General features: G+C 45.7%; 5 protein-coding genes across 17 annotated transcripts; 4 read left to right on the top strand and 1 right to left on the bottom strand.

Moving 5' to 3' along the window:
* Positions 1 to 6,111: 6,111 nt before the first annotated feature.
* On the top strand, positions 6,112 to 48,350 carry LOC105027348 (BCL-6 corepressor). 5 transcript variants are annotated; one of them, XM_013137881.4, is made up of 16 exons: positions 6,112 to 6,432; positions 6,720 to 6,828; positions 17,268 to 17,401; positions 21,887 to 21,962; positions 22,313 to 25,816; positions 29,415 to 29,471; positions 30,058 to 30,199; positions 31,407 to 31,796; positions 32,767 to 33,123; positions 35,393 to 35,727; positions 37,408 to 37,671; positions 43,893 to 44,059; positions 44,730 to 44,875; positions 46,708 to 46,785; positions 46,913 to 47,063; positions 47,147 to 48,350. In XM_013137881.4, the coding sequence occupies exons 3-16, from the start codon at positions 17,313 to 17,315 to the stop codon at positions 47,631 to 47,633; spliced, it is 6,243 nt and encodes a 2,080-aa protein (XP_012993335.3). In that variant the 5' UTR covers positions 6,112 to 6,432; positions 6,720 to 6,828; positions 17,268 to 17,312; the 3' UTR covers positions 47,634 to 48,350. The 5 variants fall into 5 exon arrangements, with proteins under 5 accessions (XP_012993335.3, XP_034142628.1, XP_034142630.1 ...); XM_034286737.1 differs by having other exon boundaries at positions 6,112 to 6,828; XM_034286739.1 differs by lacking the exon at positions 17,268 to 17,401 and having other exon boundaries at positions 6,112 to 6,828.
* A 1,026-nt stretch (positions 48,351 to 49,376) lies between these two features.
* Positions 49,377 to 55,465, top strand: atp6ap2 (ATPase H+ transporting accessory protein 2). The gene is made up of 9 exons (XM_010899419.4): positions 49,377 to 49,507; positions 52,692 to 52,822; positions 52,933 to 53,061; positions 53,189 to 53,284; positions 53,437 to 53,574; positions 53,695 to 53,748; positions 53,844 to 53,993; positions 54,176 to 54,295; positions 54,414 to 55,465. The coding sequence occupies exons 1-9, from the start codon at positions 49,453 to 49,455 to the stop codon at positions 54,606 to 54,608; spliced, it is 1,068 nt and encodes a 355-aa protein (XP_010897721.1). The 5' UTR covers positions 49,377 to 49,452; the 3' UTR covers positions 54,609 to 55,465.
* A 7,788-nt stretch (positions 55,466 to 63,253) lies between these two features.
* Positions 63,254 to 80,082, top strand: senp7 (SUMO specific peptidase 7). Of its 3 annotated transcripts, none has more exons than XM_013137988.3 (23): positions 63,254 to 63,438; positions 63,945 to 64,073; positions 64,245 to 64,313; positions 64,506 to 64,606; positions 67,893 to 68,099; positions 68,745 to 68,833; positions 69,023 to 69,156; positions 69,425 to 69,779; positions 70,084 to 70,223; positions 70,715 to 70,843; positions 71,155 to 71,188; positions 71,458 to 71,685; positions 72,166 to 72,596; positions 73,476 to 73,606; positions 73,765 to 73,881; positions 75,185 to 75,304; positions 75,395 to 75,487; positions 75,980 to 76,197; positions 76,792 to 76,850; positions 77,127 to 77,170; positions 77,249 to 77,317; positions 77,914 to 78,064; positions 79,607 to 80,082. In XM_013137988.3, the coding sequence occupies exons 2-23, from the start codon at positions 64,026 to 64,028 to the stop codon at positions 79,769 to 79,771; spliced, it is 3,132 nt and encodes a 1,043-aa protein (XP_012993442.2). In that variant the 5' UTR covers positions 63,254 to 63,438; positions 63,945 to 64,025; the 3' UTR covers positions 79,772 to 80,082. The 3 variants fall into 3 exon arrangements, with proteins under 3 accessions (XP_012993442.2, XP_012993441.2, XP_012993440.2); XM_013137987.3 differs by having other exon boundaries at positions 63,945 to 64,088; positions 67,896 to 68,099; XM_013137986.3 differs by having other exon boundaries at positions 63,945 to 64,088.
* On the bottom strand, positions 64,622 to 66,454 carry LOC117592814. Its single transcript, XM_034286736.1, has 2 exons — positions 65,199 to 66,454; positions 64,622 to 65,108 (listed from the first exon to the last, which is right to left on the bottom strand). The coding sequence occupies exons 1-2, from the start codon at positions 66,165 to 66,167 to the stop codon at positions 65,016 to 65,018; spliced, it is 1,062 nt and encodes a 353-aa protein (XP_034142627.1). The 5' UTR covers positions 66,168 to 66,454; the 3' UTR covers positions 64,622 to 65,015.
* A 2,447-nt stretch (positions 80,083 to 82,529) lies between the features above and the next one.
* Positions 82,530 to 113,731, top strand: impg2a (interphotoreceptor matrix proteoglycan 2a). Of its 7 annotated transcripts, none has more exons than XM_034286734.1 (20): positions 82,533 to 83,068; positions 83,156 to 83,386; positions 87,213 to 87,379; positions 87,554 to 87,579; positions 87,696 to 87,728; positions 87,879 to 87,916; positions 88,701 to 88,867; positions 90,245 to 90,303; positions 92,255 to 92,275; positions 93,526 to 93,734; positions 96,705 to 96,760; positions 97,929 to 98,960; positions 99,934 to 100,188; positions 100,361 to 100,580; positions 100,777 to 100,987; positions 102,093 to 102,281; positions 105,128 to 105,329; positions 105,475 to 105,554; positions 105,971 to 106,052; positions 113,639 to 113,731. In XM_034286734.1, exons 1-19 carry the CDS (start codon positions 82,990 to 82,992, stop codon positions 106,005 to 106,007), a joined length of 3,312 nt encoding a protein of 1,103 aa, XP_034142625.1. In that variant the 5' UTR covers positions 82,533 to 82,989; the 3' UTR covers positions 106,008 to 106,052; positions 113,639 to 113,731. The 7 variants fall into 7 exon arrangements, 6 of the variants coding, with proteins under 6 accessions (XP_028969323.2, XP_034142625.1, XP_028969320.2 ...); XM_029113487.2 differs by lacking the exon at positions 113,639 to 113,731 and adding an exon at positions 107,445 to 109,252; XM_029113488.2 differs by lacking the exon at positions 113,639 to 113,731 and having other exon boundaries at positions 83,246 to 83,386; positions 105,971 to 109,252.
* The last annotated feature ends 3,983 nt before the right edge of the window (positions 113,732 to 117,714 follow it).

Here is a 117,714-nt window from a genome sequence, read left to right as displayed (position 1 = left end):
TTATTTTCTGGCAGTGTGAGTGGATGGAGGTGGGTGTTTATTTGTATGGTTAGCCTATGTTTGTCTTGCATCACCAGTTTCTGTAGCGTGTATACGACTTGGCTGTATTAACGGCTGGTCTGGTGTCTGATATAGCCGGTATAGTCAAATATGAACTGTAGAGGACCATTAACTTCACAAAGCCTGTAAAACAAGCTCACATCTCTAAACAAAGACAGACAGACAGACACACACACACAGATACCGTACATGTTTCCCTCGTCTGCTGACCGCCGACACCGCCCCAGTCCGAAGATAACTGCTGCCGCCTCTCCAGCCGCGGGCATTTATCTGCAGCGGTGGAGTCTGAATGGAATGGAGGGGGAGGGGGAGGCATTGAGCCAGCAGTGGGGGACAGAAGGGTGCAGCTCGGTGTTATCCCGTGAATCTCCAGCGCCTTGCCCCTACCAACTTGCGCCGAGTGTCCTCTATTTTCACGTGTTGCTTACAAAACTCAAAGGGTGACATTAGAGATGGCGAGGGGATCAATAAACCCGTACGCTTTGGGACAGACTCGTGACTTCTTTATTTTTCCTGTGGCAACAGGTCACATATTTCTCTGCTGTGTTTGCACAGTGGTGGTCAGATAACATTCCTATTTGCTGTTTTTGTCGATTCTTCCAATGTCAGGCACATAGTTGTTATTGTGTTTTTCATAATTGTTTTGCTGTATCTTTGTTGCTGTCCTGGAGTTGCAGTAATTTCAATTATTGCCATGAAATTGATTGTTTTACATTGTCAAGCAAGTGGGAAAAGAAAACATCGAATTATAATCAACAAATGGAATAAACAATCAGACATTCAAAATCAACATTACACGTAAAGACATATCAAATGTTCTCTCGCGTCCTCACGTCTTCTCTGTCCGTCTGCCACGGCAGTAGCACATGGAGAGAAGGAAGAAAAGAGTAGAGGGGAGGACGCGAAGCGCCAGCGTCCTCTCGGAGATCCGCTGCGCCGAGGTGTTTATGCGTGTTTCTGTGTGTGTGTGTGTGTGTGTGTGTTTATCTGAGGGAGGGAGGAAGGGACGGCTTCGGTGCGCTGGATCAGCCAAGGCGGGGAGAGTGGAGGAATTGGCAGAAGGGGGAGGGGAATGAGGGAGTTTCAGAGTAAGGGGGGGGTTACGAGCGGAACTCGACGGAGGGACGGGGTGGTTGAATGCCAGGCAATTGTTTTGCCTTTTCAAAGGGATCACCGCTAGTTTTTTTTTTTTATTTCTCCCATATATTTTAGATCCTTGATTTTTCCTTTACTATACATTATACTTCTTGTGCCTTTCTTTTTATCTCCCCTCCTTTCTCTCGTGGTATCACCGAGTTGCGTTGGCACTGGGCCAGGCTCGACGCGCGGGTCTGTAATTATCCCCGGTGAGGCCGCGCTAACGCGGCTTGGCGCGCCTGTGGGAAACCGGTTAGCCCGGCACGGTGGCAGGAGGGAGGGAGGGAGGGAGGGAGGGGGTTGTACACGCGATATTGCGCGTGTGTGTTTGAAAAATTACGTGAATGTAAACGGCAATGTGTGTGTGTTTGCCCGTAGGTGGATTCCCGCTGATTAGCCGAGTGAGAGCACAGCGTGGCAGAACACAGCGTGACTGAGAGTGAAATGTCCTTGTTTTAGAGTTGTGTATGTATCATATATATATATATATATATATATATATATATATATATATATATATATATATATATATATATCGGTAAGCGATCCATAACGATCTGCAGGTGTATTGTGCTGATTAGTACCGGCTGCTGCTGTCTGTGCTGCGTGCGAAGAGCTTCCTGCAACCCGAGCCTCCCCTGCGTTCGTGCGTGTACAGTACATACGCGTGTGTGACACTTTTGGTGTGGGAACAGGCATTTCTGTGTGTCAGTGATGACACTGTCCGTGTGTACGCGACACGGGGCTTGTTTGCATGTTGGCTGCTTTAAGAGAACGCGTGTCAACGAACCGTGTGTGTGTGTGTTTAGGTGTTTTCATCTGTGTGTGTGTGTGTGTGTGTGTGTGTGTGTGTGTGTGTGTGCGGCTCTAACTGTTCGCATGTGTCTCTGGCAGTGTTTGTGTGTGTGTGTGTGCCAGCGTTGCTCCAGTGTCTGATTGCAGGAACAGATGGCTGGATCACTGTGACCTCCCAGTGTTGCTCCACTAGTGACTGTGTGTGTGTTAGACATACGCATGCACACACACACACAGAAACATTTATACAATATAAGTCATGACTTCTATTTTAAAAAACAAGGAGGGGCAATCACACTACTCCAACCTCCCTCAAACTGGACCACAATTGAATTTGAGCACAACCTTTTGCACTTGCACGACGCATGTATGCAAACGCAAAATCACACACCTCCGATTTTTTTACTATAAAGTATTTCAGCTTTCAACGGGTTACTAGTTTTTCTCATTCCTCAGTTGACGTGTGTGTTGTAACATCTGAACGTGTGAGTGGGTATAGTCAAGAGAGAGAGAGATTGAGAGAGGAAAGAGAGGGCATAAAGAGAGAGGAGAGGAAAGAGAGGGCATAAAGAGAGAGGAGAGGAAAGAGAGGGCAGAAAGAGAGAGGAGAGGAAAGAGAGGGCAGAAAGAGAGAGGAGAGGAAAGTAAATGCGGTGCAATGAATGATGTGGGACTGGCTGGTGACTCAGCGTATGCTGTTGATGTATGCGTGCGTGTGCGTGAATGCGTACGTGTGTGTATGTGAGTGTGTGTGTGCGTGCTTTAGGGAGCCCATGGTGAGCTGAAAGGGGATGTGTGCATCCGACCTTTGACCTCCTGACAAGGTTAGTGATCACCAGCAGTGTTCGTCCCACATGCTCACACAGATACACTTACTCAGTAACAATCACTGTCAGCAAAATATTATTTGTGTTGGATACAAAATGTTGTTTTCTCTTCGCCATGATTTCAAGAATCAGGTGGTTTGGTGAAATGCAATTCTATGAAATTGAATATAAAAAAAAAGGATTTGCATTTGTTTCGTTTGAACCTTTCAGTGAGACTATATATATATATATATATATATATATATATATATATATATATATATATAAAAATTGAAGGAACACGTATTCATCACAGTATAACACCAAGTCAATAAACTTTCAGGGATATCAATCTGTCCAGTTAGGAAGCAAAACGATTGTGAGTCAATGCCACCTGTTTTGGTGCAAATGAAAGCGACAACAGGTGCACTGGAGAGGCAACAGCAAGACAACCCCCAAAAAGGGAATGGTTTTTGCAGGTGGTAGCCACAGACAATTGCTCTCTCCTTGTCCTTCCTGATTGATTCTTCTCTAGTTTTGTGTTTTGCTGGTGTCCTTGTCAATACTGGTAGCATGAGGCGGTACCTGCAGCCCATGCAGATAGTCCAGCTCCGCCAGGATGACACATCCATACGTGCCGTCACAAGGTTTGCTGTGTCTCCCAGTACAGTCTCAAGAGCATGGAGGAGATACCAGGATACGGGCTGTTACACGAAGAAGGCAGGATAGGGCCATAGAGGGGTTGGCGAATGCCAATCAAGCTGCACGGGGCTGGGCTGTGAGCACAAGTGCCACCAGAGGATGTTGGGCCGTCATGCCACCCTGTTTCTGACAGATTGGTCGTTTCTGACAGTAGCTCATTTTGTATGGCTCTGTCAGTGCTCCTCCTGTTTCTCCTTGCATAAAGGAGCAGATAGTGGAGGAGGAGCATGGACAAGATACCAGGATACGTGTTATATGGATGTGAAGGGCATCAACCCAGCAGCAGGACCAGTATCTGCTCCTCCTATGATGTTCATCCCTTCTCTCTTCTTTTTGTCTTTTATGTTCCCTCTCTCTCCACACATCTTTTATGTTCCCTCTCTCTCCACACATCTTTTATGTTCCCTCTCTCTCCACACATCTTTTATGTTCCCTCTCTCTCCACACATCTTTTATGTTCCCTCTCTCTCCACACATCTTTTATGTTCCCTCTCTCTCCACACATCTTTTATCTTCCCTCTCCACACATCTTTTATGTTCCCTCTCTCCACACATCTTTTATGTTCCCTCTCTCTCCAAACATCTTTTATGTTCCCTCTCTCTCCACACATCTTTTATCTTCCCTCTCCACGCATCTTTTATGTTCTCTCTCTCCACACATCTTTTATGTTCTCTCTCTCCACACATCTTTTATGTTCCCTCTCTCCACACATCTTTTATGTTCTCTCTCTCCAAACATCTTTTATGTTCCCTCTCTCTCCACACATCTTTTATCTTCCCTCTCCACACATCTTTTATGTTCTCTCTCTCCACACATCTTTTATGTTCCCTCTCTCTCCACACATCTTTTATATTCCCTCTGTCCACACATCTTTTATCTTCCCTCTCCACACATCTTTTATGTTCCCTCTCTCTCCACACATCTTTTATATTCCCTCTCTCTCCACACATCTTTTATGTTCCCTCTCTCTCCACACATCTTTTATGTTCCCTCTCTCCACACATCTTTTATGTTCTCTCTCTCCACACATCTTTTATATTCCCTCTCAGTCCACACATCTTTTATGTTCCCTCTCTCTCCACACATCTTTTATGTTCCCTCTCTCTCCACACATCTTTAATGTTCCCTCTCTCCACACATCTTTTATGTTCCCTCTCTCCACACATCTTTTATGTTCCCTCTCTCCACACATCTTTTATGTTCTCTCTCTCCACACATCTTTTATATTCCCTCTCTCTCCACACATCTTTTATGTTCCCTCTCTCTCCACACATCTTTTATGTTCCCTCTCTCCACACATCTTTTATGTTCCCTCTCTCTCCACACATCTTTTATGTTCCCTCTCTCCACACATCGTCTATGTTCCCTCTCTCTCCACACATCGTTTATGTTCCCTCTCTCCACACATCTTTTATGTTCCCTCTCTCTCCACACATCGTTTATGTTCCCTCTCTCTCCACACATCTTTCTGTATGCAGTGGACGACATGTAAGTACATTCAGACTCGACTTGCCTAACCTGAGTTATTAACCTTCACAGACAAACTTGTAAGTTGTTAACGTGAACGTGATACAGAAAAAGAGATGTGTGTGTGTGGGAGGGGGTTGCTTTCCGAACTCCTATTCTCAACAGCTGCAAAAAATATACCCAAGTGGGCTGCCACTGCCAACTCTTCTCTCAACCCTCCCTGTTCCTCTTTTCCTTTCTTACATTGTATCTCTCTCACATGTGCCTCAGGTTGCCACCTCTGCACTGTACTTGACAGAAACCTAACAGATGAGTCTTTGCCTTGAGAAACCAACATCTGCCTTCTTCCATCCTCCCGTTCCATTCGGTCTCTTTTTGGGTCACTCTCTTCCTCCCCTCTCTTCCACTCCTCCTCTCCTCTTTTCCTCTTCGTGCTTCTCCAAGTCTACATGGCATGACTTTGCAAAATGCGACATTAAGCCCATTTTGAGACAGAACAGCTAAGTCTATGTCCTTGGTCTTTGCCAGTCAATATGTTTTGGTGGTATTACAAAAATGGAATTTATTAGCTATTAAGTTTTTTCAGCTGTAAAGGACAGTGTACGAGTCAATTATTAGACCTGTATACATATTGGGTTAGAATGTCTGCCCATCTGGGGTGTTTAGTGTTACAGCACAGCAGGCTTTACTGTCTAGATCAACTACTTTTATTCGGGTGCCAGCATTTCACCTCTTGAACTTGGACAAGCAGGTAACTCTCTCCTGTTTTCTTTACTCCACCTTCCCCTCTTCCGTCATAATCCCACTTTACCTCTACACAATTCTTATCTCAGACCCTCTACCTGTGTCTCCTATTATGATTCTACACCCTCAACCTCATTGCATTGTTACCCTACAATGTATTTCTTCCCTTTTACCGTTCTCTGTTGCCCTCCCCCTCTCCTCTCACTTGTGTTTTGTTTTACACGGCCGCCCCAGTGCGCGGTGCGTGTTTGTATCTCTCTCTTTGTGTGTGTGTGTGTGTGTGTGTGTGTGTAGGTGCGTGTATGCGAGCGTGCGAGCGCGCGCTGGAGGTTTATGGTAATTGCGGTCTCCCGACTGGCCTTCTGGGTAGAGTCTGCGCGAGTGGGAGATTCGCTCGCGGTACAACACTCCAGTCATTCCGCTCCGCGCACCCGCGAGTCCCGTTCGGTGTTCCCAGCAAATCGGCACTAACGGAGCTACCAGGAGCTTTCAGACAAAAAACCACGGGAAAATAAACATTCCAGACCGTTCTCTCAATAGCGCGGCAGATACATAATATTGTTGCTGAATATACCGGGAATGACTAGGGTGGAAGTGAGCTTTGAAACGGCGTGCTCAGACAGAACCCAACATGGCGCTGCGAGATACGACCAAGCTGAATTAATTTCTGGAGTCCGCGGTGCGGACCTCGCCACCTGTATCCTTGCGCACTGCTAAACGGTACGTTACCACGCCAACGGGACGTTCTATAGGTCAAACGGATAACTGGAAACCGTGTTTCTAGCGATTTTTCAAACAAAGTCGAATTGAACAACATTTTCTTGTGTGGAAACCTAGTGACATTTCACTCTGAAAAAGTATTCTGAAAATAACACGCTGAGTGTTAAGGAACCACTATCATTAAGTTTAATTGAATGAGAAGTAAATAACCATCAAACAACTATTCTGCTTATTTACATCCAACTGTTTGAATATTCACCGGCCCGGGATGTCTATATATTTTTAAGGAAAATCGTAGTCTACTGCACGGATATTTGCTCAAAGCCTGAAAGAACTTGGAAAAACAGGAAAAGGGCGTCAAGTTGCAGGCGTTTGGAAATAGCGGTTGTTGACCAGGTAAGGCAATTATGGGTAATAAAGACATTTTTGTTGGGTCTTTTATTTTGTCTGCCACTGTTGAATAGTTATAACCCGTGTCCCCTCCCATTGTGGTAGCTTATCCACGACTGCGACATGAATGCATTATCTCCAAACTGACTATCTGTCATACGGAGAAGTGTAAGCATAAGAATCCTGGAAGAGAGTCAAGTTCGGAGTGATCTTATCTAGGTCTATACGCGTGGGTGAGAGAGGAACGGCAACTTCTAAGAATAGCGCATAGGGTGGTCTTTGTGTGTTTCGGCGGGGTAGTGGCATGTGGTTGATAAATAACATGGGTTTAGTCATTCGGCCCTGGGCTTTGTGACCGGGGATGTCCTGTCAATCGGCAGACTGGTGATTCGTAGCACAGGCTATATTACAGACAGTGAACGTTTCCGAGAGCGGTTGAATGAAAAGTGACTGAAAAGACTTGCTCTTTGTGAAGTGGGCTCGTAAATCTATCGCCAGATCGAAGCCTCTTGTGAGAATTTTAAATCTAGTGTTCTTAATCGGTGTGCGTGTGAGTTGGCGCGTGCGCGCGCGCTCTAAACAAGGTTACGGAATCCAGCCTCGCCCTGCCAAGAGCAGCGGATTGTTCCGTTTCCTCTCGGTTCAACACAATTGGAAGAGTGCGTGCGCGCGCGTGTGTGTTTATCCTGAGTGTTTGTAGAGGTGTGTGTGAGGTAGGCTACGAGAGTTGGGCCTTCTCGGCCCTAAGGGGCAGAGTGCGAAATGTGCGGGGCAGATAGAAACTCTATCGGCTATGTACACAGAAATGCCTATAGGCACACTTAGCGTCGTTTATCTACCACACGCATAAAACGCTTCCCTCTACGGGACCTTGATCTCGTTCTCTCTAGTGTGAATCCGCAGGGATTTCGATTTCTGGGCTTTTTGTTGGTCTTTCTTGGTCCCAAATCCCCACATTACACACCTAAGTAAATTCCTTTATTCTATTTCTTTGTAGTTATGTTGTCACTTTTATTTTTATACAGTGCACGCGCAGACCCATGCTAGGGTCCTGGCCGCGCACGCAGTGTCTTCCGGACAGTAATTGAACACTAATTGGGGAAGGCTCGCGAAATCGATGCCTCCCAGCTCATTGGTTCCAGCTCATTGGTAGGGTTGGTTACGGTTCTAGAATATTGCTGTCCACGAAATCGTCTCTCTAGTACAAACAATCCTGTGAAACCCCCAATATGGTTGTCTACACAACACAAACACCCACAACCTACTGCGTGTTACCTTGTATATTATACACTTTCAGGACATAACATGCCTCTGTTGCTTGAGCTTGGAGCATAATATGCCACATTTGCATGAGCTGCCTATATGTGCCGGGCAATTGCGCGGGCCAAGGCCTATAGCCTACTCTTATTCAAAACGCCTTGTACTGGGTAAGGAAAGCACGAATTCTGACAGTCAACTGATCATTGCAGGCAGAAGGCCAAAGTCAGAAAGTCAAAGTGAGAGCTAGCGTTAATACTGTTCCATGCCATGACTCAGCGATGCCAGTGGTAATGACTTCCCAGAAAAGGTGCCCTGTTCAGCTAGGGGGAGATGGAGAGGTGGTTTATTAGGACAGAAGTTTTGGGTAGGTGCGAAATGAATCATATATTAGAATTATGAGACTGTGCTTTCTAATAGGAATGTTACCTTCGAGACAGTTAGAGGACATCAAATGACCACTGGTTTGATTATTTCCATGTTGACAGTCAGAATCACTTGTTAAAGCTGGATGTTTATAGTTACAGTATGTTGAAGGATACGCGTGTAGCTGTTCATTATTTCATCCTGAACAGAAAAAGGATGCAGAAAGTGCCCCCACGGAACACGAACCTCGGTTCGGTATTATACGTGCCATGCAGGGTTTTGCTAGATTGCTAGATTATGATAAAATCACGCAATTTCCCAATAATACATTTATTTTTATTCCAACCAAACGGCGTTCAACGCTCAACGCTGTTCAGTTGGAATAAAAAGAAATGTATTATTGGGAAATTGCGTGGTTTTATCATAATTTGTGTGATTACTGAAAGTCTCAATATGAGTGTATGACAGTCAGTACATAATGAGCAGACCTACCGACATGGACTCCGTTTTTACTCGGTTGATTATTAGGTTAGGCTAAATTTATAAAGCTTAAAACAGCTGCTTAAAATTTTGTTCCGGCTGTAGTTTATTTTTAGCGCATCCCACCAGACTGTGTTGCGCGTCATTTTCCTCTATGCTCACGCGATGAGGTCAGCTACGCTGATCCATTCTCCAGGTGTCCGTTCACGCGCAGAGGTCAACTTTACGCACGACCGGAGAGAGAGGAGGGGTAAGCGAGGCATGCTACTAGGTAAGCTGGTGGAGGCACTGTTTTACCGGAGCATTTGAAGTTATTTTCTGAGTCTGTTTAATTGATTCTTTGGGATTTCTTAAAAAATAGCAAATGTGGTCTGCCATATATGGTTTAGGTGGTCAACAACGTTTATGTATAGCATCAACGTACACGAAAGGGGCACGTTTTCCGAGCTCCGGTGAGCCTTTTAAAAGTAATGTCGTTGGCTCTCATTGCGCTGGGGGCTGATCTCTGCGCTCCGCACACCATTAACAACATGTCGGCCGAGGGGCTGGAGCGGGATGAAGTTTGGTTTGAATGGGGGAGAGTATGGATCCAACCTTGATTCTCCATATATGCCACAGGGGAGGTTCTACCCAGAGCCTGATTGACTATTGTCCTGCCTTTTGATGGGTCTCCTATTTGTGACAGCCGGTGATCATACCAGGTCCACTGGTGAGCGTCCATGTGTAGTTCTATACGGCTCCCCGTGGATCTGCGTGGACATGATAATCTGCAGCGCACAGCGACAATCCTGCCGCCTCCATTCTAAACCCATTAACCGCACTTGGGCCGCTTTGTAATCGTCTGCAATCAATGAATCTGCAAGGGGGAATCCATGCCCTTATTATGTCAATATAATCCTCTGTGACCATGCGAGTCTGTCACCTGATTTTGTTTCATTACGGTGCTTTGAAGAGATTAACAGACAACCTTCTGTATTTTTAAATCTGGGATTGAAAAACGACACAATGTGTCAGAGAGTAGCCTAGCCATACAAAAAATAACCAAAATGTGTTATGGTTGTCTGTAGCTCATTTGGTAAAACCTGACGGTTGCATATATTTGGCATATATTAAATCTTTATCATATGTTAATCACTGTTTTATTGTTCTTGGGGTGACTGTGGCCCACAGAAGTGTTGTAGAGACAAAGCTTCAGTCATCCCATTATAGGCTGTTGTCATTCATGCGGGATGTTGTTTTGTGTTGTAGTTTCCATGAAAAAAACAATCATTACGGCACGGCTGCGCACTTTGCTGTTCCTGCGAGGTCCGTGTGAACAAAAGCGAACGCGAGGCAGAGAGAGAGAGAGAGATTGGGTTTCCGCGCACTGCACGGCTCCCCGGGGAGACGTCATGGTTTGATTGAAGCTGTGCCTCAGTCCAGGGCTCCCGGGACCTCGCGCTGAAACGGGAGAACCCTTTTTTCTCTCCGCTTCAGAGAGCTTTTAGTTCCGTCGAGGCCCGGAGGGCACGGATCGCTTCCCCGCAGAGAGACGTGTCATTGTCCCCTTATAACCCCCACAGCGCTGGGAGAAACCTGTAGCACTCAAATGCAGAAAGACCGACTGTTTATATGCTATATAGTCTAGGTATGATGAACAGTAATTTCAATTCACATAATTTTCTTCATAAATAAACATTTTAAGTTTCTTGATATTTTCGTTCTAATAAAGTTACATTATTTATGTGGACTAGCCTAGATACATTGTATTGGATGATGATGATGACACCTCGCTACCACCTTGCGGTCCTCTTGTCTCAGCAGGCCTCTTCTTGATTGAAGCGCCCCTTTTGTTTTTAGATTTTTTTGCCCAGGGCGTCTACAGCTGATGAAATCTTACAGACATCTTGAGGTGCGTGTACACGTCATAAGAAGAGAGGCTACCATTACTTTCCACATAACCCTCAACTTCAATGTGGAGCACTGATTTAAAGTCGATAAGTGGGCCATGATTAGGGACTATGCCCTTCACTCTCTTTAGGTAGACATTAGTGTATAGATCTTGAATAAAACATTGTGTTGCCCGGACACAGCAGTTTTGTTTCATGTTAACTTAATTAATTAATACTAGATGTATTTCTACGCCAAAGACTTTCTACGCCAAAATCGAAATTTCCTAAAGAAAAGAAAGCTGGTATAACGGGATGCGGCTAATATCCCCATCCTTGTTAATACCGCATCGGAACATAAAAGCCCCATTTAGTCTTAATTTGGCCCGGGTTGAATGGCCTGGTTCAGCGGCTGTCGTCGGTTCTCTAGTGACAGCACGGGCCACACAATGTCGCCGTTGTTGGCGGTCATGCTGCCCGCACCGACTTGCATGCGCCTGTGTGGCTGGAGGGCGCGAGGCCCTGTTTACAGCCCGCGCGCAAATAATACGACAGCTGTTTGGAACCATCGTCTCTCTCTCTCTCTCTCTCTCTCTCTCTGTCTCTCTCTGTGTGTGTGGTCTCATGCTGTATTGGGGCGCTATCTCTCGTTCGTACCTTTTTCAATCTACCCACTCCGTCACGGGACCGAGTGGACACAACGTCCCTTTTGTAATAAGAAGTCTCCCACATTGGTCATATGTGTAATATGTAAATTACAGTAGGTGACCCCTGATGATCGTTTGGCAAAATTGTTTGTCGAGATTACATCATTAAGAGTGATTCATTAGTAACTTAATGGTGGAGTTTTCTACTGCTTCAGTTTTTGTTCCCATTTTTGAATCCTTGTTCCCTTCATATATGCTAGAAAATTATAATTGTATTATTCCCCCCATTTCTAGCAGCAACTTAAAAAGATCCCCTTATTTCCTCATTGTGACATATTTTTACCCTACCGTTAACTAATAACACACTCTTAATGTAATGCCTTATACAGGAAGTTGGCTTGTTTCATATTGCCTTTGTGTGTGGAATCTGTCTTTGTGAAATCTGTCTTTTCCATTGAAAAGCGAAAGCTCTCCTCTGTGCAGTTTATTTAGAGATACTTTGCATGTCGCGCGGCTCTGGTATTCCGTGCAGAGAAGTGTTGGAGGCATGCCTGCGTCTTGCTTTCTGTGTGTCTACGAGGAGCTGCCGAACTGTCTCGGAGTTTCCCTGCCCCGGTTTCACTTTTTCTCTCCAGCTCTCTCCCGGACACACTCTGCAAACCAAACACACATACACACTTTCTTCGGCACCTGCGTCTCTCTTTCGACTGTGTAGAAAACCTGGGAACTGGAGAATGAGTTACTGGTTAAGACTGCTTATCTGGTACTTATTTTTTATAGGGACTGAATATGGATGAACGCCAGATGAATAAAATAGAGGATTTATATTGTTGTAGAAAATACACTATTGAATAACTTCATTACTTTCAACTATTGTCTAGTCATTGTATAACTTTAAACAAGAAACGTAATTGGCAAATCTGAGATTTTTAAACGCTTAATATGTTAGTAAACATGGGCTACTTTAAAGTCATTTGGTAGTAAACAGACTTTTTAGGACTTTCTGAGGTTTGTTTTCATTGGTTCATTTTCTCTAAGCGCGAGTGGTAGTCTATATATGCACAGAATTATTTTCGTTTCGGCAACACATGCACTCACGCACACACTCACACCGAGCCCTGTTTAGTGGTGTGTGCATTAATCCGTGTTTATCCCCGCTCCCCGCCCCCGTCGCTGCGGAGATTATCCTGCGTCACACGGCATTTTTTTCCCGGAGCTCAAGCCTCGGCACTCTAGACAGAACTGGCAGAACGCCAGGGACAAAGAGCGCGAGGGCGCCAACACTCCGCTCTGTTAGCGGGCCACTCCTCGTCCTTGTTCGCTCGAGCCTGCTGGTCGATATGGAGGGGACTTGCACAGCGGTAACGGAAGAAATTGACACTTTTCCAGAAGTATACTACAACGCTTAACCTAACACCGAACTCATTTCAAATGAGTTTAATCTAAAAAAAAAATGTTTTTAAAATTAGGCGGTCGTGAGCAATAGGAAATCATTATTTCCCAGATGTTGAATTTTATGGATTATTGAAGACCCGACAGTAACAAACGCACACTCACTTCTCTTCTGATAACTGAAACAACTTGGGGAGTTCTTGGCAAGGAAATTGTCTGCCCCGCGGGGGTTTGTTCCTCCCCATATGACAGGTCAGGTAGAGTTCAAGTCGAGATAGTAACAGGAAACAAGATCGGACTGGAGCTGAGGTCTTTCTGTCACCCTCTCATTCTCTCTGCTCAGCCCCCCCTCCAGAAAACGCATTAATGACTGGGCTGCTGCTTACGAGTCTTGCTAAAACACCCGGTGCTTTTCAGTTTAATGGTGCGAATCGGGCTCCGCTCCAGCGGTCTGTTTCATAAACGCAGAGCTGCCGCCCCCTCCCTCTCCCGGTTTTCCTGCCTGGCCGCCGCCTGTGATGGATTGCGGTCCGGAGTTGTTTGTTGCGCCAACTATTCTTAGAACAAGTAATGGGCGTCGTCTTGCTGTGGATTTCCACATACTACCGGCTCTTTCAAAAGCGTTTTTTCATTCACCTGTAAAGAGACGTCTCCCGGAATCAGACAGCAGGCAGTGGACGCAGAGGCCTGTAACCGCTTTCCCGTACAGGACATACCACACTTATATGACACATTATCAAGGAAATATTTTTTTAAAAATCCATTATGAATTTGCTTGATTTGATCCTAGAAAAGCTTTCAATATCCGACCGTGTAGTAAAACCGTTTTAATTACAATTGGTTACCAGTTTATAATTGCAGTAAGGCACCCCTCAGGGTTTTGTAGGGCATGTCCAATGTGCTATGGCTAAGGATTATATAGGCTTATATTTGCAAGCATGTCATATATTTATTATTCACATAAAACCATATTGAACATTTTTATCTTAAAAATCCACTCAGATTGACAATATTTACTTTATTCACAAATGTGTGTTCAGTGAAGGTTCATAAAGACAATAGGCAATTGAACATTACACAGTGAATTGGCTACGCTACTCAGAACAAACCTTGTTTGCCCTAATCGATCCACACTCATGAGGGTAAAGCCTAATGTTGCTGTTCCCTTGTATGGAGGACCAAACCTGCCATCATTTAATAATAAATGTATCAATAAATATATTTATACAAAAATATAACAAAATAGAATTATACATTTTTCAATCAATATTTCCCTATTATTTTCCTTGATCATTAATTTCTGTATATACAAACCCGATTCCAAAGAAGTTGGGACACTGTACAATTGTGAATTAAAACAGAATGCAATGATGTGGAAGTTTCATATTTCAATATTTTATTCAGAATACAACATAGATGACATCAAGTGTTTAAACTGAGAACATTTATCACTTTAAGGGAAAAATAAGTTGATTTTAAATTCCATGGCATCAACACATCTCAAAAAAGTTGGGACAAGGCCATGTTTACCACTGTGTGGCATCCCCTCTTCTTTTTATAACAGACTGCAAACGTCTGGGGACTGAGGTGACAAGTTGCTCAAGTTAATGAAAAGCAATGTTGTCCCATTCTTGTCTAATACAGGCTTCTAGTTGCTCAACTGTCTTAGGTCTTCTTTGTCGCACCTTCCTCTTTATGATGCGCCAAAGATCTGGACTGCAGGCTGGCCATTTCAGTACCCGGATCCTTCTTCTATGCAGCCATGACATTGTAATTGATGCAGTATGTGGTCTGCAAGGTCTTCCCTGAAAGAGACGACGTCTGGATGGGAGCATATGTTGTTCTAGAACTTGGATATAACTGTCAGTATTGATGGTGCCTTTCCAGATGTGTAGGCTGCCCATGCCACACGCACTCATGCAACCCCATACCATCAGAGATGCAGGCTTCTGAACTGAGCGCTGATAACAACTTGGGTTGTCCTTGTCCTCTTTAGTCCGGATGACATGGCGTCCCAGTTTACCAAAATGAATTTCAAATTTTGATTTGTCTGACCACAGAACACTTTTCCACTTTGCCGCAGTCCATTTTAAATTATTCTGGCCCAGAGAAAACGCCTGCGCTTCTGGATCCTGTTTAGATACGGCTTCTTTTTTGACCTATCGAGTTTTAGCCGGCAACGGCGAATGGCACAGTGGATTGTGTTCGCCGACAATGTTTTCTGGAAGTATTCCTGAGCCCATGTTGTGATTTCCATTACAGTATCATTCCTGTATGTGATGCAGCACCATCTGAGGGCCCGAAGATCACGGGCATCCAGTATGGTTTTCCGGCCTTGACCATTACGCACAGAGATTGTTCCAGATTCTATGAATCACGCTGGTGGCAGACGCTTTTACAAAACTGCTGCAGAGTATCTTTCCACAGCCACTGTCCCCCAGCTCTTCACCCGCCTGCTGCCAAGAATAAACAGTAAAAAATAAAACTACAGCGCCTGCCGGCACTTATTGTTCATAACCAATTCGTGGTTTGTCCCCTTTTTGAAAAGGGGATGAACCAAGGATGACTGTGATTAAAAAAATCTATCGAAAGAACTCCATCAAATTATATTTCTTTAAATTGACTAGTTTTGAAAATAAGTGATATTTTAAAGTAAAGTGAAAGTAAAGTTGCAAATCGAAAGTAAACAAAATCTGGATAAACATGGTCTGTTAGAAAAACAGTGAAAAATTATAAGAGTATAATAATCGTCCTACAGTCTAATAACACAACTGCAGAGTTGTGTTCGATTTAAGTGTATACACTTAACTCAACACCAACACATTTAAAACAGCCTACATAACCCCTCCATCCTGATTAAAAGGTATACATAATTTCATTATTAACTGCTGGCTATAATACCACATCAACTGACTCAACATTACCGTGGTTAGAAGGCTTGGTAGGCTGCTGCGGTTTGACTTGACGTCAAAAATAACTTGTTTTAATCTTGTTGCTGAGCTAGTGTCTAACAGCTAAATTCATGTTAGGTGTTTAAATGAAGCCACGTAGAAGGGACCTCAGCCAAAACCAAATGTTAAATCACTGAGCTGTGAGACAGGCATGAAGTTAAGACACCCCCCCCCCCCCCCCAATATATAGATCTATATTTGTTAGAACATCTAAATCACACCATTGAAATCATGGAACACTCTTTTAGGTCTCCCCTTTAGAATAAGACCATCCCCAAGGTTGTGTGATGGATGGTTGATAGTTTTGAGAGTGGATACTACTTTGACCAGTGCAATGGATGCCAATTAGCCTATAGACAAACCCAGAGGAATCACTTATTGTTTGTGGGACTCTCATGGGGGTTCTGATAACGATGAGTTGATTTCAACGCCAGTGTGTAGGTCCAAACCTAGAGGAGTTTTGGGTAAATACGATTGCTTAAACTATGAGTCTGGTCTTATGCACTGTCACTATTAACCCATTTCAAAGCCAGGACTCCCAGGACAGACTCGCAAAGACGAGTCTTTCTCGTAGCCTATTCACTTGGCAAAAATGACACTGTGTTTTTCAGAAAGCTCCTCTAGGTTGTTTCTTTTGTCACCTATACACAAACGATGCATGTCCTTAAACTAGGAATAGTAATCGGCATCAGGGATCTAAAACAGAACTCACCATCTTCAGGCTATATGCTGCTCTGGGCTTGATTGCTAAGTCTGACTTTTAAAGCCCCAACCCTTCATTAGCTTAAGGACAAGGTAATACAGAAATAAATACAGACATTTAAGATTAATGAAATAAATAAATACACAAATAAAAGATTACTTAAATAAATACAGAAACAAATGTGGAAATAAATGAATTTATAGGTAAATAGAGACTGAAAATAAAATAAGTACAAATTCATGTCTTGTTTTACTAATGTCACTAATATTTATCTATGTGTACATTTATATTTGCATATATATCATTATATTTTATTTATATATATTTTATAAATAGATGTATTTATTGAGGCATTTCTTTTTAATTATGGCAGGTTTGGTCCTCCATATCCTTGAGCCACATGTTATGAACAACCCAAAACTGCTCTTGCTGGGGTCTGACTCGGTCACATGGCGCGCTGAACCATTTCTTTTGCGAAGTCAAACGGGATGTGTTAACACATTTTAAATATTTTGCTTCGGGAAGAAGTTGAGTGGCGGGGTATATTACCCAGGCACCAAGGAAGTAGCACAAACTTCTCACCAGTCACAGTGTGCGAACTTAAGCTAAATTATAGAAAGCTTGAAATTAAATAATGTGCGTGAACTGCCGAAATCCCCCTGTCAACATTCCACCATAAAATACAGTGAACGCATGTTGACCATGCACTGTCAAGGGAAGAATGTTTTATGGTGGTTTACTGTAAGCATCATGGCACCATTTGGTTTTGAATGTCTTACAGAGTGGTGGTCGGTTGGAGGTGTTGTAGGACAGATGAGGGAATGACATGCTCTCCGCTACACCAATGTACGGAACGGTTCCCCCATGGATGAGTCGCGAGAGGGCCCAAATGTGCGGCTTGGTCATGGAAGAGAGGTCAGTTTACCTTTCCACCCCTCTGTTCTCACCGCTTAACATCTTTATGCTACTCAGACCTACACCATGGCCAACCTCCACTCTTTTCCCAATATTCATTTTGTATTTATTACACTCTTTTTCCCCCCCGAAACAGTTTCAATCCCCATGACATGTTTTCCTGTGAGCCCGTGCAGAAAAAAAGCAGTGCGTAAATTATGGTAGCAGGGCGGGGAAAAAAGAAAAATCTTGTGCCGATTAGACACACACACACACACATGCACACACACACACACATGCACACACACACATGCACACACACACATGCACGCACACACATGCACGCACACACACACACATGCAGGCACACACGCACACACACGTTACATGCAGGGCGTAAGGGTTCTCATTCGTCTCACATGGATGTTGTTCGGGCAGGCAAGGTAGGCAGGATTCAGTTGTGTTTGAGCCTCCAGGCGAGGAGGAGAAGGGGGGAGGGAGGAGCAGTGGGAGTGAGAGGGTGATTAATGAGTTCGAGGTCGCTGTAATAAAAGCGGAATGCCGGTGGCGCGTCAGTTCGAGCTGCAGATGCTTTTCTTTCCGATGATGGAGGAGCAGAGTTCCTCCTGCTCTCGTGCTTCCTCACTCACTTGGTTGTATAGCATCTCGCATTTGTCATGAACTGGTAACCAGTAACATTGGTAGAATGTTTCACTATTAAAGGGGCTTAATGTACAATTTATTTACTATAATAACATATCCATAATATATCTGCACTCAGTAACATTTGTTCAGCAGAAATATTTTGGGAGCGAACAAAAGCGTTGGTCAACAAAAGGTGCACGTTCCCTCTTCTATAGGCTATCAATGAGCTGGAAAATAACTATGTTATACTATAGGCCATAAAGATATTTAATTTAGCAGTAGCTTGCCTATATTACTGTGCAATGTTGCCTTTCTATTTTTTGTCAAAAGTGTAGTGACAATCGGTTGTACATATTTCAACCTCTGTGTTGAGAAATTAATGTCTTACCATCAGTTTTATGTTTAAAAGACAAAACAACAACTACAATAACAAGCCTTATCAATAGGCTACTGACTCAATGAACAGTTCCTGGGCTACAGTTTATGTAGTTGATAAGGCTGCTAGCGACAAATAATGTAGCTGATAATGCTGCTAGCTACAGTTAATGTAACGGATAATGCTGCTAGCTACAGTTAATGCAACAGGCTAACTTGACCACTATGCCCATATAATGAAAATGAGCAGTGAAGCATTATTGAATTGTGTTGAGTAATGTTTGTAACTAGTTATATCTAGCTTTAACATTATAGGTGGGTAGCATATACATAATTCATGTATTCATATCTGATTTACCAGATACTATTGCACACACACGCTGATACAATCCTAAACCAATATAAAGTTGAGCTAGCTATGTTTGATCTAAAAAAAAAAGTCAACGTGGCATTAGCGGCTTGCACAATAAAAATAAGATACAATCTAGCTGATTTGGGCAATAAGATGCTCCGGCTAATCCACTGGATTCATATTACAATAAGCAAATGTGAAGCAGCATCCTTGCTATTAAAGTATCTGTATATGCAATGTGGTGGTGAGTGAAGGGGCGGGGCTTGGTGTGGGAAGAAGAGACATGTGACTCGAGCTGTGAACTTTGAGTTAGTACCAAAGTTGCGTATCATGTATAACAAAGCAAATGTTAAAATATCATTATAAAGGCTAAATTAAAAACCCAAACTGGACTGCACATCAAGAACAGTATATTATAAAATATACTGTCCAGTATATTTTATACTGTCGACTCTGTGTGTGTGTTTTAGGTCTTTCTATACTCATGGGGACCAAATGTCTTTTTCAGGTCCCCATGAGGCAAAAGGAAATTTCCGGCTCAGGGTTTAGGTTTAGGGTCAAACCTACGATAAATTTTTGAGTTAGAATTGGGCTTTCTTTAAGGTCCAGGCATTGTTGGTTATGTTTAGAGTTAAGGTTAGGCAGTACATCTAGGTAAAGTTTAGACATAAATGTTTCTTTTTTTGGGGTAAGGTTAGGTTTAGATTTAGGTTTAGATAGGGTCTGGTTAAGGTTAGGGTTAGGCTTAGAGTTAAGATTAGGGCCAGGGAGCATGCAATTTTATTGCAATTTATTTTCAGGTCCCCATGAGGATAGCCATACAAAGTTGTGTGTGTGTGTGATTTGTTACTCCGTAGGAAATGTTGAATGGCCCCCCATGGCAGTGGTCTGTGAAGTGTAATCTTCCCTTGCTTAGTTGGCCATCAGTACGGAGCAAGGATGAGAGACGGTCCAAGAGGCCAAAAAAGTAAACATGAGTATGTGGAGACAAGATTGAATGGCCCTCTGGGGGGTGTTAGCGGGGCCTGAATGGGAGGATGGGTGATACTTCATGAACGGGGTGTATGAGGGAATACATAAATGTTACTATAGCAGAGGAACCCCCCCCAGCACTTACCACCAACTCCACCTCACAAACATTTCTGTTATGCCAGGGCCGTGTGATAGTGATTAGGACAGTTAGTGATGTGTTTAGTCTCTCCAGGAGAGAACCTGTTAGTGATGTGTTTGTCTCTCCGGGAGAGAACCTGTTAGTGATGTGTTTTGTCTCTCCGGGAGAGAACCTGTTAGTGATGTGTTTGTCTCTCCGGGAGAGAACCTGTTAGTGATGTGTTTAGTCTCTCCAGGAGAGAACCTGTTAGTGATGTGTTTAGTCTCTCCAGGAGAGAACCTGTTAGTGATGTGTTTAGTCTCTCCAGGAGAGAACCTGTTAGTGATGTGTTTAGTCTCTCCAGGACAGAACCTGTTAGTGATGTGTTTAGTCTCTCCAGGAGAGAACCTGTTAGTGATGTGTTTAGTCTCTCCAGGAGAGAACCTGTTAGTGATGTGTTTAGTCTCTCCAGGAGAGAACCTGTTAGTGATGTGTTTAGTCTCTCCAGGAGAGAACCTGTTAGTGATGTGTTTAGTCTCTCCAGGAGAGAACCTGTTAGTGATGTGTTTTCTCTCCAGGAGAGAACTTGTTAGTGATGTGTTTTGTCTCTCCAGGAGAGAACCTGTTAGTGATGTGTTTAGTCTCTCCAGGAGAGAACCTGTTAGTGATGTGTTTAGTCTCTCCAGGAGAGAACCTGTTAGTGATGTGTTTAGTCTCTCCAGGAGAGAACCTGTTAGTGATGTGTTTAGTCTCTCCAGGAGAGAACCTGTTAGTGATGTGTTTGTCTCTCTAGGAGAGAACCTGTTAGTGATGTGTTTGTCTCTCCAGGAGAGAACCTGTTAGTGATGTGTTTAGTCTCTCCAGGAGAGAACCTGTTAGTGATGTGTTTTCTCTCCAGGAGAGAACTTGTTAGTGATGTGTTTTGTCTCTCCAGAAGTGAACCTGTTAGTGATGTGTTTTGTCTCTCCAGGAGAGAACCTGTTAGTGATGTGTTTTGTCTCTCCAGGAGAGAACCTGTTAGTGATGTGTTTTGTCTCTCCAGGAGAGAACTTGTTAGTGATGTGTTTTGTCTCTGCAGGAGAGAACCTGTTAGTGATATGTTTTGTCTCTCCGGGAGAGAACCTGTTAGTGATGTGTTTTGTCTCTCCGGGAGAGAACCTGTTAGTGATGTGTTTTGTCTCTCCAGGAGAGAACTTGTTAGTGATGTGTTTTGTCTCTCCAGAAGTGAACCTGTTAGTGATGTGTTTTGTCTCTCCAGGAGAGAACCTGTTAGTGATGTGTTTTGTCTCTCCATGAGAGAACCTGTTAGTGATGTGTTTAGTCTCTCCAGGAGAGAACCTGTTAGTGATGTGTTTTGTCTCTGCAGGAGAGAACCTGTTAGTGATGTGTTTTGTCTCTCCAGGAGAGAACCTGTTAGTGATGTGTTTTGTCTCTCCAGGAGAGAACCTGTTAGTGATGTGTTTAGTCTCTCCAGGAGAGAACTTGTTAGTGATGTGTTTTGTCTCTGCGGGAGAGAACCTGTTAGGGATGTTTTGTCTCTCCGGGAGAGAACCTGTTAGTGATGTGTTTTGTCTCCCCAGGAGAGAATTTGTTAGTGATGTGTTTAGTCCCTCCAGGAGAGAACTTGTTAGTGATGTGTTTAGTCCCTCCAGGAGAGAACTTGTTAGTGATGTGTTTTGTCTCTGCAGGAGAGAACCTGTTAGGGATGTTTTGTCTCTCTGGGAGAGAACCTGTTAGTGATGTGTTTTGTCTCTCCAGGAGAGAATTTGTTAGTGATGTGTTTAGTCCCTCCAGGAGAGAACTTGTTAGTGATGTGTTTAGTCCCTCCAGGAGAGAACTTGTTAGTGATGTGTTTTGTCTCTGCAGGAGAGAACCTGTTAGGGATGTTTTGTCTCTCTGGGAGAGAACCTGTTAGTGATGTGTTTTGTCTCTCCGGGAGAGAACCTGTTAGTGATGTGTTTAGTCTCTCTAGGAGAGAACCTGTTAGTGATGTGTTTTGTCTCTCCAGGAGAGAACCTGTTAGTGATGTGTTTTGTCTCTGCAGGAGAGAACCTGTTAGTGATGCAGAAACCCAGAGAAACCAGGATTTAAGGGAAGCGAATCACATCACACAAAGCATGGTATGTCAAATTGTATAAAGTGTGTATCAAAGTCACTGTTAATAACAAGTTAAAGCGAGGTGCCTCAGGGGCGTGGTTAATGCCCAATATACCACAGCTAAGAGCTCTTATCACAACCAATCATGGAAGCCATGGATACAGACTTAGCCATGGTATATTGTGAATATACCAAAGAGATGCCTTATTGTTCTTATGAACTGGTTACCCACACTATTAGAAAGTGAGAAGCAATGTTTTGTCATAAATATGGTATACCGTATCTCAGCATTCAGAGTTTGAACCAAACGTTTTTTGTAATAGTCAGCATTTCTAACGGTTTTAAACCCTTTTTATAACATTACCCCTTGTAGGTGGATGCTAGGTTAACTTCTCTGGCTGCCGTCGGACTGGACCGGAACACACTCCTGCGAGACGGCCGCCTGCATGGCGGAGTGGTTTACCCAGGGATCCGAGCATTATCGACAGAGAAGTCCCGCGAAAGGGCCCTCCCTCTGAGCTATGGCCGAGAGGGCCTTCCAGACCTCCTCTACAAGCCAGAGGTCTCGATGGACAGGAGCAAAGCCGCCAACGGCTATATGGGCCTGTACAAGAGCCCTCCACCGGGACTCCAGAGGGGGCCAGAGGCGCTGGGGCTGGACAGGAGAAGTGTAGCTGGGGAGAAGCCATCAGAACTGGGCTTGGGGGGTGCTAGTGTGGGAGCAGGTGGTTTCTTGCATCTGCCCTGGGGGCTGGGTCCGGGGCTGTACCCCGAAGCAGGCCTGTACCCCTTCATGGAGTCCTCCAAGTACCTCAGCATGTACAAGGCCCAATACCTCAGCCAAACCGGACCCTACCTGCCACAGCACCTGGCCTACCAGTCTCTCTGTGCCCCCCAGGGGGCTTCCTCCGCCGCCGAGAGGCTCTACTACATGGGCCCCTACCCCCCCTCCCCCATGGCCTCCCCCTTGGTGGGCTCTCCCATGAGGATCCCGGCTGTATCCGTGGCCCCCACCTCCATGGTACACTGCCAGGAGAAGGGGCTGAGTGGCAGCTCTCGAATCCAACATGAAGGCACTCCTTTCGGACAACAGCTCCACCAGCCTCCCCCTCTTCCGGCCCAGCACATTCAGCCCCCCCACACAGAGCGAGACTGCCTTCCCAGTGGGAGCAGTAAGCCCACTGGACCCCCGTCCAACAAAGGAGCCAGTAACAGCAGTGTTAGCAGCAGTGGTGGGGGGAGGAGTAGTGGGAGCCTTCCCATTGATTCCTCCCCTCACGCCTCCTCTCGCCTCCCCCAGCCTGCTCCTCACCAGGCTCCGCCTCTCGTTGAAAGCACCTTAGACCTACAGAGGCCAGTCCCTCGAATAGCAACTTCCTCCACCTCATCTTCTCCTTCCTCTTCTTCTCCGTCCTCCTCTTCTTCCCAGTCGATGCCCCACCCATTCTATGCGAGCAGCCTGGCCCCAGAGCACCCATCCCCTGCCCGTCCCAGCCCCCACAAACCTAGAGCCAGACCTGGGAGCTGTGAGAGGAGACCCAGTCAGTCCCCTTCCAAACTGTCCTCTGAGCAACCACCCCTGCAAAACCAGCCTTCAACTACCAAAGACCCAGCTGACCCAAAGCCCCTCGACCTCTCTGGAAGGCTGCTGGAGTTTGGCTTACCTCCCAATGGCTTTCCTGTTAAGATGGAGGCTCTGGGATCTCCAGGGCCTCGGTATGGACATCTCCCCTGCAGGGAGCTCCTGAAGGAGACCCTCTCACCTCCCTCCCACTCTCCATCAGGGGTCAGCAGCACTTCCTCCAAGGCCCAAGAGAGGCCAGAGATGATCAGCACTTTGCACTCCTCCTGGATGGTGCCCTCCCCAACAAACACCTCCTCCCTGGGGTCCAGCCATGCACATCCCCGCCCCACAGCCCAGTCCCCATCCTCTAGGGCTGGCCCAGGTGCCCAGGGGAAAGGCTCTCCTTCTGTCATCAAACACAAGGCTCTGGAAAGAGTAATTTCCCAGGCCCCACCTCAGGCCTTGCCCCAGCAACGCAACCCATCTTGTCCTAAGGTGGTAGAGCCCAATACTACCCCGATACCTTCCAATCACAATCATGCCTCCACAATGCCCCCATCCCCAAAACACAATAATGAGTGGCCGAAACACAGCCCTAGCCAAGCAGAAGGGTCCCCCATGACTGGCCATCTCAGGAGCTCCACTGAGAAACCCCTCAAAGCCCAGAAAAGGGCTGAGGCATCTCAGGAGGTTTCTCCATTTAACAAACGTCCCTGTCTGGAAAGTGCTAATGGGCACCCGCCAAGCCACATCTACCTGCCCCAGAGCGAGGGCTATCTACCTCCTGGCCTGGCCTATGCCAGCCGATACTACTCTGTACCAGACAGCATGGCCCTCCACTCTCTCCCTCTGCCAGGCAAGGGCCCTACCTACCCTCACCCAGTCCTGCTGGGCAGTAGCAGTCTGTACCCCTCTCTTCCCGCAGCCAAACACCCCACGCCATACCAGAGCCATGTAGAGGAGTATCTCACCTACAACTCCCAGGAAATGGTCCACCCTCTGATGCAAACAAGCTCAGAGTCCCAGACCCAGGAGCGGACAGAGTCCCAGACCCAGGAGCGGACAGAGTCCCAGACCCAGGAGCGGACAGAGTCCCAGACCCACGAGCGGTCAGAGAAATGGCCCAAGTCCCACACAAAGCTTGATAAAGAGACATTGGAGCCGGGAGGGAGCCAGCCCAGGATCCCCTCCAAGGACAGGATTGTTTGCATTGATCTAGTCCACTCCGACACAGATGGGGAGTCCACTCCGACCAGCAACAAGATGCCACACCCCATCGTCATCCCAGTCACCAGGGGCAACCAACAGAAGGTTGGCCATGGCGAACAAAACACAAGGGACTTAGAACACGAGCCAAAACACCAACTGCACCGTCACCCCCGCCATCATCACCACCCCAGCCCAACTTCCATCCTCAGAAACATCCACTCAGACAGACTCCCAGACACCCCCTGTCTGAAAGTCTGGACTCTCCAGGAGACAAGCTGTTTGGAACGCCAGGGCCCCATGGGGCAGCCGGAACGCCAGGGCCCCACGGGGCAGCCGGAACGCCAGGGCCCCACGGGGAAGATGGAATGCCAGGGCCCCACGGGGAAGATGGAATGCCAGGGCCCCACGGGGAAGATGGAATGCCAGGGCCCCACGGGGCAGATGGAACGTCAGGGCCCCACGAGGCAGATTAGTCAGATCAAGGAGGGCCCTGAGGACCAAAGCCCTTCTTCAGACCCAGGGGACCTGGGGGAGCAGGACCAGAGTACCCTGCGCTGTGCCCGAACGTCTGGCGACCGCACGTCTGGCAACCCCGCATCTGGCAACTCCACATGTGGAAACCCCAATTCTGACAACTTCACATCTGGCAACTCCGCATCTGGCAACCCCAAATCTGCCACCCTCCAGCCTGTTGACCGCAGGTCTGGAGAACGTACATCCGGAGTTTGTAGCCATATTTCTGTAGACCACACTGCTCTAAATCGTGAACGCATGGGAAGGGATTGCACAGCTTCTTGCGACAACGTGTCCGGTGAGGGGAGAGTGGAGCTGGACAGACGAACTGTCCCCCACTCCATTCATCACTACATGGACTTGGGAAAAGAGAGAGAGAATGAAAGAGAAGGAGGGAGCATTGGGGATACGGAGGAGTCCCATGGAGAGGGGGATGAGGAAGAAGAGGGTGGAAGGAGAGGGTCACGAAGGACAAGTCTGACCAAAAGGATTGCAAACTCCTCAGGTTACGTGGGTGACCGCATCAAATGTGTCACCACTGAGCTGTATGCAGACTCCAGCAAGCTGAGCCGGGAGCAGCGCGCCCTGCAGGTGAGTTGGCAGAACTGCGTCTGTGTATGTGTTGGGGGGCAGATGGTCATGTGGTAATAACACGGCTCATTGATCCAAAGACGTTCACATGTTTGTCCATGTGGTCCATGCACTACTCTGGTCAGCTCTGCCCTCAGGGTCATATCCAGGTTAGGGTTAAGGGTCAGCTCTGCCCTCTGGGTCAGATCGGGTAAGGGTTAAGGGTCAGCTCTGCCCTCAGGGTCATATCGGGTTAGGGTTAAAGGTCAGCTCTGCCCTCTGGGTCATATCCAGGTTAGGGTTAAGGGTCAGCTCTGCCCTCAGGGTCATATCGGGTAAGGGTTAAGGGTCAGCTCTGCCCTCAGGGTCATATCCAGGTTAGGGTTAAGGGTCAGCTCTGCCCTCTGGGTCATATCGGGTAAGGGTTAAGGGTCAGCTCTGCCCTCAGGGTCATATCGGGTTAGGGTTAAAGGTCAGCTCTGCCCTCAGGGTCATATCGGGTTAGGGTTAAGGGTTAGTTCTGCTTTACATTCTGATGGGTCGTAATGGGTTCCTGTAGTATGAGGAGTTTGGAAAGACCACAGTCATCAATCAATGTACCAGATACTGGCTCCTTATGAAGGTCCAGGGTTACTCCAGGGTTACAGAAGTCCACCTAGTAAAAGGACGGTTCAGAGGTCAACTTAGTAAAATGGTGGTGCGCATCTGCGTGCTCTGTGTCTAGCTCAGGGAAAGATAAAGCGAGGGAGTGATGAGTGAAAGTGAGGGATGGAGGGGGAGAGAAACAGTGAGGGATGGAGGGGGAGAGAAACAGTGAGGGATGGAGGGGAGAGAAACAGTGAGGGATGGAGGGGAGAGAAACAGTGAGGGATGGAGGGGAGAGAAACAGTGAGGGATGGAGGGGAGAGAAACAGTGAGGGATGGAGGGGAGAGATACAGACATTGGATATCTGGCTAGGGGCTGAGCGACACGTCTCCACATGGTGAGTGCTCTGATTCACCCTGGCTCTGATTCACCCTGGCTCTGATTCACCCTGGCTCTGTCTCTGATTCCCCCTGGCTCGGATTCACCATGGCTCGGATTCACCCTGCCTCTGGCTCTGAATCACCCTGCCTCTGAATCACGCTGCCTCTGGCTCTGATACACCCTGCCTCTGATTCACCTGGCCTCTGACTTTATTCACAGTGCCTCCGGCTCTGATTCACCCTGGCTTTGGCTCTGATTCACCCTGATTCACCTGGCTTCTGGCTCTGATTCACCTGCCTCTGGCTCTGCATCACCCTGGCTTTGGTTCTGAATTACCCTGCCTCTGGCTCTGATTCCCCCTTCCTCTGATTCACCCTGCCTCTAGCTTGATTCACCCTGCCTCTAGCTTGATTCACCCTGCCTCTAGCTTGATTCACCCTGCCTCTGGCTCTGATTCACCCTGCCTCTGGCTCTGATTCACCCTGCCTCTGGGTCTGATTCACCTTGGCTCTGATTCACCCGGCCTCTGGCTCTGATTCACCCGGCCTCTGGCTCTGATTCACCCGGCCTCTGGCTCTGATTCACCCTGCCTCTGGCTCTGATTCACCCTGCCTCTGGCTCTGATTCACCCTGCCTCTAGCGCTGATTCACCCTGCCTCTAGCGCTGATTCACCCTGCCTCTAGCTCTGATTCTCCCTGGCTCTGATTCACCCTGCCTCCGGCTTTGATTCACCCTGACTCTGATTCACCCTGCCTCCGGTTCTGATTCACCCCTGCCTCCGGCTCTTGTTTAACCCAAAGGTGGACCAGTGATGCTAGAGGGAGGATGGATTGTCTTCCTTGTTTATAAAGCAGCCCCCACTAACACTAAAACAATCCACAGCCCCACCCATCCCTGGCCTTGTTCAAGGTCACACTCCCCAGCCCCTCTAAAATTAGTGCCTCACAAACACAGACACACACAAACACACACACGAGACAACACATACCATTTACACAGATTAATTGCTACACATTTTTTAATTTAGGTTTGATTTTACCCCAATTTGGTCATGGAGTGATTGGAAGCCATTCTCCCTGCATTTAGTGATTAGATGGCCTTCACTGCATGTACCTTTCTTCTACCAGACCAACATGAGTGATTGTGGTTAGATCAGATTAATTAGATCAGATTAATTACACTGTAGTTTAGGTTCAGGCTTAGACATAAACACATACCTCTGATGTCTGTGAATGAGTGGGCCAGAGGCACATGTATGTTAGCGCCCAGCCATCATGTATGTTAGCACTTGGTTCCAGCTATCATGTATGTTAGCACTTGGTTCCAGCCATCATGTATGTTAGCGCTTGGTTCCAGCCATCATGAATGTTGGTGCTTGGTTCCAGCCATCATGAATGTTGGTGCTTGGTTCCAGCCATCATGAATGTTAGCGCTTGGTTCCAGCCATCATGTATGTTAGCGCTTGGTTCCAGCCATCATGTATGTTAGCGCTTGGTTCCAGCCATCATGTATGTTAGCGCTTGGTTCCAGCCATCATGTATGTTAGCGCTTGGTTCCAGCCATCATGAATGTTGGCGCTTGGTTCCAGCCATCATGAATGTTGGCGCTTGGTTCCAGCCATCATGAATGTTGGCGCTTGGTTCCAGCCATCATGAATGTTAGCGCTTGGTTCCAGCCATCATGAATGTTAGCGCTTGGTTCCAGCCATCATGTATGTTAGCGCTTGGTTCCAGCCATCATGTATGTTAGTGCTTGGTTCCAGCCATCATGTATGTTAGCGCTTGGTTCCAGCCATCATGTATGTTAGCGCTTGGTTCCAGCCATCATGTATGTTAGCGCTTGGTTCCAGCCATCATGTATGTTAGCGCTTGGTTCCAGCCATCATGTATGTTAGCGCTTGGTTCCAGCTATCATGTATGTTAGCGCTTGGTTCTAACTATATCCACCTGTTGTCAGTGTCACTCCACAGTGTTGTTGTGCTTGCTGATACACAGCTGGAACACAAAGCTATCAAACACTATTTTCTGGACGTTAACTATCATTCATTTAATTATTACTGAATTAATACATAACATAAAAAAGGTATAATATTCTGCATTTTACCTCCGTATATTTGTCTACTTATATTGTCTAATAATACCATTGTATAATCTTCCAATATTATATTTCACACAAAATGAACAGTTGTCTAGTTTAGAAAACAAGGGTTTGATAGTTTTTTGTTATGGTTTTTCAATTTGATATGTGTGTGTGTGCTTGTTTGGACTGTGGCTGCTGTTTGTTTTGTGACAGGGGTACATGCTCCAATCCAGGTGCCAGGTGTGCAGAACTACTGGTTTTCCTTAAAAGTAGTTAATTAGTTAATTGGTCATTGCAACTGGTAGGCCAATCTTTGATTAGCGGGAAATAATGGAAACCACCAGTTCTGTAGCTCCCATGGCCTGGGGTTGAGAAAGCGGGTTGTAAAGATATGTGGAGAAAGACGTTTTAACATCGAATACCTACATGAAATGATGGAAAGATATATATTGAAATGATTAAAATGATGGACAGAATATGAAATGATGGACAGATATACTGAAATGATGAAAATGATGGACAGAATATGAAATGATGGACAGATATATTGAGCCCCCATTCTAATTACTTAGATGGAAGTCATATCACGAGAGGAGGGTAATATAAGCCGACCTGCAGCTAACTGGGAGGTCAGTTCTTTACATTTCTTTATCACACTCTACCCCTTAGACAGTCTTACTCTTCCTTTGTCATTTTCTCAGCACTCTTTTCCTCTCTGTCTTTCCCTCAATTGCTCTGCACCTTATTGTCCCTGACTCCTCTCCAACTCCCTCTCTCCTTCTCCTTCTCCCTCTCTCCTTCTCCCTCTCTCTTTCTGCCTCTCTTCCTTTCCCTCCCCTTTCTCTCTGTGAGCCTGAGGGCTGGTCGTATGTGTTGATGTTCCGGGAAGGGAGATGGCAGGATCTAGGGCCCCAGAGTGACTGCATGGACTCAGCCTGGCTGACTGCACTAGGCTAACGCTAGCTCTGCTGCTGGATGTGTCAAGCCTGTTCATATATCTCTCTTTCTCTTTGTCCTGTTTTGTTTTGCCCTCCTTTTTTGACAAGATGTGATTTCCTGATGCAATGTTGTGTGCTTTGGTAGTCGTTCAGCTCAGATTGAGGTTTAGAGAGGTGTGTGTGTGTGTGTGTGGCGCTGGCTAGACTGTTAGTGGGTTTCATGGCTGTTTTCTCTGTATGTGTGTTTCTGTGTGTGTGTGCGTGTGTGTGCGTTTAGCGGGCAATGATGCGGTTCTCCGAGCTGGAGCTGAAGGAGTGTGGGGGTGTGTGTGTGTCTGCATCAGTGGCAGGACAGGAGTTGGCAGACTGCCAGCAAAGAGAGAGAGATTGGGAACACTGCCAACTCTCCGCCAGGGAGGGTGAGTAATCCAACACACACACACTCACACAAACACACACACGTGCGCACACGCATAGACACACAACAAACACACACACACACAGCAAACACTAAGCTAGGCAGGGTTTGGTAACACACAGACAGCGAAAGACAGGAAGAGAGAGATGTGAGGAGAGATGTAAATAAAGAAATGAGGAGAGAGGGAGATGCGGGGAGAGAGGGAGAGGGATGCGGGGAGAGAGGGAGAGGGATGCGGGGAGAGAGGGAGAGGGATGCGGGGAGAGGGATGCGGGGAGAGGGGGAGGGATGCGGGGAGGGGGGGAGGGATGCGGGGAGAGGGGGAGGGGGGAGGGATGCGGGGAGAGGGGGAGGGATGCGGGGAGGGGGAGATGTGGAGAGGGAGGGAGGGATGCGGGGAGGGGGGAGGGATGCGGGGAGAGGGGGAGGGATGCGGGGAGAGGGGGAGGGATGCGGGGAGAGGGGGAGGGATGCGGGGAGGGGGGGGAGGGGGAGATGTGGAGAGGGAGGGTTGTGAGGAGAGGGACATTCTTTTTCATTAAGCTTTTTCTACTCATCTGTGTGGAGAGAAGGAATGGGAAGAGGAAGATGTGAGAGCAGGAACAGGTGGAGAGAAAGGAGAGGAAGAGGAGGTGGAGAGCTGAGCTGGAGTGTAATAGTGAATACAGGAGGAGGAGAGTGTGTGAGTGGAGGCGACTGCAGGAGAGGCATTGGGAGAAGGAGAGGGAGAGGGAGTGAGGGGGGAGAACTGGTGTTGGCAGAGAGCCCAGCGGTATTGATGTGAGGCCTGGACTGACGAGGGAGCCTAATTATGGCACACAGAGAGAGAGAGAGCATTCTACTGTGTGTGGGAGGGGTGTGGCAGGTCATGTCAGGGGGACGATGGGGGGGGGTGTTTTAGTCCTACAACAATTGTCCTGGCTTTCTCCTCCTCTTGCCCACCACTTTCTCCCCCCCCCCCACACACACACAACTCCCTCTACCCCTACCTCTCCACACACACCTCTCCCCCCACAACTCTCTCTACCCCCCCCCCCCCCCCACACACACACACACACACCTCTTTCATAGTGGGAGTGTGAATGGTTCAAGCTCTGATTAAAGAGTCTTTAGCCCATTAAAGTTTAACTGCCTGTTTTTAGAGGAGAATCAGGGTTGGCTGCTGTATTTACAGTCTCTGTTCAGCTTTCCCTTTTCCCTTGGATTAGGTGGAAGGCCGACCTATGGGAACAACAGAGTCCCAGTCCTCCAGAGGTGTGGGGCCCAGAGGGAGGGCCGGTCCCCGGGACAGGAGCCCAGAGAGGGGGCTAGAAGTTGTGTCAGAGAGGGTGAGGTTGGGCAATGTCCCGCCCCTCTCTTGGCATCGGCAGACAGGCACTCGAAGGAGGAGGAAGCGAAAGGCATTGCAGCCGCTAGGAAACACACACACACACACACAGACACACACACACACACAGACAGACGCACACACACACACACAGACAGACGCACACACACACACACAGACAGACGCACACACATACACAGCTTCCCAGACAAAGAGGACAACCAGAAGGATGGACAGAAAGGCCCAGACAAGACAGTCAGGAGCATGTCAGGTGAGTGCAGGGATGTAGGACATGGAGTTTCCTCAACCAAATGTCCTCTCTTCCATCTCTCTGTTGTCTCTCATCCCTCTGTCCCTCCTCTCATCCCTCTATCCCTCCTCTCATCCCTCTCTATCCCTCCTCTCATCCCTCTCTCTGTCCCTCCTCTCATCCCTCTCTCTGTCCCTCCTCTCATCCCTCTCTATCCCTCCTCTCATCCCTCTCTATCCCTCCTCTCATCCCTCTCTATCCCTCCTCTCATCCTTCTCTCATTCTTCTCTATCCCTCCTCTCATCCCTCTCTATCCCTCCTCTCATCCCTCCTCTCATCCCTCTCTATCCCTCCTCTCATCCCTCTCTATCCCTCCTCTCATCCTTCTCTCATTCTTCTCTATCCCTCCTCTCATCCCTCTCTATCCCTCCTCTCATCCCTCCTCTCATCCCTCTCTCATCCTCTCTCTATCCCTCCTCTCATCCCTCTCTATCCCTCCTCTCATCCCTCTCTCATTCTTCTCTATCCCTCCTCTCATCCCTCTCTATCCTTCCTCTCATCCCTCCTATCATCCCTCTCTATCCCTCCTCTCATCCCTCTCTGGGTGTTAACCAGCTGAGCAGAGACTAAAAGAAAGAGGGAATGCACCAGAGAGGAGAGGAGGCGTGAACAGTGTTTAATCCTATCTTTGTGTGAAGAAAGAAAAAGGCAGAAAGAGAAATAAAGACAGAAAGAACACAGAGTTGAACAGTTATCCTCTGAAAACCTGCTCTTTTCTTCTCTTTTCAGCTGCTTTCTACCTTCTTGTTTCAGTTTATTTTCTTGTGGTTCCCGTCTCTTACACACACACACTCACACACACACACATGCACACTGACAGACACACACAAACACACACAGGGTTTGGGATTCTTCTTCTGTTCAATACTTCTCATTGAGGAGGATTTGTAATTAGAATGCCCTCTTCTAACGTTGCCCTCTGGGTCTTCAGATGTTTGTGTGCTGCGGAGTGGTGACCAACCAAAGACTCCTACACTGAATGAGAATGATGATGATGAAGATGTAAGGAAACTGAAGGTGTGTATCGAGCTGAAGGGACTGTGCCTTCGTAAGCCCACTGCCACCTCCCCTGAGAGGCCAGAGGTCAAAGAGGAGAGGACATGGTCATCACATCACAGCCCCTCCCCACTGCCCCGGCCACCTCCCCCGGCCCGGACCGTAGCCCAAGCCCCGCCCACACGAGACAGGGTGTTCAAGGTGGAACCGGAAATGAAACCACTGGTACAGAAGCCAGAGATCACCAAGAGCTGGGCCAGGGAGATGCTGGCTAACGGCGATGCAAAACGAGGTAGATACACTAAATGTTGTTGTCTGTCTGTTCATCTGACCATGTGTCCATCTAGGAGGTTGTGGCCAGGAGTAGCTCTGACTGTTGCCATACAGGGAGTTTGTCTGTGGTCAGGCTCCTCTCTTTGACTCCTTCATATCTCCTCACTGTCTCATCCATATCTCCTGTCTATCTCTTGTCTGTCTCCTTCATATCTCTTGTCTGTCTCCTTCATATCTCTTGTCTGTCTCCTTCATATCTCTTGTCTGTCTCCTTCATATCTCTTGTCTGTCTCCTTCATATCTCTTGTCTGTCTCCTTCATATCTCCTGTCGGTCTCCTTCATATCTCCTCCCTGCCTCCTTCATATCTCCTCCCTGCCTCCTTCATATCTCCTCCCTGCCTCCTTCATATCTCCTCCCTGCCTCCTTCATATCTCCTCCATGCCTCCTTCATATCTCCTCCATGCCTCCTTCATATCTCTTGTCTGCCTCCTTCATATCTCTTGTCTGTCTCCTTCATATCTCTTGTCTGTCTCCTACATATCTCCTTACTGACTGCGCATGCTAAACATGCCACAGACACAAGATACACCTGAGACACCTTCTGCATCCCTGTGGGAGCGTATGTTTGTAGAGTGTGTGCTGTTTTATCCTGTTAGTGTGTCTGTGCACGGCCCTGGTGTGAACGTATACTTGGCGGCTAAAGATATGGGGGCAGGTGTAATGAGACTAATGTGTGATGAATGACTGATATCCCTTAAGACCAGGAGAGAGAGAGAGAGAGAGAGAGAGGGAGGGAGGGAGGCAGAGAGACAGAAGGGGTGGGAGAGAGGGACATAAGGAGAGGGAGGGAGAGAGAGAGACAAATGTCAGAGAGGAGATATGAAAGGGATATCAGAGCATGTCCGACTCATGTAAGACAGTTTCTGTCATTTCTGCCTACATGCTCTACCTGTCTTCAACACACTGATCTGAACCAGAGATCTCCCCATGTCATGTTTCTACCGCACGGTTATATCTAGATATGAGTAAAACTGAACAATAAGAAAGGGGTATTACCTGCCTTCTTGATGTTCCCGTGGTTACCACTGAGGGCCCCCCCCCCATCCCAAAGACCACTGTTCTGAGACATCCTACCTCTCTGTTTCTCTGGGTTTGTTCTGTAGTATTGTGACATCCTACCTCTCTGTTTCTCTGGGTTTGTTCTGTAGTATTGTGACATCCTACCTCTCTGTTTCTCTGGGTTTGTTCTGTAGTATTGTGACATCCTACCTCTCTGTTTCTCTGGGTGTGTTCTGTAGTATTGTGACATCCTACCTCTCTGTTTGTCTGGGTTTGTTCTGTAGTAATGAGACATTCTACCTCTGTTTCTCTGGGTTTGTTCTGTAGTAATGAGACATTCTACCTCTGTTTCTCTGGGTTTGAGGTTTTAAAAACATTAAAATGATTGGTGTTTATCCATTGGTCATGTTGATAAAGCAACAGCTGTGTGTGTTTGAGTGTGTGAGCTTTTTTAGCTGGTTGTCACTAGGAGAAAGGCTATTTCTGGCTTAGGGTTGAAGATTGTGGTAAAACTATTGTGCTTAGTGTTAGAATTGGGATTAGTGTTAGAATTGGGATTAGTTTTAGAATTGGGATTAGTTTTAGAATTGGGATTAGTTTTAGGTTTTCACATTACAGGTGAGGTATAGGGTTTGGGTTAGGAATTAGGTCTGGGTTAAGTTTGTGCGTAAAGGGTAGGCGATATACAGGTATAACGAGACTTGAGGGGACAATAAAGCAGGCAAGGAGAGTAAAACATAAAAAAGTGCAGCTTGGTGGGCATTTCTGGTCCCTGGGCACATATTCTGTCCAAAGCTATGCTCACCAAATCTGTACAGTAAATACGTCTCTTAATTGGCGGTCTTTTGATGGTGAAGAAGGCCTTTTGTGCTTTTATGTCAGATAATTCCCAGCATTGTTGAAGTTACCTGTGGTGTTAATGTTTACGCTGAGGTAGGTGTAATTATTTACTTGCTCCAGGGCAACAGAGTTTACATAGAATTTTAGTTTGTGGTCATGGCAACTGGACCTTTCTGGAACACTTGTCTTCCTGACCTTTACTGTAGTTACTGTCAGAGTCTGGGCAGAAGAGCCAGGTGCTGGTTGAGAACAGACACATCATCTGTATCTCTCTCTTTCTCTTCCTATCGTTCAATATTTTTTCTTTCTGTCCCTGTCTCGGTCTTTCTTTAAAATACATATTTTTTTCTGGTTCTCAGTTCTGTCCCTCTGTCCCTGTCTCTGTAGTCGGTCTGCTCCCGTCAGCCCAGCCGAGGCCCCACCTCATGGGGTCACACTTTGACCGGGGGTCCAAGGAGCCCAGGAGAGGAGGAGGACTGGGGCCAGGGTCAGGGGTGGAGACTGAGGGGCACTGCCCCGCCCCCATCGATTCCCCCGCCGGAGATGCCCCTCCTCTCAAGCTCCGTCGCCATGGTGACCCAGACAAGCCCAAGGGCAAGCGGCCATGTAAAACCAAACACACCAGCCAGAGGGAGAAGGAGAGGGAGTGGAGGAGGGAACAGCTGAACAGTAGAAACAACCAGCGTGGAACCACAGGTCTGGGATCAGCTCTGGAGGACAAGGTGAGGGCGGTGGAGTCACGGTGGTGTCAACTTCCACAGGTCTGGGATCAGAATTAACAGACTGGAAGGTCCCTGGGAGAGGGGAGAGAAATGTAACATGGGGGTGGAGGTGACAGGAGGTGACAGGAGGCAGTGGATTGAGTGAAAGAGAGGAAGACAGACAGAGGGAAAAAAGAGAGGGAGAGAATAGTCTTTGTGAAATGGAGAGATAAAGAGAATGGAAAGATAGAGAGAAAGAACAGGGAGAGAATAGAGATGTTTAGCCTGCTACTCTAACCTGTTGTTGCCCTGCCTGGAAGACTGTCTCTGCCTGTGTGTATCTCTGCCTGTGTGTATCTCTGCCTGTGTGTATCTCTGCCTGTGTGTATCTCTGCCTGTGTGTCTCTGCCTGTGTGTCTCTGCCTGTGTGTGTCTCTGCCTGTGTGTGTCTCTGCCTGTGTGTGTCTCTGCCTGTGTGTGTCTCTGCCTGTGTATGTCTCTGCCTGGAAGACTGTGTCTATGCCTGTGTGTGTCTCTGCCTGAAAGACTGTGTCTCTGCCTGTGTGTGTCTCTGCCTGTGTGTGTCTCTGCCTGGAAGACTGTCTCTGCCTGTGTGTGTCTCTGCCTGGAAGACTGTCTCTGCCTGTGTGTGTCTCTGCCTGTGTGTGTCTCTGCCTGTGTGTGTGTCTCTGCCTGGAAGACTGTGTCTCTGCCTGGAAGACTGTGTCTCTGCCTGTGTGTGTCTCTGCCTGGAAGACTGTGTCTCTGCCTGTGTGTGTCTCTGCCTGGAAGACTGTGTTTCTGCCTGTGTGTGTCTCTGCCTGGAAGACTGTGTCTCTGCCTGTGTGTGTCTGCCTGTGTGTGTCTCTGCCTGTGTGTCTCTGCCTGGAAGACTGTGTGTCTGCCTGTGTGTCCAGCTTTAAGTGTTGGGAGTTTGTATTATTGTGTTGGTCAGTGCCAAAACTGTTTGTGTATATTACATTTTTTTACATACAGAGAAAAACCCTGGAGCATTAGACCTGGTGGTCAATTACACGCTCACACAGACACACACACACACACACACACTCTCACACATGCAGCTCTTTTGAACAGGATCGGGGCAACAGTGTTTGAGTGAAGCTGAAGCGTCTGAGTTCAAAGAGAAAAAATGAGAGAAAAAGAGACTTGTTGTTTTCTGCCCACATCGTCCCCCTCCCTTCTACTCCCTCCCCCTCCCTTCTCCTCCCTCCCCCTTCCCTTCTCCTCCCACCTCCCTCCCCCCTCCCTTCTCCTCCCTCCCCCTCCCTTCTCCCCCCCCTCTTCTCTCTCCCACCTCCCTCCCCCTCCCACCTCCTCCCTTCTCCTCTCTCCCTCCCCCCTCCCTTCTTCTCTCCCCCCCCCCCCTCTTCTCTCTCCCACCTCCCTCCCCCTCCCTTCTCCTCCCTCCCTCCCTTCTCTCCCCCACCACGCCCCCTTGCTTTGGGTTCCATCAGCTGCTCAAACACAGAATTCCACTGGGGGGGCAACACACTTGGTCACGTACACACACTCTCCCTCTCTGTGTCATGCTTGCATGTAGATATTGTGTGCTGGTTAGGTGTGTGTCCAAGGTAACATCAGCGTTGTGTGATGCTACAGCTCTGTGTGTGTGTGTGTGTTAATGTATATTTAATTGATGTGTGTATTCTCTAAACCCTCTCCTTCTGTCTCACTCTTCAGATCAGTGAGCAACGACCCTCATCTCCCCTACAACACACTGGCGCTCCGGTCAAGCCCTGTTCCCCCGCCAAACGGCCGCCCCCCCTGGCCTCCCAGGTGACGGGCGGTGGGACTATCCACCCGGAGGGAGGGGGGGTGAGGAGACCCCCACCTGCTGCGGAGCCTCCCGTAGTTCGGCCCATCCCCCCCGAGGCACGGAGACTCATCGTGAACAAGAATGCCGGGGAGACTCTGTTACAGCGAGCGGCGCGGCTCGGCTATGAGGTAACACACGTGTCTCTCCTCACACTCGGTTTCCGTTTTCACCTCCCCCTTCTTCCTCCCAGGGCGCTCTTCTCTTCCTCCCTCTTTGTGACTCACATTGTTATTGGCACGTATACACACACAGACACACACACAAACACAGACCCACACGCGCGCACACACAGACCCAGACACACAAACACGCTTTCCCATTCCCTCACTCCGTTATCTCTAGCATCTCATACATTTTCTGTGAAGGAAAGTGTGACCCATACACACGCACTCTCACACACGCACTCTCACACACGCACTCTCACACACGCATTCACACAGACACAATCACACACACATGCATTTACACACACACGCGTTTACACACATGCCTTTACACACACACACACACAGTAGGGATTGTCTGGCTCACCACCAGACTGAATGTTGCATTTCTCTCACACACACACACACACACACACACACGCTGTTCTCGCTGTCAATTAAATTATCTCTAGGTCTCCCTCTCTCTCTAATACTTTTTTGCTTCTGTGATTTGAGAGGTTTTAACTCTTTTCTCGCTGACTCCTGGTGTTTCCCACAGTGACTTGTGGGAATGTTGTAATTCATGTAGGAAACAATGTATGTAGAAGGCTAACAAGGAGAAGGAAGGGATGAGTGTGGAAGGCTAACGAGGAGAAGGAAGGGATGAGTGTGGAAGACTAACGAGGAGAAGGAAGGGATGAGTGTGGAAGACTAACGAGGAGAAGGAAGGGATGAGTGTGGAAGACTAACGAGGAGAAGGAAGGGATGAGTGTGGAAGACTAACGAGGAGAAGGAAGGGATGAGTGTGGAAGGCTAACGAGGAGAAGGAAGGGATGAGTGTGGAAGACTAACGAGGAGAAGGAAGGGATGAGTGTGGAAGACTAACGAGGAGAAGGAAGGGATGAGTGTGGAAGACTAACGAGGAGAAGGAAGGGATGAGTGTGGAAGACTAACGAGGAGAAGGAAGGGATGAGTGTAGAAGGCTAACGAGGAGAAGGAAGGGATGAGTGTGGAAGGCTAACGAGGAGAAGGAAGGGATGAGTGTGGAAGGCTAACGAGGAGAAGGAAGGGATGAGTGTGGAAGACTAACGAGGAGAAGGTAGGGATGAGTGTGGAAGTCTAACGAGGAGAAGGAAGGGATGAGTGTGGAAGGCTAACGAGGAGAAGGAAGGGATGAGTGTGGAAGGCTAACGAGGAGAAGGAAGGGATGAGTGTGGAAGGCTAACGAGGAGAAGGAAGGGATGAGTGTGGAAGGCTAACGAGGAGAAGGAAGGGATGAGTGTGGAAGACTAATGAGGCAGAGGGAGGGATGAGTGTAGAATTCTAATGAGGAGAAGGAAGGGATGAGTGTAGAAGTCTAATGAGGCAGAGGGAGGGAAGAGTGTGGCAGACTAACAAGAGAATGGATGAGTGTGGCTGAGACTAACAAGGGTAAGAAAGGGATGATTGTGACGGAGACTAACAAGATTGAGGAATGGATGAGTGTGGCAGACTAACAAAGAAGAGAAAGGGATGAATGTGGCAAACTACTATAACAAAGATGAGAACATGGTTCATTTGGTGTGTGGATGTTGTAGTACTTGATAGTACCTGCTTGTCCTTCAATATAAAAGTGTCCTTTGTCGTCCTCTCAGCCTTTCAACATAATCAAAAATTGCATGTGTGGCTGTTTTTCTGTATGTCTTATCCAGTATCTCACCTTTCTCTAATGTGTATCTATACTTTGTGTCAATTAATCTAGCTCTGTGTGCCTGGATGCGTGTGAGTGTGTCCTGTGTGTCTATTTGTGTGCGTCTGTCTATTTGTGTGCGTGTGTGTCTGTGTGAGTGTGTGTGTGTGAGTGTGCGTGTGTGTCTGTCTGTGTGTGTGTCTGTGTGCGTGTGTGTCTGAGAGGTAAGCCCTGGCAGTATAATCGTGTTCTAATGGCCCTCTAATGTGCTGTAGTGACTGTGGTTAGGGGGTGGCGGCTAGTTTTCACACACACACACACACACACACACACACACAGCAGTGGGTCCAGTCAGCTCGTCTCTGATTTATGCGTCTCTCTCCGAGCGTTTTTTGTCCTCCTTTTTTCCTTCTTTCTTCTTTCCTCCTCCGTGCGTCGAGGGGAGTAAAGAGGAGGCGGGGGTGTTGTTTGCGCAGCGGTCAGTGCCGTGTTTGTGGAGTCTCAGGTTCTCTCCTCCCCCACCCTGACTCTGTTTTTTTCTCTCTTTCTCCGTCGCTCCCTCTCTCTCTCAGGAAGCACGTCTCTCACTGCCTGTGTGCGATAAGCCTGGGGCATACCCCCAGGGCATACACACACAGCGTACACACACACCATACACTAGTGCGCACACACACAGACAGACACACACTCTGGGCCTCTCACTGGTGTTTTAGCTCCAGGCTTATCACACGCAACCAGAAAGATACGAGAACTGAGACACGCACACAGACAGACAGACAGACAGATAGACACACACACACAGGCTAAGACAGACAGACAGACACGCACACAGACAGACAGACAGATAGACACACACACACAGGCTAAGACAGACAGACAGACACACACACAGAGAGACAGACAGATACAGACACACGGACAGACGCACAGACAGACACACACACACATACAGACACACACTCACACACACACACGGAGAGACACACGGAGAGACAGACACACGGAGAGACACAAGGACAGACACACACACGGAGAGACACACGGACAGACAGACACACGGACAGACACACACACATACAGACAGACACACACACATACAGACACACACACACACGGAGAGACACACAGAGAGACAGACACACAGAGAGACACACGGACAGACAGACACACGGAGAGACACACGGACAGACAGACACACACACACAGACAGGCAGACAGAACGACAGACACCCCCCTCCTGACACTGGATTCTGCATATTTCATGTTGGTTTAGTTTTGTCCTCCTGCTTCACAGGAAATCCCACTCATTCCCTCCCTCCCTTCCCTCCCTCCCTTCTCTCCCTTCCTTCTCTCCCTCCTTCTCTCCCTCCCTTCACTCCCTCCTTCTCTCCCTCCCTCCTTCTCTCCCTCCCTCCTTCTCTCCCTCCTTCTCTCCCTCCTTCTCTCCCTCCTTCTCTCCCTCCCTCCTTCTCTCCCTCCTTCTCTCCCTCCCTCCTTCTCTCCCTCCTTCTGTCTCTCCTTCTCTCCCTCCTTCTCTCTCTTTATATCTCTTTCTCTCTGCCTTTAAATGAAAATGAGAACAGACTGGATGGTCGCCTTCATCTCTTTATATCTTCATTGTTACATCTCTCAATCTCTTCCTCCCTTCCCCTTTATCTCCCACCCTTCCTTTCCTTCATCCCTCTCTTTTTCTCTCCCACCCCTTCTTTCTTTCTTTCCTTCCTTTAATCTTTATCTTCCACCCTCCTCCCCTTGCTCCGTCTCTTTATCTCTTTGACTATCTATATCTTTATTTTTCTCTGTCTCTCCATCCTACCCAGGTCAAATTTAGCTCAGATGTTAAATACAATATTACGCACGTCTTATTCATCCATCCATTTACATGGTAGTGACCACTACATGGTGTGTGTATGTATAGGGCGTAGTGACCACTACATGGTGTGTGTATGTATAGGGGGTAGTGACCACTACATGGTGTGTGTATGTATAGGGTGTAGTGACCACTACATGGTGTGTGTGTGTATAGGGCGTAGTGACCACTACATGGTGTGTGTATGTATAAGGCGTGGTGACCACTACATGGTGTGTGTGTGTATGTATAGGGGGTAGTGTCCACTACATGGTGTGTGTGTGTATGTATAGGGGGTAGTGACCACTACATGGTGTGTGTGTATGTATAGGGGGTAGTGACCACTACATGGTGTGTGTATGTATAGGGGGTAGTGACCACTACATGGTGTGTGTATGTATAGGGGGTAGTGACCACTACATGGTGTGTGTGTGTATGTATAGGGGGTAGTGACCACTACATGGTGTGTGTATGTATAGGGGGTAGTGACAACTACATGGTGTGTGTGTGTATGTATAGGGGGTAGTGACCACTACATGGTAGTTACCACTACATGGTGCGTGTGTGTATAGTGCGTAGTGACCACTACATGGTGTGTGTATGTATAGGGGGTAGTGACCACTACATGGTGTGTGTGTGTATGTGTAGGGCGTAGTGACCACTACATGGTGTGTGTATGTATAGGGCATAGTGACCACTACATGGTGTGTGTATGTATAGGGCGTAGTGACCACTACATGGTGTGTGTATGTATAGGGCGTAGTGACCACTACATGGTGTGTGTATGTATAGGGCGTAGTGACCACTACATGGTATGTGTATTTATAGAGGGAAGTGAACACTTATTTTCAACTATTGTTCAATGAAAATACTTTTCAAATGCACACGCGTGCGTGCATACGTGTGTGTGTGTGTAAGATACATGGCTGTCCTTTTCTGTTTATCAGATTTCTCTGCCTTTCCTGTTGACTCGCCAAGCTTGGCAATTGATCGCTCTCTGTGTTCCAGGCACTTTCCACACACACACACACACACACACACACACACCCTTGATGATGGTTATGTGTAAGAGGTTAAATGTCTGAGGGATGCATTGATTGCAGTTAAGCACAAGGAAGCGTTCTAGAGAGAGTGGGATTTAAGGAGCAAGGTGCAGGAGAGAGGTGCAGGAGAGAGGTGGAGGAGAGAGGTGGGGGAGAGAGGTGGAGGGTGGGGGAGAGTGGTGGAGGAGAGAGTGAGCCCGAGAGGGTGAGGGAGCGAATGTCTCATTTTACTGCGGAGGAGGGAGTTTGCGTGTGTGTCTGTCTGTCTGTGTGTGTCTGGCTCTCTGTGTGTGTCTGGCTCTCTGTGTGTGTCTGTCTGTGTGTGTCTGGCTCTCTGTGTGTGTCTGTCTGTGTCTGTCTGTGTGTGTCTGGCTCTCTGTGTGTGTCTGTCTATCTGTCTGGCTATCTGTCTGTCTATCTGTCTGTCTATCTGTCTGTGTGTGTGTCTGTGTGTGTGTCTGGCTGTGAGATGAGGATCTCGTGCTAAGCTCTTCGCTCTTCACAGCAATATTAAACACGGCTCCAGAGGTTTAGCGATACACACACAAACACACACAAACAAATACAGAAAGAGGAATTCCTCCTCCAGTTGGCAGAGCTTAGAGTTAGCGTACTAATATCTTTCTTCTTCTTCCTGTCTCCTCTCACCATCCTCCTTTTCTCCTCCTCCTGTCTCCCCTCACCATCCTCCTCTTCTCCTCCTCCTCCTGTCTCCCCTCACCATCCTCCCGTTCTCCTCCTCCTCCTGTCTCCCGTCACCATCCTCCCGTTCTCCTCCTCCTCCTGTCTCCTCTCACCATCCTCCTCTTCTCCTCCTCCTCCTGTCACTTCTCACCATCCTCCTCTTCTCCTGCTCTGGGAGAAATGGCATGATAAACACTCAGTCTTCAACGGTCTAGAATTAGCATAGAAATGGAAGTTTGGAACTGTTCCCTAGGTTCTGATGAGACAGAAATAAAACACTACTTTGTGTGTGTCTCTGTGAGTGTGTGTGTGTGTGTTTGTGAGGAGATCTTTTGTAGAATGAGCACCACCATAGGCACAAACACACACAGTACCAGAACAAAGCAGTCCAATCATTCCACTCCAGACTAGGTTTCCACACACTGTTTGTGCTGTTTATATAAAACATAACGTATTAACTCACTAAGGTTAGTTAGTTAGGGGAGAGCATGGAACCCAGCCCAGCGTTTCTGTGTTTCATCTCTCCTTGTCAGAAATCATCAACGGTTCCAACCGCCTTGTTCCATTCTGCTTTATCTGTGGGTGTGAGTGTTCTATCTCTGTGTGAGTGTTCTATCTCTGTGTGATTGTTCTATATCTGTGTGAGTGTTCTATCTCTGTGTGAGTGTTCTATCTCTGTGTGAGTGTTCTATCTCTGTGTGAGTGTTCTATCTCTGTGTGAGTGTTCTATCTCTGTGTGAGTGTTCTATCTGTGTGTGTGTGTTCTGTGTGTGTTCTTTTCATTAGTTAGTACTGTAACATAGTTTTCTGGTTCTGGCCATGACAGACAGCGGAGTAGTGCATGCAAAGAGGAACACTGCTGTGCTTGGATTCTTGTGTGTGTGTGTGTGTGTGCGTTCTCTGTTTATCCAACTGGTTGTGGTGTGTGGGTATAAACATTTGCCCCCACTGCCCCCTGCAGGAGGTGGTGTTGTACTGCCTGGAGAACCGTGTGTGTGAGGTGAACCACCGAGACTACGCTGGTTACTGTGCCCTCCACGAGGCCTGCGCCCGCGGCTGGATCACCATAGTTTCACACCTGCTGGAACACGGCGCCGACATCAACTGCAGTGCCCAGGACGGAACAAGGTATACACACGCGCACTGTGGTTCACACTCACACCATGTTATCTAATGATGTGTTTTGACTTCACACTCACACCATGTTATCTAATGATGTGTTTTGACTTCACACTCACACCATGTTATCTAATGATGTGTTTTGACTTCACACTCACACCATGTTATCTAATGATGTGTTTTGACTTCACACTCACACCATGTTATCTAATGATGTGTTTTGACTTCACACTCACACCATGTTATCTAATGATGTGTTTTAACTTCACACTCACACCATGTTATCTAATGATGTGTTTTGACTTCACACTCACACCATGTTATCTAATGATGTGTTTTGACTTGATGTTCATGTGTTTGTGTCCAGGCCTCTGCACGATGTTCACACTCACACCATGTTATCTAATGATGTGTTTTGACTTCACACTCACACCATGTTATCTAATGATGTGTTTTGACTTCACACTCACACCATGTTATCTAATGATGTGTTTTGACTTCACACTCACACCATGTTATCTAATGATGTGTTTTGACTTCTCACTCACACCATGTTATCTATTGATGTGTTTTGACTTCACACTCACACCATGTTATCTAATGATGTGTTTTGACTTCACACTCACACCATGTTATCTATTGATGTGTTTTGACTTGATGTCCATGTGTTTGTGTCCAGGCCTCTGCACGATGCGGTGGAAAATGACCACCTGGATGTAGTGCGTGTGTTGCTGTCCTATGGAGCGGACCCCACCCTGGCCACCTACTCTGGCCGCAGCCTGCTCAAGATGACCCACAGCAACAGCATGGAGAGATTTCTCAATGGTCAGTCTGATATACCTCTCTTATACCCTTCTCTACCTCTCCTAAACCCTACACTTGGACTCCTATACCCTACTCTACCTCTCCTATACCCAACTCTACCCCTCCTATACCCAACTCTACCCCTCCTATACCCTACTCTACCTCTCCTATACCCAACTCTACCCCTCCTATACCCTTCTCTACCTCTCCTAAAACCTACACTTGGACTCCTATACCCTACTCTACCCCTCCTATACCAAACTCTACCCCTCCTATACCAAACTCTACCCCTCCTATACCCTACTCTACCCCTCCTATACCCAACTCTACCCCTCCTATACCCAACTCTACCCCTCCTATACCCAACTCTACCCCTCCTATACCCAACTCTACCCCTCCTATACCCAACTCTACCCCTCCTATACCCTACTCTACCCCTCCTATACCCTACTCTACCCCTCCTATACCCTACTCTACCCCTCCTATACCCTACTCTACCCCTCCTATACCCAACTCGACCTCTCCTATACCTTAGTATACCTCTCCCATTCTCTATTCTACCTCTTCTTTTCCCTATTATATATATCTCTATTTCCTACCTCTATTTTCTCTCTCCTTTTCTTTCTTTTATCACGAACATGTATATCCCCAAATGCTGAAAACTGTCCATTCCCCCAATCCCCCCTCCCCCCTCCCAGACCACCTGTGTGAGGAGATCCAGTTGGCTGAGCTGCGTGCTCTCTCACCTATCTGGTTACTTAGCAACGGCCACTCTGTTTGCTTATAGTGTATGTGTGCAGAAATGGGCTTCTCTGAGACACACACTGTTGGGGCTGGAGACTTTGTGTGGGTGTGTGTCTGTGTGACAATTGGGCTCTGTGCTACATTGGAGAAAAAGAAAAAAACACACACGAACACTTAGTCAGTGACGTCCATCTCTTTCTATCCTAACAAGTAGAACCCAATTACCTCAGAGACAGACAGCAGACCTTGAGAGAGAAGAGAAAGAAAGGCAGGAATGGAGGGGGGGTGTCGTGGGGGTTTTGGCATGAAAGAGGAAGTCCTAGTGATACAGATTGAGTTCTCAATACAGGTGGAGATAGATTGAGCACTGCAATGGAAAGGGGGTTAGAGACAGAGCGACAGAAGTGTGTGTGTGTGTGTGTGTGTGTGAACACGCCTCCCTCCACCTGGTCCCACTCATCTGGAGGCCGTTAATCCCTCCAAGCACACGCCAGACGCCTCAGCCCTGGCATTCAGCCACGCTCTCACTGGTTTGGCGTGTGTGTCTGTGTGTGTGTTCGTACTCCAATGTGTTTATGTCGGGATCCGTGAGGGAGAGAATGTGCGCGTGGTTCCAATTTCATTTCTAGCAGTTTCCTGTAGCCTTGGTCTGAACCAAGCCAGCTATGTTGCAGTATCCCCAGTAAAGTGTGTTCTGCTGGAGCTGGGACCATGAACCCAAAATGACCCAAATAGATAGCGTTCATTACGTTAATTGGCCTTTTCTGATGAAATGTTTGTTAACGTGGGATTGATGGCTAGAGGAGTCCATCTGGTGGTGTTACTTCAGAGGATGATGGAAAACATGGTGAGGCAGAAGAGTGGAATAAACCGTTCTGTTTCTGTTATCACACTAATTCAGTTTTTGGGTTCTGGGCTCTATCGTTCAGCTCTACACCTCCTCTACACCTCATCTTCTCTCCTCTCTTACTCAGCTCTAGACCTCATCCTCTCTCCTCTCTCGCTCAGCTCTAGACCTCGTCTCTCTTCTCATTCAGCCCGAAACCCCTCACTAATGTAAGCCTTTTCTCCTCACTAATGTTCTGTATGTCCTTCTTGCCTCCCTGTAGATTATTTTGCTGATTTGCGTGGCCGCTCTGATGATGACCCAGAGATCTCCTGGGATTTCCACGGCAGCGCTGTGTGTGGTGAGTTAATCTGTGTTTATACATATGGCAGATGTTGGTGTGTGTTAATCTATGTACTGTATTTCTTCCTCAGAGTGTTTGGAGGATGTTGGTGTGTGTTAATCTATGTGCTGTATTTCTTCCTCAGAGTGTATGGAGGATGTTGGTGTGTGTGACATTTTGGCAGACCCCCCAGGACCAGAGGAGGATGACGAGGACAGGAGGGAGCTCTTTGAGTTTGAGTTCTCTGACCGACCCCTCCTCCCCTGTTACAACATCCAGGTGTCCCTCTCACAGGGGTGAGTACACACACACACACACACACACACACACAAGTGTGAATCTCTGTGGGGACAATATTCACTTTTGACCTCCTCCACAGGCCCAGGAACTGGCTGCTCCTCTCAGATGTCCTCCGGCGGCTGAGGATGTCAGCCCGTTCCTTCCGCTCCTCCTTTCCCCGCATGGAGATTGTGACGATGGCTGAGGCAGAGTTCTACCACCAGGCGTCTCTTTCCCAACTGTTCTCCAGCCCAGACGAGCTGGAGGCCTTCCATCCAGACAGCAAGGAGCTGCTGGACTTAGTGGAGGGCAACGCTGAGCTCGCAGCCCTGCTGGGCTCAACCCTGGAGTGCCTAGACGATCGCTGGGAAGACCCACCAGAGGCTAGCGCTAACGTTAACACAAAGGCTAATGTAAATGGGAACATTAGGGCTATGGGTAATGCTAATGTTAATGCTAAGGCTAATGTAAATGGGAACCTTAGGGATTTCGCTAATGCTAAAAGTAATGCTACCGCTAAGACTAATGGTAGTGCTAATGTTAAAGCTAAGTCTAATTCTAAAATCAACGCTAACAGAAGGTCGTGACCCCAGATCCTGAACTTTGACCCCACCCTGGGATCTGCGATGGAACTCCTGCTCTGGACCGTTGAATAGATAGAGCAGCAGAGACTGAATGTGTCTGTCAATCAAGCCAAGATAGAGAGGCAACTGTAACTTAACAATGGTCTTATTTTTTTATAAATGTATTAATATATGTATAAATATAAAATATATAAGGAAACATTTTCTCAATTTCTCTCCGGCCGTTGTCCAAGAGAGTGTGTGTGGTTGTTGTCAATGAATGGATGGTTGTGTGTTAGGAAGTATGTCATAAGTTCATGCCGTAGTGTATAGATGCAGTCTGAGCACTGAGGCTGCAGTTTTGAATGTGACTTTGAAACTCGAGATGATAGGAAGCACATGACGATCTATTTAACAGACTGACATAGGTGCTCTGTTCACCCTCAGGGGCTGTTTTGTACCTGTGTTGTCAATCTTCTAATTTAGTCTCTAATTTCCCTTGCTAAACTGCAGAGAGATGTTTTTGTAAAATATGAAAGTTTTAAAGATGAAGAGAAATATTTGACCTTCGGCACAGAGCTTGTACATAACAGGGTGGCTATCACGGTACAGTAACAGTTTTACTGTTTGGTGTTCTTTGTTTTAACTTTGTAATTAAAATATTTCATCATTTGTATTTATATTTTACAAAAAATGCTTTAAAATAAATCTGAAATTCTGCAGGATAGAAGTCTGCGTGTTTTACCCTACAATTTGTGGTGATTATTGATCGGCTGGCAAGGACCTACCTGAGCTCTGAACAGACCTACTACGTTTCTCTGGCATTCATTCCAATCTGATTGGCAGGGAACATTCAGGTCTGTTCATATACTTTACATATCTCTATGGAAACCTTAAGGTTTGTTAACGGATCTTACTGGCAACTACATTGAATCAGTGTCTGTCAACACATCTGAAACACTCATTTAAATGCTAACTGTATGCCTAACGTACATTTGTCCTATGTAACTGCGGTCCTTCGGATGCTGGAATTTTTCCTCTTTCATGAAAAAGTATAAAATGCCAAAAATAATCTTTAAATATGAGATATTTATAAAAGAATTGCTAGCGCACAAATTAGATTAGATTCAACTTTATTGTCATTGAACAAGTACAAGTACAGTACAACAAAATGCAGTAACATTGAAGATCTGTAATGTTCACACAAGACCACATGGACTGCTGGTAAATGTGGAGAGAATGAAATGGAAGGGAGAACCAGCAATTTAGTCAAATAAAAAAAAAAAGTAGACTTAAGCCCAGTGAAGTAAACAAAGAAAACAAATAATCAAAGATACATAAACATTTTGTTGTCTACTGGTAATCAAACAGCCATTTCCTTGTTCATCAACCAGAGGGCATGAATTGAAGAGCAATGAGAGGATATTCAACTCTAGCAGCATAATGGAAGTAAATACAAATATCAAAGAACTAAAGACATTTATTTATAATCCATAATAAAGCCTTGACATCCACAAATCCTAGGCGTTTTTGCATCCCGAGAAGCGCCCTGATTGGTTAATTTATGAACCTATGTCTCCACCTAGTGGTTACACGACTGATGAAGAGACATATACGTTGGTGTTTTGTATTACGGCATATCGAATAGCCTCTGATTCTGGTATTGATTTTCATTTCCTGAACATGCCAAAGATGAACTACGCATATAAAAAAATACATCTAACCGAAGTGAAGCAATTACTTTCCCGACCAATGCATACCCATCATGCATTGCTACCATCTTCGTGACGAGTCAGCTGATCTAACCCGAACAAGGAAAAAGGTGTCGTAGGAAGATCTGTGGATGATGGACGCTTTAATTACTGTAGCGTTTATATTTTGCTCGGCTTTTACGGCAGGTAAGAAACAGCAATAGTCAACATTATTTATAAGCTACTGATTCTAGGTTGTTTTCTGGAAATGATCTCATGCCGGTAACGTTGGTGAGTCCTCTTCATTAAAATGCTAACTAGCTAGTAACGCTAAGGGAACTACACATCTACTAGTTAAATGCTAAAGTGAGAATCTGTCATAAATAACACTATCTTGTGTATAAAAATATATTTGGGATATTTTGTGACACGCAATCTTTTACCTAAATGTTGATATAACGATGAAATACTGCTTGTTTGGGGCAAGGTAATGTCCCAAGAGGCAGTGCTGTAGTGTTAGGTGACATGACAGCCCCTCTGGCCACCAGCAACCGCAGCTACGTTTAGCAATTTTCCGCATTTTGATAACTTTTTTTGTATGTAACTACATAACCGTTTCTTCGTTAGACGTCTAATTCATAGGATAGGGACTGACTAGGATAGTAAGTTGTATCATGTGAGATATCCCGCATGATTGACTTGACTTCCTCAATTTCATTCTTCTGCTTTTCCAATCACGAGACTCCGGCTAACGTAGCTTCTGTATTTTAGCCCGCTATAGCTCGCTATACCATATTATGTGATTAGCTTTTTGTAATTGACAGTAAAGTGGGAGCAAATAGCTACACTATACTGACAGAACAAACCTAGACTGACCTAGACAGTCATAATAAAGCAGTATGTGGACGCGGTGTCCTCATACCATAATCATATTAAATGACCTAGATTTGACCGCAACTACGGAATTGTCTCCATATTTTTTGTCGGACATTGACTTGTCAACAATGAACAGTAGTTGCGAAACATTCCATGGGCTCTCACTATAATTATTTTTCCATTTATTTGCAAAAATAATTCAATTAGAATATTAATCAGCAACACCGATCAATAGATCATATACATGTCGTACACTGGTCACTTTCTATGTACAATATAATGTATCCATCTATAGCCACTACAACACTTACATTTATAATCTTTAGGATTTCTATTCATACTGTCCATATTTCCGTTTCTACATTATTTGAAATTGCTTCTAGTCACTATTATGTATATTTAGTTTTCTGTAATTTTTTTTTGCTTCATATATTTCTCAATTACTACGCAGATGTTGCATGCCATGTCACAATAATTTAATTGTTCAGAATGACATGTTCTTTGGTGCACTTGACAAATAAAGGCTGACTTTAATATACAATGTTTAATATACACATATTACACAATTTTAGATTTGAGCTGCGTTATGTAGTGACAGTACTTGGAGAAAAAAGACTTCTAACAACTTTGTTGATATGGAGGAGAAATGGGATAGTTCAGCCCAGATTCATATTTGGGTAAATGACTACTTACCCTGAGTTACTCCTGAAGGACAAAACAGTCCGTTATTCAGCTCTGTCCCAGTCTGTGATTAGCATTATTAGCGCTGTCCAAATTCATGAATGTAAGTGGTGCATCCCTCTTTACAAAAGCTGCATTGCAAGTGGAAAACTGCTCCAAAACACTCCAAATTAAGCCTAATGGTGTTGTTTACCTAAAATAACCTGACAATATTGTATTCCTTTAAATAAAGTTTTAACTTTCGCAACATAAATCTAATTTTCAAATAAACTGGTACTTCCTGTATTTACCGGTCAGTTTTGTTCACAATTTTAGCAATCCCTGTGTTCTTTTGTGAAGAGGAAACGGTGTGTGTCAGTCGGTCACAGTAAACAAAAGTTAGCATTCGCGAGCTAGAAAGCGAGTTACCTGTTTTGTTGTAGATATTCACCTCGAACAGTGAAACTTTATTTGCTAGAGAGAAAGAAAAATACACATGTATCATGTCTGACTCTGAATATGACCAGGAAAGCAACATTTTGGGGGGGATAGAGCCTTACTTGTTCGAACCAGAATACACAGAAGACGAATTGACCGAACTAGAGGCTTGGACAGCAACTGAAGAGGGGGGTAATAGTTAGCCAGTTAATCCTCATCCCTTGCCAAGAATATCCAGATATAGGTGGTGTGGTTGTGGATCATGAAATATGTGGAAACTATTAATGCCAATTAATCGAGCATGAACTGAACTCGTTCCAAGAAGTGTGATTGATCATATGGATTTAACTCCCCTCGCAACTCCTGGGGTGCTGGAGACTTTTTAGATTCCAAAATTAAACTGGAAAAGACATTCTAGGTCCGAGGGACCCAGTGGCCAGCTCTCAAAAGAGTAAGTAGCTACCTAATATTAGCAGAAAGTGTGTAAGGCCAGTTTATTTGTACCGCACGTCATACGCACTGTGCAAATTCAAAGTGTTGGGTCAAAAGGGGGCGGGGAGAAATGTGAGGAAGTTTTAGAATGTCTCATAATTTTTATCTTTTCAAGTCCCTGCCCAATGTCTTGTCAGATCTGTTTATAGTAAAAAGTGCTACATTTCTGCTTTGATTCAAGCAGCAAGCTAGATTGCTATTTTGCTGAACATAGCCAATCAGGCAGGCATTTATCTGATTACGTTAAGAAACGATTGAAACCTTAAATATCTCCCCCGTCCCTTGTATTTTTGCAAACAAACATGACTGCAACATTTTCGTCAATGATAAAAACAATGCTGAAGTCCACCGATGAAAATGGGCCAGCTAGCGAAGCTACCTGTCTTCACGTACATTGTTGAGGTTAAAGATCAAGCCCACCTTGTTGACATCACTGCCGAAGGCCAGAGGCTGTATGGTGGCTACAGGAAATAGTTTGCTAGTGCCAGTTTGAAGTCAACAAATTCCACAAGTTCTTCCCTCAGTATACAGATTACCGAATGTAGTTTGAAGTGTTTTGGAGTCGTTTTCCGATTGTAATGCATCTTTTGTAAATCGGGACGCACCGATTCCATTCCTGAATTTGGGTGATGCTAATAATGCTAATTATAGACTGGGACAGAGCTGAATAATATGTTGTTTTGAAAAATGACTGTGCCTTCAGGAATAACTCTGGGTTAGTGGACTTTTACCCAAATATGAATCTGAGCCTAACTGTCCCTTTAATACCCCAGCATTGTTTAGAGATTGTCCACATGCCTTTGTTAAGTAGTAATGCATCATTTTTTAATTATGATTATTTTCAGTCCCAGGCTATGGAACTTTTCACAACTGTGTAAAGGATTATATTAATTTAATCAGACCAGTTCATTCTGCTTTCCCTCAGGTGTTCAGGGGGATAGCCTCACTATATTGCAGGCCCCTGAGTATGTTTCCTTCCAAAAGGGAGACTGGCCCATCTCTGGGGAGAAGATCCCTGACATGGTGGCTCTCACAATGGGCTTCTCTGTCCAGGAGGTACAAACATCCCACTGATTTACTTCTAAGAACTATGAGTAAATGTTTGGACTTGGTCTGTTTGGGTTTATATTACTGTTCAGTGTACTAGCATGTTATCTGTTTTGTAGGACCTCTCCTGGCCAGGCCTACAGGCCGGTCCATTGTTCCAGCGTCCCAAGGCCAATGTGTTGGTGGTAGTGAGAGGGGTGGACAACCTGGCGCTGCCCCAGAGCGTGGCCTCCTACCCCCTGGAGAATGTGAGTGAGACCTGGTTCCTGATAAGGGGCGACGGTTGAGGGGCAACACAATGTTTCCTGAGATTCACCACCAGTGGTCATTTATTAATACATCCCTCCCTGGTTCCCTGTCGTCCCCCCCCACCAGCCGGTGCCGTTCACCCTCGACAGTGTAGCTGAGACGGTCCACTCTTTGTTTGCTGAGGACACCCCCGTGGTTCTCCAGCTGGCCCCCAGTGAGGAGGTACTGTATGTTTGTTACTGGATGTCAAGATGTTTATTCATTTCTGTGTGACTGCGAGGCAGTGTCCTGGTCTGCTGTGACACCAGGAGGGGAGTGGCCCGTGGTCTTCATATGTTTAGTGTGGTGATGTCGTCCTGGGTGTCTGTCCACAGAGGCTGTACATGCTGGGGAAGGCCAACGCTGTTTTTGAGGACCTTCCCGTAACCCTGCAGCAGATCCGTGCTCGTCTGTCCCAGGATGGCTCCGTGCTCGCTGCCCTGCCGCTGAACGCCCTCAGTCGAAACGCTGAGGTAACATGCATTACTGGAGTTGCTTCTGTCAACGCCCCTTTGGAAATTGAACAAAACAGGTTATATTTGCCTTGAAATCTTGCCCCCACCCCCCAATCTGATTTTCCATTTCTCCTGTAGGCTGATTTGCTCTTCCTGTCTGAGGTCCAGGTGTTGCATGACATCACTGCCCTGGTAAGACTGAATGTGCCATTTGAATGTGAGCACTACTAAGTATTCTCCCAGAGAACCCTTAAGGACCACCACTATGTCCTCTGTCCTCCATATAGCTACAGAGACATCGGCATCTAGCCAAGGACCATTCCCCAGACCTGTACTCCCTGGAGCTATCTGGCTTGGAGGAGCTGGGTCGTCGATACGGACAGGACTCACCTCAGTACAGAGATGCCACCAGTATTCTGGCTAACGTCCTGCAGAAGGTTGGCACTAAGGACAAATGCTTGAACTCTGTATTCCAAAATGGTGTTGGTTTATGGCAGTTAAAGTAACTTTTTAACTAGAAAAACAGCCTTGTTATGTTTGTATAGGCCAAAACTGTAGTGTTGTTTCTGTTTGCCTTGACTACCATTCATTGGTTGTACCATTGTCTCCTGGGCTGTAGTTTGGTCAGGACGTGTTTGGTCTCTATGGTGACAGTGCGGTGGTGGAGGTTGTCACGGTGAAGAACTTTGAGGCGCCACTGACCAGGAAGTCTCGCTCAATCCTTGAGTCCAAACAAATTGTGAGTTTATTTTATTTAATTTTTTGTTCAGTGCTTTTAGGTTTTTAAGTAGATCATAACTCAGTTTATATTTTCCATCCATTGACACCATTTGTCTCTCTGTCTCTCCATTCTGCAGAGCAACCCTGGCAGCCCCTATAACCTGGCTTATAAATATAACTTTAACTATGCAGTCATCTTCAACATCGTTCTGTGGCTGATGATCCTGCTGGCCCTTGCTGTCATTATCATCTCATACAACTTGTGGAACATGGATCCAGGATATGACAGCATCATCTACAGGATGACCAATCAGAAAATTAGGTTGGACTGAAGTCTGCCTAGCAACACTCCATCCCTCCAATAAGACCTCTCATACTGAAACTATCATTTTTGTGGTTTCCTTGTATTTCTGTTTGTTTGGTTTTTGTGAAAAATCAATGTGGTGCTGAAAGCTGTAGGCCTAATTCTAATCTGTAATCTAAGGAAAGAAATACATTTTGGTACCAAGAAGAGAGAGGGGAAGTGGGAGGTTGGGTTGGGTAGGTGTAAGAAACAGGGTGAACATTATTCCACCTAGTGTAAATATGACCCATGGTTTTACCTGTTAAACCAGATAGTCTATTGTCATCCATCCACTCCACTGTACATCAGGTTCCCATGGTTGTCTACGGACTGAGTAAACATTGCTCAGGAGGACGTAAATGTTTTATACAAAATGTATAAAATCTCGTAGATGCAGTTCACTGTAATATCACTGGATAATTCCTTTGACAAACAAAGGTTGGCTTGATAGTCGTTTTCTTGGTTAATGCTAAATTTCAACACTGAAGCATTGTCTAGCTTTACATTCCGTGTGAGTATCCCTTATGTTGTCCTGTTACTTCCCTTGTGATGTGTCCATTTTTGTTTTCATTGTAAAAAGATATTTCTAGTGTTCTGAAAGACTGAATTATATATTGTGTGTGATGTAAATGCTTGTCTTGTGGTATGGAACTGTTTTAATTTAAACTGTTGTCTGTGTATATATTGAAGTTAGAAATAGAAATGTTCAGAAGGAATCTGTGTTGCAGGAACTAAAATCTGTAATATTTCGGGGCAGGTTGCAAATGCGCCTTGCATGAATTTGTGTCATTTTGACATGAAACCTTGAAAATTCGTCAAATATGCACAATAAATAAATAACTATCAGATGTTTGTGTGCTTTCGTCAGGAAATGAAACATTTACGCTATTAAATCCCCATTGAAGACGTATCAGTTGTAAAATCGTCACCATGACCAAAACCTTGGACAAAATGTTCCTAATTTTGTATCTCGTCTGGTGCGGTTTCTAATAATTACCTTCCGCATGTTTGCCAAACACCAACCCACGTTACCAATACCCATGAGACCTACTGAGTTACATAGCAGTAGCCAATCATTGAAGCCGTCGAGCGGTCTGCACCGATAGAAAAACAAGTTCTCGAGGCCCCACCTCTTAAATCCGTAATACTCTACTGGCTGTTGTTCCTGTAATAGCTGTTGTGCTACGGAAACTCAACTAAACATTCTATCTGGCGAGAAAACTGTTTGTTTTTGGTAGAAGGAGCGGACTGTCGCACTATGGTCTGACTGCTGATCAAAGGTAAGCGCTGCTGTCTTAATTGTAGTTTTTAAACTAACATTTTTCAGTTATGAAATTAGTATATTGCGTCATAGAGATTATATCATCGTTACTTGTTATTTCAAGATTTTCTTGGCAAAACATATATTTTTAAGACCCTGTTTGATAGGCTTGTTAATTGTCTTCTCGTAGTGTCTTAATGTGTTCTTATTCTGCCTCTCAGCCAGCATTTGGACGGTGAGGAAGATTCGGGCTAGCATTGCTGAGAGAGAGCAAAAGCAAGAGCCCATCTTCACACCATGTTCTGCTGTTGGTTAGTATAATTAAATTAAACACTACTGTTGTTTGCTCCTTGGGGTTTAAGGCCGGTTGTCTCTGTTAAAGCACTTTGTGACAACTGCTGTTGTAAAAAGGCCTTCATAAATAAAATTGATTGATTGAATGAATATGGCCCAATGACACCTTATGCAACAATGATGATTGCAAGTAGATTCCATCATGTAAGCCCTGGATGTACTTTTTTTTTTATTAAAATGTATTTGGAGATAGGTTGCCTTTAACTGTCAGTAATGTTGTCTAAGTTAATAAATGACACTGAAAAATTATACTTTGCAAACATTTATATATGAAAAATCAACAGAAGTGCCTTTTTATAGTGCAGGAAAAAAGAACACCCCTAGCTTTAACTGCTGGTATTGACCCCTTTGGCTGAAATAACTTTATGTAGCCCTTTCTTGTTACTTGTCTATCAGTCTCTTTCATCAACTGGGAGACATTTTTGCCCACTCTTCTTTACATTTTATCTTTAACAGTGTCATGTTTGAGGGCTTTCTTGCATGCACAGCCCTCTTCAAGTACCCCCAAAGCATTTCGGCAGAATTGACATCTGAGCTTTGACTCGGCCATGCCATTTCCTCTTTGAGCTATGCAGCAAAGCAGCCACAAACCTTAATGCCTCCATGCTTAAAAGTTGGTATGAGCTTCTTCTGTTCAAAGGCAGTGTTTCTTTTTTGTGAAACGTGGCATCTGGCATTGTGGCCAATTCATCCAACCAGAGCACATAGTTGCAATTGGTTTGGACTTGATCAAGTATAATTTGGAAAATGTCAGTTGTCCTACAAAGATTTCACACACATTTTGAAAAACAATTAAATCATATGGTCTATATCACAATAATAGGCACAACTAATAGTGATCAGATGGTCTTAATTGGATTAGGAAAACTACATGTTAATACAAGGTGTACACATCTTTATTTATTTCCTTCTCAGGCATTAAGAAAGAGCAGATGACAACTGCGGCCATACTGACCCCTGACTTTGAGGATGACATTGCTTCTGGTGGTCCAATGTCACAATCAGGGACAACAGTGCAAAAGTGCGGTTCCTGAGGTTAAAGGTCACACTGGGTAACTGGCTGGGACTAATGAACATGAAACATAAAGCAATTATTCAATCTAAATACATAAACAATACATTTTAAATGATAAATGATATAAGCCAAGTTTCAGAACACAGGTGTTCTGGTATTCTCTTAAGAAAAGGTATATATTAAGTATTTTATATCAAAACATTATTACAGGCCTCCAATGCAGTATGTTCCTTTCATGCAGTTCCAGCCCATCCAGTGGGCCCAGACACAGTGGTTAAACTATTAAGCGGAAAAACCTGCTGTAACTGCCATTCACACAAGTCTCTGTCCCTGTGAGGATCATGTGAAGTGAGTCTTCTCAGACTAGTGTTGAATCCAGTGGGTCCAATTGACCTCGGATCCCAGATGATCCTTGTGGCTTCAGGCCTTATGAAGGCCTTCTCACTAACCCCTCTGACCAGGGATTGGGATGGCCCGATGCCCCTCCTGTTGTTACACTATTTGAACAGAAAAGTGTCAATAAATGCAGAAAACTGATTGACATCTGTCTTTTATTGTGATCAATGATTATCTTTATTGTTCCAGTTGAGAAATGTGTACTGCATAACTTGTTCAACAATAAAAAGAAAGTAACAGACATCCAAACAACATACACACAAAGGACACAAATAATGAACTGAGTAAAAATAATGCAACATGTGAAATGCTGGTCTCATGTTTTATGAGCAGTAATAAATGAACCCAGAAATATTCCATATTCACAAAAAGGTTTTTCCCAGTCTTGATTAAACTATGGATTAGGGAAAATCAAAAAATCTGTTTAATTGATTTTCTTATGAACTGTTACTCATTAAAATTGTTGAAATATTTATTACATTCATATTTTTGTTCAGTATATCTTTGGTTGCAGTCTTAGAAGGTAAGAATAAAATTGTGCGTTTTCTTAGCAAATATAACTTTTTAGTTGATAGCTTTTCAAAACTGACATTAGGTTGTGACGTTTGTTATTTTTTGAAATTCTCCGCAAAGTTGCAACTGTCAAGCAAACAACTTCAATCTAACCATATAAAGGATTCAACTAAACCTACTGTAGTTATAAATACATTAAGAAATACTCTGCCTAGTAGTTAGGAATATACTTCATGCACAGGGAATCTTGTGAAAATTTATGGCAAGATGAATGCAGCATGTTTCCAGAAAATACTAGCAGACAATTTGCATTCTTCTGCACAAAAGCTGGGACACTCTTGGACTTTCCAGCATGACAATGACCCCAAGCACAAGTCTACAATTCCTCACCCCTTAAGGAAGAGGAAATAGAGGGTGAGACAGGGTACAAGTCCTCCCCCCTGAAGGATGAGGAAATAGAGGGTGAGACAGGGTACAAGTCCTCCCCCCTGAAGGATGAGGAAATAGAGGGTGAGACAGGTTACACGTCCTCCCCCCTGAAGGATGAGGAAATAAAGGGTGAGACAGGTTACACGTCCTCCCCCCTGAAGGATGAGGAAATAGAGGGTGAGACCGCATACAAGTCCTCCCCCTGAAGGATGAGGAAATAGAGGGTGAGACAGGGTACAAGTCCTCCCCCCTGAAGGAAGAGGAAATAGAGGGTGAGACAGGTTACACGTCCTCCCCCCTGAAGGATGAGGAAATAGAGGGTGAGACAGGTTACACGTCCTCCCCCCTGAAGGATGAGGATGCTGTGAAGATGCTTAGAGAGGCATCAACTCTAGAGGAAGAACAAAAATCTCTCTGCCCATTCAGTTGTTTTATTTAATAATTTTGAATACACTAAAATATTCATGGATGAAATGGATAAAAGAGGACTTAGTGTTAATACTGAGCTTCTCTGTTAATCATTTTTGTTGATGAGGCTACCTATTAGCTGTCATTAGCTTATCCGGGTGGATAAATATATCTGAGCGAAAATAATTGGAACGTCTGAGAAGGGAATCGAACTGGGGTCAAAACATTGAAGGTCAGAGACGGTCCCACAAGAACACAAGGGCTGCTGGTAGTCAGTGCACCTCTGTCTCCAAATGCAGCTTTCATCCCAGCTATTACGTTTTTGTTAAAATCCACTGCAAAAAAATCCCTTCCACTGCATGGTACTGGCTCAACTGGCTCAACTGGCTCAACTGGCTCACCTCGCCTCTATTCTACCTGGGGAGCTTTTCCACCACTATGTACCGGCTCAACTCGGTTCTACATGCCCCGTCTTGGGTCATTTCCCACTGCACATAGTACCCGTCCATAGTGACATCACAGGAAAACTGCTGTGACATCACCTTCAAGGTGACACATGGGAACAACAATGGAGGATATCCTACAACTACACCCGATAACTGCGACAAGCCGGCATTTGCCAACTAACGTAAACCCTGCAGTGAACAGAAAAATCATTTGAATGAACTCCATCAATTTTCCTTTAAATTGAAAGCTTTGGAAGTAAAGTGGCAAATCAAAAGTTAACTAAATCTGGATAACATGGTCACAGACCCTGTTTGAAAAACTGTGAAAATGTATAAAAATAAAATGATTGCCCTGGAGTATAAAAGATGACATAACTGCAATGTTCTGTTTGATTTAAGTGTATACACTTAACAACTCAACTCCAACACATTTAAAACAACCCCTCCATCCCGATTAAAAGGTATTATTGCTTTATTAATTGCTGGCTATAATACCATGTGGACTGACTCAAGAGTGGCCTACCATACACAAGGCAGTGTTTATACTGGTAGTAGCCTACCATACACAAGGCAGTGTTTATACTGGTAGTAGCCTACTGTACACAAGGCAGTGTTTATACTGGTAGTAGCCTACCATACACAAGGCAGTGTTTATACTGGTAGTAGCCTACTGTACACAAGGCAGTGTTTATACTGGTAGTAGCCTACTGTACACAAGGCAGTGTTTATACTGGTAGTAGCCTACTGTACACAAGGCAGTGTTTATACTGGTAGTAGCCTACTGTACACAAGGCAGTGTTTATACTGGTAGTAGCCTACCATACACAAGGCAGTGTTTATACTGGTAGTAGCCTACTGTACACAAGGCAGTGTTTATACTGGTAGTAGCCTACCATACACAAGGCAGTGTTTATACTGGTAGTAGCCTACTGTACACAAGGCAGTGTTTATACTGGTAGTAGCCTACTGTACACAAGGCAGTGTTTATACTGGTAGTAGCCTACTGTACACAAGGCAGTGTTTATACTGGTAGTAGCCTACTGTACACAAGGCAGTGTTTATACTGGTAGTAGCAGTAACTAGTCTAACATTGCAAATTGCAAAAATGGTTAGAAATGTTGGTAGGTTAATTCTGATTGACTAGACATTAAAAAATAACTCGTAACTTGGTGCTGAGCCTGTGTCCAACAGCTTACTGTAGAAGGCATGACTATAAGGCAAACCCTGAATATATAGATCTATATTTGTTGGAACATCTAAATCACACCATTGAAATCATGGAACACTCTTTTAGGTCTCCCCTTTAGAATAAGACCATCCCCAAGGTTGTGTGATGGATGGTTGATATTTGAGAGTGGATACTACTCTGACCAGTGCAATGTATGCCAGTTAGCCTATAGACAAACCCAGAGGAGGGAAAAGACAAGGACATTTTGTCCAAGTGAATAGGCTACAAAAACGGCATGTCTTTGCGGGTCTCTCACAAAGGATGTGATGGGGATAACAAGTTGATTTCAACACAAATTTTACTGATTAATACGAAAATACGATAGTGTAATTACGAGTCTGGTCCTATACACTGGCACTGAAATGAACCCATTTCGATGCAAGGACAGTTTTATTTTAGGCTTACTATAACGTAGCTACTGAAGCTTGTAGCCAGCAACATTTTTGTTTATCCTGAACAAATGGTAAAGCATACTGTGTTCCGTCCCTGGCGAGGATCGAACACTGGTCTCCCACATCTCTAACAACTACGCAATTTAACAAGGAGTACTCACTAACTCACTCAGTTGTAAGAGACATTCGCTCTTCTTGGCCGGCTCCGCTTACATGCTATGGCAAAAAAGGGAACAGTTATTTATTACATTTTTGTAATCAAAGGATCAAAGGATCAAATGTGGAAAACAGGCAATTCTTTGGTTTTCTAATAATATATTTTTACAGTTATTTTATATGACAACTATTAAGTGGTAGTTCATCTTTACAATTTAAGCAGCATCCTACCATTATTCTGAAATACAGAAATGACTCGTCCATCACCCGGGCTGAAGTCACAGAGGTGGTCAAGAAACTCCTCGGTGGCAAGGCACCGGGGGTGGATGAGATCCGCCCTGAGTACCTCAAGTCTCTGGGTGTTGTGGGGCTGTCTTGGTTGACACGCCTGTGCAACATCACGTGGCGGTCGGGGACAGTGCCTCTGGGATGGCAGACCGGGGTGGTGGTCCCTCTTTTTAAGAAGGGGGACCGGAGGGTGTGTTCCAACTATAGGGGGATCACACTTCTCAGCCTCCCCGGGAAAGTCTATGCCAGGGTTCTGGAGAGGAGAATACGGCCGATAGTAGAACCTCGGATTCAGGAGGAACAGTGTGGTTTTCGTCCGGGCTGTGGAACACTGGACCAGCTCTATACCCTCTACGGGGTGTTGGAGGGTTCATGGGAGTTTGCCTAACCAATCCACATGTGTTTTGTGGATTTGGAGAAGTCATTCGACTGTGTCCCTCGCGGCATCCTGTGGAGAGTGCTTCTGGAATATGGGGTCCTGGCTCCTTTGCTAAGGGCTGTCAGGTCCCTGTACGACCGAAGCAGGAGCTTGGTTCGCATTGCCGGCAGTAAGCCAGACATGTTCCCAGTGCATGTTGGACTCCGGCAGGGCTGCCCTTTGTTGCCGGTTCTGTATGTAATTTTTATGGAGAGAATTTCTAGGCGCAGCCAGGGGCCGGAGGGTGTCAGGTTTGGGGACCACACAATTTCGTCTCTGCTCTTTGCGGATGATGTTGTCGTGTTGGCCCCTTCAAACCAGGACCTTCAGCATGCACTGGGACAGTTTGCAGCCGAGTGTGAAGCGGTGGGGATGAAAATCAGTACCTCCAAATCCGAGGCCATGGTCCTCAGTCGGAAAAGGGTGGCTTTCCCACTTCAGGTTGGTGGAGAGTGCCTGCCTCAAGTGGAGGAGTTTACGTATCTAGGGGTCTTGTTCACGAGTGAGGGAAGGATGGAACGGGAGATTGACAGACAGATCGGTGCAGCTTCTGCAGTTATGCGGTCGATGTATCGGTCTGTCGTGGTGAAGAAAGAGCTGAGTCGCAAGGCGATGCTCTCGATTTACCAGTCAATCTACGTTCCTACTCTCACCTATGGTCATGAGCTTTGGGTTATGACCGAAAGGACAAGATCCCGGATACAGGCGGCCGAAATGAGCTTTCTCCGCAGGGTGGCTGGGCGATCCCTTAGAGATAGGGTGAGAAGCTCGGTCACCCGGGAGGAGCTCAGAGTAGAGCCGCTGCTCCTCCACTTCGAGAGGGGTCAGCTGAGGTGGCTTGGGCATCTGTTCCGGATGCCTCCTGAACGCCTTCCCGGGAAGGTGTTCCGGGCCCGTCCCACCGGGAGGAGACCCCGGGGAAGACCTAGGACACGCTGGAGGGACTATGTCTCCCGGCTTGCCTGGGAACGCCTCGGTGTCCCCCCAGAGGAGCTAGAGGAAGTGTCTAGGGAGAAGGAAGTCTGGGCATCTCTGCTTAGACTGCTGCCCCCGCGACCCGGCCCCGGAAGAAGATAGATGGATAGATACAGAAATGAACATGGAAAATTTAAAGCAAATTACTATAACGTTTTTTTTTTTTTACAATAAATTAATTATACAGCGCATATGTGCAATATTTAGTGCATACGTTTTAATCTTATATGCCAATAATCGTTGTTTGAGCTTAAACACTTAATGAACGGCTCCTCTCATCAATGCGATTCGGTTTCTATCCTTTACCCAAACAGCGGTTCAAAGACCTACTTAGTTACATCCTCTACTTCCGGAAACAACCGGATATTCTTGTGAATCAGGAAGAACTTGAAAACATCGGCAATCAGAGCCAACAACGTGTATTTAAGAATTAATGGACCAGTGATTTGGAGAGTAACGTTGTAGTCGCTGTGTTTACGTCCCTTCTCCTCGCTATTTGATCACGTGTGTCTATGTTGCGCTAACTCGCTTCATTACCAAGTGAGTATGCTAACTGTGGACATAAGTTGATAACTGCTAGCTAACGTTAGCTACCTAGCAAATGTGTTAGCTAGCTTGCTAAATCAGCTTATTAGCTACTTGTTTCAAATGTTACAGGCAGACTGTTGCCGGGTTTTGTTGGCTATTAATGTGTCAGTGCATCGCTGAATAGATTTATTGGAGAACAAGGGTCACAGACCAAGGGAACCGTTGCGCGGATAATTACTAACGTTAGTGACCTGAGGAATAGCTGGCGATTGCTGGCATCGCTATTTTGCAAATAAAGAATGAACAGATGTGCACCAGGAGTTCTATACAGTAACGTGTCAGTATGTTCTTGTTGTTCTGCTATTAAAAGGCTATGAACAATGTTTTTGTCTTTCCTGGTAAAAATATTTAGTTGTGGTTCCAAATGCAGACTTAACCGACCTGTTGCATGTAGCCTTTCATTCCAAAACGTACACTCCCAAGGATGGCCAGTAAAACATCAATTGTGTCTGCTGCAGAATTTGCTTGCTGTGTTGGTTGGTGGCTGGAGGCTCTGGAGAAACAGTGGCCATCAAGCCCTGAATGACCAAGGCTTGGTCATGATGGACCATAGGAGAGCCCTAACTATTTCACTAGCCGTTGACAAGGTGGATAACTCAAAAGTATGTCTGTTCTGCATCTTCATCTTTTGTGACATAATTCCACCTAGTCAGACCTTTGTGATGTAACATTCATCATATATTATTCCCTGCGTTTATTATGCATGAACTGGAATTGATCACCCAAACAGTAAAATGCCCCTTTCTGCTTTTTAAAAGGGAAGTCCACTCAAAATTCCCAAGACCCTCCGTTCTTCAGAGACAGGATGTGGGAATGAAGAGTCACAGGTAGATGATATTCATGTCCAGTCTCCTTACTCTTAAATGTGCTACCTGTTACTTTTAACTCTTGTGCTTTCCATAATAAATGTACAACACTTAAAATGACAGAAAATAACAGACTGATCCCTTTGCCTTGTTATGCGAGGTTTGTTATTATGAGTGTATCTGTAGGTCAATAATTCTCCCTTCCTTCATTAGATTCACTGGACCCAAATTGCTGGAAACAGAATCAAGCTCCAAGATTCTTGTCAGCATAATGGATCCATCTCTTTGGATCCTGGCCTGGTGGCAACAAACTGGTGAGGGGTTGGGCTGTCAAATGAGAAAAAAATATAAACTGTTTTTCATCTGTAAAATTCTATAGTTAATCATGATTCATTGCACATTTTGAATTTGCTGATATTTGAACCGAAAGGAGTTGTTTCTATTTTTAAAGTCAGTGAGTTGCATTGATCAATCAATGCTAACTAGTTCTTTGTTATCAAAGCCCTCGACAAAAGCTTTTGATATTCTGTGTTGGAATTGTGATTTATTTTAGATGCTCTTTAAAATGTGGGGTTTCTGAAAATGTGCATGACTCTGCCCTCCTGTCTTCAATGGGAAGCAGGTCCCATAATGTATTACACAGTATTTATTTTAAATCTTGAGTAAATCTTAGGTCATTGTACACACAGGATTCATTCAAGATCAATGAAATGCAGTTTATATTCATGTTTGAGAAACACAAAGCCCCCAGTCAGCTTCCCTATAGTACACCTCCCTCCACTGGGTTTGGACTAGTGAGACTTCCCAGTTGTACACCTCCCTCCACTGGGTTTGGACTAGAGAGACTTCCCAGTTCTACACCTCCCTCCACTGGGTTTGGACTAGTGAGACTTCCCTATAGTACACCTCCCTCCACTGGGTTTGGACTAGAGCGACTTCCCAGTTGTACACCTCCTTCCACTGGGTTTGGACTAGAGAGACTTCCCAGTTGTACACCTCCCTCCACTGGGTTTGGACTAGTGAGACTTCCCAGTTGTACACCTCCCTCCACTGGGTTTGGACTAGTGAGACTTCCCAGTTGTACACCTCCCTCCACTGGGTTTGGACTAGAGAGACTTCCCAGTTGTACACCTCCCTCCACTGGGTTTGGACTAGAGAGACTTCCCAGTTGTACACCTCCCTCCACTGGGTTTGGACTTGAGAGACTTCCCAGTTGTACACCTCCCTCCACTGGGTTTGGACTAGAGCGACTTCCCAGTTGTACACCTCCTTCCACTGGGTTTGGACTAGAGAGACTTCCCAGTTGTACACCTCCCTCCACTGGGTTTGGACTAGTGAGACTTCCCTATAGTACACCTCCCTCCACTGGGTTTGGACTAGAGCGACTTCCCAGTTGTACACCTCCTTCCACTGGGTTTGGACTAGTGAGACTTCCCAGTTGTACACCTCCCTCCACTGGGTTTGGACTAGTGAGACTTCCCAGTTGTACACCTCCCTCCACTGGGTTTGGACTAGAGAGACTTCCCAGTTGTACACCTCCCTCCACTGGGTTTGGACTAGAGCGACTTCCCAGTTGTACACCTCCTTCCACTGGGTTTGGACTAGTGAGACTTCCCAGTTGTACACCTCCCTCCACTGGGTTTGGACTAGAGCGACTTCCCAGTTGTACACCTCCTTCCACTGGGTTTGGACTAGAGAGACTTCCCAGTTGTACACCTCCCTCCACTGGGTTTGGACTAGTGAGACTTCCCAGTTGTACACCTCCCTCCACTGGGTTTGGACTAGTGAGACTTCCCAGTTGTACACCTCCCTCCACTGGGTTTGGACTAGAGAGGCGTCTATTAATGAAGCTCTGTTCAGGAGATGTAAAGCCATAGTACTTTTTCTTATTTCAACTCCAACTTGTGATAAATAATATGAAAAGCTCTGCTGAAGTCTTGCATGATCTCTCTTTCTGACACATACCACCAGGTGCAGCCTTTGACTTCCCCTTATCCTGCTGAAACATACAGTTAGGTCAGGAAACAATTCATGAAAATTGTGACACGGACACAATTTTCATAAATTTGTCTCTGAATGCCACCATAACGATTTGAAATGAAACAACCTAAATGCAATTGAAGTGCAGACTTTAAGCTTCAATTCAAGGGGTTGAACAAAAATATCAGACATCACCAAACGCTCGGTTTCCTCCTTTTTGATGCTTTGCCAGGCTTTTACTGCAGCTGTCAACAGTTGCTGTTTGTTCGAGGGAGTTTCTGCCTTAAGTTTGTCTTCAGCAAGTAAAATGCATGTTCGATAGGGTTGAGATCAGGTAATTGACTCTGCCATTCCAGAATATTCCACCTCTTTTTTTTTTTTTTTTAAGGCTTTCGCAGTATGTTTTGGGTCATTGTACATCTGTAAAGTGAAGCGCTGTCTAATCAACTTCGCTGCCTTTGGCTGAATTTGAGCAGACAATATATTCCTATACACTTCAGAAATAATCTGTCTGTTTCTGTCTTCTGTCACATCATCAATAAACTCTAGTGACCTAGTGCCTTTGGAAGCCATGCATGCACGTGCCATCACACTACCTCCACTGTGTTTTACAGATTGTGGTATGCTTCTGATAATGCTTCTGATAATTTATATTTGCTTTCGTGAAGTCTTCTCTTCATGGTAGACTTGGATTATGATATGCCTACCTCTTGGAGAGTGTTATTCACTTGGCTGGATGTTGTGAAGGGGTTTTACTTTACCATAGAAAGGATCCTACGATCATCCACCACTGTTGTCTTCTGTGGACGTCCAGACCTTTTTGTGTTGCAGAGCTCACCAGTGTGTTTTTTTTCTTCTCAGAATGTACCAAACTGTTGATTTGGCCATTTCTAATGTTCCTGCTATCTCTCTGATGGATTAATTTTTTTGCAGCCTAAGAACAGTCTATTTCGCTCTTTTGATGGCATGTTGTGTGTTCACAGCCACCTGGAATCAGCTCCAGACCTTTTATCTGCTTAAATGATGAGGAAATTATGAAGGAACGCCCACACTTGTCCACGAAACTACTTTTAGTCCCTTGAAAAAGGGGGGGCTACATATTAAAGAGCTGTTATTCCTAAACCCGTTTTCTGATTTGGATGTGAATACCCTTAAATTAAAGCTGAGAGCCTGCATATGTTTTGGTAAACAGCCAAAATAACAAAACTTGTGTCAGTGTCCAATTATTTCTGGGCCTAAGTGTAATTTATCCATGAACTTAAAGGGCTCATCTACTCCACTTTGTTATTAAGTGCAGATCTCTAGGTGTTCAGCAGATGGCGCTCTGGCCCGTCTATTTTCAGAGTTGTCCTAGTGAACATTATCTCTACCTAAAATGTGGAGATGGAGGCCTAGTGGCAACAGCCTTGCTTATCTATACTGAACCAGACGCACTGATCTGTCATATCAAGCCGGTTACACCTGTTAGTTCCTCCCCTTTTATTGGTGTTCACAGCATGTATACCAGAGATGACCTAGAATAGCAGTGAACACATGGGCTGGAATATAATAGTGTGTCGGAAGTAGACATAAAGGTTGTATGGTTCTAATGGTTCAGACCGGTTCTGTTTCTTCTTTCAGCAGGCAGTTTCATTTGGTGCTCACAGATGTTCTGAAGACGGAACAAGGACAGGCCTACCTAGACAGGAAGAGGCGTAGCCAGATGGCAGGAAATGGAGAAAGGAGGAGAGAATCCCGTCTGGGGACTGGACAAAGGAGGATTCCTCAGAGCAGCAAAGAGGCCAAGGAGGATGGTTCTACACCCGTCTCCACCCGCAGGGAGAGGAGGTGAGGCAGGTTTAGGTGGAGTTTCTGGAACGTGATGAACATCTCTCTCTCAGGGATCAACGTTAATAGCCCGTTTGGGCCCGTTAGCTGGATGACTGCTAGCCCTAAATGAAATTCTGCTTTTAAATGGAAGGTGCCTGTTTCTCATCTGTCTACCGCCGAGGTGAAAGCTCGGTACTTTTGTCCCTAAAAATATGTTTGTAGCTTAAATTTTGTTATTATGATTATTAAAAAGCTGTGTAATAATATTTAGCAATATGACTCATTAATGCCTTAATCAATCAACATTTGAGACTAGATCATTTGGAGTTAAAATGTAGGCTGAGACCTACCGCTTTGAAATAAGAAAAATCTATAATAATATAATGCTATTAAGTTTGAGCGTAAGCTAAAAGCCAATTACGAATTGAGAAAGTAGGGAAGTAAGGCTTTATTATTATAGTTTTTTTTACATGTTTTGACTGGACCCTGGCCGTCAGTAATGTGGGCCAGAAAGACAGACCACACACATTGGGGTCACGTCACAAAACTCCCTAATTAGATGATTCCTGTATTCAGGACGTCAGCTAGAAAATGAATTTCTCAAAAGATTTCTGCAAACCCCATCAACTGAATTTTGACACACTCTTCCGACTTCTTGTTTAGGTCCCATCACACGAAGAGGTCTGAGGATGAAGCAGAGAAGGAACTGATAATAGGAGAGGAGACCAGTGACCACCTGAGATCCAGTGAAGGTAACTCACACACACATCCACACGCACACCCTCCTAAAGATTCAGCTGATTCTGCACTATTTATGTTCCTCTCTCAAGCACAGACACAGACAGACACATCAGACCCTTGATTTTCTTCTTTTTATTTCCTACTTTAGAGTAGAAACACCTCAGATTTGGATCCTGTGTTCACTGCTCTTTCCTCTGCAGATGTTGTTATTTCCCAGAGACGTAGGTCCGAGCTGACCTTCACTAAGGCCGACTGGCACCAGGAGAAGCCTTACCCACTATTCACACGGACCAGGAAGTCCAATTCAGATTCATGTGAATCCACACACGCTGAGGTAGGCCCTCTGGATATTAATGAATACTAACATTTAGGTTTTGATGCCTAAAGACCAAACCTTTAGATCCTCTGCAACCATCTGCTGGGTATCAAGACATTTTTAAATTAGATTTATTCTTATTCTCATTGAACAAGTACAAGCACAGTACAACGAAATGCAGTTAGCATCTAACCAGAATGTATTTTATATTTTGTTGCAGTTTGTGAAAAACAATGAACAAGTGGAATGTGCTATTCTTGTTTTCTCCATATCTCCCTTTATCCAGAGGGAGGATCGGGGGCAGGAGCTGGGGTTCTTCTGTAATGGATGGATGAAGGATGGATTATCGGAGGGCCTGACCACAGCCACTACCAGGAACCCCAGAGGGAGTGTGCTGCGCCTGTCCAGGGAGTCCCCAGATGACGGAGGACAGTTCTCAAAACGCCTCCGTCAGGAGGGGGCGGGGCACAGAGACAGTGTAGCGTCCGTGGAGGTGGAGCCGGTTGACGTTGATGAGACATTGATGGTAGTCTCTGTTGGGGAGGACGGGGACATTGGTGGGAGGGAGAGGGGAGGAACCATCCAGTTGAACCTCTGCTCCTCCGGCCGGGAAACGAGCAAACTCAGCCCTGCTGAACCCAGTGAGTTAGAGAGAGATCCTGGCTTCCTGCTGGGTCTCTCTGTGTGTGTGACACTAGTGTTTGTCTACTGTGCTAGTGTGTTTCAGTGTGTGTGTTTGTCGTGTGTGTTTGTCAACTGTGTTGGTGTGTTTCAGTGTGTCTGTTAATTCTGTGTGTCTCTGTGCCTGCAATAGAACTAGAGAAACCTTATATCATAACCCTACCCCTGGTCTGTCCTTCAGAGCATTACATCACTGTGTCTATGTGTGTGTGTGTTTTTGTGAGACATTATTTGACTGCAACAGATTTTGTGTGTATGTTCTAGTTGTTCTCTCCAGTGATGAGGAGGAGGTCGTGAACCCGATCCGCAGTTCAGTCCTACGGCCACAGAGTGGCGCTAGTGAGTGTGATCCCCAGAGAAGCCATGCCCAGGAAGAAAACATGGAGGCAGAGAGGGACTCTCAGGTGGGCAAAAACTGCTTTTGAAATCACACTTATGACATCACAGAGGGCAGAATAGTAAGAGTCATAGTGAGTAACTATAGGCTGGATATGGGCTGGTGCAGAAACAGGGGGAGGGAGGGCTTTGCGTGACTGGCCCTGAGTGGCAGATCACCTCCTGCTGGCAGGCTTTAGAGGCCAGAGTAGGAGACTTTAGTCGGCTGAACGGCAGGAGATGGAGCCAAACCAACGCCCTCGTCGGAACCACATTCAGCTGAACACAGTTGAAACCATCTGTTGATCTTCTGTTTCATAAACTCCTTCTTTGCATCGTTACTCATCCGGATTCTGTTGTGCTCTTGTAATGAGATAGCGTGTGTGTGTGTGTGTGTGTGTGTGTGTGGGGTCTTTCACTCCCGTGTGTGGTGTTTCCTCTGTGTTTGTGTGTGTGTGTTGTATTTCACTCCTCTGTGTGTGGGAGGGTGTTTCATTGTGTTTGTGTGTGTGTGTACTAGGTGGTACCAGTGATGGTGACAGGGTTTGGAGTGGCCCAGTTCTCCAGCTCAGAGGACTCCCAGATGGGCTTGTCTTTCTCCAACCTGCACTGTGGAGGCATCTGGAGAGAGTCTGGTGGGAACCTCAGTGTAAGGTCACACTGCTCCCCCTGCAGGCTGACACATTCATTCCATATGTAGAGGCTGTTACTGTAGAGGCTGTTACTGTAGAGGCTGTTACTGTAGAGGCTGTTACTGTAGAGGCTGTTACTGTAGAGGCTGTTACTGTAGAGGCTGTTACTGTAGAGGCTGTTACTGTAGAGGCTGTTACTGTAGAGGCTGTTACTGTAGAGGCTGTTACTGTAGAGGCTGTTACTGTAGAGGCTGTTACTGTAGAGGCTGTTACTGTAGAGGCTGTTACTGTGGCCTAATGTGACAAAGGGCTCTTTCTGTCTCTGCAGATCACAAACCAAAGAATCATCCTACCAGTTAAAGGTAACTACCTGCTGGCACGTATGGTGTGTGTGTGTCTGTGCACATGTCTGCGCGTGTCTGTGGTGTGTCAGATTCAGACTTACAAGAAACGTTGTAAAGACAAGATGTGTCTTATATGATGTCCTTTTTATATTCCTGCTGATTTAATCTTTGTATTTGCAGTTCTAAAGGCTTTGCTGCTAAGAGACAAATAAGACCTTTGACCCCTGTCTCCAGAGTAAACCCCCTGTTTCGATGACCTGGTTGTTGACCTCTCTCCCCATCTCTAGAGCCCAGGAGCCAGGTGGAGGTGCTGGTGACAGTTGAGCGTTGTCAGCTGTGGAGGTACAGCATCTGGGACAAGGAGGATCTCCAGGAGAGAGGACTGGGGTGGGAGTCGGAGGTTGGGGGGGCTCCTTGTGCCTTCCTCCTGCTGTACGTCTCTGATGTCCAGGCGGTGGCTGTTCAGGAAGACCTGCATGAGCCGTCAATCAAACAGGCCTTAGACCCTCCCACTGGTGAGAACCAGGCCTGGGGAAATCATTGTCAATAACCATTGCAATGAATGTTATTTTGACACTTTAGACCAGACCTGGGCAACCTACGGCCCGCGGGCCACATCCGGCCCTTTGTACGTCCCGGTCCGGCCCGCGTGAGGCCAATCATAAATTATAGGAATGCACCGAATAATTGGCACAATCTTTTCTTTCGATGTTTCGATTTTTGGTTCTCTGCCTTTTATTTTGGAAATTTTATTTTGAAAAGCGTTACATTTGTATTACTTACGTATGGACGTATATGCGTGCGTGAGCTGGGAGTGAAGGTGAACAGCGACAAGTGACGCTAGCCAGGTTACCCTCAAGCTCACGCTAAGAAAATAAAAGTTGATAACAAATGCTGTGTTTTCAACAAGACATGGACTGCCAAGTATTTCTGAAGGCTGCTGTACTGAATGATTTCCTCAACAGCAAGTGGATGTGTTGTTTTTTGTTTTGCAGGGCAGGCCAGCCCCTTCCTCCTGTTGACTCTGAGTGCCCCCCTGGAGGGGGTGGAGGGAGCCCTCCTCCGATCCGTTCTCGACATCATCTGTCTCAACAACACCCCGCATGTCAACGCCGCACGTCTCCGTGGCAACGCTCCCATCAACGGGGCAGTGGACCTCCACAACCCCCTCCTGTCACTGGATGACAGTCTGGTGCTGATCAGAAGAACCGGACTGGACCCTCAGCTACTCTCCCTCCTGGGCCAGAACTGGGCTGGGACTGACCAGGACCAAGAACCTGGAGTAGAGGACCAAGACAATACTGGGCCAGAGTTAGAAACTGTAGACAGGATGGGGGAGTCACTAATATCTACAGAGACTGACCCACAGACCGACCCACAGACCGAGGAGGGGCACATGGCGGCAGAGATTCTACCCCTCCCTGAGGTCTGTGTGTGTTTCTGTTTGTGTGTGTGCTTTTTCTATGGATTAGAGGTAGGAGGTAGTTTATTATAGTTAGGTTAGAGGTAGGAGGTCGTTTATTATAGTTAGGTTAGAGGTAGGAGGTTGTTTATTATAGTTAGGTTAGAGGTAGGAGGTAGTTTATTATAGTTAGGTTAGAGGTAGGAGGTAGTTTATTATAGTTAGGTTAGAGGTAGGAGGTAGTTTATTATAGTTAGTTTAGAGGTAGGAGGTAGTTTATTATAGTTAGGTTAGAGGTAGGAGGTAGTTTATTATAGTTAGGTTAGAGGTAGGAGGTCGTTTATTATAGTTAGGTTAGAGGTAGGAGGTAGTTTATTATAGTTAGGTTAGAGGTAGGAGGTAGTTTATTATAGTTAGGTTAGAGGTAGGAGGTAGTTTATTATAGTTAGGTAGGAGGTAGTTTATTATAGTTAGGTTAGAGGTAGGAGGTTGTTTATTATAGTTAGGTTAGAGGTAGGAGGTAGTTTATTATAGTTAGGTTAGAGGTAGGAGGTAGTTTATTATAGTTAGGTTAGAGGTAGGAGGTAGTTTATTATAGTTAGGTTAGAGGTAGGAGGTCGTTTATTATAGTTAGGTTAGAGGTAGGAGGTAGTTTATTATAGTTAGGTTAGAGGTAGGAGGTAGTTTATTATAGTTAGGTTAGAGGTAGGAGGTTGTTTATTATAGTTAGGTTAGAGGTAGGAGGTCGTTTTCTCAAAGTGGATGGCATTTAACTATGATTAAATGGATTAAATTTAACAATGATGAAGTGGATGACATTTAACACAATGATGAAATGTATTACATTTAACCGTGATGAAATGGATGGCATTTAACACAATTAGCCCCTCATTCCCCCTCCAGGACAGTCCATCCCATCCCAGAGCTGTGTACACTGTGTGTCATCGCAGAACCAAAGACTCCTACTTCGTGTCCCTGGGCCCCAGGCCGGGCTCAACCTGGACCCGCTACACACACCAGGGCCCCCCCCGCAGGCAAGCCACCCAGCTCATGATCTGTTGAAAAGGGCGTATTAGGTTTTGAACAAAAGCCTGCAGCCCCAGTCCTTCCAGGGGGCCTGATGTAGATGCTTGCTGTGGAGAAGAGCTGAAATGTTGATATTTAGTGTAGCTTACTTTTCCTTCCTCCTTAGATTGATTCAGTTTCCTCCACCGCCTTCCAAAGGAGGGATCACCGTGACAACAGAAGACCTGGAGTGCCTTGACAACGGCCAATTCCTAAATGATGTCATCATCGACTTCTACCTCAAGTGAGTGACCGTCTGTCATCAGTGATTGTTTTCCTGTATCTCCCCTAACGTCGACTAGCCTGACTGTTCAAACTGATATCTCCCCTAACCTCCACTAGCCTGACTGTTCAAACTGATATCTCCCCTAACGTCCACTAGCCTGACTGTTCAAACTGATATCTCCCCTAACATCCACTGGCCTGACTGTTCAAACTGATATCTCCCCTAACGTCGACTAGCCTGACTGTTCAAACTGATATCTCCCCTAACGTCGACTAGCCTGACTGTTCAAACTGATATCTCCCCTAACATCCACTAGCCTGACTGTTCAAACTGATATCTCCCCTAACATCCACTGGCCTGACTGTTCAAACTGATATCTCCCCTAACGTCGACTAGCCTGACTGTTCAAACTGATATCTCCCCTAACGTCGACTAGCCTGACTGTTCAAACTGATATCTCCCCTAACCTCCACTAGCCTGACTGTTCAAACTGATATCTCCCCTAACGTCCACCAGCCTGACTGTTCAAACTGATATCTCCCCTAACATCCACTGGCCTGACTGTTCAAACTGATATCTCCCCTAACGTCCACTAGCCTGACTGTTCAAACTGATATCTCCCCTAACCTCCACTAGCCTGACTGTTCAAACTGATATCTCCCCTAACGTCCACTAGCCTGACTGTTCAAACTGATATCTCCCCTAACATCCACTGGCCTGACTGTTCAAACTGATATCTCCCCTAACGTCCACTAGCCTGACTGTTCAAACTGATATCTCCCCTAACCTCCACTAGCCTGACTGTTCAAACTGATATCTCCCCTAACGTCCACTAGCCTGACTGTTCAAACTGATATCTCCCCTAACATCCACTGGCCTGACTGTTCAAACTGATATCTCCCCTAACGTCGACTAGCCTGACTGTTCAAACTGATATCTCCCCTAACGTCGACTAGCCTGACTGTTCAAACTGATATCTCCCCTAACATCCACTAGCCTGACTGTTCAAACTGATATCTCCCCTAACGTCCACTAGCCTGACTGTTCAAACTGATATCTCCCCTAACGTCCACTAGCCTGACTGTTCAAACTGATATCTCCCCTAACGTCCACTAGCCTGACTACCAGAATTGATATCTTCCCTCGTTCACTACGTATTTCAGTTGGAAGCATCTTTGACAAAATTGACGCTGAATCACATGTAACCAATCAGATTTAGCGTTTTTTGAATGTCGGGGCGTCCTCTGGGAGGTGTTCAGATAGGGTTAGGATGAAGTTCACGTTTCTGTTTCCAGTTGTGCGCGGCTCTCTGTCTCCACAGGTATCTACTTCTGGAGAAGGCTCCAAAGAGCGTAGCTGAACGCTCTCACGTCTTCAGCAGCTTCTTCTATAAGCAGCTCACGCGCAGAGACAACGCCAGCGAGGACAGCACCAGCATCTCGTAAGTGTCTGGGGATGTGGTGCTTGATTGATAATGCCTTTGACTTTCGGTTGGCATACTACCTAGTGCTTGTTTCTTGTCTGTTCTCAGTGCTCAGCAGAGGCGACACCAGAGGGTGAAGAACTGGACACGACATGTGGACATCTTCAAGAAGGACTTCCTGTTTGTGCCTGTCAATCAGGAGTGAGTGCCTGGAACACCTTTGACATTTTCCTCTCCTCTCGGACTCATGACTCTAATGTTACCTGAACCCTAAGAACCCAACCCAAACACACGCTCTCAAAACAGTCATTTTAATCAGTTGTCATTTTCAACTTAAAACCAACATATCTGTTTTCTTAATGGTGAACTGTAAAATGTTCTGTTGTCGTGGGAACCTTTGTTATCACTTTTCATTCAGCCGCATCCATAAAAAGGTTTTATCATTTAGAGGCAGCTAATTATTATGGAACCTTTATTTAACCAGGCAAGTCACTTAAAAACAAACCAGTTATTATTTTTGAGAACAATCAGACCAAACGCAGATAAATGCGAGACAGGACTCAAAGCAACAAAAATAATGTAAGGTTATAAAAATATATTTAAAAAATACAAGTAATGAAAAGAAACACTCACACACTGAAACACAGTTCGGTAAACAGTTAGGCTCTGAGTGCATGCATCCTTGTGTGTCAGGTCCCACTGGTATCTGGTGGTTGTCTGCTTCCCTGGCCTGGAGGAGCCCCAGTGTGAGGCGTGGAGCAGCCCAACCTCGTTGAGGGGTACTGGGGGAGAGACGACAGGCGAGGCCAAGGCTGGAAAGGAGGCCTCTGGGTCCAAAACGCTAAATGGCATTAATGAATTAATCCCTGAATCAACAAGCATGGAGAACCAGGACAAACTGACAGTTACAGGTGTGACCTGATTCTTCTCTGGTTTCTTTAAGAATATTACAGATATTTATAGTTTCAAGCGATTGGTTGAAGTCTGTGACTGTGATGCCTGCGTTTTGGGTTGTGTGAAAAGCTGGTGTAGTTAGAATGGTCTGAATCTAGTAGGAATTGTTTACAAGCAGCTTTTATAAGACGAGCCTCAGACAGAACCCGTTCTCAAACCCGTTCTCTATCCCGTTCTCAAACTCGTTCTCTATCCCGTTCTCTATCCCGTTCTCTATCCCATTCACTAACCCGTTCTCTATCCCTTTCTCTATCCCATTCTTTATCGTGTTCTCTAACCCTTTTTTTAACCTGTTCTCAAACCCATTCTCTAACCCGTTGTCAAACCTGTTTTCTTACCCATCCTCAAATCTACTCCATTTTTCACTGTAGAAACATCCATCATAACAAACAGCAACATGCGCTCCTTGAGGGGTTAGAGAACTGCAGAAACAGAAAAACAGGAGTAGAAGATTTTGGATTCAGGGCGTTAGAGGATAATGTGGATGATGTGTATGAACATGATAATGAAGCTGCTGATGATCATAATGATAATGAATGTTGTGTCTTTAGTTATGTCTGATGGTGTTGTCCAGGGTGAATCTGTCCTCCAATCACCGCCTGCTCCTCTGGTAAGATGCTGCTTTCTATGTCTTTTTCTCACTCTCTCACTCCCACTCTCCCTGTCTCACTCCCCCTCTCCCTGTCTCACTCCCTCTCACTCTGACTCTCCCTGCCTCTCTCCCTGTCTCACTCTCTCACTCTGACTCTCTGTCTCCCTCACTCCCCCTATTTCTCACTCTTGCGCTGTCTCACTTTTACTTTCTCTGTTCCTCGCTCTGACAGTTTCTGCCTTTCTCTGTGTGTCACGCTGACTGTTTCTCTCTTATACTTGCTGGTTTCTGTAGAACTGCACTGTGAAGACCTGTCAGAGAGGCACTGTCACTAAAAGGTGAGTGGACAGAAAAGTGAACACAGTGTTGTAGAGCTGTTCATGGAATGTTCATATGCCTCTCTGGTCTCTTCTCAGACCCTGTATTATAATTATGGACTCCCTCAAGTTCTCCCTCCATGAGCGAGTCTTCAAACTACTACGGGAGTGAGTGTGTTTACTTTAAATGTGTGTGTTGTTACATACAGACAGAGTTAATGGATGTGTGTGTTGTTACCTACAGACAGAGTTAATGGATGTGTGTGTTGTTACCTACAGACAGAGTTAATGGATGTGTGTGTTGTTACCTACAGACAGAGTTAATGGATGTGTGTGTTGTTACCTACAGACAGAGTTAATGGATGTGTGTGTTGTTACCTACAGACAGAGTTAATTGATGTGTGTGTTGTTACCTACAGACAGAGTTAATGGATGTGTGTGTTGTTACCTACAGACAGAGTTAATGGATTTTTGCATACCTACAGACAGAATTTGATGGATGTGTGCGTGCTGATGGATGTGTGCGTGCTGATGGATGTGTGCGTGCTGATGGATGTGTGCGTGCTGACGGATGTGTGCGTGCTGACGGATGTGTGCGTGCTGACGGATGTGTGCGTGCTGACGGATGTGTGCGTGCTGACGGATGTGTGCGTGCTGACGGATGTGTGCGTGCTGACGGATGTGTGCGTGCTGACGGATGTGTGCGTGCTGATGGATGTGTGCGTGCTGATGGGGTTGTTTAATAAATAGCACCTCTGTGTCAGGTACCTCCAGTCTGAGTGGGACTTGCGTCGGGGTTCTGTACGGGAGTTCAGTCCAGAGCAGTTGAAAGGCTCCCACTGTCTGGTCCCCCTACAGGACAACAGCAGTGACTGTGGCCTCTACCTGCTTCAATACGTTGAGAGCTTTCTTCAGGTAATTAGACCGCAATGTTGCCTTGAACCCTTGATAAAGACCAGGAGAAAAGGTTGTATGAATACCACAGGTTATGAGCTGTATTGTCATTTTAAAACACACATTTTACTTCATTAATGATTTAACCAAAATTACAAATGAAAATGTAGATTTATGTCAGTGATTTGGACCATTGTAGCCAGTGCTCTGTGCAGGGATTACGGCTCTAATTTCTTATGACGTTTAACAACTTATTCAAAGGGATTTTAAACTCCATGGACTTCTGCATTCTGGACGTATGGACTTTCCTGTTTAATTCACACCATAGATTTTTAATGGGATTCAGGTCTGGAGACAGAGGGCCAATCAGAAAGCATGATGTGTGGTTTGATCAATGAGCCATTTCCTTATGGTGTAGTTGGGGTCATTGTCTTGCTGGGAGATCTACCTCTCTCCCCATAGCAGCAAATATTGACATGACTACCGATAGTGTAGTAACTGCTAATAATTTAATAACATGATGACAATATAGTAGAATTGCTTTGCGAGACAAGTAATACAGTTTTGGGCATTACATAATTGACTGGTTATTACATTATTTACATTACCATAACATTAAACATGTAATGACTTCTTTAATGTAAGTTGTTTAACCTTTTATTTGTATAGTGACTGTCACACTTCCATAACACGCTTACTGTAGGTTTGTCAAACTGTCACACTTCCATAACACGCTAACTGTAGGTTTGTCAAACTGTCACACTTCCATAACACACTTACTGTAGGTTTGTCAAACTGTCACACTTCCATAACACGCTTACTGTAGGTTTGTCAAACTGTCACACTTCCATAACACGCTAACTGTAGGTTTGTCAAACTGTCACACTTCCATAACACGCTTACTGTAGGTTTGTCAAACTGTCACACTTCCATAACACGCTTACTGTAGGTTTGTCAAACTGTCACACTTCCATAACACGCTTACTGTAGGTTTGTCAAACTGTCACACTTCCATAACACGCTTACTGTAGGTTTGTCAAACTGTCACACTTCCATAACACGCTAACTGTAGGTTTGTCAAACTGTCACACTTCCATAACACGCTTACTGTAGGTTTGTCAAACTGTCACACTTCCATAACACGCTTACTGTAGGTTTGTCAAACTGTCACACTTCCATAACATGCTTACTGTAGGTTTGTCAAACTGTCACACTTCCATAACACGCTTACTGTAGGTTTGTCAAACTGTCACACTTCCATAACACGCTTACTGTAGGTTTGTCAAACTGTCACACTTCCATAACACGCTTACTGTAGGTTTGTCAAACTGTCACACTTCCATAACACGCTTACTGTAGGTTTGTCAAACTGTCACACTTCCATAACACGCTAACTGTAGGTTTGTCAAACTGTCACACTTCCATAACACGCTTACTGTAGGTTTGTCAAACTGTCACACTTCCATAACACGCTTACTGTAGGTTTGTCAAACTGCTGTTCAGATTACCTCTGAATCTGAGCCCTAACTGGCAACACATGCTCTCTGACATTTCTTCATTTAGGACCCTGTGGTGCACTTTGACCTCCCTCTGTGCTTAGAACGCTGGTTCCCACGACAACAGGTACGGAGGAAACGAGACGAGATCAGGGACCTGGTGCTGCATCTGTACAGACTCCAGAGGGGCAGCGTGGGTAATATAGGACACATGGGAAATGTAGTCAGTTAGCCACCACATGGCTCGCCAAGTGACATTCTGCTCATGCTGAGCAACCAGGAAACGGACAGATGTGAAATGGATGGAAAAAGTTTTTAGGAAGTCACTCCGTTTAGTTGTCATGTGCTGGCAGGGTTGTTCATATTACACACTGTTGTGGTATCACGTCAACCTCAAAAACGTTGCTAATATCACATTTTGCATTAATTATGTTAAGCTCCGTCCATTGGGAGGGATATGAAGGACATCTGTCAGTAGCTGTAGAGATTCTGTAACACAGACTTTCTTTCTTTTTTTGAACAAGTGCATTCATGTTTTTGAAACAGTAGCTGTAGAGTCTCTGGAACCCAGATGCTTCTTTTAAAACCAAGTGCATTAATGAGGCATTTCACTGAAGTTCTGCTTATGAATGGGATTCTTAACCCTTTCAGTGGACAAGACCTAAAACATGTCTTGTCTGCACTGCATTGACCTTATGACCCTGGTTTCACACTCAACACAGGCCCTCTTTCAGTTTGACCCGGGTTTTACTATTTATTACCCTCTAGGTGATTTTTATTTTATATTTTGTCAGTAAAAATTTTATATGTAGATTTCTGTTTTAAATGTGCATTGTTGAATGTTTTGAATATGAAACTGAATAAATGCATTTCTAGTCTTAATTACGGCATGCTTGATTCTTTCAACGTTAAACAGCTTCTGTTGATCTGCACCCAGCAGGTGACACACTGCTGACCCACGAACCCTTCAGGGCAGACTGTTTCACATTTCAGTAGGTTTCTGGGTAAAGCTGACAACCCTCAGCCATAAGCGCTTGAGTTGACCTAATCTTGTGTGTTGACGATGAAGTGAACTCCAGACGTTTTTGGACAATGTTGGCTTTGTTTTTCACCACTGTGGATTGTGTGACACAATGACTATTGGGTTAAAATGTACACTTTGCTTTAGTTTTAGGGAATATTTTTGTACTTGCCCCGCCCCATTGTGTACAAAATAAATAGCAATGAATTTAAAGAAAATGTGTAGGGCCAAAATCACCTGTGGAACATTCAGAAAGCATTGCTAAGCTCAGTAATGGCAAATCACAGTGGATGACCAAAGGATGGTTTTCATAATGAAGAATAACACTCCAGAAGGTAGACATGGATTTGTCAGTCGCTCCCATTCATATACATTTTCACCCACAGAACAACCGATGCTTGACTGAAAGTTGCAAGGCTGTAGTTGATCTAAAATGGCGGAGCAACATTTTGAAAACAAGTATGGTCAACAGAGGTTAACATCTACCAGAGTAATGATAAGAGCAATGTTTTAAGGGGAATTAACTGCCTGAGATCCACAGTTTAGCAACTAATCAGTAAAATATCCTGGAGGGGGTGTTGTGGTTCATATTTGAAAAACTGGAGCTGGCGTACTTGTCTTCATTGATGATGTAACTGATGGCAGTGGCAGGATGAGTTCTGACTTACAGAAACATTACTGTTATTTTGCCAGGTTGACTGAGACAGGTCATTTACAGCAACGACCGGGGGACCATGTTTCAAGGATGATGGGATGACTGAGCCAGTTGGACGCTGTGGCTGATCAGGTGGACATGTTGGAATGGGGGAGGGAAATTACATTTGAATGGCATCAGACCAAAGTTCTTCATCCTTCCTCGAGCTCCTTGACCTTAGTGCCTTTGGCACCACTGATCACTCCCTTTTTTTGGGTTCCGGTTATCCAGACAAGCAATGTACATTTTCACTGCTTTGAAGATGACACAGCTGTACATTTCAATTAAACTTAAGGGTTAGGGGTAGCCCCACCCGCACCTGTTCACACTGGAAGCTTGTGTTTCAGATATACAAGTGTGGATCACAGAGTTTGCTGAAAAAAATGAATTGGATGAGATTAAGGTCCTCTCCCTTTTTACCTCTCTTAGAATGATAACAATAACAGATGTGTTCTTACCTGCTGTTCTACATGGTGCCACCTCTAAAACTGTCCCGTTCACACTGAGGCCTGCAGATGCCCATTTAAAGGTTTTAATTTCCTTCTTGATTTATGTTACTTCCACAGGATCCACAAGGTTCTAAACATTTAATCATTCTTGGTTCTATCCCAGATAATTATTGTTGACATGAGATATGGTTCTAACTGTCTAATCCATGGTTCTATCCCAGATAGTTATTGTTGACATGAGGTGAGGTTCAGAGACTTCAGACAAGGTGTCACTATCTCCCTTAGAAGGGAAATGCTCCATCTGTTAAAATCTCTGTGAGATAATTTCTGAACTCTACTGAATTTACTGAACTTGTATTCACTTCACTCTTCAAGTTGTGATAGAAACTGAGAACTAAAATGTTATGTTTTGAAGATGATTTTATATTACGCTGGCAGTTGTTTATATTCATTCCTGTAGTGGTTTCATTTTGTTTTCTGTGGTGGTAACTTGATAAGATTGTATCAACAAAAAAAAATAATCCTATGAGTGACTTTCTGGGATTCATGTCATGTTATTACTACGGATTTCAAGACAGTTGGAACCAATGAGCTTAACATAGAGGCTTGTAGTTGTACTATAACACATAGTGGCCTAATTCTAAACTTTACAACTGTTAGCCCATCCTAACCTACGTTGTTGTGTAAACTTTACAACTGTTAGCCTCTCCTAGCCTGCGTTGTTGTGTAAACTTTACAACTGTTGGCCCCTCTGGTAGCCTGGGTGAATGTTTCCATGGATACACAGTTATTCGTCAAATTAAATCAAAATACACATCACTGCCAGGTCCTTGAGTTGAAGTTCGATTTACCAGGTCACTGGGTTCCTGTCTTCATCAATGGTGGAGCCTCTCTGTGCACTCCCAGCCCTCTCTCTGATTGGCCTCTTTGCTCTCTTCGTTTCCCCCTATGCTGTCTCTCTCCACCTCACCCTGTAAGCTCCCTTCCTAGTGTTGTCCCAGTAGCTTCTTGACAAGCCATTCTAAAGGGCTTAGCAAACAAGATTAGGGATCTGAGAGCAACCTAATCTCCCTCTTTCCCAGCCATCTGCCTGCCCAGCCTCCCAGGTGCTGTTCTTCCGCAGCCGACAGGAGAAACCAGGAGCGGAGGTCATAACTTTATTTAATCGCAGTAAAGTTTCCTGATTTCGAACTATGCTGGCTATTACGGTGGACGATTCCAAAGGAAGGTCCTGTTGATGTAACTCGTTTTCAACACTGCAGAGTTGAAACCCCACTGGATTTAAGATGTTGGCGTCTTTGTTGAAATGCCTTCTGTGTTCACTGGCATTCCTTTTAGCATCTGACCTTTTGGGAACCAAAACAGGTATGTATGAACACCTGAAGCCCACTGTATCTACACATTCACAAGTGACGATGGAGTGATCTCATTTTTTATTTTATTTTATCACAGATGCTTTGTCCGGGGATGGACCTGTTCTATCTAACAGACCAGATCCATTTGATAAACTTGGAATATCATCCATTCTATCTGTTCCTCAAGGCGTAGTTCAGCCACCTGTCCTCCAGGTTTCACTCCCCCGGCAGAAACGCAACGTGCTTTTCCCAAGTGGGGTCAAACTCTGTGGGCAGGAGAGTGTGCCACAAGCCATTACAAATCACCTCAACTACTTTCATCTGCGAGGTAACATCCCACTCACCTGTATGCATAATGCTGGAGGTTGAAGTTGGCCACAAACACAGATACTAACCTTAACCATCGGGAAAGATAGCTAACCTAAGGTCAACATTACTCTTCTCTTATGGGCTTTGTATGGTACAGGAATGTGCAGTTTGCTTGTTATTTTGGTCTAGAGTTGTGTCATGAGCTGGTGTTGATCAGCGGAAGTTTGTGGGCTTTTGTTTTTCATGATTCTCAAAAAGACATGTTGTGTTTGACTGATTGAGGATATTTGACACATCAAATTTGAAATAAATTCTATAACTATTCTGAAAACAATGACCTGCAACTGCAGTAATTTTGGATTTTTTTAGCAATGATTTAACTTCATGTGGCTACATTCACATGTTCTATTAAAACAGTTGAACATGAAAATAACTTCATATATAAATACCACACTAAACAAGCTAGCCTACTCGCCTGTTGTCCTAAGCACAAGCTAACTAACATTGTTCTAGCAGCTTAGCTACCATCCCCATACTTGTTTTGCTAACATGCATCAGCTTGAGACGCCCCCCCCCCCTCGTCTCAGTCACAAGGTCTTACGCTGCTATATTATTGTGCTGGGGGAGTAGAGTCAGTTCTCCTTCTCCACTATAAATCCTTGTTGATATGAGGAATGCATTTTCTGAATTTTCCCAGTCTCCTCCCGTTTTGAACTTAGGAGGGCGTGAAGTCCTGGCCCACATCTGTGGAGTACCTGGCTTGGGGGACCCGTTGCTGTCCCTGTCCTTGTCCACCTGGTTATGTTGCAGATCGAGACGATGCCTGACGATTTCAGCTGTCACTCCCCCTCCCCTGTGTTGTCTCTGTCCTTGTCCATCAGGTCATGCTTCTGACCTGGACTAGGTTTAAATAGACTCTAGACTCAGCCCACACCTATTTATTAATATGTTCACCTGGCACAGCCAGAAGAGGACTGGTCACCCCTCTGAGCCTGGGTCCTCTCTAGGTTTCTTCCTACATTTTGGCATTCTTAGGGAGATTTTCCTAGCCACTGAAATTCAACACTACTGTGGTTTGCTCCTTGGGGTTTAAGGCCAGGTGTTTTGTAAAAGCACTTTGTGACATCTGCTGATGTAAAAAGGGCTTTATAAATACATTTGATTGATTGATTGATCAGGTCACAATATAAATAATGGAATCCCGCTTACATCGTTAGTATCTTTTTTGTTTGCTTTTTCTCTTGGTAGGGCTGCTCCCCCACAGACCTAAGATCAGCTGTGTGTTTCCCCAATCATAGACTTGGCCTACTGACTTTAGGTAATAGCTGAACCCAGATCTATGCCTGTGGAATGTTCTGGAAACCTCTACCCAGATCACAGAGTAGGCCAATATCCTCAAGCATCCAGACCACAGAGTAGGCCTATATCCTCAAGTCATCCAGCCATAGAGTAGACCTATATCCTCATGACGCCCTGACCACAGGGTAGGCCTATATCCTCAAGTCATCCAGCCATAGAGTAGGCCTATATCCTCAAGTCATCCAGCCATAGAGTAGACCTATATCCTCATGACGCCCTGACCACAGGGTAGGCCTATATCCTCAAGTCATCCAGCCATAGAGTAGGCCTATATCCTCAAGTCATCCAGCCATAGAGTAGGCCTATATCCTGAAGTCATCCAGCCATAGGGCAGGCCTATATCCTCAAGTCATCCAGCCATAGAGTAGGCCTATATCCTGAAGTCATCCAGCCATAGGGCAGGCCTATATCCTCAAGTCATCCAGCCACAGAGTAGGCCTATATCCTCAAGTCATCCAGCCATAGAGTAGACCTATATCCTCATGACGCCCTGACCACAGGGTAGGCCTATATCCTCAAGTCATCCAGCCATAGAGTAGGCCTATATCCTCAAGTCATCCAGCCATAGAGTAGGCCTATATCCTGAAGTCATCCAGCCATAGGGCAGGCCTATATCCTCAAGTCATCCAGCCACAGAGTAGGCCTATATCCTCAAGTCATCCAGCCATACAGTGGGGAGAACAAGTATTTGATACACTGCCGATTTTGCAGGTTTTCCCACTTACAAAGCATGTAGAGGTCTGTAATTTTTTATCATAGGTACACTTCAACTGTGAAAGATGGAATCTAAAACAAAAATCCAGAAAATCACATTGTATGATTTTTAAATAATGAATTAGCATTTTATTGCATGACATAAGTATTTGATCACCTACTGCTCGCCACTCATTACCTGTAATAACTGCACCTGTTTGAACTCGTTACCTCTATAAAAGACACCTGTCCACATACTCAATCAAACAGTCTCCAACCTCTCCACAATGGCCAAGACCAGAGAGCTGTGTAAGGACATCAGGGATAAAATTGTAGACCTGCACAAGGCTGGGATGGGCTACAAGACAATAGGCAAGTCGCTTGGTGAGAAGACAACAACTGTTGGCGCAAATATTAGAAAATGGAAGAAGTTCAAGATGACGGTCAATCGCCCTCGGTCTGGGCCTCCATGCAAGATCTCACCTCGTGGGGCATCAATGATCATGAGGAAGGTGAGGGATCAGCCCAGAACTACATGGCAGGACCTGGTCAATGACCTGAAGAGAGCTGGGACCACAGTCACAAAGAAAACCATTAGTAACACACTACGCCGTCATGGATTAAAATCCTACAGCGCACGCAAGGTCCCCCTGCTCAAGCCAGCGCATGTCCAGGCCCATCTGAAGTTTGCCAATGACCATCTGGATGATCCAGAGGAGGAATGGGAGATGTGGTCTGATGAGACAAAAATATTACTTTTTGGTCTAAACTCCACTCGCCATGTTTGAAGGAAGAAGAAGTACAACCCCAAGAACACCATCTTTTCTGCAAAGGGGACAGGACGACTGCACCGTATTGAGGATATCGCGAGATCTTGGCCAACAACCTCCTTCCCTCAGTAAGAGCATTGAAGATGGGTCGTGGCTGGGTCTTCCAGCATGAAAATGACCCGAAAACACACAGCCAGGGCAACTAAAGAGTAGCTCCGTAAGAAGCATCTCAAGGTCCTGGAGTGGCCTAGTCAGTCTCCAGACCTGAACCCAATAGAAAATCTTTGGAGGGAGCTGAAAGTCCGTATTGCCCAGCGTCAGCCCCGAAACCTGAAGGATCTGGAGAAGGTCTGTATGGAAGAGTGGGCCCAAAATCCCTGCTGCAGTGTGTGCAAACCTGGTCAAGAACTACAGGAAACGTATGATCTCTGTAATTGCAAACAAATGTTTCTGTACCAAATATTAAGTTCTGCTTTTCTGATGTATCAAATACTTATGTCATGCAATAAAATGCAAATTCATTATTTAAAAATCATACAATGTGATTTTCTGGATTTTTGACATTAGATTCCGTCTCTCACAGTTGAAGTGTACCTATGATAAAAATTACAGACCTCTACATGCTTTGTAAGTGGGAAAACCTGCAAAATCGGCAGTGTATCAAATACTTGTTCTCCCCGCTGTAGGAAGGTCTATGTCCTCTAGTCATTCAGACATAGACATGTGAGGGGAGTTGTTAGAGCATTTAGATAGAGGTTGAGACTCATGTATCTCTTGCATCTGAGTTCTAAGCAACATCTGCTCCACTTAAGATTCATTTCCTCTCTGTAAGTAAGTGAAGATAAGTCAATTTAAAGGCTTGAGCCAGGTAGGGTCAAGTACAGTATGGGGGGGGCGCGGGTGGGGGGGGGGCAGGGGAAGTGACTACTGACTCTTGAAAGGGACATTGGTCAGGAAAGTGAATCTCTCTTAACAGGTGTGTTGGTTCTTTGGCCATTCAATGACATTAATATGCGTGTTCAGTCTGTCAGGAGACTGTGTGGGAGGCCTACAAGATCTTCTGGGACCGCCTCCCAAATCAGGAAGAGTACCAGACCTGGATGAGCCAATGCCTGGAAGGCACGATCACCGCTCTAGAGATGGGCAAAAACTTCAGCCAATCAAAGGAGCACCTGGCCCTGATTGAGAGGGTGAGTTTTTCAAATGCGTCTCTTCTCTTCAGTCTCCCTGACAGTTCCATCCACATACATCTATTACTTCTGCATTCATCCAAAAGGTCTTCAGCTGTTTTTTGTGTGTAATATATTCATGCTTCAGTTATTAATGTACTTCATAATTCATCTCTTCCATCTTTCCAATTTCAGAGAATGTCCCGGATGGGTTTTAAAAGGTGAAGCGTCTCATCCACTCCAGGTTCCATTGTTTTGAGTCTTTGAGCTTATTGGCTGTTCATTGTTCTGTATTTCTTCTGTTACTGTTCTTTCTCTCCTGTTCTACCAACCATAGTGAGCTCAACAACCCGTGGAACCATATGTGCAGGTGAGGTTCTGAAGGTTCTCTGACCTTACCTGGCCATTTCAACCACCTCATCTTAATCAGCTTCTTAAACTATTCTCCATAAAAAACGTTTTTTTGTTTAATCGATAGAATCGCTGACATTTGTGAGTCATTTCTGTTGTTGTTCCAAAGCCTCCCGACTCCAGGTACCAACCGGGAAGTTCAAGGAGGTCAGTAACGCACACACGTCCCTCCTATCTGTCCTTTCACTCCATCTTTCACCCTTTTCCCATTGCCCTCTGCCCACCCCATGCTGTATGACGTGTACAGATCATTTATAGCCAGGTAGGGCTGGTTAATCCATATTAGTAGTTAAAGCTCCAAAAGAGTTCATACACAGCAGGGCTGATCTGGCCTGGAAGGCTGGACCATCTCTTCTGGCTGCTGATGGTAAGCCCCCACAAAGCAGAGAAATGGCTCCCAGACTACGAATATCAATCTAATATCAGCCTGACTGAGCGAGCTGTGTGAAATGTCCTGACTGAGCGAGCTGTGTGAAATATCCTGACTGAGCGAGCTGTGTGAAATGTCCTGACTGAGCGAGCTGTGGGAAATATCCTGACTGAGCGAGCTGTGTGAAATGTCCTGACTGAGCGAGCTGTGTGAAATGTCCTGACTGAGCTTGTGAAATGTCCTGACTGAGCTGAGTGAAATGTCCTGACTGAGCTGTGTGAAATGTCCTGACTGAGCGAGCTGTGTGAAATGTCCTGACTGAGCTGTGTGAAATGTCCTGACTGAGCTGTGTGATTGGAATGGGAAATCTCACTTTTCGACTAACCTGCACTGGCTGTGGATTTGGACATAACATTTGAAGGGGAAACATTCTGAATGTTTTAATGTAGCTGACATTTGGCGAAGCGAAGCGGTCTGAATCGTTGCATCCCAAAAAATATATAAAAAAAACAATCCTACCTGACCAATTTGTCGTGGTTTTTGCTTGGCGCCTTCCAACAGAACCCACCAATGACATAGAGATGGAGGTGTTGGCTCCGCCCATGCGCGTCCGGTCTGAGCAGGTAGTGGATCTGAACATCTTCCTGAAGGGGGAGAGATACAGTGAGGCTCTGAGAGACCCTGCCAGTCTCCAGTACCAGACTCTCAACCAGCAGTTCACTGACAAGGTACTGCTCCGATGATTTCTCCCAAACATTTTCTTTCTTTCCTCTGTCCAGTCTGAATTTCTCTGTTTTACTCCTTTACTGTTGCTGCTCCCATTTTTCTGTTGACTTTTCATTTTTCATCTCTCCTTTTGGTTGCTTTCTTTTCATCTATCTCGTCTTCTCTTTCTTTTAAACTCTGTTGATCTCTCTCTTTTCATCTCTGTCATCCCATGTTCTTTCTCATTATTCCTTCCCTTTCTTTTTCTCCTTGTGCACCTCCTCTCTTTCCCCTCATCTTCCATCACTCTGTTTTTAACCCCCTCCATGCTGTCTTTCCTCTCCTGACCTCTTCTGACCCCTCCTGACCTCCCCTGACCCCTCCTGACCATCCCTGTGTGAGTAAGCTTGGCTCTGAGGCGCTAGGGATCTTTGTGAGTTCAGGGCACTAAAAAACAACTCACACAGTTTGTCAGGATTTCCCTTAATTTGAATGGTTCAGGAATGTTGCTAGGCAATGGTTGTTGCTAGGCAGGGGTTGTTGCTAGGCAGGGGTTGTGTGAAATTATGTGCGAAGTTAGTTCATGGTGTGTGATGCTTGAGGCCTTGAGACCCACTGAAGTGGAGAAGGAAGACCACATAGGTGCCTATGCTGACCTATCAAAGCTTTCTGAATGAGAACATCTGGAGAAAGACATTTTACTCCAGCTGGAAAATAAGATGTTTCTGACTCTGCCCTGGAAGTCATTAACATTCCCATCATGACCATCATAAACTGTGTGGAAGGAAATAAGGAGAGAGAATGTTGTGAAGAGGAAAGGACCAGCTTAGGAGGACACAATCAGTTTTCACTGCATAAACCCTTCTCCTTTTGACATTACCTCTTCTTTCTAAGTCTTTTGACTTTGATTATTTGTGTACATTTTGACAAATTACAATGTCAAATTACAAACAATACCTTTTTCATTGTAATGTAGGTTATTTGGTGCACTGAGTGGAAGACATGAGAATACGGTGTGAATACTGCATGGTCTGTTAACACACGGGTAAACTTTGTGTAACTCAGTCACTGTGGAGGTTTTCCAAACGCTCAGTGACTCAGCAGAACAGGTCTGAACCAAACGTTGGTGGTATCCAGCTACATGGTTGAATTGGAAGCCTGCATCAGTTATAATCAGTAGACAGGTGTCCAAGCTGGAGAGGATGACCTCAGAAATCATTTACAGGTCCATACTGTATATACCATATTCCATTTAATTTTAGTGGTAGGTTATTGATTGGGTGTGGGAGTAAGTTACACAAGGAACCATTCTTAGGACCTCAGGGGAAAATGCAGAGGTCCTGCTCATAGTGATATAGATATTGACTGTTGAATTCACGTTGACTTCTCTATGTTGGCAGATACAAGATGCTCTTGGAGGACTTCCAGGCTTTAAGGGTGTAGCAGTGCAGGAGTTCAGGTCAGTCCCCACTGTAGTGATGCAGGTGTTCAGGTCAGTCCCCACTGTAGTGATGCAGGTGTTCAGGTCAGTCCCCACTGTAGTGATGCAGGTGTTCAGGTCAGTCCCCACTGTAGTGATGCAGGTGTTCAGGTCAGTCCCCACTGTAGTGATGCAGGTGTTCAGGTCAATCCCCACTGTAGCGGTGCAGGAGATCAGGTCAGTCCCCACTGTAGTGATGCAGGTGTTCAGGTCAGTCCCCACTGTAGTGATGCAGGTGTTCAGGTCAGTCCCCACTGTAGTGATGCAGGTGTTTAGGTCAATCCCCACTGTAGTGATGCAGGTGTTCAGGTCAGTCCCCACTGTAGTGATGCAGGTGTTCAGGTCAGTCCCCACTGTAGTGATGCAGGTGTTCAGGTCAGTCCCCACTGTAGTGATGCAGGTGTTTAGGTCAATCCCCACTGTAGTGATGCAGGTGTTCAGGTCAGTCCCCACTGTAATGATGCAGGTGTTCAGGTCAGTCCACACTGTAGTGATGCAGGTGTTCAGGTCAATCCCCACTGTAGGGGTGTAGTCGACACGTACTGGTCCCATCAGGATAGTTTAGTTAGGACTCCCTTCACTGACATTCATGTTGTATTACTTGATGCATGGCACAGGGTTCCTGTTGCTCCTTAAAGGGTCTAAAATAAAATCTGGTAAATTAAGGTAATAAATTGTATTACATTTACAGTAAATTTGCTGTGGGTGTTAAATTTGTAGCTATTGTGTTTAAGGCTGATGGGCACGCAGAGTGTATTTGTTGGATTAACTTAAAATTAACATTAATATTCATTTTACATTACGTTAGCTAGCTACAGATGCTGATGTCAGGATGTGTGTCATCCTTTCGTTGTGGATAGGGATGTTTGTTGCTAGATGGGGATGAGCCAAGATGGGGAGATGCATGTTGAATAAAAAATGGTTGGAGGGGCATTTCGGAGGTAGTTGGCGCCAGCAGGAAACGAGCCACGGTGCAATTTGGTGGACCTAGACCGTGAATTTAAGAAGAGAGCTGCAGAGCTACACCACACGTCTTGAGGGGAGTTTGGGGTGGTGATATGAAACAATGGTGAGGGGATAATGAACGGCTTTGTGTTGGAGATACACTACAGCCGTTGAGCGTTCAACGTTGCCGTCAGCCGTCAAACCTTTAGGAACGCCCCCTTTGAAATAAACGACGGCGGCTTTACTACTCGTGTTGCGTCACGTCCAGTGACCGCATCCAAGCTTCACGAAACGCTGAGGTTTGATTCATGATGGACAATGCAAGCGTTCATTCTGTCTTGTGAAATTAAATTAGAAATAGATGTAATTTTGGGGACGGATTGGGTGTATTAATTAAGAATTGATACAAATAATGTGAACTAATATTGGCCTATTATGTAGGAAAATTACGGATTTGCAGCACATTTTACAGCTCTTTGGGCTTCGGGCATTACTTTCGTCAGCCTATTTTCTGGACGGATATTTTTTTGTAAGATGCCACAGGTCAGCTGACACACCAACCTTACTATGGTAAAAGTTGGATGATGGACAGCGAACGACGTGGAGAAGTATAGGTTTATGTCCCAATTCACCCCTAATAAAGACATTATCGTGAAGTAGCAACTTAATAATTGTGAAAAACTGCTCGTGATGGCAATGCAACGCATACAGTATTGATACACTGTTACACTGTTACAAACACGTATACTAAAGTAGGACTAAATAAGTTATCTTCTATCAGATAGATTGTTTAGAATTTTTTGGGGTCTTAAATTATATTTTTTGCGGTCTTAAAAAGGTCTTTAAAATGACTTTAAAAGTGGTTCAGGAACCCTGTGACATGACAGTAACCATCTGATGTGACCTGCTGGAGCTGGACACTAAAGGTTAATAATTGACCTGATCTTCTCACTGATCACTGTGTGTTTTGTGTTATTTCATTCAGGCTTCAGAAGGATGCTCAGGGGTAAGTACAGAACTAGAGGTGACCCTAATAATCTGTCCCTAGATATGTGCTTAAAGATAACCATGGGTTTACATGCAGTTAGCGCGGTCGCTCACCTTGTAATCAGGATGAGGCCTGGAGAGATTATCACCTCAGGCACTTTCTGCCCACAACCATCGTCCTTCTTTCAACCACTGGAAAGAGGTTCTCCTCGTCTCATGTCTGTAGACCTCTAACACCCACTACTAATCAAATCAGTCCATCACATTTATTTATAAAGCTCTTTTTATATCAGCAGTTGTCACAAAGTGCTTTTACAAAAACACCCGTCCTTTAACCCCAAGGAGCAAACAACATTAGTGTTGAATTTCAGTGGCTAGGAAAAACTCCCTAAGAAGGCCGAAATTTTGAAACCTAGAGAGGACCCAGGCTCAGAGGGTTACCAGTCCTCTTCTGACTGTGCCAGGTGAAATATTAAGAGTCCAATTGGAATAATGAATAAATGACTGTGGGCTGAATCCAGTGTCTATTTAAATTTAGACTAGGTCAGAAGCATGACCAGATGGACAAGGACAGGGACAACACTGGGGGGGTGGGAGGTGTCAGCACAGTGGCAGCTAAAATCGCCAGGTATCGTCTTGATCTGCAACACTGACTTAATAAGAAACAAGGTGAATCAATCATACTCAATGAACAATCAGAATAGCATTTTTGGTCTCTCTCACTCTCACACACGCACAAATAAAACATATACAGACAGAAATATATATCCACACATACACACACAAACAAAAATAAACACATACATACGTGTCATGGAGTCTTCACTGCTCATGCAATTACGTGGGACTTTACTAAGAAAAGCTTGGTGATGATCTCTGATTCTCAGGTCAGTAGCTCTGCAGTAGTTAAGGGCCAGATGATCCCAGATTCCCAGGTCAATCACCCTCCAGGATAGAAGTAACCTTGTCCCCAGGCAAATGAGCCTGGAATTACTGCCATTAGATCTTTGCCTTTAGAAGGAGAACATAGATCAATAATCTAGATCAATAAAGTCTTCAATAAATTAGTGATATTGTCGATATATTAGTAGTGAAAATGTAGGATTTTTAATGGGTGTTTGGGTTGATGTGGATGATAAAGAGAGAATAGGAACATTGGGAATTACTTTTTGGATCTACAGTGAATAGATGGAGATATTGTTTGGTTGCTTGATTGATCGTCTGAAAGATGAACTGACCACAGGTCTGTGTGTGTTCATGTATGTGCAGGGTGGAGGGTGTGGTGGTGGTCTATTCAGTGACCGTGGAAGTGGCGGAGGAGGGGGTGAGCACTGAGCAGTTGGGCTACCTCCATCTGCAGTCCAACAGGGTGGAGACATCCTACAGAGAGGTGGAGGAGAGACCCACAGTGACTGACTTCAGGAACCACATTACTGAGACTCTGCACAAGGACAACGTCCTCAATGACACAGTGCCTGGTACAACATAACCACATTATAACCTAACCCAACTAGAGACTGGTACAACATAACCACATTATAACCTAACCCAACTAGAGACTGGTACAACATAACCACATTATAACCTAACCCAACTAGAGACTGGTACAACATAACCACATTATAACCTAACCCAACTAGAGACTGGTACAACATAACCACATTATAACCTAACCCAACTAGAGACTGGTACAACATAACCACATTATAACCTAACCCAACTAGAGACTGGTACAACATAACCACATTATAACCTAACCCAACTAGAGACTGGTACAACATAACCACATTATTACCTAACCCAACTAGAGACTGGTACAACATAACCACATTATAACCTAACCCAACTAGAGACTGGTACAACATAACCACATTATTACCTAACCCAACTAGAGACTGGTACAACATAACCACATTATAACCTAACCCAACTAGAGACTGGTACAACATAACCACATTATAACCTAACCCAACTAGAGACTGGTACAACATAACCACATTATAACCTAACCCAACTAGAGACTGGTACAACATAACCACATTATTACCTAACCCAACTAGAGACTGGTACAACATAACCACATTATAACCTAACCCAACTAGAGACTGGTACAACATAACCACATTATTACCTAACCCAACTAGAGACTGGTACAACATAACCACATTATAACCTAACCCAACTAGAGACTGGTACAACATAACCACATTATAACCTAACCCAACTAGAGACTGGTACAACATAACCACATTATAACCTAACCCAACTAGAGACTGGTACAACATAACCACATTATTACCTAACCCAACTAGAGACTGGTGAAACATTACCACCCCACATTGCAGCACAATACTTCTAACACTACCATGCATGGCCAAACCACTGTAAATCTTACACAGTACTCTGTCTCTGTAGCCAGGCTAGCTTTGAGTGTTAATATAAATTGTAACATGGGTGGTTTGAATCCTGAATGTTGATTCCTTCAAGCTGGGGTTTAAGAGCCCCTGTACCCACAGGTATGACATCACATTTTACTGTTATAATTGTGTGGATAATAGTGGTTAATAGTGATGAGCTTGAGTTTGTGGTATTTTGCACAAAACATAAGAACCACTCTGTAATGTGATATTTTGTCCTTATTTGACACATGTGACTTGTTGTTTAAACATACAACACAGTTCCTTGGGGTACAGCCAGGCAATTAGATCACTGCATTTGATAGTAAGACTTCTTTTATCTACTGTAGTCAGCTCTCTCCTTCTTAAAATTGCAAATTCAGCATTTTTTTGCCAAAAGAATAGTAAATAGCTTTTTTTCTGCTTTAGATATTTATACTTCTCACTTGATTACATGTTTTTGTGTATTTAGGTTAAATTACACCTTCTGTGATTTGTAGTCTTACTGGTGGAGTGTAGTAAATTCCCTTTACAAAAGACATATGTTTTCGTAAACAATCCTTTTCAAAGCTGAGCTCTTTTTTGGATGAACTGAAGTGTTAGCCTGTTGAACTTTTTTCAGAGTTTTTTTTTTTAAAGGTTCCCTAATTCTGTCCTTGTCTAACTCGTTCTACTTAAGTCCATTATCCTGGCTGGGCCCCAATTCTTCAGTTGACTCATCATGCATGGAGGCAGACACACACACGCACAAGATTTAGCTTGTCAGTGTGTCGGTTGGCTGTAAACTCTCGGATGGTTTCTTCCTGCCAATGGAATGACGTCTACAGTAATGATCTCCCGGGTCTGTGGGAAGACTCTGTGATGGTGTTGTAAAAAAATCTGTCATTTGTTTACCGTGTTTCCCTGAAGATGGAAGCGTTCTGATGGCCTGGTTCATATGAGCCGGGACATGTGATATGGGCGCTAAATGCTGTTAGATGCTTGCCTGGCTTGGTGGGTGGTGACTTAAAGGCCCTGGTTGGCTCCAAGCCGCAGCCTTCAGGCTCCAGAATGGATAGTAATGCAGTAATGGTCTTGGCCCACATCTTGGCCGATCTTTTGGTGATTAGTAGGATTCCCCTTGGATAACCAGCCAGTTAGCACCACCTCTGTTGGGACTGGAGAGGAAGAGAAGAAATGGAGAGAGAGAGAATTCTATAGAACAGTGGTTTTCAAACCTCTCCTCTGGGAGCATCAGATGTTCCACACTTTAACTGTAGCCCTGAACCCATACAACAGATTCACTAATCAAGGGCTTGAGGATCAGTAGACAAGTTGAACCAGATGTGCAGCTCAGGACTGGTTCAGAGACCCGGACCGGCTGGGGGTCCCTGAGGAGAGGTTTGAGAACCCCAGGTTTAGAAGACCCTTTGAGCATCAATGTGTCATTCACGTTTATTAGGCATCTGGATTCTGGCACAGAGCGATACCTCTCTGGATCGATGTACATGGGACCAGAACAAAATTAAAATACACATCCTTTAACACTTCAAATTGATCAAAGCCAAACATTGCATTTGAAAATAACATTAAAAAAACAATCTTGACCAGCAAGAATGTTTGAAGATTAGAGGAGTGTTATAAACGTGAAATAAAAGTGGGCTGGATTTGAACCTGTGCTGCAGGGGGGAATGTGCACCGGCGCCAGCATCTCAGACTGCTGGATCACCCTGAACCCCCCTGAACCCCCCTGAACCCCCCTGAACCCCCCTGAACCACCCTGAACCACCCTGAACCCCCCTGAACCCCCCTGAACCACCCTGAACCCCCCTGAACCACCCTGAACCCCCCTGAACCCCCCTGAACCCCCCTGAACCCCCCTGAACCCCCCTGAACCCCCCTGAACCACCCTGAACCACCCTGAACCCCAACTGGAGTCCTTTCTGACTGCCTGGAATGAAGTGACTGCTTATCAGAAAGAGCCTGCTGTCTTTATTAGTCCTGGAAATCTGCATACCAGGTTTTTGAATTGAACTGGCTCCTCTGTTCAGTGTGTCATCCTTTGTTCCACAGTGTCCAGGGTTGCTGAGTCCACCAAGCCCACTGCTGGAACACCTGACGATGGGGTGGTAAGTTAGAGGTCATCTTCAAGACAACCCCCCTTGACACGATCCTAGTGGTCTGGAGGTGCTCCTACACAGCTTGGTGTACTGGGATTCAAAATGGTCCAAACTAATGTGGATCCAGTTTGGTGCTTGTCTGTGTCGCCTGTTTCCTCAGAGTCTCTGTCTGGGACTCTACGAGGGCTTAACAGGTTCAGAGGAATTTAAGCCTAGGCAAGGCTTTTAGGATTAGCTTGGCTCTTGCTGTGATAATCCACCACCATACCAAGGCTCGTGCAGCCGGAGAAAGAGAGAGAGTGAAGGGGGAGAGGCAGTGAGGAGGGAGAGAGAGAGGGAGTGAGGAGAGAGAGGGAGTGAGGAGGGAGAGAGAGTGAGTGAGGGGGGAGTGAGGAGAGAGAGGGAGTGAGGAGGGAGAGAGAGAGGGAGTGAGGAGGGAGAGAGAGAGAGAGTGAGTGAGGGGGAGTGAGGAGGGAGAGAGTGAGGAGAGAGAGGGAGTGAGGAGGGAGAGAGAGAGTGAGTGAGGGGGGAGAGAGAGAGTGAGTGAAGGGGGAGAGTGAGTGAGGGGGAGTGAGGAGGGAGAGAGAGTGAGGAGAGGGAGGGAGAGAGGAGAGGGAGGGAGAGAGAGAGAGTGTGTGAAGGGGGAGAGGGAGAGAGGAGGAAGAGAAAATTAGAAGGGAGAGATTCACACTCAAACTGTATATAGAACAGGTGTGTCAAATCCATTTTTCCTACATCCTTCAACTAAGTTGAGGGCCTCTTGTAGAGCCAGATGAGGGCCCCTTGTAGGGCCAGATTGGGGCCCCTTGTGTGCCGAATCCGGGCCACCTAATGGATGTTTGCCCCCCCCCCCTCTGCTATCAGTCTAGCAGCTTAGTGGTGTTGTAGCGTTTTAATCAGAGATGGGAGTGCCAGCATTTGTCTTGGACATTGGCAGTGCCTGCTGGTTTACTTGGCCTGCTGAGGCCCTAAGTGAATTTGAGTAATTATGTGGATTGGAAGAGGTTGGCAAACTACCAGTCAGTAACTGGCATTAACAGTCAAGCACACAGCAGAAGCACTGGGCATCAGAACTGCCAAGGACCAGCTGCTCCATCAGACAGAGACTACACATTTCCAAGTTAAGTTTTTATCAGTGTAAGGTACTACAGTGAGTTTGTCTGTTTCCTTTGTCCAGGAGGACATTTTGTCTTCTGAGATGCCCCCAGATGCCCCAAAGGTTGAATCTGAGGATGTCATGATGGGGGAGAATGATGTCATCATTCTGGAGGAGAGTGTCTCCCTTTCCCCTGATCCCAAGCGGACCATCGATGATACAGGCCTCCAGGAGGAGGGTCTGCTTTTGGAGAACATCGTGGCAGACCCGGCCTCCCCTGACCACCTGGGTGATGCCACGCTCCCCAAGCCGCCAAATGGGGTGGAGTCCTCTGGTTCAGGGGTTGAAATACCGGACAACTTGCCTTTTCAGCCCGAGAAAGAAGCTCCTGAAGAGATTATTATACAGGAAGCAGGAGCGGATGTCTCTGGGGTTGAGGAGGAATCTGTTAAGGTCCCTGAGCTACAGGAGGAAGTGGCTGAGGTTTCTGTCACAGCAGAAGTTATAGAAAAGGAAACTCAGTCAACAAAAGACCTGGAGTCCTCCATCGTAAAGACAGAGACCATGGAAGAGGTGAAGGATGATGTCCCTGTAGAAACAGCTGAAATTCCTGTGTCGACAGGGAATCCTCATGCCATCGAGACTCTGACCCCAGATCAGCCTGAAGAGGGCGCCAACGTGATCCTGGCTTTTCCAGAATTAGCTGAAGACGGAGATGAAGTTGGGAGCTTAGAGGAGGGACCAATCATTGAGGAGCCAGTAGCCGAAGAGGAAACTTTGAAGGACAAGGAGGCGGACCAAGTTCTGGATATTACTGGGGTCTCGGAGGAGGACCTACTGGAAGAGGAGGTGTTATTGGTTCATGAGGCAAAAGTGGAGACTGTTGAACCGACGCCTCCCTCAGCAGAGAAGGAGTCGCCCTTCACCCGGGTCTCCGTGCCGACGCCTCCCTCAGCAGAGAAGGAGTCTCCTTTCACCCGGGTCTCAGTGGACGTGATAGTAGAGGAGAAGGAGGCCTCGCCCCCAGGACCAGAGGCAAAGGACCAGGATGTCACCTCAGCTCTTGTCCCTGCTGAGATCCACCCTGGCCCGGACATCTCTATTACTCTGGAGGTAAAAACCAACACTGTCACCCGTGTGTCAGTTTGAGTGACCGTTTCACCTAACATCCCTCTTCATAGAACATGGTCCAGAGTTGCCAAATTGCTATTTATGCTACTTCCAGTTCTGATTTCCACGTCCCTCTGGTCCTACCCCACACGTCCCTCTGGTCCTACCCCACACGTCCCTCTGGTCATACCGTGTCAAGGCTCCACAAGTCCCTCTGGTCATACCGTGTCAAGGCCCCACACGTCTCTCTGGTCCTACCCCACACGTCCCTCTGGTCATACCGTGTCAAGGCCCCACACGTCCATCTGGTCATACCGTGTCAAGGCCCCACACGTCCCTCTGGTCATACCGTGTCAAGGCTCCACACGTCCCTCTGGTCATACCGTATCAAGGCCCCACACGTCTCTCTGGTCCTACCCCACACGTCCCTCTGGTCATACCGTGTCAAGGCCCCACACGTCCATCTGGTCATACCGTGTCAAGGCCCCACACGTCCCTCTGGTCATACCGTGTCAAGGCCCCACACGTCCCTCTGGTCATACCGTGTCAAGGCCCCACACGTCCCTCTGGTCATACCGTGTCAAAGCCCCACACGTCCCTCTGGTCATACCATGTCAAGGCCCCACACGTCCCTCTGGTCATACCCCACACGTCCCTCTGGTCATACCCCACACGTCCCTCTGGTCCTACCCCACACGTCCCTCTGGTCATACCGTATCAAGGCCCCACACGTCCCTCTGGTTATACCCCACACGTCCCTCTGGTCATACCCCACACGTCTCTCTGGTCATACCCCACACGTCTCTCTGGTCATACCCCACACGTCTCTCTGGTCATACCGGCTGTAGGTTGCTGACCTCTGACTCCATCTAATCATTGGTTAGCACAGACATTTCCTTGATGTATCATGAATGTTACCAAATGTTGTTTCACACTGACAGATTGCACTGTGAATTGTTTCATGTCTGTCTAACAGCTACAGACCATAGACCCTGTGACTGACTATGACTCGGTCCAGTTGGGCGGAAACAACCAAACAGAGGAGGGGAGCAGTGAGTACCCCTCTGGAGTGGGACATGGTTCGGACCAAAGCATTGCCATGCCAACCAACCCTAGGAGGGCGCTGATGGTGTTCTTCAGTCTGAGGGTCACAAATATGATGTTCTCAGAGGATCTCTTCAATAAGAGCTCACCGGAATACAAGGCCCTGGAGCAAAGGTTCCTGGAACTGGTGTGATATTTATTTGGACCATTTATTGATTAAATTACAATTCCAATGTTCTCACTCACTGTATGACCCCTCCTCTCTCTCTTTCTGTGGTATGTTCAAGTACTTATTGTAAATATTGTTATTCAGATTCTTTATATTTTTCTATCCCTACCTCCACCTTCCATGCCTCTAGCTCGTCCCTTACCTCCAGTCCAACCTCAGTAACTTCAAGAACCTGGAGATCCTCAACTTCCGCAACGGCAGTATCGTGGTGAACAGCCGAATGAGGTTTGGGAAGCCAGTCCCTCGTAGTGTCAACAGTGTTGTGTATCTGATCCTGGAGGACTTGGCTAACACAGCCTACCAAACCATGAACCTGGCAATCGATAAGTTCTCTCTGGATGTAGAGTCCGGTAAGATGGGCTTCCACCACAGCCACTTCCCTGATCGACATGTTTTTTAAAGTTATTCCTAGGTTCTCCTCTGATAGGTTGTTTGCGGACTTCTATCACCTTAATGTATGGGATTTACACAAGGATTGACCAGTGCATTTCTCTGGACACGAGTCAAATGGTCTAACATTTCCTGTGTCATGCATGTTGTTCCCAGGTGACCAGGCGAATCCGTGTAAGTTCCAGGCATGTAATGAGTTTGCTCAGTGTCTGGTGAACCAGTGGTCTGGTGAAGCCGAATGTGTGTGTGACGCTGGGTTCTTCAGCGTGGACGGGCTACCCTGTCAGAGCATCTGTGACCTGCAGGCAGATTTCTGTTTGAACGATGGCAAGTGTGACATCATACCAGGACAGGGAGCTATCTGCAGGTCTGTGTTCCTGTCTCTCTGTATGTCGGTTCATCTTGGTGTGTTTTCGTGACTGTCCCTATCTCTGTGTGTTTGTGTGTGTGTGAGTTTCTGTGTGTGTGTCTTCATGTTTGTGTCTGTATTTATGTCTGTATCTGTGTGTGTGTGTGTATGCGTGTGTCTGTGTGTGTGTCTTCATGTTTGTGTCTGTGTTGATGTCTGTATTTACGTCTGTATCGGTGTGTGTGTGTATGCGTGTGTCTGTGTGTGTGTCTTCATGTTTGTGTCTGTGTTGGTGTCTGTATTTACGTCTGTATCTGTGTGTGTGTTTGTGTGTGTTGGTTTCTGTATGTCTGTGTGTGTGTGGCACTGACCCACTTTATTGAAGGATCATTGTGTGCACAACTCCAAACTCAAACAGTGTGTCTGAACAGACGTGTCAATATTACTGTGATGCAGCTGTTCAACAGCCACTTTCACATCATAAACCTTTCAGAGCCTCCACATGTTGTTTTCCTCAGTACTGCCAGTCAGGAAGGACATACTGGCAATGGAACCATTCATTAGCACATAACAAACAAGCAGTTTACACTCAATTACCCTTCAGTTCTGGTCACTTCTTGTGTGTGTGGATTCTTGTGTCGGTCTAACAGTTCTGGTCACTTCTTGTGTGTGTGGATTCTTGTGTCGGTCTAACAGTTCTGGTCACTTCTTGTGTGTGTGGTTTCATGTGTCGGTCTAACAGTTCTGGTCACTTCCTGTGTGTCGGTCTAACAGTTCTGGTCACTTCTTGTGTGTGTGGTTTCATGTGTCGGTCTAACAGTTTTGGTCACTTCCTGTGTGTCGGTCTAACAGTTCTGGTCACTTCTTGTGTGTGTGGTTTCATGTGTCGGTCTAACAGTTCTGGTCATTTCCTGTGTGTCGGTCTAACAGTTCTGGTCACTTCCTGTGTGTCGGTCTAACAGTTCTGGTCACTTCTTGTGTGTGTGGTTTCATGTGTCGGTCTAACAGTTCTGGTCATTTCCTGTGTGTGTGGTTTCATGTGTCGGTCTAACAGTTGTGATTAACATGATGATTTGTTGTATCCTTGGAGAGTGTGTGGTACAGTTATTCCTTGCGGTTCTAGGTGTCGTGTGGGGGAGAACTGGTGGTACCGCGGGGAACACTGTGAGGAATATGTGTCAGAACCGCTGGTGGTCGGCATTGCGATTGCCTCGGTAGCAGGTTTCCTACTGGTGGCTTCCGCTGTGATCTTCTTCCTGGCAAGGACCCTACGGGATCAATACGACAAGGATGAGGCAGAGGACCCCATACGGTGAGACTCACATCCTTTACCCAGAGGACCCCATACGGTGAGACTCACATCCTTTACCCAGAGGACCCCATACGGTGAGACTCACATCCTTTACCCAGAGGACCCCATACGGTGAGACTCACATCCTTTACCCAGAGGACCCCATACGGTGAGACTCACATCCTTTACCCAGAGGACCCCATACGGTGAGACTCACATCCATTACCCAGATTACCCCATATGGCCATGTGTGTATTGTATGTGTGTGTATGGTGTGTGTGGTGTGTTTGTGAACAGAAACCTGGAGATGTGTTCCCAACTATTAACATATTAACAAACTACTTTTACAATATCATCTGAATCCTTGCTCTATTCGGTTTCAGTTTAAAGGGGCTTCATTGGTGTAAAAACATTTGATTAAGTTGCCAAAGGAAGTGGAAATAAGAAAGCTACAATAAATAACACAAGTGGAGAAAACAAGTGGAAATTCTAAGTAAAAATGTCATGCACAAACATTTCAAAAGGATAAAGGCATTCCAAATGTTATATTATTAGCCCAGTGCACTGTTGTGACAATGTGTAGAAAGTTACAGGGTGAAAGGGGAAATAAATACAAAGATTCATATCATGTTTATAATCTTGTTAGTGCTCTACTGGTCGTTTCTCATGGCAACAAGTCTCACATTTTGCTGCTGTGATTGTGGCATGTTGCCTAATGAGAGTTTATCAATGTTTGATTTGATTTAACATTCTTTGTGGGTCTGATCTGAGGGAAATATGTGTCTGTAATGTGGTTGGATATTTGGCAGGGGATTAGTTAGTACCAGCTCTGTTTCCACCTCATCTTGTGGGCAGTGTGTATGTGGCCTGTCTTCTGGGAGCCAGGTCTGTCTGTAGCTGCCTCTTATGATAGCAAGGCAATTCTGGCTGAATCTGCACATAGTACCATACCATACCATCTTCTTCCGCTTATCCGGGGCCGGGTCGCGGGGGCAGCAGTCTAAGCAGGGATGCCCAGACTTCCCTCTCCCCAGACACTTCCTCCAGCTCTTCCGGGGGGACACCGAGGCGTTCCCAGGCCAGCCGGGAGACATAGTCTCTCCAGCGTGTCCTAGGTCTTCCCCGGGGTCTCCTCCCGGTGGGACGGGACCGGAACACCTTCCCAGGAAGGCGTTCCGGAGGCATCCGAAAAAGATGCCCAAGCCACCTCAGCTGACCCCTCTCGATGTGGAGGAGCAGCGGCTCTACTCTGAGCTCCTCCCGGGTGACCGAGCTTCTCACCCTATCTCTAAGGGATCGCCTGGCCATCCTGCGGAGAAAGCTCATTTCGGCCGCCTGTATCCGGGATCTTGTCCTTTCGGTCATGACCCAAAGCTCATGACCATAGGTGAGAGTAGGAACGTAGATTGACTGATTGACTTGTGGAGGGTGCTTGGGGAATATGGGGTCCTGGGTCCTTTGCTAAGGGCTGTCAGGTCCCTGTACAACCGAAGCAGGAGCTTGGTCCGCATTGCCGGCAGTAAGTCTGCACATAGTGATGGTTTTTATTAGGTTGGGTTCTGTATCAGGGGTCAGGAATCTGTTCATTAGTTTGGGTCACAGATCAGGTACCTGTTCCGATCGAGGTTGATTCTTTCCTGTGTATATGCAGTCGATATAAAAAGTCTACACACCCCTGTTTAAAATGCCAGGTTTTTGTGTTGTAAAAGAATGAGACAAAGATAAATCATGTCAGAACTTTTTCCACTCTTAATGTGACCTATAATTTGAACAATTCAATTGAAAAAATAAAGAATAATAAAAACCATACAATAACCTGGTTATTGCACACCCTCTTATAACTGGTAATGTGAGTTCAGAATTAACCAATCACATTCAAACTCATGTTGAATAGAAATCATTACACACCTGCCATCATTTAAAGTGACTCTGATAAATCACAGATAAAGTTCAGCTGTTCTGGATTTTCCTGACATTTTCTTAGTTGCATCTTAGAGCAAAAGCCATGGTCCGCAGAGAACTTCCAACGCATCAGAGGGATCTTGTTGAAAGATATCAGTCAGGAGAAGGGTACAAAATAATTTCCAAAGCATTAGATATACCATGGAACACAGTGAAGACAGTCATCATCAAGTGGAGAAAATATGGCACAACAGAGATATTACCAAGAACTGGACGTCCCTTCAAAATAGCATCATGCTATGGGGCTGTTTTTCTTCAGCTGGAACCTGGGCTTTAGTCAGGGTGGAGGGAATTATGAAAAGTTCCAAATACCTTCCAATTTTGGCACAGAACCTTCAGGCGTCCGTTAGAAAGCTGAAGAAGTTCACCTTTCAGCACGAGAATGACCCAAAGCACACATCTAAATCCATTTGGAGCGCTTTTGCAAAGAAGAGTGGGCAAATATTGCCATGTCAAGATGTGCCATGCTATTAGACTCCTACCCAAAAAGACTGAGTGCTGTAATAAAATCAAAAGGTGCTTCAACAAAGTATTAGTTTGAGGGTGTGCACACTTATGCAACCAGGTTATTGTGAGGTTTTTTTTACTCCCTCAAAGATTTCAGTTTGTTTTTCAATTGAATTGTTCACGTTATAGGTCACATTAAAGGTGGAAACATTTCTGACATGATTTATCATGTCTCATTCTTTTACATCACATGAACCTGACATTTTAACAGGGTTGTGTAGACTTTTTTTATCCACTGTAGTTCTCTCTTGTTTTCCTCACTGTCTCTGTATTTCTCTCCATCTCTCTTCTCTATCTTCTGTCACATTCTGTGTTCTATTTTTCATTTATTTCTCCCTTTTGTCTTCCATGTCTCTCTGTCTTCTGTGTGTTTTCTCTCCTGTCTGTCTGTCCTCCAGGCGTGGGGAGAGCATCCCGTCTCTGGAGAGAGCCACTAAGTACAACCCCATGTTTGAGAGCGAAGCCACAACGGCCTACAGCCACTACTATCGGCGTTACCCAGAAGCCCCAGTCTACAGCAGCGCCAGCGCAGAGGCCTCCACAGACTTCAGCAGCGAGGAGATACGCCACATCTACGAAAACAGCGAACTGACCAAGGAGGTGTGTAATGAAAGGAAGATGGAAGTGAATGTGACAGAATCCAATACGTATCATAGCCTTAGTTCATCTGATTTATGCTGTCTGGCTATAGACACGACAACTGGAACCTTTGTCCCTGTTAAGCCAGTCTACTCTTCACCCACAGGAAATCCAAGACAGAATACGTATCATTGAGCTCTATGCCAAAGACCGGCAGTTTGCAGACTTTGTGCGGCATCATCAAACGTGAGTGAGGCACCATTCATTATGTCATCGATACCTTCAGATCTCCTCATGAGGAGGGAGCGGGAAGGGGGAAGAGGAGGGACGAAGAGGGAGGGGGAGGAGGGAGGTGGGAAGAGGAGGAGGGAGAGGGAAGAGGAGGGAGGGGGAAGAGGAGGAGGGAGCGGAAAGAGGAGGGAGGGAGAAGAGGAGGGAGGGGGAAGAGGAGGAGGGAGCGGGAAGGGGGAAGGAGATGGGAGGAGGAGGAGGGAGGAGGAAGAGGAGGAGGGAGGTGGGAGGAGGAGGGGATAGGCGGAATGGGAAGAGGAAAAGTGAGGTACTTAGCTGCTTGGTTCTGCACCAAGTGTTTATGCTGGCCAGCATCCACACATCCCAGTCTAATGTGTGTGTGTGTGTGTGTGTCTGTCTGTGTTACACAGTACCCTGGAGACACGCACAGAGAGTGTGTCTACGTAGGCCTGCATGGACCTCTGTCTCAACAAGGAACCCTCTCCTTAACTTGTGAGCACTGGAGGGTTTTAGCTCTTGTCCTGCCCAATGTCTGTGCCTTTCCTGTTCTACTGGAAGGAGGGAGGCGGCTTCGTTTTGGGGAAGAGCCGCTCCCCCCCCACCAAGAATGGTTTGCATTACAAGAAAGGATGATAAAGAAAATGCAATGCTCTCTGGGATACCTTTAGATTACAGACAAGACATCGTAGAGTATTTAATTGGCATGGCGGGATGAATGTAGCTATGGTAACGTTTATTTTTATTCATGGGAATATTGGCCAGGTACTTTAATGTGTGATTGTCATTATATCTGCTAATGTTACATGGACTTGTGGTTGAAGTACTGTATATGAACTAGCCAGTTCTTAAAGGGATAGTTCCTACCAAGACGGCCCAAGTCAGGCCTTCAGGAAACTCAGTTGTTTAGTTGGAAGCAGGTGGTTGTCCTCGGGGTCACAGCAGGTAGTTGTCCTCTGAGTCACAGCAGGTGGTTGTCCTCTGGGTCGCAACAGGTGGTTGTCCTCTGGGTCACAGCACCTGGTTGTCCTCTGGGTCACAGCAGGTAGTTGTCCTCTGGGGCGCAACATGTGGTTGTCCTCTGGGTCACAGCAGGTGGTTGTCCTCTGGGTCGCAACAGGTTGTTGTCATCTGGGTCGCAACAGGTGGTTGTCTTCTGGGTCGCAGCAGGGGGCTGCTGTTTCACATGGTTACATTTGTTGAGCAGCCGAATGGTCAGCGATTGGTGCAGGTATTGGTGCTATGGGGTCTTTTATGGGTTTCTAGCCTGTAGGAAGTCTAGGTAGGTTTCGCTGGGGCAGAATTTGGGTTAGATGGACTCAGTGGACAAATCTCAGCCCTATAATATTCTGGGGAAGAGTTGCACCCAGTACAGAAGGTATGGGGTAGCATTAGTTCTTTTTTGAAAAGTGGGTACATTTTCTTACATTTTTGTGTAACTTCCTATAAAATATCCTCCTCCTTTCACTCTACATCAAGAACAAGCTAAAGTTGGGTTTCTGTAAGGAAAAAAGTATTTTCGAGTGAGAGAGTGAAAGAGAGATGTTGCCAGACGAGCAGCATATAAGTGAAAACACATTTAGAATGGAAACAATCTTCAAGGGGAAAGAACCAAGGATTTAATCAGGCGGTCTGTTTTCAGATATAATCCGATAGAAAGCATTAAAAAATGAATGTTAAATGTTAAAGGGTAAACAACATGTGTTTTGTGAATAAGAAAAATCTTAGCAGCAGCTTTTACTAATATTAAAGTTCACCAGCAATTTCAGTAATGGTCCAATCTATAACCACTAGATTAGATGCCATCCTTGCTTTAAGCTGGAAGTGTTTCATTTTCAGAGTGGTTTCCATGTTGTTCGTTTTGTGTTTTCGTCTGTTCCTCCACAGGGTCACAAGCTTGGCCTTTCAAACAATATGTCCGGAGTGAATCCTCACAGTTGCAGCTCTTTTTCACACTTGATTTGACTGTACGTAGTCATATGAGGTCATTACAATGAACATGTTGAATCCCAAATGTCAAACTGTTCTCTGTAGTGTTAGCCTGTAGTAGTACTCTATTCAGGTTGTATGTCATTTGGGACTCATCCACAGCTACTGTACAGGATGTTTCATGTTTTAGCTTCATGTTTACACTTTCTGTTTCCCTGGACTTTCCTCAGTCTTCTGTATGACCCCACAAACCCGGGTTACTCTGATAAAGAACACGCAAACCTTCCATGTATGACAATGTCAGATCATTTTACCTGCCGTCTATCTACACGCAATACCACATAACGACAAAGCAAAGTCAGGTTTGGGAAATGTGTGAAAATGAAAGACCTTTGTAGAAGCGTGTTTAGCAGCGACAGTGTCTGTCAGTTTTGTCCACCTGGATTTGGGCAGTTTCTCCCATTCATCCTTGTAGATCCACTCAAGCTCTTTTAGGTTTGGATGGGGAGTGTTGGTGAAGGACATTCATTGACTGGTTCTGAAGCTGCTCCACGTTGGCTTAGCGGTGTGTTTCAAGTTGTTGTCATGGTGAAAGCTGAATCTTCGACCCAGCGTGAGGTTCTATACGCTCTTCATCATGTTTTCTTCAAATGCTTCATTTTGTTCTCTTCTTCGTCCCACCAGTCTCTCGTCAGACCAAATCCAATTTTTTTCATGGTATCAGAGTCCTTCAGGTGTCATGTCAATACACTGTTTCTCAGAAATGGCTTCTATTGAGCCACTCCACCATAAAGACCTGATTGATGGAGTGGTACTTTTGAAGTGGTAAATTCTGAAGCTTTGTTAGAGTTGCCATTGGGTGTTTGTACACATCCCTGGCCAGTCTGTTAGAGTGGCCATTGGGGTTTTGTACATCTCCTTGGCCAGTCTGTTAGAGTGGCCATTGGGTGTTTGTACACATCCCTGGCCAGTCTGTTAGAGTGGCCATTGGGGTTTTGTACATCTCCTTGGCCAGTCTGTTAGAGTGGCCTTTGAGTGTTTGTACACATCCCTGGCCAGTCTGTTAGAGTGGCCATTGGGTGTTTGTACACATCCCTGGCCTGTCTTGCCCGTTTACATAGTTTGGTCAGCTCTAGGAAAAGCCTTGGTGCTTCCAATATTATCCTACTTCATAGTGATGGAACCCACTGGGCTTATGGGAACTTTCAATGCTTTAGCAATGTTTTATAACCTTACTCAGATGCATCAAGACAATTCTCTTAGGGCTGCCAAGGGTTTCTCCATGGCTTGCCACTGTGAAGTATAGGACCTTATACAGACAGGTGTGTGCCTTTCTTAATCAAGTCGATTCAATTTATTTGCCACAGTTGGCCCACCAGTTGTAGATGTCAAAGCTGATCAAAGGACACAGGAAGCGTCTTAGCCCAGGAAAGTGTTTGAATACTTTGGTACATAGACATTTCAGTTTTTATTTTATAAACGTTTTTACTTTGTCATTATGGGGTATTGTGTGTGTATTAATGGCAAATGAATATTCTAAGTCTATAACACATCAAAATTAGGAGAAAAATGAAGGGGTCTCAATACTTTCCAAAGGCACTGTACATATTGCATTGTACAAATGCCATATTTCTTTCTTTTCTTTTTTTTACATAACCTCTGGTTTAATATTTTTACAATATGACTACTACTTGCAGTTCTGTTAATATGTATTCTTAAAAAATATTAATACAATAAAGCAATAAATAAAATCTTTTTTTACTAAATGATGATTCATGATATGTTTTTGTATTTTTTACATAAGTCTCCTTATGCATCTTACAAATTTACATTTTGAATTTAAGGGGAGCTCAAAGGTATTCTTGGTCTTAATGTCTGTAAATTAGGTGGTTAATAAAAACATAGCGGAGATTACATTATTTGTAGTTTTTTTGTATATTTTAATGAGGGTGTTACTGAATTATTTTAGCTAATCATGCCATTGTATGTCTCTCATATGTCACATCATCCATCCTGGTGCCATTGTATGTCTCTCATACGTCACATCATCCATCCTGGTGCCATTGTATGTCTCTCATACGTCACATCATCCATCCTGGTGCCGTTGTATGTCTCTCATACGTCACATCATCCATCCTGGTGCCATTGTATGTCTCTCATACGTCACATCTCCATCCATCCTGGTGCCATTGTATGTCTCTCATACGTCACATCATCCATCCTGGTGCCGTTGTATGTCTCTCATACGTCACATCATCCATCCTGGTGCCATTGTATGTCTCTCATACGTCACATCTCCATCCATCCTGGTGCCATTGTATGTCTCTCATACGTCACATCATCCATCCTGGTGCCATTGTATGTCTCTCATACGTCACATCTCCATCCATCCTGGTGCCGTTGTATGTCTCTCATACGTCACATCATCCATCCTGGTGCCATTGTATGTCTCTCATACGTCACATCATCCATCCTGGTGCCATTGTATGTCTCTCATATGTCACATCATCCATCCTGGTGTCATTGTATGTCTCTCATACGTCACATCATCCATCCTGGTGCAATTGTATGTCTCTCATACGTCACATCATCCATCCTGGTGCCATTGTATGTCTCTCATATGTCACATCATCCATCCTGGTGCCATTGTATGTCTCTCATATGTCACATCATCCATCCTGGTGCCATTGTATGTCTCTCATACGTCACATCATCCATCCTGGTGCCATTGTATGTCTCTCATACGTCACATCATCCATCCTGGTGCCATTGTATGTCTCTCGTATGTCACATCATCCATCCTGGTGCCATTGTATGTCTCTCATATGTCACATCATCCATCCTGGTGCCGTTGTATGTCTCTCATACGTCACATCATCCATCCTGGTGCCATTGTATGTCTCTCATACGTCACATCTCCATCCATCCTGGTGCCATTGTATGTCTCTCATACGTCACATCATCCATCCTGGTGCCATTGTATGTCTCTCATACGTCACATCTCCATCCATCCTGGTGCCGTTGTATGTCTCTCATACGTCACATCATCCATCCTGGTGCCATTGTATGTCTCTCATACGTCACATCATCCATCCTGGTGCCATTGTATGTCTCTCATATGTCACATCATCCATCCTGGTGTCATTGTATGTCTCTCATACGTCACATCATCCATCCTGGTGCAATTGTATGTCTCTCATACGTCACATCATCCATCCTGGTGCCATTGTATGTCTCTCATATGTCACATCATCCATCCTGGTGCCATTGTATGTCTCTCATATGTCACATCATCCATCCTGGTGCCATTGTATGTCTCTCATACGTCACATCATCCATCCTGGTGCCATTGTATGTCTCTCATACGTCACATCATCCATCCTGGTGCCATTGTATGTCTCTCGTATGTCACATCATCCATCCTGGTGCCATTGTATGTCTCTCATATGTCACATCATCCATCCTGGTGCAATTGTATGTCTCTCATACTTCACATCATCCATCCTGGTGCCATTGTATGTCTCTCATATGTCACATCATCCATCCTGGTGTCATTGTATGTCTCTCATATGTCACATCATCCATCCTGGTGCCATTGTATGTCTCTCATATGTCACATCATCCATCCTGGTGCCATTGTATGTCTCTCATATGTCACATCATCCATCCTGGTGTCATTGTATGTCCCTCATATGTCACATCATCCATCCTGGTGTCATTGTATGTCTCATACGTCACATCTCCATCCATCCTGATGCCATTGAGGCAAGGGCATCCTACTGGTTCTATGACAAACATTTCAATTTGAACCCCCCCCCCATTTACACCCAAGTGCCCTACTTCCATCCATCCATCTTCTTCCGCTTATCCGGGGCCGGGTCGCAGGGGCAGCAGTCTAAGCAGGGATGCCCAGACTTCCCTCTCCCCAGACACTTCCTCTAGCTCTTCCGGGGGGACACTGAGGCGTTCCCAGGCCAGCCGAGAGACATAGTCTCTCCAGCGTGTCCTAGGTCTTCCTCGGGGTGTCCTCCCGGTGGGACGGGACCGGAACACCTTCCCAGGAAGGCGTTCCGGAGGCATCCGAAACAGATGCCCAAGCCACCTCAGCTGACCCCTCTCGATGTGCCCTACTTGTTTTCATTATTTAGGAGACACTCTCTTCCAGATCAACTTCAAGTAGTGAGTGCATTAATTTAAAAACTTGCAAGCACCATGATTCTTCAAAGCTTCAAAATCGAGAGTTGCAAGCTAGACTCCATTCTTCAAAGGTTCAAAATCGTACTCAGAATATAGTTTTTCAAACTGACCTTCAACTTACTCTTCCTATTTTACAATTATATTATCCTGAAAGATATTCCAGGATCTTTAAGTTTTTAGACTGTAGCTCAGCTGACAGACTCTAATGCCGATAAATGATATCTGTTCTTTAATGGAACCTCGACTGAGGTCAGCTGTCAAGTTCAGTCACTTCTAAATGCGTGTTGGCTCAAGAGTTAAGTGTTAGGTGGCAGCCGTCTTGGCATTAACGTCTTAAGGTGTTAATGTGAGTGACTGATGTGTTGTGACAGCTGACCGGGCTCAGGCCTTGATACCCCCAACCCTAACCATGACTCCTTTCCCTGATACCACCAACCCTAACCATAACCCCTTTCCCTGATACCACCAACCCTAACCATAACCCCTTTCCCTGATACCACCAACCCTAACCATAACCCCTTTCCTTGATACCCCCAACCCTAACCCCTAACCATGACCCTTTCCCTGATACCCCCAACCCTAACCATGACTCCTTTCCCTGATACCACCAACCCTAACCATAACCCCTTTCCTTGATACCCCCAACCCTAACCCCTAACCATGACCCTTTCCTTGATACCCCCAACCCTAACCATAACCCCTTTCCCTGATACCACCAACCCTAACCCTTTCCCTGATACCCCCAACCCTAATCCCTAACCATGACCCTTTCCTTGATACCCCCAACCCTAACCCCTAACCATGACCCTTTCCCTGATACCCCCAACCCTAATCCCTAACCATGACCCTTTCCTTGATACCCCCAACCCTAACCCCTAACCATGACCCTTTCCCTGATACCCCCAACCCTAACCCCTAACCATGACCCTTTCCCTGATACCCCCAACCCTAACCCCTAACCATGACCCTTTCCCTGATAACCCTAACCCCTAACCATGACCCTTTCCTTGATACCCCCAACCCTAACCATAACCCCTTTCCCTGATACCACCAACCCTAACCCTTTCCCTGATACCCCCAACCCTAATCCCTAACCATGACCCTTTCCTTGATACCCCCAACCCTAACCCCTAACCATGACCCTTTCCCTGATACCCCCAACCCTAATCCCTAACCATGACCCTTTCCTTGATACCCCCAACCCTAACCCCTAACCATGACCCTTTCCCTGATACCCCCAACCCTAACCCCTAACCATGACCCTTTCCCTGATGCCCCTAACCCCTAACCATGACCCTTTCCCTGATACCCCCAACCCTAACCCTTTCCTTGACCGATGGTCGAGAGGGAAGACACAAACAAATGGGCACAAATCCCCCGGCTGATGTCATTGTCTCCGCGGGATGTGTTTGTCAAAAAAAACAGCTGTAGTAGATCAAGAGGCTGGGATACGAGGCTTGTGTTGTTGATTTCGGGGAGAGACGGGCATAACACGCAGAGAACGGGTCCCTGCAGGGACAGGTAGTTTCCAAACTCAAGTTCTTCATGGTTCACGTGAATATGTGAAAATGGTTTAGCCATGTGACTGCTATTTTGCGGCCATCTGCCTGTGGTCCCGTGCCCAGCTGATGCCAACTTACTGTCCACATAATTTATGAGCGTTCAGCTTATAAACAACTGTACTCAAGAAAATGGGGAAAAAGTGCAATTCCAGCACAATGTTGCCGTGAAAACCTCAACAAAAGTTGTGTGAGTGGGAGGTGACTCAGCTTGGATCCGTTACATGAAACCCAAATTACTTAATAACAGTTTTAGACATTACGACTTCCACGCCCTGCTTCAGACACACGGCCAGTCTGCTCCTCTTGTCAGCCCCGCGGGATGTATCCATGACAACAGTGTGTGAGGTTGTCTGTGTTTACATAATTAATCTGAATGCCCTTCTCCATCCCTAGGAGCCGGGAGCCCTCCACCACATGTAAGCAGTCTGGGTCACAGGGGAGGATTGACCAGCAGTGACCTGTTGTTTGCTCCTTGGGGTTTAAGGCTGGGTGTCTCGGTAAACTGCTGTTGTAAAAAGGGCTTTATAAATACATTTGATTGATTGGTTGCTGTCAGTTTTATATAAATTAAAATGAGATGGAATCAGAAATTAAGTCTCTGCTTGTTTTTGTGTATTTTGTTTTTTGTGTGTATAGGGATGTGAATGTGACCCCTTCTGCTTCATAGACATCTCACCAACACCCCAGAAGGATGCCTGACATGTTCCGTCCAGGGGAGAGAGGAGCAAGGGGAGTCAGGATGCAGAGGGAGGAGCCAGAGGAGTCAGGGTGCAGAGGGAGGAGCCAGGGGAGTCAGGATGCAGAGGGGAGGAGCCAGGAAGCATTGATAGCCTGCAACCATTCATTCCAAACCAGATGAACTTTAGACAGAGATGACCAGATGAACTTTAGACAGGGAGGACCAGGTGAACTTTAGACAGGGAGGACCAGGTGAACTTTAGACAGGGAGGACCAGGTGAACTTTAGACAGAGATGACCAGGTGAACTTTAGACAGGGAGGACCAGGTGAACTATAGACAGGGAGGACCAGATGAACTTTAGACAGGGAGGACCAGGTGAACTTCGGACAGGGAGGACCAGGTGAACTTTAGACAGGGAGGACCAGGTGAACTTTAGACAGGGAGGACCAGGTGAACTTTAGACAGGGAGGACCAGGTGAACTTTAGACAGGGAGGACCAGGTGGACTTTAGACAGGGAGGACCAGGTGAACTATAGACAGGGAGGACCAGGTGAACTATAGACAGGGAGGACCAGGTGGACTTTAGACAGGGAGGACCAGGTGAACTTTAGACAGGGAGGACCAGGTGAACTTTAGACAGGGAGGACCAGGTGAACTATAGACAGGGAGGACCAGGTGGACTTTAGACAGGGAGGACCAGGTGAACTTTAGACAGGGAGGACCAGGTGAACTTTAGACAGGGAGGACCAGGTGAACTTTAGACAGGGAGGACCAGGTGAACTTTAGACAGGGAGGACCAGGTGGACTTTAGACAGGGAGGACCAGGTGGACTTCGGACTGTACTGAGGCAGACAGAGAAAAAGATCTTATCAGCCTAACGTGATGTGATGCTGGGGAATGATGGGGAAACACCAAGAAGCCTGTGACTTAGTTCAGCAAAGGCACTGGAGCAGGAGGTGTGAGGAGATGGGGGAGCCTGCCAGGCAGACAGGAGGAGGTTCAGCAATCCACAAACCTTCACATCAATGGACCCTTGGAAGAGATACACACAGAGCCCCCCCTCCACACACCCAGACTAATACACACAGAGCCCCCCCTCCACACACCCAGACTAATACACACAGAGCCCCCCCCCCCACACACCCAGACTAATACACACAGAGCCCCCCCTCCACACACCCAGACTAATACACACAGAGCCCCCCCTCCACACACCCAGACTAATACACACAGAGCCCCCCCTCCACACACCCAGACTAATACACACAGAGCCCCCCCTCCACACACCCAGACTAATACACACAGAGCCCCCCCTCCACACACCCAGACTAATACACACAGAGCCCCCCCTCCGCACACCCAGACTAATACACACAGAGCCCCCCTCCACACACCCAGACTAATACACACAGAGCCCCCCCTCCACACACCCAGACTAATACACACAGAGCCCCCCCTCCGCACACCCAGACTAATACACACAGAGCCCCCCTCCACATACCCAGACTAATACACACAGAGCCCCCCCTCCACACACCCAGACTAATACACACAGAGCCCCCCCCCCACACACCCAGACTAATACACACAGAGCCCCCCCTCCACACACCCAGACTAATACACACAGAGCCCCCCCTCCACACACCCAGACTAATACACACAGAGCCCCCCCTCCACACACATTTTCTGTTATATAATTTCAGTGATGTAGTTGTTTGATAACTCAATCAGGCTGCAGATGATTGTAATGCATCAGGACAGACTTCCCAGTCAGTGTCATATAAAACCCAGCTGATTTACCACCACAGACTCCTGCCTGAACACGCACGCTCCTGCCTGAACACGCACGCTCCTGCCTGGATTATTCCACTCAAGAACAATAACTCTTGGACCACCCATGGCCTTGTGAGGGACTGCTTTTGACCACTACTAATAAAAAAGGTTGTTTGTGACCATGTAATCATCATAAATAATCCCTGCTTGTTGTTCATATACGGCTGTAACTGTTGGAATACACAACTGTCATCTCTTCTCTTTTCAGACAGTCTCTCTCCTTTCATCTCTTCTCTTTTCAGACAGCCTCTCTCCTTTCATCTCTTATTTTTTCAGACAGTCTCTCTTTCATCTCTTTTCTTTTCAGACAGTCTCTCTCCTTTCATCTCTTCTTTTTTTAGACAGTCTCTCTACTTTCATCTCTTCTCTTTTCAGACAGCCTCTCTCCTTTCATCTCTTCTCTTTTCAGACAGTCTCTCTCCTTTCATCTTTTCTCTTTTCAGACAGCCTCTCTCCTTTCCAGTTTCTTTCTTGGTCCGTTTATTTCTCTGTTGGCCCTCTCTCACTCTCCCACTTCATCACTTTTATTTCTTTCTCAGGTTTTTTAGATAATTTTATTACTATTTTCTTTCTCTGATGAAGGCCTGCTAATGTCTCCTGCGTGTCTATGGCTCGCAAGAAACCGAGAGAGTAAAGAGAAACAGAGGGAGAAAGAGGGAGAGACAAGGCTGATCTGTTGCTCTCCTTTCAGTCCGTGTGTGTTACCAGGGGTGGTCCCAGGGTGAAAGCAGGTTAGAGCTGTTGAAGTCATCACCATGGGACAATGGTCTGTTGATCTTTCTGTCTGTCTTTCTGTTGTTCTTTCTGCCAGTCTGTCTGTCTGTTGGCCTGTATGTACCTGTAAGTTGATCCAAGCAGGAAATGCCCAGGCCACTTGCACAAGTTCTCTATGTCCTTCTGACTGTGTAGTCCCATGTGATACTGTCATCAAGGCATCACATGGATAGATGAGTCTCTAATGCTACATGTCCATGGATGTGCCCAACCTGTAGTGGTTGAAACAGACAGACTTACAGACCCCTGGTGTTTGAGACAGATGGACCTACAGACCCCTGGTGCTTAAAACGGACAGACCTACAGACCTGTAGTGCTTGAAACAGACAGACCTACAGACCTGTAGTGCTGGAAACCAACAGACCTGCAGATCTGTAGTGCTGGAAACAGACAGACCTGCAGACCAGTAGTGCTTGAAACAGACAGACCTGTAGACATGTAGTGCTTGAAACAGACAGGCCTACATACCTGTAGTGCTGGAAACAGACAGACCTGCAGACCTGTAGTGCTGGAAACAGACAGACCTGCAGACCTGTAGTGCTGGAAACAGATGGACCTACAGACCTGTAGTGCTGGAAACAGACAGACCTGCAGTGCTGGAAACAGACAGACCTGCAGACCTGTAGTGCTGGAAACAGACAGACCTGCAGACCTGTAGTGCTGGAAACAGACAGACCTGCAGTGCTGGAAACAGACAGACCTGCAGACCTGTAGTGCTTGAAACAGACAGGCCTACAGACCTGTAGTGCTCGAGACAGATGGACCTACAGACCCCACCGAGTACCATCAGTAAACGTGAGCACAACGACTTTAAGGTAGGGATGCTTTGATTCTCTATCCTATAATTATAAATTAAAAACTTAACATCTATTCTTTGTGTGTTAAATAAACAATTTCAGCCACTGTCAACAACTCTCTCATCTCCACCGCCTCTTCTGCCAGAGCTCTTCATTCTCTGTTAACTTGATGTATTTATAGCTTTTCATGATGATTAAATTCCCTCCCGTCCCCAAGGCTGCCAGCCGGCTCCTTCCTGTCACTCAAAGGACCAGTGGCTGGTGAGGTAACTGTTTTATGGTGATTTATACCAGACAAATGTTCTGTGCACGTGTGGGTAATTGTGTATGTGTGGATGTATGTGCGTGTGTGTATCCATATTTGTGTACTAGTTGTTAATCTTGA

This window comes from Esox lucius, chromosome 16 (assembly GCF_011004845.1).
Source record: "Esox lucius isolate fEsoLuc1 chromosome 16, fEsoLuc1.pri, whole genome shotgun sequence".
In the NCBI taxonomy this organism is placed as follows: domain Eukaryota; kingdom Metazoa; phylum Chordata; class Actinopteri; order Esociformes; family Esocidae; genus Esox; species Esox lucius.
The sequence above is the reverse complement of the archived record's forward strand: the minus strand, read 5'-3'. Positions and strand labels throughout refer to the sequence as shown.

Bases quoted from the DNA above. Each gene is read 5' to 3' on its own strand.
- LOC105027348 (XM_013137881.4), top strand. From the start codon at position 17,313: ATGCTCTCCGCTACACCAATGTACGGAACGGTTCCCCCATGGATGAGT. The intron at 35,728-37,407 runs GTGAGGGCGGTG...CTCACTCTTCAG, and splicing joins GATCAGCTCTGGAGGACAAG to ATCAGTGAGCAACGACCCTC. The intron at 46,786-46,912 runs GTGAGTTAATCT...TTTCTTCCTCAG, and splicing joins CCACGGCAGCGCTGTGTGTG to AGTGTATGGAGGATGTTGGT.
- atp6ap2 (XM_010899419.4), top strand. From the start codon at position 49,453: ATGATGGACGCTTTAATTACTGTAGCGTTTATATTTTGCTCGGCTTTT. The intron at 49,508-52,691 runs GTAAGAAACAGC...GCTTTCCCTCAG, and splicing joins TTGCTCGGCTTTTACGGCAG to GTGTTCAGGGGGATAGCCTC. The intron at 53,062-53,188 runs GTGAGTGAGACC...CCCCCCCACCAG, and splicing joins CCTCCTACCCCCTGGAGAAT to CCGGTGCCGTTCACCCTCGA.
- senp7 (XM_013137986.3), top strand. From the start codon at position 64,026: ATGATGGACCATAGGAGAGCCCTAACTATTTCACTAGCCGTTGACAAG. The intron at 70,844-71,154 runs GTAAGGTCACAC...CTGTCTCTGCAG, and splicing joins AGTCTGGTGGGAACCTCAGT to ATCACAAACCAAAGAATCAT. The intron at 76,198-76,791 runs GTGTGACCTGAT...TTGTGTCTTTAG, and splicing joins GGACAAACTGACAGTTACAG to TTATGTCTGATGGTGTTGTC.
- LOC117592814 (XM_034286736.1), bottom strand. From the start codon at position 66,167: ATGGCTTTACATCTCCTGAACAGAGCTTCATTAATAGACGCCTCTCTA. The intron at 65,109-65,198 runs GTGTACTATAGG...CAGTGGAGGGAG, and splicing joins TCCAAACCCAGTGGAGGGAG to GTGTACAACTGGGAAGTCTC.
- impg2a (XM_034286734.1), top strand. From the start codon at position 82,990: ATGTTGGCGTCTTTGTTGAAATGCCTTCTGTGTTCACTGGCATTCCTT. The intron at 100,581-100,776 runs GTAAGATGGGCT...TGTTGTTCCCAG, and splicing joins CTCTCTGGATGTAGAGTCCG to GTGACCAGGCGAATCCGTGT. The intron at 100,988-102,092 runs GTCTGTGTTCCT...TTGCGGTTCTAG, and splicing joins GGACAGGGAGCTATCTGCAG to GTGTCGTGTGGGGGAGAACT.